The sequence below is a fragment of the Haliotis rubra genome, unplaced genomic scaffold (assembly GCF_003918875.1).
Source record: "Haliotis rubra isolate DU_JTF1 unplaced genomic scaffold, ASM391887v1 Scf3, whole genome shotgun sequence".
Taxonomy (NCBI): Eukaryota; Metazoa; Mollusca; class Gastropoda; order Lepetellida; family Haliotidae; genus Haliotis; species Haliotis rubra.
Genome location: NW_025766968.1, coordinates 4,727,259 through 4,849,154, shown reverse-complemented (window position 1 = coordinate 4,849,154; position 121,896 = coordinate 4,727,259). Strand labels below are relative to the sequence as shown.

General features: G+C 39.8%; 4 protein-coding genes and 1 long non-coding RNA gene across 6 annotated transcripts; 4 read left to right on the top strand and 1 right to left on the bottom strand.

The window, feature by feature from the left end:
- The first annotated feature begins 267 nt into the window (after positions 1 to 267).
- Positions 268 to 4,870, top strand: LOC124282439. The gene is made up of 2 exons (XR_006900155.1): positions 268 to 4,477; positions 4,599 to 4,870. It is a non-coding gene; the product is annotated as an uncharacterized LOC124282439 (long non-coding RNA).
- A 3,439-nt stretch (positions 4,871 to 8,309) lies between these two features.
- On the top strand, positions 8,310 to 65,903 carry LOC124282438 (laminin-like protein epi-1). Its single transcript, XM_046718423.1, is given in 47 exon segments — positions 8,310 to 8,934; positions 10,430 to 10,666; positions 12,877 to 12,915; positions 13,369 to 13,446; positions 18,531 to 18,723; positions 19,389 to 19,520; positions 20,048 to 20,223; positions 21,041 to 21,146; positions 22,887 to 23,039; positions 23,577 to 23,685; positions 26,574 to 26,703; positions 27,833 to 27,950; positions 28,201 to 28,340; positions 28,835 to 28,935; positions 29,726 to 29,946; positions 30,755 to 30,891; positions 31,736 to 31,951; positions 32,637 to 32,777; positions 33,505 to 33,914; positions 33,916 to 33,999; positions 34,471 to 34,573; positions 35,517 to 35,658; positions 36,441 to 36,618; positions 37,715 to 37,911; positions 38,409 to 38,549; positions 39,597 to 39,752; positions 40,698 to 40,850; positions 41,181 to 41,302; positions 41,960 to 42,100; positions 42,995 to 43,171; positions 44,859 to 44,993; positions 46,559 to 46,708; positions 48,058 to 48,238; positions 49,188 to 49,332; positions 49,909 to 50,153; positions 50,618 to 50,743; positions 51,397 to 51,570; positions 52,522 to 52,963; positions 54,178 to 54,316; positions 55,013 to 55,429; positions 57,842 to 58,002; positions 59,489 to 59,627; positions 61,835 to 61,975; positions 62,272 to 62,408; positions 63,444 to 63,623; positions 64,456 to 64,703; positions 65,815 to 65,903. Coding segments are annotated over 47 exon segments (7,959 nt in total). The 5' UTR covers positions 8,310 to 8,577; the 3' UTR covers positions 65,826 to 65,903.
- Positions 65,904 to 71,762: 5,859 nt separating this feature from the next.
- On the top strand, positions 71,763 to 76,431 carry LOC124282437. 2 transcript variants are annotated; one of them, XM_046718422.1, is made up of 4 exons: positions 71,763 to 71,985; positions 72,654 to 72,781; positions 73,737 to 73,959; positions 76,252 to 76,431. In XM_046718422.1, the coding sequence occupies exons 2-4, from the start codon at positions 72,719 to 72,721 to the stop codon at positions 76,392 to 76,394; spliced, it is 429 nt and encodes a 142-aa protein (XP_046574378.1). In that variant the 5' UTR covers positions 71,763 to 71,985; positions 72,654 to 72,718; the 3' UTR covers positions 76,395 to 76,431. The 2 variants fall into 2 exon arrangements, with proteins under 2 accessions (XP_046574378.1, XP_046574377.1); XM_046718421.1 differs by lacking the exons at positions 71,763 to 71,985; positions 72,654 to 72,781 and having other exon boundaries at positions 73,555 to 73,959.
- A 5,305-nt stretch (positions 76,432 to 81,736) lies between these two features.
- LOC124282434 lies at positions 81,737 to 85,011 on the bottom strand. The gene is made up of 2 exons (XM_046718419.1): positions 84,762 to 85,011; positions 81,737 to 83,020 (listed from the first exon to the last, which is right to left on the bottom strand). Exons 1-2 carry the CDS (start codon positions 84,935 to 84,937, stop codon positions 81,961 to 81,963), a joined length of 1,236 nt encoding a protein of 411 aa, XP_046574375.1. The 5' UTR covers positions 84,938 to 85,011; the 3' UTR covers positions 81,737 to 81,960.
- Positions 85,012 to 89,084: 4,073 nt separating this feature from the next.
- LOC124282435 (proteasome subunit alpha type-4-like) lies at positions 89,085 to 97,095 on the top strand. The gene is made up of 9 exons (XM_046718420.1): positions 89,085 to 89,177; positions 90,494 to 90,536; positions 91,345 to 91,507; positions 92,184 to 92,261; positions 93,299 to 93,387; positions 94,392 to 94,522; positions 95,052 to 95,175; positions 96,131 to 96,299; positions 96,956 to 97,095. The coding sequence occupies exons 1-8, from the start codon at positions 89,100 to 89,102 to the stop codon at positions 96,286 to 96,288; spliced, it is 864 nt and encodes a 287-aa protein (XP_046574376.1). The 5' UTR covers positions 89,085 to 89,099; the 3' UTR covers positions 96,289 to 96,299; positions 96,956 to 97,095.
- Positions 97,096 to 121,896: the final 24,801 nt, after the last annotated feature.

Genomic DNA, 121,896 nt, shown 5'->3' with positions numbered 1-121,896 from the left:
GTGTAGGATTGTATGATAATTGTATGTAATGCCAGACCAATTTTATTTCTTGTTTTACAGATTTTTGTCATCAGAAAACCTAAAGGCAGGAGGGGGAAAAATAATAAATAAAAATCACTAGTCAAAATAAATTTCGTTTTGAATACTAAAAGTATTTTATTTTTGGCAATTTATGAAGTTTATATGGGGGCAAAAAAACAATCCAAAAATTCTTCTTTTTTTTCGTAAGTTTTTGGCATTTTTGGCCAATAAAAACATGAGGATTTATTTTCTGAGCGGGTAAAATTAATTAATTATTTTCTTATTCTTGAAAACAATACGACCGGCGGATCCGTAAAACAAGAAATAAAATTGGTCTGGCCTAATAATTACTGTCAAATTTATGACTGTTTGTGTTAGGACAGGTGATCTTCAGCACAAGAGTCAGTTACTGTGTTTCATCTAGTGAAGTTGTGAAATTTAATAAGCAAATATCAACCAGGAATATACCTTTAAACTATTAAATACTTGAAAAAATAATTTTGTATTGGGTTTAAACATACCTATTCTCAGTATATGCAGGATGTCATGAACAAATTCCAAACAAATGGGGGCTGTTTATAGTTTAATGTCTTGAAACCATGACTGAAAAAAATATTCAAACAAAAATCCAAGCTTGTACGCCCCAACAAAGTAATTATTTATTAACAGTCAGATATTTTGCTGTAATTTTAGTCTCAGTGGGGGAAAGAGAGAGATCAGCTTCATTTTGAAATGTACATTTTTGAAACTTACGTTTGTAAACCAAGCAATATTTCTAAATATTCCTGAATAGTTGGCATTCAGAAAATAATGTTGGACATTTGAGAAACAAAACTGTAAAACAAGTCCCCAAATGTAAAAATAAACTATGTGTGAGGTTTGTTATATAGGCCCAGTTAGAGGTCATTATCATTGATCCCTATGTACATGCAGTAGTAAACATTGTTGATACTTGGAATATAGTATATGTGCTCAATCTCAGCCATAGATGTGCTCACGCCGATCACACAGGATTTATGCTATATCAGGCTTGCCTTTTAATGCCACAATGTTTATGTAATATTGACATTCAATCATCAAAATCAGATTCTACACTTATTTCTCGACCTTTGAAATATTGTTCAATCAAAAGAGGCATCAGTCATTCAGATTTTGAGACATGGTTGAAACTATGTTGTTTCCCAAGAACATAAACAGCTTTATTACCAAGTTCTATGACAACTCTGTAATGAATGCTTGATGACCAATACATGTAATGTTGCTGTAGTAAGGATGTGAGAAGCCCATTTCTGGTGTCCCCTGCAGGGATATTACTGGAATATTGCTAAAAGCGGCATAAAACTAAACTCACTTACTGTAGTAAGGAAAATTGTTGGGAAATTGTTTTACTTCCCAAGTGATTGATCAATGCGTTTCGTTCTCATGCAAATGCTGGCTCAATGCTGACTGTCAAGATGATTGTCAAGATGATGGTTGGAAGAGATTGTACAGTGTATCTAGTCATGTTTGAACATTAACTCGATCCAAATCCATTGTCTTTGATTCCTGGTCAATGACGATGTAATATTTTCCTGTAACCTTTGTGATGTAGAGTGTCTTGTCTTCCATTGTTATTGCCAATCATGCAGTATTCATTGATCTGAAGAGGGCGGTGGGGTAGCCTAGTGGTTAAAGCGTTCACTCGTCACGCCGAAGACCTGTGTTCGATTCCCCACATGGGCACAATGTGTGAAGTCCATTTCTGTTGTCCTCTGCCGTGATATTGCTGGAATATTGCTAAAAGCGGTGTAAAGCTAAACTCACTCACTCATTGATCTGAACTGATGTCAGCATGGCACCTCAGTCAGGTGTATCCTGAGGATGTTGCAGGTCTGAGATGATCCCCAGTACCTCAATGCTTGTCCTGAGAGCTGACTTAAACAGGAACATTTACGCTGTTTGATGGTTCTGATTGCATGGTCATCATATCGGAGATGCCAACCCTGAATCTAATGAATGTGGAGTCCTGCAGCATGGTTGGCTCCGCCATTTTGTTTCACTTTACATACAGACTATGACATGCATTCGGAAACACTTCATTGTCAATAACACGCAATATACACAATTGAGACCCAAAAGATCACATGCTAAGCTTCCGAATGCTTTTACCAGTGTCAACTCAAATAAATCACTGATGTTTTACGAAATTGTATGCTGTATCATACTATCAGAATTGTTCCACAAAAATCGGAGTTTTTCAAGACAAATCAGAGAGCGGATTTGGTATTTGAAAATCGGAGTAACTCCGCCCAAAGTAACTCCGCCGGAGTGGTTGGTAGGGGTGAAACGTTATACGTCCGGTATACCGTAATGCAATCCCAAAATTCGGTATTTTCGGTTTTCCTACCGTCATTTCTATCTAGTCATAAAATGACAGTTTTGTTCATTCAAAATAACAAAGATTAAATGGTTATTTTTTCCATGTTATTAAACAATGTAAGGCTTGGCTCTTGTTTTCAATTTTCTGCATTATGATCATATCTTATATATACCGAACTGAAACTGACCAAACCAAAGGCTTTGTACCGCAATATGTACCGTACCGTGGTAAGAGCATACCGTTTCACCCCTAGTGGTTGGCATCTCTGCTGTATCATTATGACATGGATCATTGTTGATGCTGTCTGTCACAGGTTTGCCTGGTTCAGACATGATTATTACAGGCCACCATGATATAGCTGAAATATAGCTGACAGTGGTGATACAATAACATACACTCACCCACTCCTTCAAGTGTGTGAACACTAAAGGCCTGATTGCCCGAGAGGACGAAAGGAGGAGTCTGGCTAAAGGAATAAGTTTATGTTTGTTTCCATTATGTCTAGTTTCATTGATTGTTTTGGAAATCATTGCTTTTGCTGTCGAGCTTGATAAAAGATGATCCTCCATCTACAGATCTCCATGATGCAATTTGTGATCCGTGTTCTCGGCAGAGGTTGTCCTTGCAGCAAGGTGATGGACCTGCTGAGCAGGATACACTTTGAAAAGATGGCGAGTGAATTGCTGTTTGTTAATAAACATTTGATAATAGGGCAAAGTTTCTGCTTTGAATAGTCACACATCTGAGGTGTTTGTTTTTACTTTTGTTTGTTATTTCTAAGCAATTTATATAAATGTTTGTTCTTGAATTGTGCAAATACCTCAAGAATACGTAGTGCATGCTGTATAGACACGACCTGCTTAGTGCTATTAGTATATCCCTGTGTATCAAGTCAACTATCATACACCCAAAATGAAGACATGCATTGCTTGGTCATTTTAGTCTTTTATTATAAGTTGTACTTATTAATATATATGTTTAAAAAAAGTTCTGATTCTGAATTAGCTCTTGTAAATGACACATTTACTGTTAACTACACAAATGGGTGTTGGTAGGAATGAATTTTAACTATATGATCTCTCTGGATAAAATGTCTTCTTTTTAGAAGAGTTTGTGTAGTCAGGTGTCCCCTGTTTCAAGTGTGAGATTAACAGCAACCGTTAAAGGTCAATACCAGTGTATGAAATAAGGCCAATCCAACGCCCAAGACGGTCGAGATTTCTGACGGACAGTCTAAATTTACAACTAGCCAGCCCTGATGGTCTGGTAAGATGTTTAGATGTTCCATACATCTGAGTAAATTCACCATATTTGGTCTGGTTAAATCCATTTTGGGCTGGTAACATTTTGAACTAGCCAGCCCTGATGTCTGGCTGGATTTTGGGCTTATTTCATTCACTGTCAATACACAAGGTTTTCCTAAACTTTAAAGCTGACATTTGAGGTGCACTAAAATAGTCTCTTGCAAACCTTGTCCATATTAGACAAATGTTAAGAAAATATTTTGCTGTCTACTCACTTTTTTATGTTTTTGATATACTTCCTACAGCCCTTTTTGAGGGATCTATGGATCAAGTAATGATTGTAAAATACAATTAACAGTTTATTTCTCATATAACACTCATCCGATCCTAGAAAATTGCACTTGTATTTTAACACCTTAGTGCTGTAGATTAAACTTCAGTGACCATTGTTACATAGACCCTAGTATGTTACATTGTAGGGTTTTGTGAGATACTTTTGTAAAATATTACAAATACTGTACAAATAACATTGTTCATATGACCTTATGGCATGACGTTTCCTCTGTCACGTTTATTGAAACCTTTGATTTTTGTCGTCTCACACCTCTGACACCGGCCCTGGGATGATGAAAGTTTACATGGATAATCCATCAGTGGTGGCACTAATAGCTCAAACAGTCCAATGTTTTAATCTTGTATCACCTGCATTTCAGTTCAGTTTATTTGTCCTGTATATTGCTACTTCAGATACATGAAGGCGAGCTACAGAGCATTGGCTTAATTTTTATGTTTGCATAAGGTCTGTTAAAGAACATCTCAGAACCCCATTATGGCATGACTTCAGTATTTGATGGTGTTATACTGACCGGGTAGGCGTTATACTGCCTGGACAGGCGTTATACTGACCGGGACAGGTGTTATACTGCCTGGACAGGCGTTATACAACCCGGATAGGCGTTATACTGCCTGGACAGGCGTTATACTGACCGGGTAGGCGTTATACTGCCTGGACAGGCGTTATACTGACCGGGTAGGCGTTATACTGCCTGGACAGGCGTTATACTGACCGGGTAGGCGTTATACTGCCTGGTAAAGGCACCAAGTAGTGCACATACAGCAATGTCCCATCCAGAAGCTGTTGTGGCTGGAATGGGCACTGTACATAGACTAGTTGTCATCTCATGCATGTCCTGCAAACAATGCTCTCAACACATCTGTCATTTGGAATAAACAAGTGTTTTATAGACATCCTTTACTGTGTTATTTGTTGTGCTGCAGAGATTAGAGAGTTTGGTTTAATTCCACTCTGAGCTGTTATGTCAAGGTTTGCCGTTTCATATGGGGAGAAAGGTTAATAGAGACAACCCATTGCCCTGACTGGTGTTGAAACATTAGATCCTAATCAGTCTGGAGAACATGGTGACTCACACACTTACAACTCCACCCACAAACTCATACACTGACTCACTCCAGTGACCTATGCAGCAGTCATTATTTTTGAATGAGTGAGTTTAGTTTTACACCGCACTCAGCAATATTACAGCTGTATGGCGGCGGTCTGTAAATAATCATCTCTGGACCAGACAATGCAGTGATCAACAGCATGAGCATCGATCTACGGAATTGGGATACAATGAATGTCAACCAAGTTGGCAAGCCTGACCACCCGATCCTGTTAGTTGCCTCTTACCACAAGCATGGGTTACTGAAGATAATTCGAACCTGTATCTTCACAAGTCCCATTACTCTTAAAATCAACCTGCCAACTATGGGGCGGAGCATCAAATTCTAGCTGTGAATAGGTTATGCTTGAAAGGACAAAATGTCAAGTTTTTGTCTGCACTCTGCAGTAGGTTCATGACAATCTGTTTTATATCCCTGAAGACTGAAGTGAAGTGGTTGAAATTACCAAACAGTAATAGGCACCTCCCAGATTTGACTTAAGGACAAAAGATCATATATTTGTACAAAGTGTCTTAAATACAAATTAGTTTTGGCAATGGACATAACCCATAAGGGAAAGCAACAAATCCTTGAATGAGCTGTGTCTTAGATTAAAATTCCACCACAGACAGTTGCAGGCTCGATTATTTACAGACTACCCCGATTAAGCTGGAATATTGCTGAGTGCGGCGTAAAACTACACTCCACTACTACTTTTACATTGCCGAGAATAGCTGCAAAATTGCTGATGCAGCATTCAACAATATTGATTCACTCACCTTACCTTTACATCCAATAGATTATCATTGGATAGTCGAGACTGGTTCTCACCACCACACAGCAATCATCTCAAGTTATTGATGTAATGAATGTCGGATATTAATATGAGTGGACTATTTAATAAGTGAAATATTTGAAGACAAGTCTTTATAGCCGTCACTGGCCATTTTCTTCATACGTCTAGACTTGTAATTAGTGCCGTGTGTGAAACGGAGCCATTGTCTCCGTGCAGTCATGGTGATAACCTATGGACAGGCTGAAGGAGATAATATAACGAGCTGGGTAAATAGTTTTAATGAAGTTACTATTTCGCGAATGTGAGTGAGTATGGTTTTACCATATGGTGACACCTATATCGTTAAACTATCTGGTCATTCATCCACAGATTGAAAGAACACCATGTTCCACACAAAAATCAGCATGAAATCAGCTATTTCTGACTCAAACTCACAGCCACATCAAGTGGGGCTCCTCCAAACTCTTTATCAGCTACTGGCGTCCAAGGAAGCTCCAAGAAGCCACAGAAAATTGTAACAATAAAATAGCCAGCCATGAACCGTAACCAAGGCAACCATTTGCCAAGTGTTTGGGACTCATTGTTGTTATCGTCTTCTGCTACCATCAGTACTATCTATCTGTCAAGGATCCTCGGGCTTACACTGCTCTAAGCTTAAACTGTTCCACCACCAGTGAAGATCCGAATTGGTATTCACCAACCCATGCTTGTTGTAAGAGGCGACTAATAGGATCGGGTGGTCAGGCTCGCTGACTTGGTTGACACACGTCATGGTATCCCAATGGAGTAGATTGATGCTCATGCTGCTGATCATTAGATTGTCTGGTCCAGATTTGTTTATTTACAGACCGCCACCATATAGCTGGAATATTTATGAGTGCGGCGTTAAACAACAAACCAACCAACTATAATTTGTTCTAGGTTTGTGTTATTATCCATTGTTTTCAAAAAAAATTCTTGTACATTGTTTAAAGTGAGTTGAAGGATTTAGAAGCAACTCCGAAACGTCGTGTGAACAAAATAAAAAGTTAATATCCAATACAATCTTTCACTCATGTTCGTTACTTTTAACGCCATTCAGAGAACTCGTTGTGAATTGTTTTTGATGTTTTTTAACGCCGCTCATGGATGTTCTGGTTATGTGACGGCGATCTGGAGTCTGCAGCAGACAATACAGTAATTGATAGTATGAAAATTGATCAACTCATAGCTAGGATATAATGCCACATGTCACCCAAGACAGCGCGTCTGACCACCCGATCTGGTTGTCACCCCTTGGAAAGCGTGATTTGCTGAAAATCATTCTAACACAGATCTTCTTGATCTTCACTTTTCACCCCGGGGCCCTCACCCACAAATTTGTTTCTATAGTTACTGACAAGATTCAAAACTTCCATTGGACCCGTGAAGATCCGGGTTAGAATTGGTCTTCACTAACCCATGCTTGTCTTAAGAGGTGACTAACGGGATCGGGTGTTCAGGCTCGCTGACATGGTTGACACATGTCATCGTATCCTAATCGCGTGGAACGATGCTCATTATGTTGATCATATATTCCCTGGTCCAGACTCGATTATTTACAGACCGCCGCCATATAGCTGGGATATTGAGGAGTAAGGCGTTAGACAACAAACCAACCAGCTAAAACTTCATATTTACATACCGGATGCAAAATATTTTCTTCATTGAAGGCTTCTATACTGGAAAATATTATGTTCCCTCTATTGTAATGACTGCAAAAAGAGCAACGTTTGGACAGCCACTCTTTTCTGCGTGTCTTTTGTTTTTTTTAAAAAGTATACATAGGCCGGCCTTTACCAGGGGATAATCTACAGGGATAGTCTCCCTGCATATACATATCTGCCAACTCTCACCCCGTTGGCTCGAGACTCACGCTTTAATTACTCACGTCACGCTTTCACAACAAAACTGATATATCTCACGAAAAACTGGGTTCATATTAACAATAAAATTAAGCCGCTTAAATTTACACAAACTGGGCCGGAATACTTTTCTGAGGAGGGAATTTGCAATTATACGTTGCTTCAGAGGATCGAAGCCCCCTTGAACATCTAACAATTGTAAGATTCCACCCTTGACACTGCTGGGGGCCACAACCCTTTGACACCAGCATCTCAAGCTTTTTGTCTTTCTTGGGTCTGGAAGCTCTGCATATGTTATAACAGGGAGACTATATCAGGTTGTAGATTATCCCTGGTTATAAGATAGAAGTTCTGTACCGTCCATTTGGGTGTGTCCTTACAACCGAAACGTCAAACTGAGCATGCGCACTAGTTTCGATTTCTGTGCAACACGTGTTGAACCATTGAATGTTCTTTTGTAAATGAAACATAATGGCAAACTGAATTGATCTACGGCAATACGTTCGTGACTAACAAATCTACTCAAACTGTATTGATTGATTATTACTCATATATTGCCGATATGAAGTCCGTTTGCACCAAGCGGTAAATAAACTAGACAGAACGTTTCCATGTCTTCCAGGGTAGGTGGTGCGAATTAACAGACTCGACACGTGAGACAAGAATCTCGACGTATGCAAATCGATTGAAGAAATATTTATTAACAACAGGTGTTTACAAAAATATCCATATAGGAGAAGGGAGTAGAATCTACTGAAATATTCACCGACATCCACTTAACTAGATGTCAAAACAATGACCGGAAGCGAAGTGAAGAAACGGTGTTTAGAAATGGCGACATCGCTGCTAGTTTTGGTGGTGTTCTTCACATGCATGGACATTGTGAATGGAGTACCTGTCAACGTCGCTCTCAACAGACCAATCGATGCCTTGTACACTTGTGGTCAGTTTGGACCTGAGTCTTACTATAATCATAAGGATGTTGACAAGTCCGACAGAGATCGAACGGTGAAGTCGTGCAGTAACGTCACCGTCCACCCACCGAGCGCCATGGTGGACGGGAAAATGGACACCAAGTGGCAGAGCTCTAATTTGGACTCAATCGTTTTCTCAGGGAATCTCTCACTCCCAGCATTCCCCAAGTCGACTACAGATTTAAATGGAGTCATCTATATCGACCTCAAACAGGTAAACTACTAATTGTCTTTTTTGGACATGCCAAATTGGTACAGCCTGATAAAGTATTTTGTCTTCATGACAGTTATCCAGTTAATGACACTGTTAGGTTGTCTAAAACCCCATGGCAGATTGTGTGATTTGCATTCCAAAATTAAGTTGCAGATATAACTTTATGGATAACAACTTATTGTTAATAACAACTTATTGTTAATTGAAAGAATATTATTTTGATGAAGATTCATGTACATGATCAAGATATAAGTGACAACTGTGTGGGGTATCAAACCCGGATCTTCAGCATGATGAACGAACGCTTTAACCACTAGACTACCCTGCTGCCCCACAGACATGGAGAACCCTTGAAGCCACATGCACCTGTAGTGAGTGAGTGACTGAGTTGGGTTTTACACTGTTTTAAGTAATGGTAATGTTCCAGCAATATCCCACAAGCATCTTAATTTCAGGATCTGACACAGTACTGAGAAGGAAATAGGAGAAGGAGGCGAATTGAAGAAACATGCTCCAGGGTATCCAGGGTATCACCCCTGTGATTTTGTATACAGATCTAAGAAATGGGTGTTTAACAGTAGAACAGGCTGATATAAGAATGACAGATTTGGATTCCTGTTGTCAAAACCCCAGCATTACTTTTAGGATTTTAAAATTGATTTTTACAATGGAAGACAGGGTTAGCTGATTGATTTCAGCTGCTTGTTCTTTCTTTGTTATCTTTTGGTACAGGTGCTATCTAGACTGACATACAATAGAAAGTACACAATTTGTGCTTTGACATAATTTTCCCCAAAATAATGTCAATATTTTGAAAAGTGTTTTAATTGTTTCTTGCAACATGTACTCAATGTTTGTGACTTGTATTTTACAATAAAAACTTTTCAAAATATGAATATTGATTCTGTTGAAATAATTTCAAAACACAAGGTATGTTCTTTCTTTTTTATTGATGCTCATGCTGTTGATCACTGGATTGTCTGGTCCAGACTCGATTATATACAGGATGCCACCATGTAGCTAGAATATTGCTGAGTGTGGCATTAAATAACAACAGAAAAAAACAAACAAAAGAAAACATCAGTTTAGTACATTCAAGTGCTTGAACTTGATTGATGAGAATGCTACCATGTGTACTGACATAGTGAGAACACAGGAGCTGAATAGAGAGTCTGACATCCACACCTGGAGTCTGCAGGAATGTTTACTCTCTAAAATGTCAGTGTAACTCATGGTAAAGAGCTAGATTAGATTTTGTCTTCACCAACATATGCTTCTTGTAAGAGGTGACTATTGAGATCAAGTGGTCAGAACACCGAAATTGGATGATGCATGTCATTGTATCTCCGACTGGTGCTCATGATGTCAATCACTGGATTATCTTGCCTATATACCTGGATATTGGTGAGTGGGGGATTAAACAAGAGAATATAAAATGCCACTTGAAAGTTGCGATGTTTTTACAGGAGTTTAAACTTCTAAAATCTTATTGCAGTCGTTCACAGTGCAGCTGCTGACGTTGAAGTTGGGAGATGCAAAACGGCCAAACTTCATAGCGATCCACAAGTCGGACAACCTGACGATGGGGTATGCACAGTGGGCTTACAAGGTCAACTTTGCCGAGGAGTGCCAGTCCAAGTTCAGCACCCCCCCCCCCATTGACCTCCCCAATGTCCCCGGAGCCACTGTGTGTGCCAGATACTCACAGAACCCAGCCACCACCTTTGAAATTGTAAGCTGACACTTATACATCATTTTAAAAGTCACTGTTAGTAAATAGAGAATATCACCCAAGTGTCTTCTGATATCAATTATATCAACACGAGTTGATAAAGTTACAAATATCCGAGGCTTGCTGAGGATATTTTTACTTTATCAACGAGTGTTGATATATTTGATATCAGAAGACACGAGGGTGAGATTCTATTTATCATCTAAAATCACTCTTCATTAATTTTCAATGAAAAATGTACATCTCTGAACATGGTACTGCCATTAGACTTGCAGGGCATCGATGTCATAGCATTGTGACGTCATCAAGTAAATGACGTCATAGCATTGTCAGGGCATTGTACAAAATCTACTGTCAAAACGATATCTCCTAGGAGATATCATTTGATCTCACACAAGCGATATCTCCTGTGGAACACAGTTTTGGATGATAAACTTTGTATATATAACTGTCATTACTGTTGGACACAGTTACAGTAATATGATTTCACATTGTTCTGGTTCATACATTGTATGATAAACATTCTTACTACACCTTATGCACATGAGCTTACAGCACTAATATATAAATCAGGGTTTTACACAACCTACAAATGGGAGTCATGGCAAGTCACAGTAAATGTTTTTGGGAGACATTTTAGAATTTTGGGAGTCATGAAAGTATTTTGTTAATAAAAAAATATTATTATTAAGTCCAAACAAAGTAAGTTGTGTGACAGCATACTTTGTATTATTACCTACGAGGGTGAAATATCGGGGTTCATATTTTCATAAGATGCCGTAGAGCAAAATGTCACTTTATCGTGGTGAAGTGATGTCATGATCAATGCAGTGATGTCATGTTTCTTCTGTGACGTTGCATTCTACATGCGGGCGAAGGCGGGTAGCCCGCCTATGTTTGAATTTGACGACCTCGGTAATAAACAGAATATCATATGAGTGCCCATATCATACTATGTTTACGACACTCATGCCTAAATATCGGTATATCCCTCGCTCTCGCTTGGGAAGTACCAACAGTTTGGCACTGGTGTCATAAACATAGTATGACATGGGCACTCATATAATATCCTCTATATGTTGTCCTGTTACAGATAGTCTGTTGCTGTGCATGGTCATTATATGCAGTTATCTGGATTCACAATACACATATTTGAAAAAACAGTGAGTCAGCTATGACTCATATGAAACTAATTTTAGTATTTTACAAAATTGTTCAGCCAGATACTCTTGAATTACATGTCATATAAAACTCTCCTAATACAGATTATGTACAACTTGCATCACATCTGACTATGGAAAAATACTGACTGCATCCCACCTGATTGTATTGTAAATACTGACTGCATCCTACCTGATTGTGTTGTAAAATACTGACTGCATCCCACCTGATTGTATTGTAAAATACTGACTGCATCCTACCTGATTGTATTGTAAAATACTGACTGCATCCCACCTGATTGTGTTGTAAATACTGACTGCATCCTACCTGATTGTATTGTAAAATACTGACTGCATCCCACCTGATTGTAGTGTAAATACTGACTGCATCCTGAATGATTGTATTGTAAATACTGACTGCATCCTGCCTGATTGTATTGTAAAATACTGACTGCATCCCACCTGATTATATTATAAATACTGACTGCAGCCTACCTGATTGTATTGTAAATACTGACGCCATCCTACCTGATTGTATTGTAAATACTGACTGCATCCTACCTGATTGTATTGTAAATACTGACTGCATCCCACCTGATTGTATTGTAAATACTGACTGCATCCTACCTGATTGTATTGTAAATACTGACTGCATCCTACCTGATTGTATTGTAAAATACTGACTGCATCCCACCTGATTGTATTGTAAATACTGACTGCATCCTACCTGATTGTATTGTAAAATACTGACTGCATCCTACCTGATTGTATTGTAAATACTGACTGCATCCTACCTGATTGTATTGTAAATACTGAATGCATCCTACCTGATTGTATTGTACAATACTGACTGCATCCCACCTGATTGTGTTGTAAAATACTGACTGCATACAGCCTGATTGTATTGTAAAATTATGACTGCATCCTACCTGATTGTATTTAAGATATTGACCACGATCAGTGCGACCAGATGACTTTATGATAAGACGTTATTCATAAAAGGAATACCACTGATGAAGTAGTTGAACATTTACTCACTCTTTGTTTCAGATTCAGTTTAATTTCACAGCTGTTCCCAGTGAACTCAGGGTAAGCTATGTCATGATTATCTATTTGTCATGATAGTTCTGACTGATTTTCAACATTTGTCTATTTCCTCAGTCCAAGATTTACAATTTAGAGTAAGTTATATAAGGTGCCATTTTCTTCCAAGTACACACAATGAATATATTCATGTACATCAATTCATGTGTGACAGCATGTCTTGGTATTAAATCAAATAGAGCAAGTAAATGGATCATAGATAGTCATATATATACTGAGGGAAACAAATAAGGGAACACCACTTCATGACAGTGATCCTTTGTTTTTTCTCAGATTTCCTCCAACAGCACTTTTCAAAGCTGGTGATGAAAACTGGAACATATTAAAGGAACGCTTGAATTTTCCTGTGTTCCTCTATTTGTTTTTCTCAGTATATCATTTGAAATTAAAATTTGACATTATTAATATTGACTAATGATGAACAATCCTTGTTTCCAGGAATGGACAAGAGCTCGCTACATCAGGATTGAGTTCTATGAAATGGAAATTACTCTCAGCCGAGAAGCTCATCTCTTTGTAAGTACAAAGCAGTCACTGCAGTGTTCAAGGGTGTGGATTAAGCAGGTTCTTGCTATGTTTACATTAATGACCCCATCGAAACAACGAGCAGCGACAACCATTGTCCCCCTGTCTGATGCATGGCTTGTCACAGTCTTTGCAATGCATTTTGTTTCAAGCTGGAGGTGATCATATTGATGATCAACAAACTAAATCAAATGTGTGAGTTTAGTATTACGCCACTTTTAGCAATATTCCAGCACTATCAAGGCAGGGGACAACAGAAATTGGCTGATGATCTAAAGTATTGATCTCTTTTCATTTTCAATAAATGTAATTCTGAATATAATTTTTTTTTTAAACTCTAGCTCTGTTGAGTTCATTGACGAACAACCAAACAATGTTTATGATGTGAGCATTGTGTGTTTTGGATCATCAATATGTCATTTTCAAGTGATTTACTGTTAATATATTACTGAAGTTAGGTCATAGTGAGTGTGTGAGTGGATATGGTTTTACGCTGCTTTTAGCAATATTCCAGCAATATCATGGCACCCGGGGACACCAGAAATGGGCTTCACATATTGTACCCATGTGGGGAATCGAACCTGTATCTTCGGCGTGACTAGCCTACGCTTTAACCACTGGGCTACCCCACCACCCCTGTACCTAAACATTCAGTTGCACATTTGATGTGTAAATAAGATGGAATATACACAGGTTGCTTGCTCTCTTATCATGCTGTTATTATCTAGTATATTTTGTATTTATGTACAGATGTCATGGAACATTATTCATATAAGCTTGTTTACCAATCCATAATCACTTTTTGGTGAATGAAATATGTTTCAGATATCCATGGGCCAAGTATACCGATATCATTATCAAACCTTGTCTTTTGAATATAGAATAAGGCAATATAGTGGAATGACAGATGATAAAGCATTTGATACAGATATTGTGTCTGGTTGTTATTGTTGTGTTGATGTTTATGTCTGCTTCCAACTGTTTAGTTGATGTCGCCGATGTGGATGCCATATTTAAAGCCATGAGCGAGGGAATAAAATTTTGAATGGATATGGACATCCAAGTAAAAACTTGGCATTTAGTTAAAGTTTCGAATATAGTAATGACTTTGAGATAAACCAATTTGGAATAAGTTGGGATAAGTAAATTATTGAAAAATAAAAATAAGTAAATAATAATATAAAACAATAGTAATGATATAATATAAAATAATTAAAGATAAATTTTGTAATATTAAATTATTTTTAATAATTTGGAATTAGGGAATTGTGTTGGGTCAAACATGATTATTTTTACCAGTGGTTTATATTTTAGTACTCATGTCACAGAGATACATACTGATACAAAACTATTTTCTTTAATTTCCTGTTAAGCTAAAGGGTCTACTACATACATAACAATCAGGTTGATGTTTCACCCTTAATTGTTTGGTATTGAATTGAAAGAAATCATCCATTTTTCTCACTCTTATTCCTTAAATATATTTACGGATTTATCTTAAATCTTTTCAGTGTGTTCAAGTGAATAACTATAGACGAACATAAACATGAAAACAAGTTTGGGGAAGAATTAGCCTAGCTAGGCCAGAATCTCCCCAGGGAAGGTTTGTCCTAGGCTAAAGTTTGGCCTGTTACACCAGATAGATTCTTTCAACTTTTGCATGATTGTATTACTTTGTCGTGGCCTATACCTGTTTCCATGGATAATAATAATAATAATAATGTGTCCATTTATATAGCGCCAAACTCCACACTAGGTATGCTCATAGCGCTAACAATCAAGGCACAGCACATTATTACCCCGGATAACCCAAGCTGCCTGTTAGGCGCTAGAAGGTTATAGTCATATGACTTTTTCCACCGGTACCCATTTTCCTGCTGGGTGAACAGAGGCAATTGTGAACAAACTCACTTGCCTAAGGTGAAACCACATGTATCACATGTGTTTTGTTGTGGGGCGGGACTCAAGTCCTAGAAACTCTCAGGAGTCAAGCTGACCAAACATGGTCACCCATCCAAGGACTCTCCAAGCTCGACGCTGCTTACCGGTGCGTTGTGTATGCGTTCTACATGCATAAAAATAGTCCAAGTATTCATTTCTAAATTTCACCTATGTTAACCAGTGGAAAATTAATATAACGTTGATTATCAATTACTACAAAAGCCTGTAAAGCCAGTCGATGGTAGCCATTGTGACAGGTAAAGAAAGTATTGATTGCCTCTCCAGACATGTAGTTCTGTGCTTAATACAAACAATAGATCTAACTTGGCAACAGGTGTCGGAGACTGCACAAATTAGGATCAATATGCTTCATTGTCACACTTAGTAGTTATATAGGAGGGGTATGGCCTTATAACTTGTCAGTGCAGTTTGTGTTGGCATCACATTTCATTAAAACATGACATGAAGCTATAAGCATTTTTAAAAGAGCATGTCATTGTGATTGCTTCTCTCAATCTGTGAGAACACTTGAGTCAAAACGCCAGAACTTGATATCATTTTAAGTATATTTTAAGTGTTAGTGTATGGGCTTATATTTGTAAAGCTTTAATAGATCAGACAGAGACTTTATACTGATAGATGGCCTCTGGATCAGGCTATGAATGTGTGGCTAACAATTCACATTTTTTGTCAGAAATTTTGTGCATTGTTGTTAATGAAGATATATATGATGAAATCATAATTGGTACAAATAGCTTGAGTGGTCTTTCCTGGGCCTCCTTTCACAAAGCATTAAGGTGATCGTAAGTCACTAAGTGCAATGTTAAAGAATGGGAGTTAAGGTTAACCTTAGTAAAGGTTGCTTCGTGAAAGGAGCCCCTGACCAGTATTTTTTAAACAGGCTGATATGTTAGTCGATGCTGTACTCAGAGGTACAGATAAGCTGCGTATCTACGTAAATTACGCAAATATTAATGTGAAAACTCAATTCCTATTACCGGTAAGTCTATTGCGTACAAGTACGTTTGAATTTTTGTAAATACTCAATAAATTTGATCTTACATGCATACACACAAAAATGTCAAATCTTAGCTTGTGTACCAGAGGATAAATAAAATAACTGAGGTATACTGAAAGGTTCTATTTCAGCACATGAACTTGGCAACTTGCAGTCTTTCTTATCGTTTCTCATTTTACAGATCAATATAAATAACAAATAGGTGAACCAACATTTAAATTTTGTTATATTTTTACTGTTAATGGCAAAATACCCAACTGAGTTTGAGCAAGGTGGGTACAATTTGTTTGGTTATTCAAAGGAAAATTAGGATACCCAATTGAGATGAAGACAAGGGAGTACATAACTCAATGACCCAAAAAGTTATCTGTAGTTCTGTGTACTGTAGGGTGAATACTATCTCTGTTACTAATCAACTAGGGATGAAATCTAAAAGTTATGGACGCATGGAATCTGAAAAAAAAACTGTTGGAAAGTAATTATGTCAATGTGTGAATTGTAAGTGACCATGAAGATCAATGCCGAATACTAAAATTGTACATCTAGCTCACCTGTCTAAAAGTCAAGTGAGCTTATATCTTTGCCTAATGTCCATTTCATCATGAGTGAGTTTAGTTTTATGCCTCTTTTGGCAGAATTCCAGCAATACCAGGGCGAGGGACACCAGAAATGGGCTACACACATTGTACCCACGTGGGGAATCGAACCCAGGTCTTTGGTGTGATGAGCAAATGCTTTAACCACTAGGCTACGCCACTGCTCCCTATCTCATCATGAAAATTGTGCTTGTAATGTCATTGCTTCAAAATCAATTTTTGTGATATTCTAGATTTCACCATACTGCAAGATAAGATTTCTTTTGGATATTTCCTGTGTATTGAGAGCCTTGACAAATGTGTTATGATTTGTAAAATGAAATACATTTTGACAATTATTTGACCTTTACACCAACATGCTCATAAACTTTCTCAAAATGCATTTCCCGACACTGTAAATATCATCTCCTCCAAAACCACATGAAGCTGACATTTTACTTACTTGTTCTCACCAAAAGTGACAACCCAATTTGTTCTTGTGGTTTGAATTCAATCTACCACATCAACCATATTGAAAGATCTCTGTAGGGCCGTTCTTTAGGCATTTGTTATAATGATGTGAAATTTTTGTTCCATTTTTAGCATTTTGACCGGATTTTGACAATTTCCTTTTTTCTCACAAAAGTCATATTTGGCCCTATACTTTACTTCTGTGAAATGGTCAGCTTGAGGGAGAAGATCTGTAGCATATTGGTGTCTCCTTTTGATGACATCACTTTTTGTTCAAATCATTCAGTTTCAACTCTTCAGTATTTCTGTCCAGAATATTTATTGCATCAATTGTGACAGTAAAGTTTTTTCAATGGTATGTCTTTGTTGACATTGATGCTGTTGACAATATATAATCAGGTGAGTGACAGTGTGGTGGCACTATTTTCGATTTGTTGCTCCCTGCAGTCAACATGGGGACTGTTACAAAATGGCCAGCTTTTACAGACTTGTACTTTGTGCAGGTGGACCATGAAGGGAACAGTCTTCAGGTTTTCTTGCTGTTGGATTTCATGTCAATATTTCCCCTCACTTTGCTGTGTCAGTGTTGGGTGGGATCTAGATGTTTTTGGCTATCTCTCTCCAACACCTGGATACCTGTGAAGATCTGGGTTAGAATTGGTCTTCAGCAACCATGCTTGTCGTAAGAGGCGACAAACAGGATTGGCTGGTCAAACTGCTGACTTGGTTGTCACATGTCATCGTATCCCAGTGTAGATCGATGTTCATAATGATCACCGGATTGTCTGGTCCAGATCGATTATTTACAGACTGCTGCTATACAGCTGGAATATTGCTGAGTGTAGCGTATAACATCAAACAAATAAACAAACCAAACACTTTGCTGTAACTGATCCAGATGCAATACCTGTATGTCACCAACACTTTGTCCTTTTAGACCTGTATTTGTAAGTCGATGTCTGTTTTTCCCTAACACCTTACGAGCTGTGTCAGAAAGTTGTGCCATGCTATATTTCAAGCATCAATGCCATATCAGAGCTGTATTTGTAAGTCTATGTCTATATTTTCAGCATCACTTTGCGATTTCCGAGCTGGAGGTGATGGCAGAGTGTGTGTGTAACGGCCATGCTACTGACTGTGTACTCAGTCCTCAGACCCAGATCTACGAGTGCGTGTGTGGCGGCAACACCGTAGGCCAGTTCTGTGAGCGCTGTCTCCCCTTCTACAACCAGAAAGCCTGGCAGTACGCTGTCGCCTGTGAAGGTATGCAGTCACTAATAGCCAATTACAGCAAAGCAGCCTGTACATGACCATATTTAGACAACCCAAACCAGTGGTTAATAGTACAAGCAATGATCCATGGTGTATTGATACAATTAATGTATGGATACAAACATGTTGTTTTCATATTTGCTGGTGTTATTGACTATTACATGCCTGTTGAGTGAATTCCTCAAAACACAAACCTGAAGATACATATTTATCAATGCCTCTAAAAATCCAATGTAACATATGTTATATTTGGGTTACACTTTCTTAGTAAAGAAATTCTAGTACTTTTTGAGTTGAGCCCCATCCGGGATTCGAACTCACACCCTCAGAGTCAGGCACCTAATCGCCAGCACACAAAGTCAGCCGCCTAACCCGCTCAGCTACCGCGACTTTTATATGTGCTGTTGTAAAGGGACGTCACTCTAAACAATAAAATTTGAAATCTTATGTTAGGCCCATGGGCTTAATAATGGGAAAATATCCCGTTATTAAGCCCATGGGCGTAATTATGAGTGGGCTTAAATACAGGAAATCCCTGTATACAGGAAGTCATCAAGTTTTGTCTGTACATCTGTCACAAAAGGTTAGTGGATTTATGTTTTCATCTTCAGTTTTAAGCTTGGAAGTCTGATACAGATTGAATCTCCTTGTTACAGAATGCAACTGTTTCAACCACTCCTTGGAGTGCACATACTCCAGCGAGGTGGAAGCTAAGAACCAGAGTCTGAACACCACAGGACAGAAGAACGGGGGAGGCCAGTGCATCAACTGCCAGCAAAACACAGCCGGTGGGTACAGTAGTCAGTATCTCGACTGATGGAGGTGTTGAGCATGAAAACCAGTGGTTGATAGTGTGAGCATCTCTCAAGTACTGTGAGTGTATTTGGTTTAACAGTATCACAGTTATATGGTATATGGTATATCTGCTTAATGTGGAGGAAGACACAAAGTGATGGGTCCCCCTGCGGTGATATTGATGGAATATTGCTAAAAGCGGCGTAAAATCATGCTCTCACTCACTCACTCACTCACAAAGTGATGCAGCTCTCACCTGTTACCGTGACACAATTTTTAGGGCATTATCATCGAAAGAAGGTAGTAGTCTGACTATCTTTAAGTCACAATGCCCTGGAAAGTTAGAATTACCATAGCCATAACTAAAATGATTAAAACTGCCCCAAAAATGATCATGTCAAGAGTGAGTGAGTGAGTGAGTAAGGTTTTACTCCATTAATATCATAGCAATGCATGATGGACATGCTTCTAAAATTTAGATTTTTGGATTCTCAGAATGTTTCCTTGTTCCTTCAAACAGGTGTTAACTGTGAGAGATGTATGCCCTTTTACTACCGGCCAGCGGGCAGAGCACAGACTGACCCACAAGCCTGTGTCCTGTGTGGCTGTAATCCTGCCGGCTCCACCATCAATATCTGGTCGGGACTCTCAGGGGACTGTGTCATGAATGATAATCCCCCCCTCCCGGCAAACAAGGTATGGTATAGTCTGTCTCACTGTCCCTTAACTAGATTATTTTAGCTGAAGGGGTCGTTGTCGGCATGGGTAGCACAGATGTGTACCTCCAGAAATGTACTCTAGCCAATATCAGAATACAGAAACATACCCAGGACGAGTCCATTGTGCGTTATGCCATTTTCTTGATCGGAACTGTCATAAGTCTGTATTAGATGCATTTGATTGCATTATATAAGAAATGAGCATACGAAGTAACAAATATTTCACGAAGCACAATGCCACTCGTAATAAGTTGAATGGGAACAACTACACGTGACAATGTGACTGTATACACGTGTGACATGATAACAGTATGACAATACATGTGTGTTACATGGTGCCAGTTTGACACTACTCTTCTGCATATAATGTATGACATTGTGACAATTTGACCATACACATGTTTAACACTACACCAATGTTAATGTGACTGTATACATTTGTATAAAATGGTGACAATGTGACTATACACAATTGTATAACATGGTGCTTATTTGACTAAACACATTGTGACAGTGTGAATATACACATGTATAACACTACACCAATGTTAGTGCAACACAGTGACAATGTAACTGTACATATGTATAAAGTGGTGACTATACCCAATAACGTATATTATAGTCACAGTGTGACCATTACAGCATATTCACAATGTGACTGTTATAACATGACATTGTTAGTATACAACTTTATAACATGGTGGCAATGTTAGTATACAACTTTATAACATGGTGGCAATGTGACTGAGTATGCATGTATGACATGTATATTGATGATATTCTGCTGTATACAGAACCCTGGAGACTGCTACTGCAAGGCCAATGTCCAAGGTATAAAATGTGACCAGTGTAAGCAGAACTTCTACAACCTGGACGAGGCAAACCCTGATGGTTGTACAGGTGAGACACAGGTTGAACATGTCAAGGAATCGTTTGTTTGTTGTTTAATGCTACACTCTGAAATATCCCAGCTATGTAAATAGTCTTTGATAATCAAGTCTGGACCAGACAATCAAGTGATCAACGGTATGAGCATCGATTTAAGCAAGTTGGATACAATTACATGTGTCAAACAAGTCAGTGAGCTGGAGCACCCGATCCGGTTATTTTCTTCTTACAAGTGTGAGCTGCTGAAAACCAAATCTAACCCAGATCTCCAGTCGAAGGTTTGCATCTTGGCAGCAGTGTATGGAAACAAACTTATGGGTGAGGGTGGCAGGGTAAAGAGTGAGTCACTTCGCGAAGATCGGTGTTAGAATGGTTTGGGTGGAGATCAGGTGGTCAGACGCGCTGTCTTGGTTGACATGTGACAACTGAGTAGATCAATGTGCATACTATCAATCGATGAATTGTCTGTTCCAGATGGCTATCACATAACTAGAACATACATGTGCACCGTTTAAAAACAACAAAAACAATTTCCAACAAGTTTTTTTTTCATAGGGAGTCTTAGATTCAATAAAATCCTATGTTGAATTTGGCCTTCGTGTTCATGCTCTCCTTGTAGCTTATGTTGTCATATTTACTATTGCTTGAATAAGATAGAAGTGTGGGTGAGTGAGAGATAGGTAACTTGGTGGTTCAATCTCCCAGTCCTTGGAGAATACATTGGAGAAGGAGTCCAACTCAAGCTTAGAAGGATTGGGCAAGTCTAGGTTGACACAGATGTAAACATTGCTCTTTGCACCATTCGGAGTTTTTAGTTTATATTTTGGTAGATATGTATATTTTTAATAAGATTTTAATAAGCTGACTTTATTTGTGGGACTGAATGTGGGTGTTGTGCAAGTTGAGATAGCTGGCTAAATGTAAGACTGGGTGTTGGAGTGACTGTGGTTGGTCATTTAGTGGTTGATTAGATGACTGAGAGGATGGTGACAAGGATCCAGAGGAATTGGTAGGGTGGGTAAGTTAGAGGGGACTGGCTGGAATGGTCATTGGGGGGATAGGTGAGTGAGTTAGGGGTAGCTTGTGAAGCACTGGTGGGTTGAGCTACTCAGTCAGGGGTGGCTTGTGAAGCACTGGTGGGTTGAGCTACTCAGTCAGGGGTAGCTTGTGAAGCACTGGTGGGTTGAGCTACTCAGTCAGGGGTGGCTTGGAAGTAATTTATGGGGCATGATGGTGAGTGGTGCGGAGTGAGTGAGTGAGTTAGCTGGGTAGGTTACTAAGTTTTTTTGAATGACTGAATTACTGATAGCTGAGTAAATCACAGAATGGTTTGGAGTGAATACGGGGTAGTTTGTAAAGTCACAGTGTGGTTTGGAGTGAGTTCAGAAACAAGTAATCACAGAAAACGGCAAGATGTCAGGGGCGTAGCTACCATTATAAGAAAAAGCTCGGGTTTACACATGATTCTTGCCAGAAAGGTTGAGCAAGCCCTCAATACTATCTACATGTATATATAAAGCTTTAAAACCTATCAGGCTTACACACAAAAATCAGCTTGCTACGCGCCTGGATGTGAACTGTTAGTACAGCTTAACAGTAAAACCGGAACATGTTACATATTTCAGTTGCTGAGTATCACATGTACCCTGTCTTGTACCTTGTCTTGTACCTTGTCTTGTACCCTCTCTTGTACCCTGTTTTGTACCCTGTCTTGTACCTTGTCTTGTACCCTGTCTTGTACCTTGTCTGCAGCTTGTGGATGTAACCTCAATGGTACAGTTGGAGCCAACGAGACCTGTGTGCCTGATGCTACTGGCCAGTGTACTTGTAAGCCGAACGTAGAGGGACGGAGATGTGACGTATGCAAAGATGGCTTCTATGGTCTGGCAGGCAATGATAGTAACGGTACGTTTCCACATACTCTTCTGAACATTCCTGCTTTCACATTAACGATAATGATTGGCTCACTACATGTTACAACATGACCTCACTAATTAAATGTTCCCAGGCTTATTGTTTTCAAACTGTTGAGGGAAGTAAGACTTTTTGTAAAAAATTATTGGATACTAAGTGTTTGTTTTTTCAACTGTTCCCAGGCATATTTCAATTCCAGCTGTTGACAAAGGCTGTACAAAGTGTTTGTTATATATATGAAACTTTGAGCTTATTCAGCTTTGGAAGGAACTAAAACTCTTTATTAAGTCTACAGCACATGAGGATATATGTTCTTGAATGGATGACAGAAACATATTTTGTTCTGTAACAAAACTATGAAGGCCTTGCATGCAGATTTCCAAGTGATGTTGCATATTTTAAAAGAGATTTGTTTTGTTTAGCCTTCAGAAAAAATGGAAATAAGTGATGATTCATAACTTGAATAGTATGAGAATATATACTCAATGAAGTAATGATATTAATGGGTTTGTCTTGTTTGTTGTCTAGGCTGTACCCCATGTGGGTGTGATGTTGGCGGGGCCTCCTCAACAACGTGTAACAAGGTCACTGGACAGTGCTTCTGTCGACCAAATGTCCAGGGCAGGAAGTGTGACAGGTATGTATGACTGATATCAAACACTTGGATTAGCTGATGAGGCATTGTGATGAGCAATATACATCCCCTGTCTCCAGTTGTCATGGATATTACCTCTAGGGGTGACTATTGAGGGGGAACAGCTATTGCGATAGATATCAGTGGTGGAAATCACTTTAAAATTGCTAGTGTACTCCGGTACAGTGGCACATGTAAAATCACTTGGCCTGATAATTTTTCCACTATACCGTCCGTTTTCTTGTTGATTTTTTAAATAAACAACATAATTAAAGGTCACATGCAACGTAAAACACAATTTTGCAGATTCTGATACCTTTCGGTATGGACTTACCGAAACAAATCGTCAAAAATGCAAATTCAACTTATAAAGTTGAAAAATAACGCGATGAAAAAAAACGCGCAAAATCGGAGTTCAAACGTTTCACTAATTTTCCCCCGACTTTTCTGGGGAAAACGGGTTTCAACAGCTGGGCTGCGCTCATAGCATGTGCGCAGTGAAATAGGTTCGCGCAGCTTGGAAGCGGGTTGAATACTCCGGTGAAGGCATTGGTGTGAGCTATTTTTCTAATGTTTTGTTGATATCTCACAGGCGCGAGCTTTTTATATGTTATGACAGTAAATTAACTGTTTATATAATTTCATTTGTCTATTTCACCACACGTTCTTCTTACCGAGTCACTTTCTCAGTTCGATACTTGAAAGCAATGTCATTATTTAGCGTTGACAGAATTGAGATATAGATATGTCGTTGTCACAGACAAAATTCAATGTCTTGTTTTATTGACACCTGTGTGTCTGCCTGCCTGTCTGCTAATGACAATATTCAATACACAGCTGCTATCACTGACCTGCAATTTGAACTTAACACCAATCAGGCTATACACCATAAACAAAATGCATTGATTTATGGCCCGGTTCGGCCTCTGTCACATTATGTAATTACACAGACAGGCAGGTGTGATACTTGAACACATGACATGTTATGATGTCTGTTGATTGTAAAATGTTATACACAAAAAATGAGCATGTATTTACAAAACCCAACATCTCTATATATACACACACAATGAGCCGTGACGGCATCTGCAAATGAACCAGCCGTTACACTTGAGTGCACACCCACCCGCTCTGACTGGGTTCGGTATCCCGGCTGCTTCGTTTCTTGGGAAGTAAACCGAAGTACACAATATTGCACTTTTGATTTGCGATTGTACGCTTATAATTTTGTTTATATGTTTTTTCATAACCAGCAATGTATATTATATGTCATGAATAAGTGATAATTGTGTTTTAATTATGTTTGATTTTTTGGTTGCATGTGACCTTTAACATTGGAATATCAACTGGACACTGGAACAGTGTGATATACAAATTTGCTTGCCCGACAGAAAAAAAACACTTGGCTTGGGCGTCGGGCAATGCTTTATTTCCACCCCTGGATATATTCTATTGCTACATACTACATAATCTATTGCGACCAACTATTGCAATAGTATTGCAATAGAGTCAGCTCATAATACAGGCAGGTTCTAAATAGAGTCAGCTCATCATAGAGGCAGGTTCTAAATACCTTACTATCAATAGTCACACATACTATCGTTGCATCGATAGTTTTTCATTCCTACCATCGATTAAATGCTATCGGAGGCTCAACAATTGCAATCCATTGATAGTTCGATGTAGCATACAGCCCTAGTTACTTCTTTGTCTCAAGTGTTGTTTATGGGTGAATGCTGTTCCATTCTGGAATAACGCTTTTTCCCTTACATGTTCGTAATATCAAACACTGGTTTGTCTTGTCAATCCTTCATTGTTTATGTACAGCCATGACATGGATGGGATATTACTGAAGCTTAAAACAAATTGTATTTACTCATTCTCTTGATTAGCTCTTTCTGAATAATAAATGTTGTCCTCTTGTCACTTTCAATCTGATGAGCAACTTGGCTCTGCTGTTTAGATACTGGATAGTTGAGTTTGTGTTTTCAGTGTTAAATATCATGCAAGTAACTATTATCAGTTGACTCCTGCCACTGAACTGACTCTATTTAGAACCTGCCTCTATGATGAGCTGACTCTATTTAGAACCTGCCTGCATTATGAGCAAACTCTATTTAGAACCTGCTATGAGCTGACTCTATTTAGAACCTGCCTCTATTATGAGCTGACTCTATTTAGAACCTGACTCTATTATGAGCTGACTCTATTTAGAACCTGACTCTATTATGAGCTGACTCTATTTAGAACCTGCCACTATTATGAGCTGACTCTATTTAGAAGCTGACTCTATTATGAGCTAACTCTATTTAGAACCTGCCTCTATTACGAGCTGACTTTATTTAGAACCTGCCTCTATTATGAGCTGACTCTATTTAGAACCTGACTCTATTATGAGCTGACTCTATTTAGAACCTGCCTCTATTATGAGCTGACTTTAGAACTCTGCCTCTATTTAGAACTCTATTATGAGCTGAGCTGACTCTATTTGAACTGACCCTGCCTATGTTGTGAGCTGACTCTATTTAGAACCTGCCTCTATTTATGAGCTGACTCTATTTAGAACCTGCCTCTATTATGAGCTGATTCAATTAAGAACCTGCCTCTATTATGAGCTGACTATTTAGAACCTGACTGTTTAGAACCTGCCTCTATTATGAGCTGACTCTATTTAGAACCTGCCTCTATTATGAGCTGACTCTATTTAGTACCTGCCTCTATTATGAGCTGACTCTATTTAGAACCTGCCTCTATTATGAGCTGACTCTATTTAGAACCTGCCTCTATTAAGAGCCTGTCTCTGTGACATGTAAACAATTACAGCACTGTATGTGTTATGAGCTGAGGGAAGGAAGGACCTCCACTAAACAAGCATTTTGTCCCATCCCCAGTGTTGCTCCAGGATTCTTCACCCCAGACGTTCACTTCATCCATACAGACTTCGAGGACAGCCTCGGGACTGTGACTCACAGAGACATTCCTGGATTTATGGGAAATGGATACGCAACACAGAATTTTGGGGTAGGCAAAATTACAGTGTTGTTATTGTGTTATACCTGTAACGGGGCTGAAGGTGCAGGTAACACAATGTTGTGTTGCTGCTGCTGGCGATGCAGATTGTTGTTGTGGTGCTTGATTATGATGTCTGTGGCATCCATATCTATATCCATGTCTGTATCAATGTCTGTATCCATATCTATATCGTTATATATATCCATATCTGTATCTATCTGATATGTAGTAGTGAATGGTGTAGTGATACTGTGATATTTATGACTGACTATAATCGTTTATGGTGATGATGATTGTTCGGTGGTGCTTGTTTTAAGTGATGAGTTTTATTGAGGTGATGCTAGTGTAAGGTGATGAGTTTTAATGAGGTGATAAGTTGTTTAAGGTGATTATTGTTTAACATGATGATTGTTATTGAGGTGATGAGTTTTATTGAGGTGATGCATGTGTAAAGTGATGACTGTTTTTGGTGATGGCTGTTTATTGATGACAATAATCCCTAAATGATGATTTTTAAAGGTGATGATTACAAAGCAGATGTCGGTTTAAATTAATGATTAGTGACTGTTTGAGGTGAAGATACTTTTTCAAAGTGATGAATGCTTCGGTGAAAGTGATTATTGTTTGAGATGATGCTTGTTTAAGGTAATGCCTGTCAAGATGATCCTGATGGTCACAGATAGTGATCTTGGTTTTAGTTATTGGTAGCACTTGTCCTCATGGTAAATTCTGGCATGTTACTGACAATGTGGTGTTAAGTATATTGAGTGATCTGGGATTCTTCCTTAATGTTAAAAGTCCTTGAAAACCTAAATGTTTTACTGGTTGTAAAACAATTATAAATGTTTGGCTTGATGTCCTAACAGTGTGAGTCGTTCACAATATGTTGCTGCTCCAAATATTAAATGGTTGATCAAAAATGTTGAAGAAATATTGTTATAGATTTTTAGTGAAATTCACCCTGCAGAAGATGGGTACCCAGTAGTATAAGTCATATGACTTAACCTTCTAGCGTCTCGCAGGCAGTTTGCGTTACTTAGCGTAATGTCCACCATGTTGTATGCGCTTAGAGCATGTCCGTGCGGAGTTCAGCCTCATATAAATGACCAATTATTATTATTATTATTATAAATTTCAGTCCAGTATCAAGACAAGCATAGTGTTTCCTGGGGGCACGACCTTTAGTGGGACGTGTAATATTCTAATCCGTTATTCAGCCCCTGCCAACACAACAGCCAGTATGCAAGTCTTCTCAGGTAAGTGAAAAAAAACATATGCTTGTTGCTGTAAGTTATACACACATTGCTCTATTAATGCTTATATTCAAAAGAGAAAATTCAGTCACAGTTTCAGAATCTTTGATCACATGAATTTCATGCACACATTAACATCATGATTTACGGTCAAGTTCACCATAGGAAAGTGATAATGGAGACCTGTTTTTCTCTTCCTCTGATCTTTATGTGTATGTCCATTGGTATTTTCACTTATTCTTTTATTTTTAAGATGACCCTCGGCCGATGACCATATACTTCTTGGCATGTCCTGACCGCTGGTGCTATGTGGATACCATAAACTACAGGACTCCCACTCTCCAGCCAAGTACTCAGCTGTGTACATTCATAGTCCTTGGCACATTGTACTTGGTAGGTTCAAGGGAGATTACTCTGCAATAGCAGCATGGAGATGATGTTTAGGGGAGATAATTCCCTGAAATGAAGCTAGTTGGATTGTATGTTCAGAAGGGATGACTTTGACTTCCAGATGTGACACTTTTGGGGAAGTCATAGGTATGACATTGAGGAAATTATGTTCAAGGGAGATAACTCTGACGTATTACACTGAGGAAATTACATTCAAGGGAGATAACTTAAAGGTATGACACTGAGTTAATCATGTTCAAGGGAGGTAACTCTGAGGTATGACACTGAAGAGATTATGTTTGGGGAGATGATTTGAAGACCTGTATTGAACAAAACATAACACATTCACTCACTCCCATAATAAGCTTGTCTGTACTCAAGCAGATTCTCATAAGCCTGAAAGTCCTTTAATGATATGCAGAGGCCACATCAGAGTCCTAAGAGTAACGTTAAATGCCCATGACAGCTGTGACACCTACCATGAGAATTATTTACAGGATCGACTGATGTGTGTCCCCATTGAGCTCACCAACACGGCACCACTGCTCAAGAGCCCCGACTTTGACCAAAAATGTGACGTGGTCACAAACGACATGAAGTATGTGTGTTTACTTTATCTTCGTATATTTAACATCATTTGTGTTAAAAGTGTTGCAGTGTCACAAATATGTGTGAGCATGCGTGTGTGTGTGTGAATTTGTGTTTGTGTCTGAGTCTGTGTCTGAGTGTCTGTGTAATTGTCACTCTGTGTGTGTGTCGGAAGAGTTTTTTTCTCTGGAATCCTGATAATATGTCTGGAACATATGCAAACCAAACCTTTTGCTTGTGATACACATTATTGTCAACAGTGTTATCCGATAGTAATTGTTAAGTCTTTTAGCATTCTCATTAGCAGTTGTTATCCAGCTATATTTGGCAAGTCTGTTTTGAATGTTGTTTCTGGAGTATTATCAATTCAGTATTTGTTCACTGAACATAGATTATTACTAAAAAGCATTGTCTATGTTTGGTATTCTCATAGAAAAAGGTATAGCATAGACTCCACTTACAATATGTATATTTTGAGTATAGATTTGAAACTCAAAACAATATTTCACTCTCAAATAGTTAGACATATCATGCAGGAGACCTTGGTGCAATTGTACAAAACAACCTTAGCACTAAGACTACCTTAAGTCTATGAAACGGTGTGGGAGTTGCAGTCCCCTTAGCGTTAAGATTGCTTTGTACAACGGCACCCAGATTTTACTGAGATTGAATTAAAGGCTGAATCTGCTTGAGGGAACTGATCTTAGATCTTAAAAAAACTGCAAGCAGAACTTATGTTTCATCTGACAATATATTTAACGTTTGGGACAACTGTAATATCAGTGGCCTTGCACCTACAGGAATGGAACTGCCGATGAGAGCATCTGTAAGGCTGGCTTGTTCTCAGTGATGAGCTACTACATGAACGGCCCACGAAGTTGTGACTGCAACCAACTGGGCAGGTCAGCTGCAACATGTGATCCATTTGGCGGTCAGTGCCAGTGTAAAGACGGAGTGACGGGAAGGGCGTGTGACAAGTGCCGCGCTGGCTTCTACCAACTCACTGACTCTGGCTGTTCAAGTAAGTGGAACTCACAGAGAGTGGTTTTGTTGTAAATATTTGATTTAAGAACACAAGTTGGAATATCTGGTAGCTAAACAAAGGCACTTGAAGCAGTAACACATTAGACACATTAAACCAAAGGTGTTAGAACAGGTCTCCTTTACTCTGTTGCCTGTCATCAATTTGGGTGAGTGAATGAGTGAGTTTAGTTTTACCCCACACTCAGCAATATTCCAGACTTAGGGCAGCGGCCTGTAAATAACTGAGTCTGGACTAAACGATCCAGTGATCAACAGTATGAGTATCGATTTATGCAATTGGGGTACAATGACATGTGTTAACCAAGTCAGTAAGCCTGACCACTTGATCCTCTTAGTCACCTCTTACGACAAGGTTGGGTTACTGAAGATCAACTAACTCGGATCTTCACGGGTTGTCATCAATTTGGACCCAGGTTGGAATAGCTCCCAAACACTCTGATCCCAGTCACCTAAAGTTGACCTGGGTCAGGAATGGTCCCCATCACCTTATTGCTTGTCATTAAATGTGGACCTGGGGTGCTCATTATATCCACCACTGGTTTGTTTAGCAAAGCCTGAAGATTTTACAGACCAACGTGATATAGTTGAAATATTACTTTTTAATGATAAATAAAGAGTACCTACATATATTGTCAACAATAGTGAGTGGAGATCAGTTTCAGCAATAAAATGATCACAGTATCCCCCAGTACCATGGTGTCACAGCAAGATGTTAGCATTAGGACAGTCATGACAAGAAAGTTATTTCAACTGATGTTGATGGAGTCACCTTGCTTGTTATCCAGGCTGCAACTGTGCGTCCAGCAATGCTGTGTGTGATGCGGTGACGGGTCAGTGTAACTGTCCCCCCAACACTATCGGACTGCGGTGTGACCTGTGTAACTTCAACACATGGGGCTGGGATGCAACGACTGGATGCAAGGTCAGCATCACTCTTCTACATGTCATGTTTGGACTCCTAAAATCATTAGTTATTTCTCAACAACTTCACCACTTCCTGTTGATTTATTTCATGTTCACCCACTTCCTGTCACCTTTATCACATCCACCCACTTCCTGTCACCATTTTCCATATCCGTCCACGTCCTGTCACCTTTTCTCATGTCAGGGCATTTTTTGTCAGTGTCTTGTCATTGCCTCCCACTTCCTGCCACATGGAACCACCATCCTGTCACATTTAATCACCATCCTGTCACATTCAACCACCATCCTTTTCACATCATCCTTTCAACCACCATCCTGTCACATTCAACCACCATCATGTCACTTTGCTATTACATTCACCTTTATCCTGTCTTCTCTTGTCATCCTGCTCAGATCTGCTTCACAAGTATTTAATATCAGTGTTCCTATTCAGCAAAGTCTGACAAAATTTAAGTTTGTGACTGCATATCAAGATATATATATACTGTTTGAATGATTAGAGGACTGATATTTGACCACAGAACATCTAACTAATATATGTTCAAACATGACTTCATTGTACACAAAATGAGTAGCTACTGTCATCCTTATGTTGAAATTGGGGATTTTTATGACTTGATCTTTGTCTGACAGTTCTGTACACATATAATAGCACACATATTCAGAAATTTGAAATATTTTTTATTTGAATTAGGGCATTTTCATGAGTGAGCCTTGTCTCAAACAGGTTGTTTGATTTAAATTAATTAACACCATTTTCTTGTGCGTATAGATACATGATCAAGTCAAGCTTATGATGTTGTGATGTTTTATACATCAAACACTAATGTGTATGCCAACAGGAATGTAACTGCAACAGCACTGGTTCCCTACGGACATGGTGTAACGGAACAACAGGGGTGTGTTCCTGCAAGATAGGAGTACAGGGCGTCAAGTGTGACCAGTGTGCAGACACATTCACTGGCTTCAGCACCCTTGGATGCAGTCCCTGCAACTGCGACAGCGTTGGCTCCACCTCCACTGTTTGTGAGAAAGCAACGGGTCAATGTACCTGTAAGGTATGTAGTTCTTGTAGTGGACGACAGTGCTCTGATTTCTGAACACTTTCAGTCAGTGTGAGACTAGAGGCTGGTCCAACATTCGCTGTACAGAGATGATCATGTGTCCCTGTGTCCCATAGGTGTCTTCTGCATTGGTGGTTATGGGTTTGAATCCCAGATTGTTATTATTGGTTTGTTAGCACCAAACCTGTGCCCATGGGTTCAACAAAGTATTAAATGTCTTGGGCCTGCATCTTTTCAGCCTTTCTTTTTGCAACATGCCATTATTTGGGGTTAAAGGAACAATAAATACCAACTCACTCATTCAGATGGTAGTGAGTGACAAATTTGAATAATCATTGAATACACAGTGCCTTGAATAATCAGTTCCTTTTAAAAAGTGATCAAATGCAACGTATATTATATTTGGGACTTGACACTTTCTCAGTAAAGTACAGATTCTAGTACTTCTTGGTGGTTGAGTCCCATCTGGGATTCGAACTCAGACTCTCAGAGTAAGGCACCTAATTGTCAGCACACAAAGTCAGCCATCTAACCCACTCGGCCATTGCTGCTTCCACAAAAATGGATCATCTTCACGCAAACATCTCATTATCATGGATCGTGTAGTTCCATGCTTTTTTAATATGTCCTCCAATAATGTAGGATATGACTTGATGGATTTGAATGTTTTATGCTTCAGGCCAATGCTGAGGGGTTGCTATGCAACCAGTGTAAAGCAGGATCCTTCTATCTCCATGGCAACAACACTAAAGGCTGTCTCGACTGTATATGCACAGGCATCACGTCACAGTGTTCCAGTTCCACAGGCAGACAAGAGTCGGTATGTACTGCTCCACAGTCATAGAACTGTAAATCCAGGATACTTTGATTTATAATAAGACATCCTTAAGTTTCTAAAAGTGACCATGAAGCTTGCCATACTCAGCAATGTTCCAACTATATGGTGGTGGTCTGTAAATAATCGAGTTCAGACAATCCAGTGATCAACAGCTTGAGCATCTACGCAATTATGATACGATGACATGTGTCAACCAAGTCAGCGAGCTTGACCACCCGATCCCGTTGGTCACCTCTTACGACAAGCATGGGTTACTGAAGACCAATTCTAACCCGGATCTTCACGGGTGCGGCAGCTGTATATTGTTCATAGCATTCTGGGAGCTTGTGGTTAGGTGGCAGAAGATTGACCTATTGTTGCTGAATCCATCAACACTGAAGGTTCTCTCATGCATGTTTAGGTGGAGGAATATGCAAATGCTTACTGCAACATACTGAATATGTCTGAATTTTGAATAGATGATCAGAGGTAGACATGTTACAACAATATAACTTACTCCTTTACATTGATGGTATGTTTAGCAAGAGTACTATATGCAAATTACTGTTTGAATTCATCTGGGCTTTATATGTTTATGAATACTTTATCACAAAATGATCCCGATTTTCCCAAAGCGCGCTATCGACATGTGCCTCTTTAATATATAAGTTGCCTTTGAATGTCAACATTTAATTTTGATGTGCTCAAATTACTGGATTTCTAATTTCAGAAAACTGCTACACTTGCTCAGTCATCTCAAGGACAACTGACGCCGACAGTATCAGTGGCAGATAAAGATGGTGTTGTCAACGCCTCCCAGTTGGTGACTCCTTACACAGACCCTGCCACGAGCCGTGTGTCTGTCAGGACTGTTGTAGGTCCAGCAGGCAACGTCTACTGGAAGGTTCCGGAACTCACCGGATCCCTGCTGCCTCTCTACGGAAGCACCATCAAGGCGGAGGTCAAAGTTGAGCCTGTGGTTGCAGCCGGGACGCCAGCTGCAACAAAAGCAGTTTTGATTGGACGAGACAAGAAACGGCTTGTGCATGACATTAATGCTCTTATGATGAATGTTACATCCAATATCGACATAGGCCTGACAGAGGCGGAGTGGAAGTGGGAAAATGGTTCCGACATTACACGAGGACAATTTTTTGTTGGCTCTCACAAATGTTGAAGTCATTCTCATTCCTGCTGCTTTCACAAATACAGATCATGTAACCTAGTAAGTTCTTTGATAGATGCTGTTTTCACAAATACAGATTATGTAACTTAGTAAGTTCTGTCATATATACTGCTGCTGACATGCCATGATATCAGTAGCATTATGTTAAAAGCAGTGTTAAGCCCAACACCCTAACTCATTGATTAATTGTTTGTCTCAAAGACGCAGACCCGTGTAGGTCCAGGTTAGAATTGATCTTCAGTAACCCATTCTTGTCGTATCGGGTGGTCAGGCTCACTGACTTGGTTGACACATGTCATCGTATCCCAATTGCGTAGATCGATGCTCATGCTGTTGATATGTTTTATTTTGCAAACCAAACAATATAATAACTAGAGGGTATGCTTGATATTGCTAGCTGAACATTTGTGAATAGGCCTCAACCTTTTGTCTAATGAGTAAAATCCATTATAAATACATGAGGCCTTGGTGTTATATGTGTAAGTGTAAACCATGTCTTCCCTGTTTCAGCCTGTCTCGCCTTGAGTACAGTGTGGAAGGAGTTGTGGGCCCTGTTGCCAGCAGTGTGGAGAAGTGTCAGTGTGGACCCGGCTACACGGGACTGTCATGCGAGGTTTGTAACTTGTCGTAACATGGTGGTGTATGATCATGGCAGCTAAAGTATAGACTGACTGACTGAGTTTTGGTTTTACGCCGCTTTTAGCAATATTCCAGCAATATCACGGCGGGGGACACCAGAAATGGGCTTCACACATTGTACCCATGTGGGGATTCGAACCCGGGTCTTCGGCGTGACGAGCCAATGCTTTAACCACTAGGCTACCCCATCGCCCCTGAAGTATAGAGGCCTTACTGAACAGAAAACAGAAACTTTGTTGTATGTTGGTCCAATGGATGTACTCCAACTGACTTCCAGATATAATTTATGGATAACAACTTCTTTTATTTGTGAGTGCAGCGTTTCTATACAGATATTTGTACCGTTGTCAAGAATCTGTATGGAAATGTTGCACTCTCAAATATAAGACGTTGTTATCCATAAAGTTTGTTCTAAATTGTACTTCCCAACTTCTAAAATGCCACTCAAAGTTGACTTCCAGATATCCCCATTGTGAGTGCCCCCAAGTACAACCTATAAGGCGACCCCCAATAAATGCCATCAAAATCAATGCTGTATTATACAATCCATTTATAAGTTATCTGAAATGAAATCATGTCAACAGCACAAACACAATATTTACATTTGTAATGATATGTTTGCCCTCAGGTGTTGTTCCTAGAATAATGTTTGCTTTTGTTGATCGATGACAGCTCGTAATAACTGAGTACCGGGTACCATGACCTGCCTTGAGATGTGTTTTTGCTGATGCGACTTTTTTTTTTTTCATACATTGTACTCTCAATTGAATTTTCATAAGTTGACATCAAGAACCATGCTACATAAAAGATCCTTGCAGAATAAAATCATTTTAAGTCAGTGTTAAAGTTTGGAGTTACGATAGTCATAGGAAAGTAATTTCCTTATGGAAAAGCCTGAGATAATGTTTTCCCTTCAGAGCTGTGCGCCAGGCTACAAGCGTGCCAACGTGACCGGCCATGCGTATCTGGGCGTGTGTGTGCCATGTACCTGTAACAACCACGCTTCTACCTGTGATCCCAACACCGGGGACTGTCTGAACTGTCTGCACCAGACTACAGGTATGCGTGTAACGCTAACCCTAACCCTAACCCTAACCCTAACCCTAACCCTAACCCTAACCCTAATCCTAACACCAAACCTAACCTAACCCTAACCCTAACCCTGCTAGGTATCCGGTATAATGCTCAAAAGACAACTAATTTTAGTTATAACCACAGCTCCTTATGTGCATTTTGACTAAAATATACAGCAATTGACCAAAAAAAATTCGTAATATTTGTCAGTTTGTTATAAGTGTGTGCATTCAAAACATACTTTAAGACGGATGAGTGAGTGAGTTTAGTTTTACACTGCACTCAGCAATATTGAAGCTATATGGCAGCTGTCTGTAAATAATTCAGTCTTTACCAGACAATCCAGTGATCAACAGTGTGAGCATCGATCTACGCAATTGGGATATTTTGACAACCAAGTCAGGTAGCCTGACCACCCGATCCCGTTAGTCGCCTCTTACGACAAGAATGGGTTACTGAAGATCAATTCTAATGCAGATCTTCATGGGTCTGTGGAAGGACAAAAACGCTGAAAGGATCATAGATTATTGGTCTATATCAGGGAGAGTAAATCCACAGATGATACCAGTTCTTTCTGCTTTTGTTAATGGTATTAACCTCTGGCCCTAAGGACCTCGAATCAGAAGGTCCATGTTTGAATCCCATCATATGTATCAGATAATTTATAACCATTATATTTCTATAGCCAAGGAGCACATGTTGGGCAATATCAACCTTCAGAATAAATCTTTTTGAATTTTAACTGATGATATGTTTGAATGTTTCAGGTGCAAACTGTGAGATGTGCATGCCTGGTTACTATGGTAATGCCACCGCAGGGAATCCCAACGACTGCAGCCAGTGTCCATGCTATGACCCCCGTGTTGTGAACACATCCTGCACCAATAATGGCTCCGTCATCAAGTGTTTCTGTAACCAAGAATACACAGGCGACCATTGTGATATGTCAGTACATTTTACCAGTAACTATAATTTTTATTCAAACAACACATTACTTCAGATCAGAAGTCTTATATTTTGGCTGTCAATGCACTAAAAGATTTTCAACAGAAGTCCTTTTCACTCTCAACTGTCCATAACCAGTTGAGAAACTAACAGTATCTCCCTCCTTAAACCTCTGCATGCTATTAGTATCTCAACTGGTTATGGTTAAATAGACTGGCAAGATGGTATGGCAGTAAATCCCAAAGACTTTAGAAAATGTTTTCGATTTCAGTTTTGATGGAATCATTTGTACAGATCGTAACTGTCATTCAGAATAATCATGTTCATGTGTTCAGTGTTCATGTTTTTGAGATTGCTAGGCTCAAAAACACAAATAAACTTTCATTTATATGATGTGATAATTGGCTGTGATGGTTTGGATGAAAGGTCTTTCTGGTGTGACCAATATTGGGTTGTCTTCAGATGATTGTTTAACGATAGTGAAAACTGAGATCTAAATTTTCTTGAGGTTGCTTTCTCAGGGACCCTGTCATTGGACTGAATGTTGGACTTGCAGAGCAATTCTTGGTTCCCAGTCAACTGTTGACACTCAGTGTCATGATTGCAACAGTTTGTACTCTTTGACTCAACACTTTCATGAAGTGTATCATCAGGGTGGTGGGGTAGCCTAGTGGTTAAAGCTTTCGCTTGTCACACCGAAGACCCAGTTTCGATTCCCCACACGGTAATGATATGTGAATCCCATTTCTGGTGTCCCCTGTTGTGATACTGCTGGAATATTGCTGAAAGTGGCATAAAACCATACTCACTCACTCACTCACTCACTCACTCACTCACTCACTCACTCACTCACTCACTCACTCACTCACTCACTCACTCACTCACTCACCACTCACTCAACCACTCACTCATTCACTCACGGTGATGCAGCTCTCATCTGTTACGGTGACACACTTACGAGATGAACAGTGTGCGTTTTAAAGTTTCAAGGTGTTATTATTTTATTTTTTAGTGCATTATTATTGAAAGAAGGTAGAAGTCTGACTATCTGCACTCACTCACTCACTGTATCACAATCTGATGTTGTCTGTATCAGGTGTAAACCATTCCATTATGGTGAACCATCAACCCCTGGTACAGGAAGATGCACAGCGTGTGACTGCAACAACAGAACTGACATCTGTGATCCAATCAAAGGAATCTGTCACGGCTGTGACTCGAATACAACAGGAAACAACTGTGAACTCTGCATAACTGGCTTCTACAGGAACCCGGTGACTAATGCCTGTGACGGTGAGTAGAATGTCATGTCAGCATGTTCGACACTTTCAACAGTATTTATATGGTATTGTTAACTGTTGTTTTAATGTGAGAGGAAACCTAAAGTGATGCAGATCATGAAGGTTTACAACTCCCAGTGATGCTGACAAAATATTACTACAATCACATTTAATCCTCTGGGGTTTTGCTGAACCGAGGGGAGACAACCCAGTATTCTAACACCCAGTGTTTGATGCAGGCTGTTGGGGTCAAACTCCACTTTGAGGTCCAGTGTCATCAGTCAAACTGATGCAGATCTTAAATGTTAATCAGTTATTGTGAATATCCTACAAATTGAAGCTGACAAACCTACAATACGATCAGCTCAGATCTAGGATTCAAACCCAATGTCATAGGTTTCTGCCACACCTAAGGGAAGCAACTCTGCACAGCCACTGTATGATACAAACATAACAGTAAACCGCATGATTCCTTAAAACAGTGTAGTAGTTGAATATCTGATGTTTCAGTGTGTGCCTGCAACACAACGGGATCGACTAGCTCTATCTGTGACCGGTACAATGGCAGCTGTCCATGTCACCCTGGTGTTGGGGGCAGGACCTGCGATGGATGTCTCGACAACTACTGGGGCTTCAGTACTGCTCCACCAGGTGAGGGTTGAGGTGGTTTAGACTACACTTTCTGCACCAATATATGTTTGACCAATATAATTGGTTGGTTGGTTGTTTAACACCACACTCAGCAATATTCCAGCTATATGATGGCGGTCTGTAAATAATCAAGTCTGGACCAGACAATCCAGTGATCAACATCATGAGCATGATCTACACAATTGGGATATGATGACATGTGTCAGCCAAGTCAGCGAGCCTGGCCACCCGATCCTGTTACTCACCTCTAACAACAAGCATGGGCTGCTGAAGACAAATTCTTACCCGAATCTTCGGGGGTCCAGGAATATAAAGGCTGCTGATGCCTTAAACTGGTCTCAAGATAAAATCCATGATCCTCGTCTTGTAACATGAGATCATCACTTGATATTTTCACAAAGCCATGTGAGAAGTGTTCAAGATTATTTAACAAGGATACCAAGAAATAAGGTGATAGATGAAAGAGTAAGTAAAAAATCTGAAACATCATGTTCCTCAAAATAATGAAGTTGACATCATAAATTCTTGCTTTTATGTGTATCACTTCAAAATGTCGTTCAAGGACTCTATAAAATACAACATCATGCGTAGTTTGCGGCTGTCATAACTGTTTGATCAACAGTGGTAAATGTAAAATTTCCTTGTCAAAGAACAACTAGTCTCAATTATCCACTGAAACAAAATCAGTTGAGTGCAAAAGACATAGTGATGGGAATTATATGAATGGATCATTGACACCAGCAGGTGGAACTGGATGAGGAGCACTATTGTACCTGTGTCTCAATCACATTGGTCAGTGTTATCTTTGTGATGTTGTGATACCCATGCACAAGAAGGGTAAACATGGGAACGGGAACTGTGAACAGGAGATAAAATTTACAGTTCTCAAATAAATGTCAAGATAGAAATGCATCTCTGTATTGATGCAAGTGAGAGTATGATACTTCACTTAGATTCCATGATTTATAGTTGCATAGTTCTAATATTCAGACCAGAGAAATTCTTATGTCCAGTGGACAAAATATATGAGTTTTGTTTGATCTCCAGGTTGTCAGGCTTGCGACTGTGTGGAGAAAGGAAGCGTGAACACCCAGTGTATAGACCAGGGTCTGTGTGTATGTAAATCTAATGTTCTTGCCGTCAGTCGTCGGTGTGACACATGTGTTGATGGCTACTTTGGTCTACCGGATCAGGAATGTACTGGTAAGTGTATATAAAGTTGGTTGGTTTGTTGTATAATGCTGCACTCAGCAATATTCCAGCTATATGGCGGTGATCTGTGACAGCAATCAGTGTTACAGTAATGACTGAGACAGTAATCAGTGTCACAGTGTTCAGTAAAGACTGTGACAGTAATCAGTGTTACAGACAAAGTCAGTGTTACAATGTAACTGAGACAGTAATCAGTGTTACAGTAATGACTGAGACAGTAATGACTGACAGTAATCAGTGTTACAGTGTTACAGTAAATGAGACTGTGACAGTACAGAAATGATCAGTGTTACAGTAATGACTGAGACAGTAATCAGTGTTACAGTAATGACTGAGACAGTAATCAGTGTTACAGTAATGACTGAGACAGTAATCAGTGTTACAGTAATGACTGAGACAGTAATCAGTGTTACAGTAATGACTGAGACAGTAATCAGTGTTACAGTAATGACTGAGACAGTAATCAGTGTTACAGTAATGACTGAGACAGTAATCAGTGTTACAGTAATGACTGAGACAGTAATCAGTAATCAGTGTGTAATGATGGACAGTAATGACTGAGACAGTAATCAGTGTTACAGTAATGACTGAGACAGTAATCAGTGTTACAGTAAAGACTGAGACAGTAATCAGTGTTACAGTAATGACTGAGACAGTAATCAGTGTCACAGTAATGACTGAGACAGTAATAAGTGTTACAGTAATGACTGAGACAGTAATCAGTGTTACAACAATGACTGAGACAGTAATCAGTGTCACAGTAATGACTGAGGCAGTAATCAGTGTCACAGTTATGACTGAGACAGTAATCAGTGTTACAGTAATGACTGTGACAGTAATAGTTATGTCTGTGACAGTTATCTGTGTGGGAGCAATGACTAATAGTAATCAGTATAACAATAATCTATGCAACATTTCCTACATGTTTCCTTGTAGCATGCAACTGTAATCTAACTGGGACTGAGGGTGGGAATATCGCGTTATGCAACAATGCTACTGGCCAGTGTCCATGCAAGCCAGGAGTGACCGGTCGGACATGTGACAGCTGTAAAACTCTCTTTATAGACTTCAGCGACACTGGATGCAAAGGTATTGTCATGAACGCAGGCCAGTCTATATTCAATATTGTTTCAGATTATCATGCAGATAATGCTATTCCAATAACTATCCTCTGATATCCAGGGGAATTAATTTCCATTAAATTAGTAGAATGTTGGAATATATACGAAGAACATCACTCTCTACCAGCAGTTTCTTATTTATTTCACAACAGGATGGAACCATCAGGTTTACAAGATGTCTCTATTTTTACGAGCTTAGCAGTGAAGATATTCAATGAATATGTGAATGAAATCGCATCACAAATAGAGTTTGAAAGATTGTTAGTTATTGTGTTTTGATTGTTTCTACTTTTTGCAGAGTGTGACGTGTGTTCAACTTCTTTGGGTAATGATACAAGAAAATTGGAAGAAAAATGGCAGGAAACATATACAGTTTCACAACATATTGTGGGAATACAGGCACAAGACAAAGAACTTCAGGTAGGGATAGAACAGTTGTGGAATAGGGAATAGTTGAAACCAAGTCGGGGCAGTGGGGTAGCCTTGTGGGGAAAGCATTCACTCATCTACAGGGTTATGCCAGGCCTGAGTTTGATTCCCCACAAGGGTACAATTGTGAAGCCATTTTTGGTGTCCCTTGCTGTGATACTGCCATAATATACCTCACGGAGTCCAGACCAGTATATCAACATACATCAGGCAGGATCAAAAGGGATTTTGCAGTCCACTTTTCAATTTCAGTCAATATATGGCCTTTCAGTGCCAATATGTCGACTGGTTTCAGGATTAAATTAGAAATGCCAAGGTATTCTTGTTTTCACAAAAGGCTTTTGAAAGACAACGTAACAAAACTACAGTAAACTTTGCTTATAACAAACTCAATAGGACCACAAATGTTTTTGTGTTCAAGCTATAGTTCGTTATTTGTGTTTTGACTGAAAGATAAAGCAAGTGGCCATCACCCCCAAATTCAATATATCTGTTAATTTGTTTTAAGAATGTTTGTTATCAACACAGTTTACTGTATTGATGATTTCACATCAGTTCCATTACAAAACTACAAATGGTGAATGGTTTTCAGGTTACACAATTGTTGGTGTTTCTGTTATGCTCAACAAGAAGTGGATTCTGTTACAGTCTCTTCATGCAGAGCTGGAGAAGGCCATGACTGACCTGGGTTTGACCGACACCAACAACAGTACAGTCAGTGAGATGACCGCAAACATGACTCTTCAGGAAAACAGCACCAGACGGCAGGTGGACCAGTTCAAGCAGAAGGTAGGACAGAATTAGACACGGAGCTTGAAAGATGATATAATAATGTAATATTGTAAAGTTTGAAACTTGCACATGTGCAGTTTAGTGATTACTGACGTCAATATGATATTACAAAGCTGCATTTTTCTGAATGGTCTGATGTGACGTCATTACTGGTTGATTACTTTTGCAACTATGTTAGTCATCTGTGCAGAAGATTCTTTGTGGGTCTGAAGGGTAATACATGTTGCCTTATTTTCTTTTCAAAACAACAATGCAGTGTTGGATGCAGGGAGGTTTTCCAGGGAATATTTGTTACGTATGATGATGAAATTAACCTTTACATAAGGGAGGTAACTCTCATTATTTGTTAGGTGTGGCCAAACCTTACTTATGTTGAGAGATTTAACATGTACTTCCCAACATAGTGCTTACTTTGAACACAGATATCCCAAGCACCATGTAGGCCACACTGTTAAAATTTTACCTCCTTTTCCGGGCAGTTGGGTAGCCTAGTGGTTAAAGAGTTTGTTGGTCACGCTAAAGTTCCGGGTTCGATTCCCCACATGGGTACAATATGTGAAACCCATTTCTAGTGTCCCCCACCGTGATATTGATGGATTATTACTTAAATGCGGCATAAAACCATACTCACCCACTTTAACTCCTATTCCAAACTCATAGATGCAGTGCATTGGGTAATATATTGGACAAACAGTATGACACAAAGTTGTCAGGTACAAATCTGCTGAACAAGTGTAGTAAAGACTTTATTTGAATTTTAGTGTGCTGTGTGGCCAAATTGTACATTTGTATTAAAACAAAATGATGATATATAGTTGTGAATGGAAACAGAATATTATATTGAGCCTTATATTGTTGCACATTTCCAATCTATTTTGTTGTTCTCTGTAGGTTGCCACCTTGAATACAGCTGCAGCTCTCCAGAAAAACATGTCTGTTGCTGAAGATGCAAGACTAAATGGCCTCCTTACTCAAAGCTTCAGCACCCTTGACCTTGCTCGAACCGAAACACAAAAAGGAACTGACTACGTGTACAAGTTCCAGCAGTACAACACCACAGCACAGACGGTACAGTCTTACTGCTACTCCCATTAAAGCTGTGATTGAGTAGCGCTTAGTCTCTGAATGTGTATTTTTGATAAAATCAAATAACTATTTGAATTGAGAAGGAAACGTGAGGGAGTTCGGGGATTCAGAACCAGGGGAAATAGACTTGCTTCATGTAGGGCTTCTGTATAGCGGAATGAGTTAATCAGAAGGGAAAGTAATTTGGTTCAGGACTAAAGCTGTGAAGATAATTGTTACAACAAACCTACATATCAATCCATGAATTACCTTGAATTGGGTGCCTGCAAATCTTGCTTTCTTGATTTTTACTGAATCTGAATGGACAAGGGGCACAGTTGGCGACAGAAAATGAATGAGTGAGTGAGTGATCTTGATGTCTTGTTTCAGTACCGAGGCCAGGGTATTGAATGATCGAGTGAGTGATGCGGTAGGTATATGAGAGTGATCTTGATGTCTGGTTTCAGTACCGAGGCCAGGGTATTGAATGATCGAGTGAGTGATGTGGTAGGTATATGAGAGTGATCTTGATGTCTTGTTTCAGTACCGAGGCCAGGGTATTGAATGATCGAGTGAGTGATGCGGTAGGTATATGAGAGTGATCTTGATGTCTTGGTTTCAGTACCGAGGCCAGGGTATTGAATGATCGAGTGAGTGATGTGGTAGGTATATGAGAGTGATCTTGATGTCTTGTTTCAGTACCGAGGCCAGGGTATTGAATGATCGAGTGAGTGATGCGGTAGGTATATGAGAGTGATCTTGATGTCTTGTTTTAGTACCGAGGCCAGGGTATTGAATGATCGAGTGAGTGATGTGGTAGGTATATGAGAGTGATCTTGATGTCTTGTTTCAGTACCGAGGCCAGGGTATTGAATGATCGAGTGAGTGATGTGGTAGGTATATGAGAGTGATCTTGATGTCTTGTTTCAGTACCGAGGCCAGGGTATTGAATGATCGAGTGAGTGATGTGGTAGGTATATGAGAGTGATCTTGATGTCTTGTTTCAGTACCGAGGCCAGGGTATTGAATGATAGTGAGTGATGGTAGGAGAGTGATCTTGATGTCTTGTTTTCAGTACCGAGGCCAGGGTATTGAATGATCGAGTGAGTGATGTGGTAGGTATATGAGAGTGATCTTGATGTCTTGTTTCAGTACCGAGGCCAGGGTATTGAATGATCAGTGAGTGATCACGGTAGGTATATGAGAGTGATCTTGATGTCTTGTTTCATACCGAGGCCAGGGTATTGAATGATCAGTGAGTGATGTGGTAGGCATATGAGAGTGATCTTGATGTCTTGTTTCAGTACCGAGGCCAGGGTATTGAATGATCGAGTGAGTGATGTGGTAGGTATATGAGAGTGATCTTGATGTCTTGTTTCAGTACGAGGCCAGGGTATTGAATGATCGAGTGAGTGATCACGGTAGGTATATGAGAAGTGATCTTGATGTCTTGTTTCAGTACCGAGGCCAGGGTATTGAATGATCGAGTGAGTGATGCGGTAGGTATATGAGAGTGATCTTGATGTCTTGTTTCAGTACCGAGGCCAGAGTATTGAATGATCGAGTGAGTGATGCGGTAGGTATATGAGAGTGATCTTGATGTCTTGTTTCAGTACCGAGGCCAGGGTATTGAATGATCGAGTCAGTGATGCGGTAGGTAGATGAGAGTGATCTTGATGTCTTGTTTCAGTACCGAGGCCAGGGTACAGCCGGAGGAGCTCTTGGACTCAACTTCAGTCCCCAGTTGGACAAGGCCAACACAACCTACCTGCAGATCACCAGTGACCCGAGCCTGCTGGACATGAGGACCAAGGCAGAAGCACAGGTCAGGACTCATGTCACGTGTTGCTTGACTTCTCAATTTGGTAGAAAAGGACTGAAAATTATTAAACACTCTTTTTGTGAATGACTGTGCATTACCCTATAATAATACATGTACCAGCTGGTGTCCACAAAAATCAAAGGAGTAAATGTTTAGGACAACAAATCCAGTTACCTTTGTACTTTGGAGTTAGTGAGGGATTTAGTTTTAAGTTGCTTTCAGCAATATCACAGTGGGAGACACCAGAAATGGGCTTCACACATTGTACCCATGCGGGGAATCAAACCCAGGTCTTCAGCGTGATGAATGAAGGGTTTAACCACGAGGCTACCCCACCAACCCGTTGGAGCAATGTATTAAAACCTCAAGCCTACAAAAAAGAATCACATTGTCAGATACGTGTTGCAGTTACCGATTCCACCAATTCATATTTTAAGGAATTTTACTGCTCACCTGAGCCAGATGTAGTTTAAAGGAAATGATACAATTTCTGCCACATAGGGAAGTTTGGGGCAAACATTAGTACTCCCATAAAAACCCATAAAAAAGCAACCTAACTAAGGAAACAGTACATGAATTTTATTATTTCATCCAGTTGTTTATAAAAATAAGGCAGAAGCTATTTATTTTTATTTATTATTTTGGGTTTTCACTGTTGAGGCATCCATGGGCATTATTATTGACAGATGGTTTACATGAAGGCTGATGTACATCATGACTGCACATGGTGTAGTACCTCTTTTTCTTCATGCAGAGGACATGGGGCATGATTTGGGGGGAGGTGGTTGGCAGGTGGAGATGAAATGATTTGAATAAAAACAACAAAACATTTTCCACAATCATAAGAAATGATTGTACAGTTCTCATCAACCCATTCCATATGAAAAATATCCAGCAACATCCCAAGGTGCTAAGCTGGCAGGTATTTTTTAAATTTGATATATATTTATAAAAATGGCATTCAATCCAACAAGCTGTAGAAATATAATATTCCTCTTAAAATATTCGTTTCAGATGCAATTTCTTCATATCACTGGATTGTTCTGAATTATGATATTGGCAATTTTTTGATTGATAATACAACAAAATGTGTGTACTATTTCCACTGTATTCTTCAAGAATATCACATACAGTAATATATACAACATAACACAGTGCCTAGCAAACAGAAAATACTATTACAAATGTAAATGATCATGCCTAGTGATATTGTTATGTCAGTTTCATATTTTCATTGACCAAATGTGTTATCTTCAGTTCTTACAACTCAAGAATAAAATATAGGTTTTAACTGCTCACAAAATATGGAATTGCATTAGTGGTTTAAACACTTGTGAATCAAGGTAAAGACCCAGGGCTTAGACTTTTTAGGCTCTCTTAGCGCTAAGATAGTCGTAAGTTAATGTTAATGTATGGCACTTACGTTTATCTTAGAGCTAAGAGAAATTCGAAAATCTCGGCCCAGGTTTGATTCCTCACATGGGTACAATGTGTGAAGCCCATTTCTTTTGTCCACCGAAGTGATATTGCTAAAAATGTCGTAAAACATTACTCAAGCATTGTTGTAGGCTGCTACTGTAGCTGAGCTGCTGGCTAAAGAAGGTGGTATCAGAGAGAACTACAAGACCCAGTCCACCGAGCTCACATCTAGCGATGCACAACTCAATGACCTACAGACCAAAGTGAACATGATTTCTGTACACCAGACGGAAGCTCAGGTAAAACTGACGTATCTTGTTACATTTCGCCTTGACGTCAACTTGTCAAAACATTTTCCTTCTGACATTGAAGAGGTCACTCTCTTCCCACAGAGGTTACTTGTCATATCTTCCTACAAACCTCTGTTCTAATATGGCCCTTTCATGGTCCAAGTGTTCAGGATTCGTGATTGGTTGCCATCAGATTTAGTTGTGCAATCAGCGACGTTGTTTCAAAAGTGATCATTCTCAAGGCCTCGGTAACTTCCATAAGCTTCGGGAAAACTAGACCCTCTATGCGTGATGCGCAAACATTTCTTCTAGACAGAACTCAGTCATGTAATGGCAGATCAATGGCATCTCCATCGCCTCTCGTTGACAACGAACAAGCTAGCCATTATATGACTTGTGTGTCACATCAACACAAGTCCCCGGCAGGGCAGGGATATTTGCAGCCCCATATTTGCTTACATCACTCAAGTTGGATCTAAGTCGATGTAAAATGTGTTCTGATTGGATAGAAAGAAGGGAGATAATTCGCTAGGGGCTTTTACGAGAACTGGGAAATATGGCCGTATTAGAACAGAGGTTCGTTGTAAGACATGACAAGTAACCTCTGTGGGAAGAGAATAAGAAGAGGTCTGTTGATATTCTAAGGATATTTTTAGTCTGATAATTTGTTGTCATAATCAATGAATTTTCGCACTATTAAGGGACATAACCCTGCTCAGTAAAATGCAGAATAGTGTTGAATACATACCAGTAGATAATGAAATAATATCAGACTCTACTGGCAAAGAAGCATAAGTTGGACCGGTGCAGAGAACGTGTTTACGAGAAGTAGGCGGTGCACGGCAATGAGCAAACCTATTTGGTTTGTGAAAGGTAGAGCAGATGTAGGCTAGTGCATGTGCAGTGCATGACGATGAAATTGATTCCGCGCGTAGCTGCACATGCCTTGCTCATAAGACTCTCATGTGGTCGATGTAGCACTACACTTGATCGCAGACAACCTGGGGCCCCTCCCGCCAGTGGGCGGGACTCATATATGCTAATTCAGGTCAGTGCTCAACTTATCCTTGTTTGCCAGTAAGGATATTTTTGTATGATATTAGTCAATTTGCAGGCATATTACAGGGTAACTATGTTGTAATGATAAATGAATCTTAACACAGATAAGGGACATAATACTTCTCAGTAAAATGCAAAGTTTCAGAATGTAAACAACATACCAAAAGATAATGAAATGATATCAGACATATTTCTGTATTTTGAAGCAAGGTTCCTATTTTGATATGTATGAAATACAAACTTCACTGAATTAAAGCTGGACATCCTCATTAGTCCTATTCTTTGTTTGGAAATTCTAGGCCTCCAAACAACAAGCAGAGGCCAACAATGCTGTCATTTTAGCAGCCAGGGCCGATGTGAACAACATGACAACTGAAGCTACAGCATCTCAGGCAACAGCTGCAACAGCCTTCGGTGAATGTCAGACTATCATGTCAGGCAATGCAGCCCCGTTGCTTCCAAATGTCACTCTCCCTGCAGGTATGTCATCAGAGATCTCAGTGGGAATTTCACTGAATAGTGACAAGCAGGTATGTCATCAGTAATCTCAGTGGGAATTTCACTGAATAGTGACAAGCAGGTATGTCATCAGAGATCTCAGTGGGAATTTCACGGAATAGTGACAAGCAGGTATGTCATCAGTAATCTCAGTGGGAATTTCACTGAATAGTGACAAGCAGGTATGTCATCAGAGATCTCAGTGGGAATTTCACTGAATAGTGACAAGCAGGTATGTCATCAGAGATCTCAGTGGGAATTCAGAAGGAATTTCTTCATTTAGTGCCCAGCTGGTATGTCATCAGAGATTTCAGTGGGAATTCATAGGGAATTTAAACTTGTTACCATTGTACCACTAAACATGCTAGCTTGATACTAGCCTCATGTTTATATTTTGTCACTATCACATATAATTCTCAGTCTGATGTTCTTACCTATACCTATGTTATAACTCGTTACTGTTCTGCCTGATTTAACACATGTGATCACTATCAGGTGTCTTACCTGGCATAACAAATACAATCACAGGTGATCGAAGCTGTTCTGACAAATGTAACCACTCTCCGAGTAAGGGGTCAGAGTCGGTTGGGTAGCCTAGTGGCTAAAGTATGCACCCATCATACCAAAGACCCGGGTTCGAATCCCCAAATGGGTACATTGCTTGAAGCCCATTTCTGGTGCCCCACCGTGATATTGCTGGAATAATGCTAAAAGCAGCATAAAACTAAACTCATTCACTCACTCCTAGATGCTCTGACAAATGTAATTATCGTGACTCTCTGATGGTCCTGGCTGCTCTGATGGAAGTATCTCAGTCTGCCCAGTCCTCCCCAAGAAGGGTCTGATCTGATCTCCATCTAGAATGTCCTGTGTAGTTGTTAGCTAGATCACTATCAGACCATACTAACCTCGTTTACTTATCACCTGACAGGTGTGGGCAATTGGACGACAGGCTACAGCAAGCTCCAGGAAGTACAGACAGCCATTGCAGCCAGGGTGTCCACCACGGATGCCAATGTGAGGGAATCAGAACGGAAGTCCCAGGCTCTGCACACTGATACCCAGAGGATCAACGAGTAAGACGCTTGTCTTGTCCACCCATTGTTTTGGTTGTTGCATCATAGCAGTGTAATTGACACAGCTGTCACGAACAGTATTAAATTTCCCCAAATGTCCTGAATAACTCAACAATAGGGTTAGGAAGTGAAGTAAAAAACGGCAAGAAGTAAAAATAAGGTTGTGGCGTTAAATATCTATGAAAAAAAGAAAGAGTGCAGAATGTAACTCAGATTATAAGATCAAGTGATTATTAGTAGTTATTTATGCAAATTAGGTGGAATAGCGGATCAATAATACCTCACAAGTGGAATTTAGAAAATGAACTAAGAAACCAGATTGATGAGTTTTTTTAATTATGCTTTTTACACCAAACAAATTCTGCAACAAATATCTTAACAGTTCTGTTAACAATTACGTAAAATCAAATTTGTGGCCCAGGGTTTGGATTTTGCTGACTCTAAGATTGATTTTTTATCCTTATGAAACCTTAACATAGGAATTTATTATGTCCTTACATGACCTTTTATGGTTGGTAATTAATTTATCTGAGTTCTATTTTCAACTAGTATTAATGTACATACCGTTTCCTTCAGTACATTTCAGATTGTCAAACCAAGAGGTGAAAGTGCCGTCAACGCCATCACAAACTTTGAGAAAGTGATCCTAACCCTGAACACCACCCTGACGACAGCCGCAGAGGCAAATGCGACGATCGCTCAAGCACAAGCCAACATCAACAGTGTCACCATAGCAACACTGGAGGCACAAGCTAACGCCTCAAAAGTGGAGAGTGACCAAATACTGGCCATGATCAACACCATAAACTATCAACCTGAAGGTAAGACATTTGATTCAATCACTTGGTCATTGGTGAAAATAGATATGGATCAAGATTAACTCATTTAAACTTTGTCTGCAGGAAATCAATAGCTTTAAATATGGTAATCAATTATCAAATTGTTATTTGTGCTCAATATATTCAAAAATAGTTGTTTTGGATGAAATGTGTTTTTTCACAGTCTTATGTTGCATCCAGTATGGTAGACTAACGCTTAGCTTCTGAAAACACATAATTTTGATAGAAACAAACAAGAATTGAAGGTGTGTTTTTTAAAGACAATTGAAATATTTCATGTTCATCTACTTTGTAATTTGTTAATTTCTGAAACAATATTGGTTTGAAGAAAAATCAACAATTCAGAACAATACATAAGTTATACAATACAAAGTCATCTTACTTCTATCAGTTGGAACCTTACCATTTTACTTCAAATTTATTCTCTTTTTCTTGTTCTGTTATAGTCTTGAACAGCCGTCTGCAGAATGTGAATACGAGTGTTGCGGTAGCCAGAGCCCAGTGGGTACCTATAGACGCAAGACTCACCCAGCTCCAGGTTCAGGCAGATACACTCAAGGCACGGAGTGGAGGTTTGTGGTCATCTTAAACTGGATCTGAAAGCCAGGCTTGCCTACTACGTTTTGTGAATTTGTTTTGTATTGTATTTGTTTGTTGTTTAATACCATACTGGGCAATATTCCAGTTATGTGATGGCAGTTGGAAATGTTTAAGTCTGAACCATCCTATCTATGTTCCCACCAATGGAACAAGTTCAAAATTAATGAATTATGGGTTTGAAGAAATGTTTCTTTGAAACATTTAAAACAGGAATGGTTTGGATCAATGGATCTCCAGATCATTGTGACTAACAAGGCTTGTCTCTGTTAAATTAATGTAGGTCCCATTAGAAACCTTGACTAGTGAAGATTTGAGTTAGAAATGGTCTTCAGCAGAGTAGGATGGTTGCAAGAGGTGACTAACAGGATCGGGTGGTCAGGTTTGCTGATTTGGTTGACACATATCATCATATCTCAGCTATGTAGATCGATGCTCATGCTGTTGATCACAAGATTGCCTGGTCCAAACTCGATTATCTACAGACTGCTGCCATATAGCTGAGATAGTGCTATCAATAAACAAACAAAAAAGAAAACTTACCTTGTCACAAATGCTGTTTCAATTTGAGGTCACTGATTGTGTTAATAGTTAATGGGTTTATTATTATGAATGGAATATTTTTCAGCTGAAGTTGCTCAAGCCACCAGCATTGCCACCCAGGCTCTAATGAAGACTTCTACCACAATGAGTTCACTATCAGCGGCTAACGGTACTTTAGCCAATGCAAGGACCAGTGTCAGTACAATTAAAGACCTCAATGACCGGGGCCTACTGCTCACGTCCACTGTTGCCAACAAGGGTAAGTACAACAGATAGGAAACAAATGACATGCCTGCCATGTTGACTGTAGTGTTGTGTTGTCCAGTTGACTGCAGGTTCCAATCTTGTCGTGTTGTCCAGTTGACTGTAGGTCCAGTCTTGTCGTGTTGTCCAGTTGACTGTAGGTCCAGTCTTGTCGTGTTGTCCAGTTGACTGCAGGTTCCAGTCTTGTCGTGTTGCCCTGTTGACTGTAGGTCCAGTCTTGTCATGTTGTCCAGTTGACTGTAGGTCCAGTCTTGTCGTGTTGCCCTGTTCACTGTAGGTCCAGTCTTGTCGTGTTGCCCTGTTCACTGTAGGTCCAGTCTCGTCGTGTTGTCCAGTTGACTGTAGGTCCAGTTTTGTCGTGTTGTCCAGTTGACTGCAGGTTCCAGTCTAGTCATGTTGTCCAGTTGACTGTAGGTCCAGTCTTGTCGTGTTGTCCAGTTGACTGTAGGTCCAGTATTGTCGTGTTGTCCAGTTGACTGTAGGTCCAGTCTTGTCATGTTGTCCAGTTGACTGTAGGTCCAGTCTTGTCATGTTGTCCAGTTGACTGCAGGTTCCAGTCTTGTCATGTTGTCCAGTTGACTGTAGGTTGAGTCTTGTCATGTTGTCCAGTTGACTGCAGGTTCCAGTCTTGTCATGTTGTCCAGTTGACCGTAGTTTCTCAACTTGCCATATTTGTCTAGTATACTGAAGGTTCAGAATTTGCAACCTATAGCGTTACATTAAGAATAATTTACACAAGACCATTGGGAATGAAGGTGGTGGTATAATGTGGACTATATCAGTTAAAGAATGCCTCAAATTTAAAACAAAATAAACCAAGAAATACAAACTGTTTTTTGGAAAGAGAATGATAAACTATACATCCAGACATTTTTCAAATTTAAACATGAACTGTTGACATTTAAAAGAAAGTAACTGCAAGTATTACAATGTTATTTATTTGCAGTTGGTGACATCGAAGCTCGCACAGACTCCATGACAAGGACGATGGAGGGTATAACGCAGCACCAACAAACTGTAGCGAGCAATCAAGGCAGCATCAACAACAGAATCGTCAGTATTGAAGCTAAGCTGCTCCAGGCCAAGGCATTGCTGGGAAAGTTCCGCTACCCCGTCAAGTTCAATGGGACGTCAGGTGTGTCTGTCACAAACCCATCCAAAGATGTGGCGCTGCCTTACACAGACGTGGAGTTCACTTTCCAGAAGATTGCAACTGTTAACAATGCACTGCTTTTCTTCTCGGAAAACACAGCCACGGTTGAAGCGTTCTGTGTTGAGATTGTCAATAGTAAGGTTCGCATGCAGTTCAACTATACGTCTTCAAACTCGGTCATCACTAGTCTGGCTTCTCTCTGTGATGACTGTTGGTTCAGAGTGCAAGCCTCGAGGTAAGTCTGGCCAGTAGGTTGTGTTACAGTTTGCCTGATAGAAGGAGTGAGTGAGTGGATGGGTGGTTGGATGGTTGGGTGGGTGGGTGGGTGAGTGAGTGGATGGTTGAGTGAGAGTGATTGGATGGATGAGTGAGTGGTTGAGTGAGTGAGTGAATGGATGGGTGAGTGAGTGAGATAGTGGCTGGTTGGGTTGGTGGGTGGGTAAGTGAGTTAGTGGATGGTTAGGTGAGTGGATGGGTGGGTGGGTGAGTGGCTGGATTAGAGAGTGGATGGGTGTGTGAGTGAGTGAGGTTGACACCATATTGAGGAATATTTCAAATGTTTTGGCATATCAACATGATGTTTGAGGAAAGCCCAAAGTAATGTGTGTCTTAGACAGTGATATTTAAACATAATCAGGACATATGAACACATTACCAACACATGATCATAGATTTCTAGCATGCATAAGGGGCACCCTTCCCCACGCATCAAGTTATGTCAACTTAGAGGACTGGGCTCTTGGTGTCCCCTTTTCTATTTAAAAGTCAAGGAAGCTTTCATTATGTTGTATCGTCTGTTGTCTCCATCTTAAACTTTAATGGTTTATGGAACTCCTTTGAAACCTTTGTACAGCCTGTCTCATTGAAATTAATGTATGAAACATTATATCGGATCAGCTGCAGACATTTTACTTTAATCAAACTTTTTTTTCTGATGTCTAGAAATTGACTTTGTCAGTGAATATGTCAAATTTGCAATTAAACATTACTAGAAAAGAATATTTACCTTTTCAGGTATCTATTATTGTTTCATGTATGTCGCATCGTAGTGTCAAATTGTACAATTAAAGAAAGAATCAGTCACAAATTTAATGAACACTTGAAGTCACTTCTGTTATTTCTGGGGGGGGGGGGTAGCCTAGTGGTTAATGCGTTCGCTCGTCACACGAAGACCCGGGTTCGAGTTCCCCACAAGGGCAAAATGTGTGAAGCCCATTTCTTGTGTCCCCCGCCATGATATTGCTGGAATATTGCTAAAAGCGGCGTAAAACCAAACTCACTCACTCACTCACTCTGTTATTTCTGTATGTCATGTTTGCATTGAAACTTTGGCCCTTGATTAAATGAATACAATTCTGAGTCTGGTAGGCAACGGATTAAGCCTACACACCTTTATTTCTGAATGATTTAATTTCAAAGATGTTTATATTGAGATGCGATCTGTCACAGGTTTAACACGGTGGTGTATCTGACGGTGACATTGGTGTCGACTGGCGGTTTAGCAACTGCTACTGTTTCTACATCAACTGCTGAAGCATTGACATTCAACTCACCTCTCTATTTTGGAAGCCTGCCTACTGGCACTCAGGTAGGTTCTCTTTGTTCAACTGTTGACCCATGAAGATCCAGGTTAAAATTGGTCTTCAGCAACCCATGCTTGTCGTAAGAGGCGAGTAACTAATGATGCTCATGCTGTTGATCACTGGATTGTCTGGTCCATACTCGATTATTTAATGACCGCTGCCATAAATCTGAAATACTGCTGAGTGTGGTGTTAAACAACAACCAATCATCCATTGTTCAAGCGTTTGCCTTTTTCAGGAAGTATTTTGAAGAAGTTTTTCAATTCATGTATCATGGGTGTCAATCACTGTAAGTTGTTTATAATGCAGAAAAGTCTCTTAGACAATAAATCAAATGCAATATATGTAAACAGAGTTTGAATGAAAATGATTGTTAGCTGACAAATGTCTTAAAAAGAAATTATATTGTTCCATACAAGCGTTTTGATGATGACAAGTTAATGGACTAAAGCTTAGTTTCTGAGGATATCTTGATACAAACAAAGCATATCCATTTAAATTGAAAACATCCCCACTGATCTGGGAGAATCGAACCTGAAGAAATTTAGACTTGCTTCGTTTCGGTCGTTTGCACTACCCAATGAACAGAAAGTAATATGGTTAGGTGACTGTGAGACAGACAAATGGGCTGGGAAATACGTGAAAGTTTTAGTTATGAAAACTACTAAACTGTTATCTGGCAACTTTGACAACTTTTTCAGACAAGCAAGGTGATAAACCGATCTGGGTTTGAAGGCTGTATGTATGACGTCAAATTCAACGGCGGGGATGTGGATATATGGACAGAGTCTATCAATGCAGGTAACACGCCTCAGTGCTGCCGAACACCGACCGCAACATCACCCACGCTGGCTGCAGGTGTCAGTTTTGACGGTTTCGGACAGCTTGTGCTGAACGCAGGCCTACTGAACATGACAGACGTACCTCTGACCATCACCTTGAAGTTCAGAACATACAACCCCAATGCGTACCTGTTCCTAGTTGCCAGAGATGGTGTTCCGGTCATGTTTGGTATTTACCTCAGCAATGGCTACGTTGTGTTAGAGTTTGGTACAGTTGGTGCCCCACAGAACAGGATTCAGACGTCCAACAGGTTCAACACGGGCGACTGGTTCCAGGTGAGACTTGATCAGAGTCGTTTATGTATTCCTGATATATTGTGTACATGTGTCTGTATATCAGTGGACATGTGTCTGCATAGCAGTGGACATGTGTCTGTATGCCAGTGGACATGTGTCTGTAAGCCAGTGGACATGTGTCTGTAAGCCAGTGGACATGTGTCTGTATGTCAATGGACATGTGTCTGTATGTCAATGGACATGTGTCTGTATGTCAGTGGACATGTGTCTGTATGTCAATGGACATGTGTCTGTAAGCCAGTGGACATGTGTCTGTATGTCAGTGGACATGTGTCTGTATGTCAGTGGACATGTGTCTGTATGTCAGTGGACATGTGTCTGCATGACAATTAACATGTGTCTGCATGTCAGTGGACATGTGTCTGTATGTCAGTGGACATGTGTCTGTATGTCAGTGGACATGTGTCTGCATAGCAGTGGACATGTGTCTATCTGTATGTCAATGGACATGTGTCTGTATGTCAGTGGACATGTGTCTGTATGTCAATGGACATGTGTCTGTAAGTCAGTGGACATGTGTCTGTATGTCAGTGGACATGTGTCTGTATGTCAGTGGACATGTGTCTGCATGACAATTAACATGTGTCTGCATGTCAGTGGACATGTGTCTGTATGTCAGTGGACATGTGTCTGCATAGCAGTGGACATGTGTCTATTTCAGTGGACATGTGTCTGTATGCCAGTGGACATGTGTCTGTATGTCACTCGGCATGTGTCTGTATGTCAGTGTACTTGTGTCTGTATGTCAGTGGACATGTGTCTGTATGCCAGATCATTGTACTTGTGTCTGTATGTCACTTTACATGTGTCTGTATGTCAGTGTACTTGTGTCTGTACGTCAATGTACATGTGTCTGTATGTCAGTGTACTTGTGTCTGTATGTCACTTTACATGTGTCTGTACGTCAGTGTACTTGTGTCTGTATGTCACTCGGCATGTGTCTGTAAGCCAGTGGACATGTGTCTGTATGTCAGTGTACTTGTGTCTGTATGTCACTTTACATGTGTCTGTACGTCAGTGTACTTGTGTCTGTATGTCACTCGGCATGTGTCTGTAAGCCAGTGGACATGTGTCTGTATGTCAGTGTACTTGTGTCTGTATGTCACTTTACATGTGTCTGTATGTCAGTGTACTTGTGTCTGTACGTCAATGTACATGTGTCTGTATGTCAGTGTACTTGTGTCTGTATGTCACTTTACATGTGTCTGTACGTCAGTGTACTTGTGTCTGTATGTCACTCGGCATGTGTCTGTAAGCCAGTGGACATGTGTCTGTATGTCAGTGTACTTGTGTCTGTATGTCACTTTACATGTGTCTGTACGTCAGTGTACTTGTGTCTGTATGTCACTCGGCATGTGTCTGTAAGCCAGTGGACATGTGTCTGTATGTCAGTGTACTTGTGTCTGTATGTCACTTTACATGTGTCTGTATGTCAGTGTATGTCTGTGGACATGTGTCTGTATGCCAGTGGAAGTGCCTTTTTTTCTTTGCATGTCTTGTCAAATATACATGTATATTTATCTAACCTCACACATAAATGTTGTTTTCTGATTGGCTGAGCGCTCTTCTAATATTTTCAATGTACCCCGCTTACAAGTGAGGTACATTTCAATGTACCCCGCTGGGAATGGCGAACTCATTTGGTACTTCGTGGTAGTACTTCTTTATCTCGAATAACATTGAATCACGTATGATGTACGGAAATTACCGATGTTTTGCTAATGCAAATCAATGGAAGGGAGATAACTCTAAATCTGTTTTTCATGTCATGTCGTCTGCAAAATCTAGCGATGGCTACGAAAAGATTTGCCTCGCATTCCAATGAAGAAATTTTGACAAAACATTCAAATGTAGTCCCTGTAAATACCAGGAAGGGACATTACTCCGCAGCGACTTTACTAAGACAATACCTGCGGGAAAAACAGCAAGATGCAAGATTTGAGTCGTTTGATTCACACAGGCTGGCTGAAGTGTACGATCCGACTGTTCAAACTGTTCAAAATTACCATTGAGGTGTTCGGTAAGATAAATACGTTGTTCACTGGTCCCTTGGGGCCCATGGGTTGATGTACCCTCTATGTTTGGGCTCAGGAAACATAAACAAACATCAAGGGTACATCAACCCATGTCCCCCAAGAGACCAGTGAACAACTTCCCAGATAGCATTCGGACGTTGGCCCATCTGGGTTATAATGTCTATAGGGGACACATCTGGTATTTGAAGAGAGCTGTGGTTCATGTTGTGCAGGTGGGAATATGTTCATCGTGTAGGTGCAAGTTTCCTGGAGGAGGCATTGTGGGGTGGGGTTACTTTATTCTGTATGTATGCTGAAAGTGCGTTGCTTGTGAGAAAGAAAGGAAGGTGATTGAACATACTGACTTCCCTGACAGGTTGTCGCTCAACACAACAGCCAGAACTCTCTGGAGATCTTCCAAGATGGAGGGGGTTCTATAGAAGCAGTCACCCCTGTGCCTGATAATCCTGTAGACTTGACATCCCTACGAGGGCTGGACGTCATATTGGGCTCAGAGAGGAGACCCAACTCAGTTAGGTAAGATACTATCTTTTAAGGAAAACTTTTAGGATTGCAATAGTAGTTTCTTGCTCAACATAAGCCTAACAAAGCCTAACACATCGAAAAACTAAAAGATTGTAGTGAAGCTGATGAAGGTACCTTAATAATATTGTTATTACCTGATACAGGGGCGGTGTGGTAGCCTAGTGGGTAAAGTGTTCGCTGGTGACACTGACGGTATGAGTTTCATAACCCATATGGGTACATTTGAAGAGCATTTCTGGTGACACTGACGGTCTGAGTTTCATAACCCATATGGGTACATTTGAAGAGCATTTCTGGTGTCCCCGGCCATGATATTTCTGGAGGTTTGCTAAAAGCAATAAGACTGTACTCACCCCATATTCAGTTGTCTCTTCAAGCAAGGTGTATGTTGGAAGATATCTGTATTCTTTTGTTTAATAAACTTTTTGATACTCTCTTTAGTGTAGTCAATCTTTGATGGAAAATATAACTAATATTTTTACACTTCTAGAAGTGTGATGCATCTATAGTTGATTCGTCAGTACATTTATTTGTATGGATAATAAAGGCAAGATACTGAATGTCTGACAACTTCTAATTGCATTATGATGCAAGGTTTCAGTATGGATGCTTATACCATAGACAAGCAGGAGAGTCATCCCTAAGGTCATCCCATTCTTGCCAATGTTATTCAAATTACTTCTAAATTGCCAATCAGAGAGATCATATTTGGATGTAGTTCGTTTTAGGTATAGTACAGTAGTAATGATAATGTCAATCTGTCAATCAATCTGAGGAGGTCAAGAGTGAAAACAGTATACTTGTTTATGTTCTGGAGAATGAGTGATTTAGGTTTAGTACTGCTTTGAACAATATTCCAGTTATATCATGCTGTGTCATCTTGATTTGGATGGTTAGTCGGAGTATGAGTGAGTGATTATAGTTTTATGCCGCTTTTAGCAATATTCCAGCAATATCAAGGCGGGAGTCACCAGAAATGGGCTTCACACATTGTACCCATGTGGGTAATCGAACTCATGTTTTTGGCGTGATGAGTGAACACTTTAACCACTAGGCTACCCCACCTCCCCCTTGGTTAGTCAGAAGAGATGCAGATGTTTACCACTTTGGTGAAACCAACGACTACGTACATGGTGTTGAAAAACGCTGTTCAAACAGAACATGGATGTGAACCCTTCTGGCATATCCAAGGGATGTAACTCTGCACAGTAAACTGCGGCACCTACGATATCAAGGATAGTAGTGGAGTATGGTTATAGCTTTTAGGAATGATCTGGATATCATTGAATGTTTAAAAAAACATACATGATTTGAGTCAGAGTATACTGCAAGTTCTTGAGGTATTTGTCTTCAATATTATTTACATTTTATTAAAATTCAGGTTTGTAATGGTAATTGCAAACTATCTTTAAGTCATCATTTAATCTATTTCCATGATGTGTCATCTACAGCAGTCTTAACTTTCTGTTACAATTAGTCTGGTGTCAGTCCCTACGACTTTCTCTGGCTGCATGAAGGACTTCACCCACACAAGTGGAGGTGGTGTTGTCTCACGGCTTTTCACCCAGGGAGTTGTCAGTCAGACAGGAGTCTCATCCGCTGGCTGTCCAGCAACGGTGAGAACAATGGATGGGGAATGAATAGATGTTCTTTTGGAGTGAGGGATTTATAGTTCGTACAGCTAGTAAAAATACTGGTAGTGAGTAGGGTGGTACAGTTGATCTGTAAGGATACTGGTAGTGTCTAAGGTGGTACAGTTAATGGGTGAAGCTACAGGTAGTGTGTAAGATGGTACAGTTGATGGGTGAAGCTATAGGTAGTGGTACCTGTTGATGGGTGAAGCTATAGGTAGTGGTACCTGTTGATGGGTGAAGCTATAGGTAGTGTGTAAGGTGGTACAGTTGATGAGTGAAGCTATAGGTAGTGGGTGAGGTGGTACAGTTGATGAGTAAAGCTAAAGGTGGTGGGTGAGGTGGTACAGTTGATGGGTGAAGCTATAGGTAGTGGGTGAGGTGGTACAGTTGATGGGTGAAGCTATAGGTAGTGGGTGAGGTACAGTTGATAGGTGAAGCTGTAGGTAGTGGGTGAGGTGGTACAGTTGATAGGGTGAAGGTATAGGTAGTGGGTGAGGTGGTACAGTTGATTGGTAAATCTACAGGTAGTGTCTAAGGTGGTACAGTTGATGGGTGAAGCTACATGTAGTGGGTGAGGTGGCACAGTTGATAGGTGAAGGTATAGGTAGTGGGTGAGGTGGTACAGTTGATGGGTGAAGCTACAGGTAGTGTGTGAGGTGGTATAGTTGATCGGTCAAGCTATAGGTAGTGGGTGAGGTGGTACAGTTGATCGGTCAAGCTATAGGTAGTGGGTGAGGTGGTACAGTTGATAGGTGAAGCTGTAGGTAGTGGGTGAGGTGGTACAGTTGATGGGTAAAGCTACAGGTAGTGGGTGAGGTGGTACAGTTGATGGGTAAAGCTACAGGTAGTGTGTAAGGTGGTACAGTTGATGGGTGAAGCTACAGGTAGTGGGTGAGGTGGTACAGTTGATAGGTGAAGGTATAGGTAGTGGGTGAGGTGGTACAGTTGATGGGTGAAGCTACAGGTAGTGGGTGAGGTGGTACAGTTGATCGGTCAAGCTATAGGTAGTGGGTGAGGTGGTATAGTTGATCGGTCAAGCTATAGGTAGTGGGTGAGGTGGTACAGTTGATCGGTCAAGCTATAGGTAGTGGGTGAGGTGGTACAGTTGATCGGTCAAGCTATAGGTAGTGTCTAAGGTGGTACAGTTGATAGGTGAAGCTGTAGGTAGTGGGTGAGGTGGTACAGTTGATGGGTAAAGCTACAGGTAGTGGGTGAGGTAGTACAGTTGATGGGTAAAGCTACAGGTAGTGTGTAAGGTGGTACAATTGATTGGTGAAGCTACAGGTAGTGGGTGAGGTGGTACAGTTGATAGGTGAAGCTATAGGTAGTGGGTGAGGTGGTACAGTAGATGGGTGAAGCTACAGGTAGTGGGTGAGGTGGTACAGTTGATGGGTGAAGCTACAGGTAGTGGGTGAGGTGGTACAGTTGATGGGTGAAGCTACAGGTAGTGTCTAAGGTGGTACAGTTGATGGGTGAAGCTATAGGTAGATGGTGAGGTGGTACAGTTGATTGGTGAAGCTACAGGTAGTGTCTAAGGTGGTACAGCCGATGGGCGAAGCTGTAGGTAGTGGGTGAGGTGGTACAGTTGATGGGTGAAGCTGTAGGTAGTGGGTGAGGTGGTACAGTTGATGGGTGAAGCTATAGGTAGTGGGTGAGGTGGTACAGTTGATGGGTGAAGCTACAGGTTGTGTAAGACGGTACAGTTGATAGGTGAAGCTGTAGGTAGTGGGTGAGGTGGTACAGTTGATGGGTGAAGCTACAGGTTGTGTATGACAGTACAGTTGATAGGTGAAGCTGTAGTTAGTGGGTGAGGTGGTACAGTTGATCGGTGAAGCTACAGGTAGTGTGTAAGGTGGTACAGTTGATAGGTTAAGCTATAGGTAGTGGGTGAGGTGGTACAGTTGATCGGTGAAGCTACAGGTAGTGGGTGAGGTGGTACAGTTGATGGGTGAAGCTACAGGTAGTGTGTAAGGTGGTACAGTTGATGGGTGAAGCTATAGGTAGTGGCTGAGGGGTACAGTTGATGGGTGAAGCTACAGGTAGTGGGTGAGGTGGTACAGTTGATGAGTAAAGCTACAGGTAGTGGGTGAGGTGGTACAGTTGATGGATAAGGTGATACAGTGAGTACTATCTATTGTTGTCTGCCGTTTGATGATGAGCAACTATATTGTGTATGCTTCCTTTTTCAGACAATTTCAGGCATCATGCTAACTTCAGATTCTTCCTTCCTGGAACTGGCTTTACCACAAGCTAGCATCACGCAGATACAGATGGATGTTGTAACCACCCAGTCCAGTGGCATCCTCATGTACATCAAGGACCCCACATCAGTGAGTATTGCCCTTTATATCATGGGGAATTGCCTCTATATATACTATAGACAGGTCTCATTTGGTTACAAGTCTCTTTATCATAAAGATTTTTATGTCATCTTTATTTATCATTCTCAAAACAGTTGATTTCTCATAAGAGATGGAATTGGTGTCTGATTCCATTGTCCTAAGATTTTCTATCAAGTACTGTTAGATTCAAAGTAAAATCTTTATATGTTCAGTAATATTTGGTTTTAGTTACCACTTTGTAGTGCTGATGTGATGTGTTTCTGGAAGAGCTGTTTATGTTTCAGACAACAGTACTGTACCTGACACTGTTCCATGGTCATCTGATACTGGACTACATGACCTCAAGCAGAGTCCAGCTGGCTTCAAGTGACCCATATGTCAGTGATGGACGGCTACACTCGATCACAGTCAACCTGACCAGGTATGGGGCAGACATGTTCTGTGTGCTTTCTGTTAGCAAAGTCCATGTTTGGACCGCTGTCCATGGCACCATGATCTGCTCAGTGTCGTCTGGAGATGCTACAATCATTGGTGATGGGTTGAAATCCCAGATCGATTATTGCTTTACTGCATCGATTATTGCTTGAGTGTCTGTCCAGGCAAGGTAAGGCTGGTGTTTAATCTGCTGGCTATGTTGAGTGAGTGAGTGAGGTTTTATGCTGCTTTTAGCAATAATCGAGATTGGGCTTCTCACATTGTACCCAGGCTATGTTATGCAAAGACATAAAGTGAGCTTATACCATGGCATATTCTCTGTTGTTCATCTGTCCATCCCTGTATTAGTTTTTGTCAGGGATGAATCTGACACTTCAGGATGATGTCTGGCACAATACTATAACAGTTTCTTTGGGTTGAAGGGCGGTTGGGTAGCCTAACAGTTAAAGCATTTGCTTGTCAAGCCGAAGGCCAGGGTGTGACTCCCTACATGCGCGTACAATGTTTGAAGCCAATTCCTGCTGTGATATTGCTGGAATATTGCTAAAAGTGGCATAAAACCCAACCCAACTCACTCATTCTCTCTTTGGGTCGATTGGAAAAGAGAATCTCCTCCAAATGACGTTTGATGTTAGCATGAAAATCGTGCTGAGGAATTTTCTCTTTTATCAAAAACTTTGGATAAATAAGATATTAAAAAACTAAAGTGAGATTCTATGTAATTTAAAAAATCATTCTTTGTATATTTATTGTTTGTTAACAGAATTAGCCAGTGTCTGGATTGTAAAAAGTACTCTGAAGTATAGAAATATTTGTGATGTTATTCATTTTGACATCATGGTAACCCATTTCACAATGGTCTCATCCAGGCAGTATTGCCTGAGCAAGTGAGATTATAGTGTGTTTCATAACATAATTTACTGTACAATTAACATTGAATACTGACATCTTTCCATCAAATGTCTACAGATGAACATTTTTTCCAACTGTTTGAGGCTGTATGTACTATATTTGTTTCCAGCCCGGCTATAACAATTGACAGTAAGAGATATGTTTCCGGGATGGTAGGGTCAGCGTTCAACCTGAATAGCAACACTCCAGTGTTCCTCGGGGGAACAAATGACAGCGCCACCGTCGGCTCAGCCTACCCTGTCAAGTCCTCATTTGTTGGCGGAATACGAAACTTACAGATGAACGGCAGGTAAAGAAACTTTGATGATTAGCTCACTGTGGGAATCTTGGGGAGAAGAGCAGGTCACAGCAAGTAGCACATCCTGCATATCAGGGTCGTCCACAATGAGGAGTCCTCATTTGTTGGTGGAATATGAAATTTGCAGATGAATGGCACACAGGCCCCCACTGCGGGTCAGAAAATCGATAAACTAAGCCCTGGTTTACTATCCAGCCCCCCTACTATATAACATGTAAAGGTTCATCACAGAAATATGGTGACATGATCGAAAACTGGACAATTACGCACACGTCAATGAATATATCGTATTTTAAAGGTCTCACAAGTATCAAAAGCTCTTGTCCATATCTCCGATGTGTGTAGGGGGCATATACATGAGCTTTCCGTGGGGATGCATTTGATGGTTTTTATTAAATCGCCAAAGACTGAGTTGCTGTGCCGGAATACCAGTGTATTGTAGCCATGCTCTTCAAGACATCAGCCAGTTATTAGTTTGTCTCAGAATTTTATGATTTTCTTTGAATAATGCTGATAGTATGGCATAAAACAACCATCATTCACTCCCATGAATATCTTGGTAAAACTCTTTTGTCAACTGACTTGATCTCTCTTCAATGCTGTTAGCATAATGAAGCATTACTGATGATCATTGCCTGCACAGTCTCTGAAGGATCAATGTAATATGTGCTCTACAGTCTGGTGACAGTACTCGAGCTCTCTTTTTTGTCTTAAGCTCTTTGATAAACTGTACAATACTAAATATATTAAAATAAATTTTTCAGGATAAAATATAAGGTAATTCTGTCCCAATTAATTAATAAACATTTTCTGTCTGTTTCAGCCCTGTTAATATCTATCAGACTGGTGTTGTCAAAACATGGAGAGGGGGCAACCTTGCTGGAATCCCTACACCTCCGAATGCTCCCCTCCCATTCCCTATACCACCACCCCACCCCCTACCACCCCACCCACCCCTGTCTGCGGCACCCTGGCGCCATTCACATCCAGCACTTCAGGACTGTGGTTCACTGGCAATAGCTACTGGCGCAAGACTCTTGGACCTTCAGAAAAGGCCTATTATTCGAATCCGTAAGTAGGAACTCTTATGAATATGTGTTAGAAGAGTAATATTTTTAGTGCTATGATTTTATTCTTGGTCCTGGGTTTTTAGAAATAACCTGAACAGTCATGACTTTTATGGGTTTTTTTCTAATAACTGATCAACATGAATGAAGTCAGGTTGCGTAAAATAGATGCTGTCAAACATTTCTGATCTCAAACCTACGTCCCTGTATATTCCTAATTTAGTCATCAATATACGATTGTGTCAAACCTCAGATAACTTGAAGTAATTACTTCGTTACAATGGTGTATCCAATACTGATTCCAATATACAAATTTCTTCTCTATTTTTATTTGTTTGATGCACCCTAAGCTTACCAAAAGGTCTAAAATTTATAATTAAACAGATACTTTGGGCTTTTACACTATAGGGGCGGTTGGGTAGCCTAGTGGTTAAAGCGTTCGCTCGTCATGCCAAAGGCCCGGGTTCGATTCCCCACATGGGTACAATATGTGAAGCCCATTTCTGGTGTCCCCCGCCATGATATTGCTGGAATATTGCTAAAAGCGGCGTAAAACCCAACTCACTCATTCACTTTTACACTTTATGCACATACATTACAAACAAGTGTCTTCTTTCATTTCTTAGCTCACTTAAATCTGTTTACCCATTATTCATACATTTGTATTGACATTTTTTTCCTATTAAAATTTCATTTTATTCCTGTTGGGTTTTTTAGGAGTAAAATTTTAATTTACACCAAAACTCTTTAATTCTAAAAAAAACCCAGACTTTTGGCTGAGGGAACTAAGCTTTCACGTGTATGTTTCTTCTGAGAATATAATATCTAAATCATACATAAAATCATATCATTATATCTAAGTCCTCAGTGCCAGTATTTTTATTCTTGGCATCTCTGTCTTTGTTGCCATTCTAAAACATTGACTCCACATACAGGTGAGCTACAGTACCTAATTTCAGTGTCACTAATTTTCTGATAAACAGAAGAATCCAGGAGTCAGATGGTAGAAAATATTGAACTACACAAATTATTCTTTAATTTTAATTCACTTTGAAGCACCCTAATTGTCTAAGACCACAATAAAATGGTCATGCTGTCCTTTGTTCTCCTTCCAGATTGTCCTTAACTGTGGACTTCCAGTCCTACGGGTCTAACGGGCTGTTGTTCCTGGCGTCAGACTCCGCAACCATGCCCACTCAGTGGCTGCTCGTATACATGAAAACAGGACGGATCCATCTTGATCTCAAGGGAACAAGCTTCACCTCGGCTTTAACTTCTGGGTTCACATACAATGATGGTGTTCGTTATATGGTACGTAATTTTGAATTTTGTTTCCAGTGAGCTAAAAGATGGGTAATATTTGTTTATGTGCCTATCACAATGACTATGACTTTCTGTGAATTGTTTAGATTTTGTTTAAGTTTGACTAGTTGGCTTGCTGACTAGTTGATCATGTTCCTTGTTTCTTGCACTAGTGTACATGTAAGATTGCAGTTTGTAAAATACAAAATGAAAACTTTTTTGGTTTTTATTTCACTTTTTGTTATTTATGCATGATAGAAATCTGTAAGGAAAATCTCTCAAAAGGTTTTACCTAAAAGGGGTTGAAGAAGGCCATATTCTGTAAAACATTTAAGGTCATTGTATAGCTGGAAATGTTTACATCCACATGTTGTTGGGTTTCAGGTGGATTTTCTCATATATGGAACATACGCAGTTCTCATAGAAAATAAAAGAAAAGACTTTGTCAACAACGTTGGGGGAAACACATCTGCACCTGCCATCTGGAGCAGCATCAATAACATCACTGTCGGCTGGGTGATAACACCAACCACAAGGTCATCGCTTACAATGCTGGTGAGCAGTCACAATTCCCATGTTTATACTCCTTAACAATGCTCTTAGGCAGTCACAAATCCTGGTGTAACAATTCCCATGTTTATACTCCCTCACACTGCTGGAAGGCAGTCACAATTCCCATGTTTATACTCTCTCACACTGCTGGAAGGCAATCACAATTCCCATGTTTATACTCTCTCACACTGCTGGAAGGCAGTCACAATTCCCATGTTTATACTCCCTCACACTGCTGGAAGGTCACACTGCTGGAAGGCAATCACAATTCCCATGTTTATACTCTCTCACACTGCTGGAAGGCAATCACAATTCCCATGTTTATACTCTCTCACACTGCTGGAAGGCAATCACAATTCCCATGTTTATACTCTCTCACACTGCTGGAAGGCAATCACAATTCCCATGTTTATACTCTCTCACACTGCTGGAAGGCAATCACAATTCCCATGTTTATACTCCCTCACACTGCTGGAAGGCAGTAACAATTCCCATGTTTATACTCCCTCCTAGTGCTGGTGAGCAGTCACAATTCCCATGTTTATACTCTCTCACACTGCTGGAAGGCAATCACAATTCCCATGTTTTAATATACTCCTTAACAATGCTCTTAGACAGTCACAATTCCCATGTTTATACTCCCTCACACTGCTGGAAGGCAATCACAAGTCCCATGTTTTAATATACTCCTTAACAATGCTCTTAGACAGTCACAATTCCCATGTTTATACTTGCTTACTCTCAAGCAGTGACAATTCCCATAAAGGATATAACACTCATCCTCGGTTTTCGTAGCAAATGTAAACCCTTGGAGTCTGGAAAATCCCGAGGGGTTTACATTTGCTACCAAAACCGAGGATGAGTGTTTTATCCGACTTACGAACCGTCATTAATGTAAAACACAAATATGTATTATGTTAAATTTGTGCAAATGTTTTGTGTACCTGTACTGAGAAGAACAACATTGATGGCACAGCCTGCAAATGATGGAACAGCCAGTGTCAACTGGGATGCGACTGGCAGCCAACACCTTGCCTCGCACGTGGTCTGCGCGCGCTACCTGTGTCCTGCACGTGCGCTGCCTGCAGTGCCCATCTTGTGAGGAACACATGATTCATACTGACAAACAATCTCATTCTTCACAGCGATCCTTCGTAGCCTAGTGGATAAAACCGCCAAGCTAGAGAGCGAAGGGTTGCAGGTTCGAAACCAATTATCACCACTATATATTGGAAGTTTTCAATAATGTGATATTTTACAATCAGTGATAGCAAGACAAAGTTGTATCAATCATAAATAATGGTCATTTCAAAACCTCATATCAGGTTACATAACGATCATTTCAAAACCTAGGTTATGAAATGGTCGAAATTTAAACGTGTACTTCAAAACCTAGGTTTCGAAATGATAAGTGCAATGTCACAGCAGAGGTCTACCTGAAGGAACCTACTCTACTACAGACAAACTCGGATATAGGTTTATAAACTCTCTTCCAATGCTCTTAAGAAGTCTCAAGTTCTATGTTTATACTCACTGACACTACAAATGTCTATTCCACATATAGAACATGTATACCCTATATTCCTGTACAAGGAAGGACATTGTCTGTGTGTCTCCTCTGTCTCCGCATTTACATATTTGCATGTGTTATTTCTTCAGCCCCCCGTACCTGACTTCCAGGGGGCGCCATCTATGAAACAGTTGTACATTCCAACAGAGTAGGCACCCGAACCTATAGATTCCAGTAAGTTCTATGCTCTCCAAAGACAGTAGTGGTTCATGAAATAATAATGCTGTAGTTTTTTTTCAGAAGAAAGAATAGCATTGGAAAATGTGTACCGGAGACATTAGTTTTGTTATTTGCCCCGCCATATAATGCAGGGGATGTAGTCAACGCCTCGTCCGGCCGTAATTATTTTGTTTCTGGAGCATGTCATCGGTTCCAGATACAGATTGTCAGGCAAAACAAACGGATGAAAAATACGAAGAAAAATGTTGTTTGTGGTGACATCAAAAATAAAGGTTAAAACAATCATACAGAAACTATGTGTATTATGAAGCATAAATATGTAAGCATATACATGTATGTATTATTTAAACCATCATTTTAAGAGGCATTGATTTTTTCCACTGGCAAAGAAAATAAATGGGTCGATATATGGCTATGAACGTCATATAACTTGTTTGAGTGGCATTTTAGAAGTTGGAACATACAATATTGAATAGACTTTATGGATAACAACTTCTTTGTTTCGTGAGTGCAACATTTAAATACAGATTCTTGTACCGTTGTCATTCCTGCTTGACAACGGTACAAGAATCTGTATCGAAACATCGCACTCATGAAATAAAGAACTTGTTATCCATAAAGTTTGTTCAACTTAAAACAGACCATCAATGCTAAAAAAAATTGCATGGTTTAAAAGAATATTTTTAAAAGACTCTAAATTGACTGCCATCTTTTCCTACGATGTTTCACAAAACATACAAGTTATCCTGCTGAAGGGAGAAACATTTATAAAACAAAGAGTTATAAATAAAAAGCAAACTGTTTTTGGAAAGACGCACTTTTAGCATGGAGTTTCTATACGTCATTGAAAAATAATAAAGTTGTTCAGGGCAATGATATTTTATCGCAATGTTTAAGGCACAATGAAAAATTTCTCTTGGATAAAAAAACATTTGTGTACCAACACTACGCTAAAATAGGCATAACATATGTAAATGACTTGATAGATACTGATGGAACAATCTATACATATCAGAAGTTTCATGAGCAAACTAGAAAATAAACTCTGTCAAAAAAGAAACGCAACCCCTGTCCTCAGATATGAAAAATTCGTTTGAATGAAGTTATTGCTTCCAAACTAAATTTTATTCGAATGTATTGAAATGATACACGTAATTAATGAAGATTACCATCCAAACAACTGCATTTGTACGCATAAGTGTATTTTATTGCTTATTCCGTCATAACGCATGAAATGACCCTCATGGTGACTTCGCACAAAAAAAACACATGCAAATCATGAAAATGGCAGTTAATGTAGGGGTGTATAAAAGCCCATGTGCTTCCGTATTATATTCATTCATTTGTCGCCCGAAAAGCTGTGTTAAAAATGCCACGATTGAGTGCTGCCGACCGAAATATCGCCATTGGTCGTGTTCAAGCCGGAGAAAGTTTTGGAACTGTTTGCGGCACCTAAATGTTCACAAAACAACGATATCCGACTTTGGAGCCGCTACAACAACTTCAATTTGACCAACGATGCGCCCGAGAAGTGGAAGGCCAGAATCACGACCCCCTTCAAGATCGGTACATCCGGGTCCATCACCTGCGTAATCGGCATGCCCTACCAACCGTGACTGCCACACAAATACCAGGTTTGAGGAGAGTGTCAGCTCAAGCGATTAGGAACCGTCTGAAAGAAGCGGGTTTACGTGCCTGTAGACCAGTTGTTGGACCTGTACTACGCCCCTACATCGGCGCCCGGCGACTCAGGTGGTGCAACAAGCGTAAGGATACGGACTTTACAAAACTGGAGGCGAATCTGGTTTTCTGATGAATCGCGTTTTCTTTTGCAGCGTCACGACGGAAGACAGCGTCTGTATAGGAGGCGTCATAAGCGTTTAGCGCCCATCTGCGTCCGACAGGTGGACAGATTTGGCGGAGAAAGCGTCATGGTTTGGGGAACCATCTCATACAACCAGAAATCTGACTTGGTGATCGTTCCAGGGAACCTGACAGCCCAACGTTACATCAACCACGTGTTAGAGCTTCACCTTCTCCCGATTATTGACCAACAGACACAGATTTTTCAACGGGACAAGCGCCCGGCCTCATACTACCGCGTGCAACAATGAACTTTCTGCAGAATTCCAAGCGTCAATGTCTTGCCATGACCCTCTAAATCACCAGACCTCAACCCTATTGAACACCTGTGGGATACTCTGGATCGGCGCGATACGTCAGCGTCAGCCGCCGCCACAGGCGCTGCAACAGCTTCGCCGTTGCACTGCAGGAGGAGTGGAGAGCCATTCCCGAGGAAAGAATCCGGCGTCTTATCCGTTCTTGTCCAAGGAGATGCCGTGCAGTGATTGCAGCGCGTGGTGCTCATACGAGATACTGAGACAGACGCCCCCCTGGTGACAAACTGGTGTCTGTGAGATGACTTTTGAAATGACAATTTTAAACATGCCCATCTGGGTTATTATTCTGCCAAATTTCAGACTTCTGTCTTAAATAATAAAAATGCCGTGTCATCCTAAAACTTCAGATCAAAATCTCTAAAATACAGGGGTTGCGTTTCTTTTTTGACAGAGTTTACTTAAAAACGAACTTCTTTGAATATGCAAGCCTAGTAAGAGCAGTCAAACAATGTTATTAAACATACAACATACCATTTGGAGAAAAATTTGAATTACCATTTATTCCCTATTACATACAAGACATCTTTAAAACTAAGAAAGGCCGTAGGGCATATTATGATATACTTATTCCAATTTCAGACTCTGCTATGTATAGCTATAAAAAGAAATGTGAAGATGAACTTGAAACAGATATAAGTGAAAAAGAATGGAAATCCTATCAAAAGATTATATTTCGAGCTCATACAAACTCAGATTTAAGATGGTTCCAATGTTCTTTAGTGCATAGAATCTTGTCAATAAACCTACTTTTGTTTAAGATGGGGTATGTGGCGAGTAAGTTATGCTCATTTTGTAAAAATGCACCAGAAAGTGGAATTCATCTCTTTTACGACTGTCAAAAATCTAAAAACATATGGAATCAATCTTCCAATTGAATAAGAACAAAAACAGATATCACATTGAATATCGATAAGAAAAAAAACATATTTGGATTCTCTGATAAAAGGAACGATGTCCTTAATCTCCTGATAACAGTTGTCAAATTTTGCTCTTTTTAAAATTCAAATATATACTTGTACACCAAGCTTCGATATGATCAGAAATGAAATAAGTAAAGTTCTCTTCTTGTAATTTTACCAAATTTGTTGGATTCTGGTCTGATTGTCACCAATTGTTTGATTGATACTAACGTACAACCGACCCATTTTCCTACAATATCATTTGTTATAATATGCTTGCCAAACTCTGTATACATATGCATGGTTATATTTGACTGTTATTTGATATCATGGTTTTGTACCTAAAACAAATGGTGAATAAAAACAAAAGATTAAAAGTTTGTCCAATATTAAATATGATATCTGGCTGTGGCTCTTATGATCCTCTGATGCTTTTATGGTTCCGGCTTAGTACCCATTATGAAAACAGCTCTTAAACTCCATGTCAACTTTTCAGGAAGACAAACACTGATGCTGCAATAACAGTCAACAACGTATTTGACGTCCCTCTGCAAGCTACGTATGGGGTTTCCCTGAGCGGAGTGAAGTCATACATCCAGATTGGTGAGTTAGTTGGGTACAGTGTGTCCATAATGGTAGCTGTATCCATATACATACATTTAGACAAGGGATCAAAAAAAAAATTTAAAAGTCACTTGCCACAGGGCAAGTGACTTAAAGGAAGTAACTTGTCCTGACTAATTTTCCACTTGCCCTAATTTTATGAAATAATCATGATGATGTAATTATGAAAGAATAAATCAATATGGTATTTGATGTTAGTGTTTACTGGACTATTTATTGACTGACTGAATGACTGAGTTTGGTTTTATGACGCTTTAGCAATATTCCAGCTCCATCACGGCGGGGGACACCAGAAATGGGCTTCACTCATTGTACCCATGTGGGGATTCGAACCCGGGTCTTCGGCGTGACGAGCCAACGCTTTAACCACTAGACTACCCCACCACCCCACTATTTATTGAAAAGTGATAAATAGCAAAGAAAGATAACTCTACTTTATTATCATTGCGAAATTTAATAGCTACATTTTGAGCAGATGTGAAATTAAATCCAAGTTTATTTGCAGTTTGAAACAATAAGTGGAAATTATCTAGTAGCCCACGGACAAGTTAGATACCATTACTTGATTGCCCGAAAAGAAAACTGACTTGTAACATAAGTAATGCAGAGCTATGTTTAGTGAGATATCTGATTCTACCAACCACCAGGTTCACAGACAATATCAGGACAACTGACCGTCCAGCTGACCGTCACAAACATACAGCCATCTGCCATGCTCTTCTACATCTATGGTGGCCAGAACCTTTTTGTGGCGCTAGATACCATGGAATACAGGGTAAGGATTGCAGAAACATCATGTGAGATATGGCTGAGATTAATTCTCAATGAAACTGTGGCTTCTTTAGTGTGTGACACAAATGTATGTATAAACTGGTCTGGAAATTAGTTGTTTAACTCAGAATACCCTCACTTATTATTGCACTTAGGTATACATATTATTTAATTTGGGAACAAACACAGTCCAAGAAGATGGGATGGACAGTAAATATATACAGTCCTAGGCCAAATGTTAGAAAAGTCCCTATCTTTTAGGATCTCTCCGCAGCAGTGAAAGCGTTATCCAGTAATTGGTATGACAACTCCCACCCTCTAGAGATTCTTGTCAATGTGGAACTAGACACAGAATGTATCAGGATATGCAGTATGGGTGATAAGGCCTGGTGTATCATATTACCTGATAATGATGTTATCTCTACATTTGGCCTAGGAGTATATACAAAAGAGTGTACATTGTCAGTAACTCTTGGGCCATGATATTCAGTTCCAAATAATGCTACCTGTGAAGATCCATTTTAGAATTGATCTTCAGTAACCCATGCTTGTTGTAAGAGGCAATTAACGGGCTTATAAACCCCTCCTACACACAGTAGATTGTACCCGTGAAGATCTGCGTTAGAATTGGTCTTCAGTAACCCATGCTTGTCGTAAGAGGCAACTAACAGGATTGGTTGGTCAGGCTCACTGACTTGGTTGACACATGTCATTGTATCCCATTTGTGTAGATTGATGCTCATGCTGTTGATCACTGGATTGTCTGGTCCAGACTCAATTATTTACAGACCGCCACCATATAGCTGGAATATTGCTGAGTGAAGTGTTAAACAACACAGAAACCAAATTATGCTGGGTGTGTCAGCACCAAACACAATCTTTTGCAAATGTTTGCATGGAATATGTGGATCCGCTTCAGTATCTTCCTGTGTACTGTACAGTACCTGTACCTATTTCAGATCAGAGTCACTGTGGGGTCAAATGCTGGCTCAGCCTTCACTGTGATCAGTTCTGACCTCACCAACTTCTGTGATGGTCAGCCCCACACATACCTCTTCCAACTGACCGCCTCTGGGGTGCAGATCCAGGTGGACAGTAGCCCCAACATGGTGTCCTCCTACCCAGCTGGCTTCACCATGCCAACAATAGCAAACGGAATAGCTGCAGTCGGGGGACTTCATGGTATGTGATAAACTGTCTAGTAATATTCTGTGATATCATGTCTAGTAATATTGTGTGATATAATGTCTGGTAATATTGTGATATCATGTCTAGTAATATTCTGTGATATCATGTCAAGTAATGTTGTGTGATATCATGTCAAGTAATGTTGTGTGATATCATGTCAAGTAATGTTGTGTGATATCATGTCTAGTGTGAGGTCCAAGATCCAGGTTAGAATTCATCTTCAGCAGCCCATGCTTGTCGTAAGTGGTGACTAATGGGATTTGCTGGTCAGGCTTGCTGGCTTAGTTGACAGAAGTCATTGTATCCCAGTTGCGTAGAGCGATGCTCATGCTGTTGATCACAAGATTGCCTGGTCCAGATTCGATTATTTACAGACCGCCACCATATACTGGAATATAGTAGCTGGAATATTGCTGAATGCTGCATTAAACAACAAACAAACAAAACATGTCTAGTAATACTTTGTGATACAATGTCTAGTAATACTTTGTGATACAATGTCTAGTAATAGTGTGTGGTACAATGTCTAGTAATACTTTGTGATACAATGTCTAGTAATAGTGTGTGGTACAATGTCTAGTAATAGTGTGTGATACAATGTCTAGTAATAGTGTGTGATACAATGTCTAGTAATACTTTGTGATACAATGTCTAGTAATAGTGTGTGGTACAATGTCTAGTAGTACTTTGTGATACAATGTCTAGTAATAGTGTGTGGTACAATGTCTAGTAATAGTGTGTGGTACAATGTCTAGTAAAAGTGTGTGATACAATGTCTAGTAAAAGTGTGTGTTACAATGTCTAGTAATAGTGTGTGATACAATGTCTAGTAATAGTGTGTGATACAATGTCTAGTAATAGTGTGTGATACAATGTCTAGTAATAGTGTGTGATTGTGTCAAGTCCAGTAATAACAGGAGATGTCTAAGAACTCTTATAGGAAATGATGTGTTATAATGTGTCTAGTAACAATGTGTAAGAAGGTCATTTGTAGCGCCTAATTAAATATTCATGAATAATTAGTGATGAGACATGAATTCTTTTCCAAACAGTGATTGAGAAGAAATATAAGATACATTGACAATATTTCAGTCATATGTTGGCAGTTCTCTGATAGTGTTTGATAAGACATCACAGGATAGTGTTTGATAAAACCTTTTACGTATTGTTTGGTATTCTAAGATGCTTCGGTGAAAGATCAAAGGCGCCGACAGTACTTTATCAGACGATAATGTGCACTTTTTGCATTACATCACAATGTATTGGCGTCACTGCGCCATTCTAGTCTGCTACCTCGTAATCGAACACTTTTGCATTACATCACAATGTAAGCGACATCACGATGCATGTCAGTTGTCATCGCCTCGTACAGCCTCCTACAGTAAACTACAAAGTAGCACCCTGTTTCTTGGTTTGTAGCTGCTTCACTCGGCTAACATCACTGGTGGAAACATTACGTTCGTGTTTTCCGACGGATAAAATGTCTCAGTTTGACTCACAATTTTACAGCGACATGGTAACGTTCGCAATGTTTAGATTCCCACAATGCAATCGTGAAATGTCACATGACTAGTCAGCTTTATCTGGATGTACTGATCTAAACTTACATTGGTAGTAGAAAAGCAATGTCCATATTGCCCCACATGGTTTATGTCAATCACAGATGTAATTAAAATAATTTAGAGAACATATTTAACCCCAACGTAAACCGTCATCAAACTGTATATCATTTGTTTTTCTCGTAACGTTCGTCTTAACGTAGGGGTAGAGACACGTCAATAGAACAGCGCGTCAGTTAGCCCTGTGCGAGGAATGTTAACTTAGCTCACCGACACTGCCTTAGATTTATCGTAATTATCATTCGAAAGTATTAAATTTGGCATCTTAGAAAAGAAATACAGTTCGCTCTACCACCATGGATAGTGTAATAAAGCACACTTTCGCCCTGAACTATTACAACATTAAAGCACTCGGACGCATGCGTCCTCGTGCTTTAACTATAATAGTTCAGGGCGAAAATGTGCTTTATTACACTATACATGGTGGTAGAGCGAACTGGATGTACTGATCTAAACTTACATTGGCAGTGTCCTCGTGCTTTAACTATAATAGTTCAGGGCGAAAATTTGCTTTATTACACTATACATGGTGGTAGAGCGAACTGTATTTCTTAAATATATCAAAGAATAGTGTGTTAAAACCTTGAGGAATTGTTTTTGTAAAACATGACTGAATAGTGTGTTAAAACCATTTAATATACATCGTAATGTGTTATTGCTGTTTCAGTCCAAGGACTAGCCTTCCAGACACAAGTATCACAAATCAGCATGCAAGGCTGTGTGCAGAGAGTTGTGGTCAACAGTGTCAACGTTGACCCCACACAACACTTGTCTACCAGTGCCAGCGCAGCCCTGGCGTGTAGCGTGTAACAGACTGGTCGACTTATCTAAACATACACCTACACAACCAACGTTCACCCCACACAACACCTATCTACCAGTGTCAGCACAATCCTGGCGTGTAGCGTGTAACAGACTGGTCGACTTATCTAAACATACACCTACACAACCAACGTTCACCCCACACAACACCTATCTACCAGTGTCGGCACAACCCTGGCGTGTAGCGTGTAACAGACTGGTTGACTTATCTAAACATACACCTACACAACCAACGTTCACCCCACACAACACCTGTCTACCAGTGCTGGCACAACCCTGGCGTGTAGTGTGTAACAGACTGGTCGACTTATCTAAACATACACCTACACAACCAACGTTCACCCCACACAACACCTGCCTACCAGTGCCGCACAACCCTCAACCCTGGCGTGTAGTGTGTAACAGACTGGTCGACTTACTAAACATACACCTACACAACTAACGTTCCACCCACACAACACCTGTCTACCAGTGTCGGCACAACCCTGGCGTGTAGCGTGTAACAGACTGGTCGACTTACTAAACATACACCTACACAACCAACGTTCCACCCACACAACACCTGTCTACCAGTGCTGGCACAACCCTAGTGGGTAGCGTGTAACAGACTGGCTGTTGTCAAACAATACACGAACACAACCAACATCGATCAGACACAACACCTAGCTACCAACAGCAAAGATTCTAAAATCATCACTGTCAAGAAGTCAAATACATCAGTACCCCACAATCAGCACCATCAACATCCACACCACCATCAGTTACATAAACATCAAGTCAAGCTTGACCACTATCAACTCCAAACAACGTCACTCTTCCAACAGCAACAGAGCTAAAAACAACACTGTCAACAAGTCAAACAACATCCACACCACCATCAATAACATCAAGTTGACCTTATACAATTATTGACTTCTATTCAGGTTGACCCAATGATTTATCGACCTTGGACATGTGATATTCACCGAGGTGAAGCCGATGTGAGTATCACATGACCAAGATCGATAAATCTTGGATCAACCGAACTGAAGTCAACAGTTGTTTTATGATATGACAAAAGTACTGAATACCTGTTCTTCTGTCACATAGCATACCACCGATGGTGTTGCACATGACCCAGAGGTGCAGCCATTATGATACAGATGGGACGTAACTCTAAACCAACACAGTCACAGGGACGAAGTGATGCCTATCGCTTCCTTATCTAGCGTGACACACAGAATATCCCAAATCTGTTTTTAACCACAGGAGGTTCTTGGATTGTTATATCAACCTCTCGTGACGTGGCTAGGTTGACATCGCTTAGCGTCAAAGCTGTCATGTGACCAAGTGGGCCAATCAGCAGGGCGGAAATCTACCGGTCATATAATAATGACCATTATCAACTCCAGACAAAACCTGGTTTCCAACAGCAACAGTGCTAAAAACAACACCACTAACAAACCAACCAACATCAGCAACCGTAATATCAACACCACCAGCATGAGCACCAGCACCACCAACATCAACACAGCAACCAGCACCAGCAGACCCTGTCATGTAGCAGACTGGTTTTGCCTTAACTTGATCTTGTCAAATGTTTACCCTTCACCTGTTAACATGAAGAGATGCTAGTATATCTCCCTACAGAGAACTGGAATAGTACATAAATTTATGTAACACATCACCTTTACAAAAGTGATTTTGAGAAAAATTGTAAACAGCAATCACAGACAAAAGTTTTTAATATCCAAATTTGTATCAGCTTTTTCATGTAAATATATTAAATCATGTATATCACTGCAAAATAAAGAGTTTCTTTGTGGTTAAGTTAACATGAGATCAAGCAAGGGACTCTCAGTCCAAGGGGCTCTCAGCATTGACGTCCAACACTCGATACCTGCTTTCTTGGGCTCATCCCACCTTATTTATTGTCATTTTGCATCCAGAATGTAGCCTTTTGATTCTGAGACATGACAGAAGCTGATCAATGTGTTTTAAACTACAGATATGCCCTGATCATGATTATTGATTTGCCAACATATACAGCGTAAACCCAACTCACTCACTCACTCACTTCATTTTGTTATTTAGTAATCATTACCATATTTCAGAGCAAATTTAAGTACTGTTTGAATCTTTGCTGTATTTTTTTGTGTGTGTTTTTATTCATGAATCTATTGTTTTCTTGTACATTATTTTGTAATTTCATACATTCAAGTGCTACCAAAGTATCTATATGTAAGGTGATGTAGTTGCTAGGTATGTAACAATACACTTCATTGTGATAGATATCTCAGTAAGATATTTATCAGGGATTTATCTAGGCTTCCAAACTAAGTGCCCTTGACAGATAACATGGAAAAAACAGATCATTTTGGTCCATATTGGGATTTTCTTCTTTTCTTACATACAAGCCTATTTGATGTTTTGTTCAATGCAATACTGAACATGACAGACTGTTTTGTTCATTGGTCCTTTTGCAAAATCGATAATGTAAGTTAGTACCGTAATAGCATAACATGGCAATGTGTTAGGCCAGTTTAGCATTCTTTAATAACATCAGTATCAGGGTAGGTACAGATAAAACTTTAAAGATATGTTTCATATTTGGTATTAAGGCCAGACCAGTTGTTTTCTTGTTTTACGGATCCGCCCGTTGTACTTTTTAAAGAACATGAACAAAAATAAAAGTTAATTTTCCCCACTCCAAAAATAAAATCTTAATGTTTTATTGGTCAAAAATGTAAATTTACAAGAAAAGTTTTTTTTTAGATTGTGTTTTGCCCCATATACACTTCATAAATTGCAAAAGGTAAAGTACTTTTAGTATTTATTTATTTTTATTTTGTTCCCTCCTGCCTTTAGGTTTTCTGAGTACAACAATCTGTAAAGCAAGAAATAAAACTGGTCTGGCCTTTAAATTGCAAATAAACATTTTCATCAGAGTTACTGAAAAGTAGTAAAAGTCATTCAGTATGTTAGTGTCACTTCTATTGCTTAAGACACTTGTACATACAAACAGAATGTGTACAAGTACAACTTTACGTGTCAACTCACATATGCTTGTATTGCTTTGCATTGTATCTTGTATCATGATGTACCAGTTTGTGATTAATTACACTCCATCTGGCAGTTACTTACTGGTACATTAACTGTTCTGTGTTCCTTGCTGATTGGGTAGTTTTGTGGTTAAGGTGTTTGCTTGTCATGTTGAAGACCTGGGTTTGATTCCTCATATGGTTGTAATGTGTTCTTGGTGGTGCTGTTTCCTGGTGCTGCAGATTTGCAAGGATCAGCAAACAATACATATTCTTTCAAGCACTACACAATGCTCACCCAATCACTCACCCATGCATCTGCTGAACCTCCCCTCACTCACTCCACCACACTTATAGCCCTGCACAATCACTCACCCATTCCCTCACTCACTCGCTGCTCACTCCGCCACATAGTCTGTCTCACAGTCCCTGAACCACATTATTTCCCCTACTGCCTAGCCTCCCTGCAATGCTAAAGCCCTAGAAGAAGCAAGTCTAGATTCCGTCAGGTTCTGAATCTCCCATCTCACTGGGGCTCCTTTTCAATTTAAATGGGTTTATTTGTTACTATCAAATTTATATATATATATATATTCAGAGAGTAAGCTTTAGTCTCTCCACCACACTAATATCCCTTCACAACCACTCACTCATTCCCTCACTCACTTGCTGACTCACTACGCCACTCACCCACTGAACAAGTGGGTAGCAACAAAGCTGTCTTCCAACGTTTCTGTTTCAATACATTGTTGATTTCGAACATGGCTATGGCAATATTACAAGTAACTGGCTTGTTTTACAAACACTGATGAATTCTCTACAACATCCTTGCAGAATAGGGGCGGTCAGGTAGCTCAGTGGTTAAAGCATTCGCTCGTCACACCAAAGACCCGGGTTCATTTCCCCACCTGGGTACAATGTGTGAAGCCCATTTCTGGTGTCCCCCACCGTGATATTGCTGAAATATTGCTAAAAGCGGGGTAAAACCATACTCACTCACCCACTCCTTGCGGAACCCTATACTCAATATGTGTATGATCATAACTGCCCATGTTGTGTCCTGTGGAAGCACTATGCTGACATATTACATTAACACTCTTTAAATGTTTCAAGAAACACAGACAATGCGAAAACACAGAGTATGTAAAATGTAAATCTTTTTATGGAATATGATAAGAAATGGCCTCAACAATATATATGAACATCTACAGTGAATATTTAGAAATTAATATGTGAAGACTGCTTTTCTGTAAACTAAGGATGGGAACTAGTCCTCGGTCAGTATGTTCTGAAAGATGTAGAACTGGGCAGAAATACATTTTTGCTGCTATTGACATTTTGTATTGCTGTTGAATAAATGAAATATTGTCTTTATATGTGATTGTTTCTCTTTATTCAAGTGTCCATGCTGATGAGGGCATTACATTGGTAGACTGACTTGACAAGGACTTTTGTCTGTATGGTTCACCTGACTGAATGTCAAGTCAGCTAACACAATAACCTGCTTGATGACCTGTTGAAGCATTGTATAATTATTCTCAACTTTTGGAGCAATGAGACCAAAGCAAATTCAAGTCTGTGTAAGGTATGGAAACAACAGTGATGACAGACTTTAATCTGATTTTCATCAATGTTGACATGAGGCTATTTTTAGATCTTATAGTCCAGAATATTCATGCATATTGGAAAATCCGTCTATACTAATTGGATGTTGTCCTCTTACAGGTCATGACATTCTCATTATATCAGGGTGAGCTACAGAGCCTTGGCACGTATTTGCTCTTATTACGGTACTTCTTTATAGTCACAATTCTGCAATTCCGTTGAAAACTATGAAAAGAAGAACACTCAATAGTTTGAGGGAAACAGTGTCTTAATTATTTAAATGTAGGACTGTTTTCCGTCTGATGTTAAAGTTCTGAAGGATTGACAGCAATGAGTCACTGATGCCAAGTTTTCATATTATATGCCAGTGGACCCGTGAAGGTCCGGGTTAGAATGAACCTTCAGTAACCCATGCTTGTCGTAAGGGGCAACTAACGGGATCAGGCTCGCTGGCTTGGTTGACACATGTCATCGGTTCCCATTAGCGTAGATCGATGTACATGCTGTTGATCACTGGATTGTCTGGTCCAGACTCGATAATTTGCAGACTGAAGCCATATAGCTGGAATATTGCTGAGTGCGGCGTAAAACTAAACTCACTCACTCACTATATGCCAGTGAATAAAGTAAATTCTTATCTTCACAGCTCTTCCAGTAAATCGCTTGACCTAATACTCAAAGAAACAAGATTAAACTTATTTCTATTCATCTTCAGGTTTATTCTTTCAAAAAGACAAAGTGAATGATAAAAATCTCATATGACATGCATTCTCACAATATTAGAAACTTGTACCTCCATTTTCCTTTATAGTCATGAAAATAGCAGTATATTATGGCAGGTGTATCTGTATCTAATCACCTAATGTAAACAAGTTCATCTGACTTCCATCCATGACTAGAAGTCTGTCGTGACATTTGTGATCCAAGGTTTAGAAGCTAGTAACTGTGTTTGGTGAAGATGAAGCAAGTGATAATGAATAGCTGTAGGATCTCTGCAAGGTCTGTCTGGGTGTACACCTGTTCCTGTTCCACATTGATAACACTGCATGACGGATATCAGTTGAAACAAGCCACACTAGAGGCATCGCCCCAGATTTGATCATCGCAAGATACATGGTGATCCCCCACACAGTGTCCGACCTGATACAGGACGAGTTGTTGGGGTTGCAGAACAGGTACATCAGGAGACAGAAGAAGACTGGGAACAGCATACCCACACACACAAAACTGGCCAGAAGGACCGTGTGTAGAGACTCTCTGCAAGGCTTCTCCACAGTGTCCACTTCCCTGTTTCCTCTCTTGGCCAGAATCCCAAAGATGACGTAGACAATGACGACTGTTGTCATCACTGATATCACCAGAAATGAAGGGGCAAAGAAACTGGCAAAGCAGGTGACTATCTGGAATTTCCATTTCCAGAGAATGACACAGTGCCCAGCGTCTGTAGTCTGGAGGTTGTTCATGGCGATTCCTTCAGAGTACATTGGAGTTACAAGACTTACGCCAATAACCCAAGGAAGAAGGATGAGAACTGAGGTGAGGATACCCTTCCCAGAACCATCCATCATACGGGGAGACAAGAGATAGTAGAATCGCTCGACATTAATGACGAGGACTGACAAGACGGAAATGCAGACTTGGATGTAGAATACAAGCTCATAGGTGATGCAAGCTCCTCGGGAGTTCCTCCAAGTTCCGTGGAGAAGACTGTCTGTATACAACGGACAACAGAAGAGGCCGACGATGAGTTCTGTTGCTGCTGAGTTGATGATGAGCAGGTTCTTGGGGACTGTCCTGAGATGAGAGTCCATCCCGATGGTGATGATGGTGGAGATGTTGGAGAAGCAGATCCACAGTGTCAGAAGGATGTGACCGATAGCCAGGATGATGTAGTGTTCAGGGACGGGGTATGCTGGTGACATCACAGACACAGTCAGTAGTGTGGAGTTGGACAAATCCGCTAGCGGCATAACCAGCCGGGCCGATAGTCTGAAAAACATAGATATTTCATAAAATCATGTGGGCCACTGCAATATATTAAAGTAATCAGTGAACATGCTATTGTTTGAGTAGTCTGCCACTTGATTGTCACATCCATACACTCTTATCCTTCCTTAGTACTCCACTTTCTAAATGCCTCTCAAAGATGTTACTTGACTGCCTCGTATGTCTGCAGTGTGGGTGAGTTTGTTGTTTAACGCCGCACTCAGCAATATTCCAGTTATGTGGTGGCGGTCTGTAAATAATCAAGTCTGGACCAGATAATCCAGTGATCAACAGCATGAGCATCAATCTACGCAAATGGAACCGATGACATGTGTCAGCCCAGTCAGTGAGCCTGACCCCCCGATCCCGTCAGTCGCTTCTTATGACAAGCATGGGTCGCTGAAGACGCAGTGTAAGTACACACATAATCATCTCATTCACACACGCAGGTACGTTAATTACTGGATTTCCTGCATACAGAATAGTACAAAGTCTGTTTCTATTTCAGCCAAGTTATCTTCCTCTTTATTGCTTCTGAACGAATTGGTAGCCGAAAATAATACTTGTCTTAACCCCGAAATTTCCAGGGCAGAAAAAATTATTTAACTCGTTGATTGTCATTCCAAAGTCAACCACTTCCACCTCACGCCATGTATTTCCTCGAACACACCGACATTACTGCGATAAATACGTCTTTTTGTGCCATTTCATGTTTCTATCATCTCTCTGTTTTAGAACAAATGTCCATAAACACAGTTATGAAAGCCCTGACCCGTGACTATGCATTGGAGTGATACAGAATAGAAAAGAAGTCGTTATCCGTAAAACGTGTTCTCGTACATGTTCTTATGTGTGTGGAAGGGACATCTGTTGATGAATGTCGGGGATAGGGAGATGTACCAAGGATATACTACACACACATTGTTCTCATTGTTTCGCAATGGCCTACGACATGCTTCTATTGGGTGACAGTACCATTCATGGATAGCTTATCGTCTCTTGTCGGATCTTATTTCCACGGCGAGTATACGTATGTAGCGACCAGAACTAGTGGTTGTTTGACCTTGTTAGGGTTGAGCTTTTCCTAAGATAGAAGTAATGTTACACATTCTAACCGTTCACAAACTAGAAATATTACAAATGAAATCGCACTCGTTATATACGTAAGACCATTGTAGGTTGGAGGGCACCACACACGTAATGGGTCAATAAAAGTAACAGATTTGTAATGAATATATATTTGCACAAGTTAATTAGGATATTCTAACCTGAAGACAGAACATGTGAAACGTGACAAAATATATGAGTGACGTGGACTTCAGGCCACTCTTAACAGTATTTCTGTAGAATCTCGAGAAATGAGAGCGAGATGTGATGAATAACCCAAACCACTAATGTAATTTAACTTTTAAACCCACAAACATATTCATGGATTGAGATTATATATATATATATTCATAGTATAAGCATTATGATGCACAAAACAATCAGGAAAAATCATTAAAGGGAGTTACTCCATTCTCTGTGTATTATAACCATGATTACAAACGACTGACTTTCGTGGAGCAGGAATACAAATTTAAGCATGCATTGATTTATCGACAAAGTCAATCAAACCATGGCGCGTAGGTCTTCCATACTCTACCAAATTAACAAATGTGAAAGAAACATCTATAACCTGCATGACCTAAGTATGAAGCAACTCATCTTTATAAATGTATTAACAAGTTGTGTCCCGACTTACGGTTGTGACCGTTCATCCATGGTGCTCTGGCTCCGAGTCCCTCTTGATCTGTGACGCCGAAGCCGGTCTGTCCTGTGTGTTCTATAGATAACCCGGACGACGTATGTTACAACAGCACTGGTTATGCATTGGCTAAGCCAGGTTATGCCTGATAACCTCAGCATGGGCCTCAACATTGAAAAGACTGTCTTGCACTGTGATACATGCGAGGAAAGCGTATACTATTTCTACTCTGTGCGTCGGATATTGGAAGCGAGTTGTTGTTGCATATTGCTTACTCGCCAAGAACACAGTGACCCATGATGACATTGAAACGTTTTCGCAATCTTAATGTGTTTCCGAAAGGGTTGTTGTCAAAATGGCCAAAACTGAAAAAGTCAAAAGGGTCATAGATAAAATTCAAATAAGAACATACAAACTGTGATATATTCCAAATGTTTTATTATATGTGGAATCGATTCCCATAACAGATATTTGGAATCGATTCCCATAACAGAATATTAACAGTTTCAGCAATCTACTCGGGCTCAGAGCAAACATGGCAGAGAAAGTGAAATTCCTCCCCGCTGTCGCAAAGACGGACGTATTCCTCTCTGGTCATGTTTGCGTCACAGTAGACTAACAACTAGTCTCTGAAATGAACATATTTTACTGAAAAAAGTTCATAGTAAAAAAATATAAAATATAATGAAAAAGAGCCCTGAGACTTTCTTCATTTTCAGAAGCTGAGGAAATCTAGACCTGCCACATTTTCTAGACTTGTGCGGGATTTTGGGGATATATTTGCTTCAGGGTCTATACGACAGACTAGCGTCACAGCTACGATGGGTCCATCACTGACAACGGTCACACTCAAGGGCATGTTGGTTCTTCTGTCTTGTCCCCGCCGTGATGTTGCTGGAATATTGCTAAAAGCGGCGTAAAACCAAACTCAGTCAGTCAGTCTTCTGTCTTGTCACAAGCGACCACTTTAGAGGCATGGTTACCAATTTGAATTGTGTTTGAACTGTTCGTCTTATATAGCATTCTGTCTGAACTGACAATGATACTGAGTTGTAATCATTAAATAAACAATTGTATGGTTGACTATATTCATAAAATAAACACTTAACCACTCTGAGATGTTTTAAATAAGCAACACTGAGACACTCTGAGATGTTTTAAATAAGCAATACTGAGACGCTCTGAGATGTTTTAAATAAGCAACACTGAGACACTCTGAGATGTTTTAAATAAGCAACACTGAGACACTCTGAGATGTTTTAAATAAGCAATACTGAGACACTCTGAGATGTTTTAAATAAGCAACACTGAGACTCTCTGAGATGTTTTAAATAAGCAACACTGAGACACTCTGAGATGTTTTAAATAAGCAAGACTGGGACACTCTGAGATGTTTTAAATAAGCAATACTGAGACGCTCTGAGATGTTTTAGTTTGGCCCTTTTGACTTTAAGCTATATGGCCCTTTTGACTTCCCCTTGGTCCTGTTGACTTTTTCAGTTTTGGCCCTTTTGTCCTTTGGCCCTTTTGACCTGTTGCTTTCCGAAAAAACTCCTTGTATACCAAGTTTCCTTTCGGAATTCGACACATATATAGTTTCTGTTTTACAAGAAATATACAACATTTATTAAACATCTGAGTTTTCTTTTTCTTTTTGTTATACCCATGTGCATTTGTAGGTTATCAATGTACGCTTTTTTTCACTTTTTTTTTCACTTTTTTATTTAAATGTATGTGTGTTTTCATTTTACTGGGGTTAATCTAGTATAAATGAGAGAGCTTGGTCTCTACTGATAAGAGTGAGTGAACAATATCACAGCGAAAGACACCAGAAATGGGCTTTACACATTGTGCCCATGTAGGGAATCGAACCCGGGTCTTTGGCCTGACGAGCGAAGGCTTTAACCACCAGGCTACTGCCCCTCTACTGATAGGAATGTATTAGTCTTAAAATTCATTTCCCAAAATATTGAATGCGCCAAGACGAGAAAGAACTGAAAGTACTAAACAAAGCAAGGCCAAACCAAACTCACTCACTCATTGAAAAAAAATGACCTGTATCTTAACAGTCATCGTCCTTGTTCGTCGATGATTCGTAAAACTACGTAAGTCTATGTGAAAGCAGGGAAACTATATAGCAGGGAGAGTATATAAGATTATCCCTGGTGAAAGTGACATCGCGTTGTTGAGCAGAACCCGCCGAAACGACAACAATGCATTTGAAGCGTTCTAAAATCCCTCGTATCACTGAATTTTGGTATTTGTACCCAACAGCCGGTAATGCAATATTATCAGCTATGAACTTGGAGTGAGTGAGTTTAGTTTTATGCCGTTTTAGCAATGTTTCAGCAATATCACTGCGGGATACACCAGAAATGGGTTTCACACATTGTACCCATGTGGAGAATCGAACCCGTGTCTTCGGCGTGACGAGCGCACGCTTTACTCTAGGCTACCCCACCGTCCCTATGAACTTGGAAACCGTTATGCTTGCGCTATCTGTTTCTAATAAAGCGACATGCAGCAGCAGGTCAAACTGGTAAATGTTCATATAGTCCCAAAACAGCAGAATATAAAAATAATAGGTCTGCAGTTCGATAACAAGAGAAAATTACAGTTCTCGCAGGAGCTGGTTTTGTTTTTGGTTTTTTCTTTGGTCTTTTTTGTTTGTTTGCTCTATTTGTTTGTTGTTGTTTTGTTTTGTTTTGTGGTTTTTTGTTGTGGTTTTTTGTTGTTTGTTTTTTTTTTTTGGGGAGATGGAATATGACAATACGTTTGTATAGCTACATAAAACGAAAATAATTGCATGAAAAATAAGTTGATATGATTCTTAAGAATTCACTAAAATGTAGCTGAGATGTCGTTGTATGTCAGCTTCTTCTAAGCATGAAGAATATATTGGAATTCAGTTAAGTATTCATGATCTAGGCGTTAATTAGAGCTGAATTCTTTTTCATGGGAATTGTCTGTGTGAAATGTGTGTTAAACTAACTACAGTCTCGGTGGTAGGGAGATAGGAAACCGTAGAAAAGGACTTTCCTGAGGAGAGATTAGTGCAGAAATGAGCAATGCGGGTTTTTATCAAAGTCCAAATTTGGAACAGACCATGGCTTTATGCAAATTAGTGTGCGATGATATTGTATTATAAAGGACACTTTTTAAATGTCCATTTTGAAATTAGACTTAGCTTCATAATAAACGATAGCTGACGTAAAAAATAACTTTAATACTGAAACTATTAAGGGTGTAGCTCTACCATGGAGTCTCACTATCACTATAAAACAAACAGGTAGGAGGGGTGGTGTGTGTCTCAAAAACAAAACCAGGACGGGTGTCGCAGGTCTACGGTGGTTGGGGTCGGGCTGGGGGATAGAGATATCAGCTAAGATATAAGATAATCATTTAGGCGAATTGAACTGGAGAAGTAAACAGCATGTCATAACAATTTACAAATAATATCCAGTCCTCTCGATCTTCGGGTGGTCATGCCACTTATATATTTTGAGATATTTAATACGATGGCTGATTTAAACTTTTCTATGGGAATCATACTCTATTACATATCTCAATATAAGCGTTATGAAAGAAAGACACGTAAGATGTTAATCAATAGATGAGACATATTCAACACACATGAAAAATCATAAAATATCTTTGAGATGACCCCTTGTGCATGTAGGCAGCACATGCATTTCATGCCAGGTGAGTCGACGGTGCGTCGTCATACCTGGCTGAGCAACCAAATTGCCATCTATAGTCTGATCTATTGTTTTCGGCAGCTATTTGTATTTTTTTTAAAGTTTTGCCCGATTTTACGAATAAACATGCTTTTCTGGATATCCTATTACACATCCCACTGAACGCCCGGTTAGGCCGATGTAGGTTATTTCGATATATGCTATTTGCAGTTGTGTAAATTGTAGGTATACAGAGTACTTAACAGCCTAAAAACAGTTTTGTTTTCGATTTCCGAAAGTGCTATAGTACTGTTCTTGACATCACAGTACCTAAAAACATCAATGTTTATCAGCCTTGTGCTTCTTTTCGCCGTACTATAATTAAAACACGAGTAAGAAATGAGGTTTCACTTCCGTTCTATTTTTTTCAGCTGTTCGATTGCCCCAGAGACCATATAATATATATGGTGTCTGATTTCACATGAGAAGAAAGATAAAGAATAATATTATTTTACAGGTGTGCACATTCCTATTTACAAGTTGTCTCCCTTGCTTATAGATTTTATTTTCGAATTCCTCTTCAAGATTGTATATTTCCGATTGAATACACTATTTCGAATAAAGTAGGGCTAAAATATCATTTTATCGTTTTATTTGCATGGTACCTTTGGCATTAATTGGAAATAGATATTGCAATTTTCGTATTTTCAAACAGCTCTACCTAAATTCCAAGATGGTGAGTACGGCATGAGTTGACGGAATATTGCTATCATTGTGATATTTCTACACTTCTAACGGTTTTTGAGAATTTGTGTTTGTTGTATTAGCTTGAAAGTGTTGTCATGCAGCTTGCATGAGTAGTTTACTACAATAATTACTTTAGATCAGTGCGGTTTGGGTAATGAATGTGTTATGGTTAGTGTGACAGAGCGGTTTTCGTACTTGATTCTTTATTTGCCAAACATTGACTTTGTCAGAAAGCTGTCGGTGTTCAGCCAAAGATGGCATGCAGTCCAGTAGTTCACGTTAACACAGGATAACATTATTAAGATAAGAGTTGTATCATTTTCTGGATTAGTATCTGGTAATCGTGGAAATGATGTAGCACTTTCCATCAGTGTCAATAATCATCGTGCGTGCAGAATGTAGAAATCTCATAGTAAATGATACACAGACTCGGTGTTTCATTTATGCAACAAACTGAACTGTGATGAAGTTTACATTACCCTCAACATTTGGGTATATGTGTTGAGATTTTAAGTAACAGTTATGGTTTTCCAAATGCTCACTTATTGATCATGTTGATCTTGCTTGCATCTTTAGTGTCATGTACAGTGTCATCATTAATCTACACTTGATAACATTCTAGCAATATGGCAGCAGCCTATAAACATGGCAAATCTGAAATAAACAGCCCCGTGGTCAATATTATGAGCATTGCTAAGTGCAAACGGCAGTTTAAGTTCCAAACCTGTTCACTAAACACAATGCTAAATCCATTTAGTCACCTCTCATGACATGAGTATGACCAGCATAAGTTGCTGGAAACATTTATTAACTTGGTGTCCCCAAAGGGGTCTACACCAACTTGACCAAGACAATACCCATGATACCATTTAGCATGTTTAGTGATCTAGTTGGATTTTCATCATTAGCTGTAAACTGTCTTCTGTTTAGGAATTCATGTTTTATGCATGTGTAAAAATATACCACTGTAGTGATTTCTCAGAAGAATATTCCAGAACATTTCCATGGTCAGTCTCACCTTTTCTTGTACACCATATGCCTTCATTTTCATTATTAGGTAAGATTTCCTTCCGTTCTCCCATCCCAAATGATATTTATAAATTAATACATACTAAAACTTATTAACAAAACCTAACACAACAATTACTAGAGAACTCACAAAAATAACTAAAAGCTCAAACATTAATTACAATATATAGGGTCGAAAAACATTGCGTTACTTCTGTTAATCTGCAGAAGAAAGAAGTGGGGGAATGGAAGGAACTCTTTCCCATTATTATAACTTTGAAACATTTTACTTTTCAGGCTCGACGATATGACTCAAGAACAACTATATTCTCCCCTGAAGGTAAGCACATGGAAAAGCACAGACATGCACTACTGTTAGCATTTATGAATAGCTTGATTATTTAATTTTAATTCTTTAGCTTGCATATTGTATGATCGATGGCCATCGTCAAAATCTTATGATAGTGCACATGCTTTCATAAAAGACCTATGTGTAAAAGTAAAACCCAATTATCAAAACGTTAACATTTTTTTTATAACCTTCCAGTATGTCACACCCTATTGTTTTTTAAAAGCGGCAGTGTTGGGTCATAAAGGTCAACGTTCGACAATGTAGGTCAGCTATGTATGTTTCATGTAATCCGACACCTTATAATTTATAAATCGGTTTGCTACGTTTGCTCTCTTTTTAAAAAAAATTCAACACATATCTAATTAAACGTTTAGCATCATCTGAATAAGCTTTCATGATGACAGCTAGAAGTAGTCAATGTGAATGATCCAAACGGTCTATCACTGTGCAGTGCACAGGTAACTATCATGAACTGCACGTGCATTTACCTTTATGACCCAACACTGCCGCTGTTACAGGTCATTGGCTCCCTCTCACTGCAAGCAGTCTGCGGTCTGCTGTTTATTTTGTTGACAGTTACATAGACAGATTCTTTACTACAAATGCATAAAATCGGTAATTTACAATGTGATTAGGTTGTCTGACAAAACATCCACTTGCACAGTTTGAGATTGATTGGGTCATTGGATGAGGAGATATTTACAAAAAAACGGGTCAACAAGCATTTCATGCCAAACTATAGGACCATGTATGATAAAATATTTGCATGAAGTCATATATTGGTTTACTATTTCAGGTCGCCTGTACCAGGTGGAGTATGCCATGGAGGCTATCGGGCATGCTGGCACCTGTCTCGGCATCCTGGCCAAGGATGGGGTTCTGCTTGCAGCAGAAAGAAGAAACACTAACAAACTTCTAGATGAAGCTTCCTACTCAGAGAAGATCTACAAACTACATGAGTTAGTTCATTGGGATGTTCTCCACTGATTAATAGTTATTAAAATTTGGGTCATTGTCATGCTTTGGATCATTATCATTGATTATGAATCAGACTTGCATGATTTACTTCTGTTGGAAGTCATGAAACCTGCTTTTGTGTCCTAGACCTTCATCTTAATAGCGGTAAATGAAATAATAATGGCACATGTAAAATGCTACAGGCCCACCCTCTAACATGTTGGTATGATTGGTGATATTTACTCATGGACTATCGTGGTTGCCTTCAAGTAGATGCTTTCAAGGGGCGATTTGTTTCACAGACAAGTGAAAATAAATAGTTTGTAACCATAGTAACTGTGCAGTGTTCAGTAGGGCGGACATGTTTGTTGCTTTTAAAGTATTTCTGAAGACAATTTATTCTTCATAACCTTGTCAAATATACCAGGAAGTTGTGTTGCAGCCTTTTGGCTTTGTTTTCATTCTTATATAGCCTGGTGGTCAAAGTGTTCGTCAATACCGAAGACCCTAGTTCGATTCCCCACTTGGGTACAATGTGTGAAGCCCATTTCTGGTGTCCCCTGCCATGATATTGCGGGAATATTGCTAAAAGCGGCGTAAAACCCAACTCACTCACTCACTCTTTATATGTAGTCAACCATGTTGATATCAGTTGTCATGGCATGATGTTTCTTTCAGTGACATGGCTTGTAGTGTAGCTGGAATCACTGCAGATGCAAATGTACTTACAAATGAGCTTCGAGTTATTTCTCAGAGGTAAGTTCACTCTTAAATATTTTTTAATTGTCAAAGACAAAGCTTATTAATTTATGGAAGTTCTTTAAGTTGTTAAAAGCAATTGAAATATGTTTAATTTTGCAGTTAATAATGAATGAGTAAGTTAAAATTCAGAGTCACATTGGCAGTATTTCAGCCATATCATGACTAAGTTAATAATGAGATAGCATCTTTCCTTGAGTGCGATAGCTGGTATAGTACCATAGCATCTGATATAGATGTTTTAAGGGGGAAACTGAAAATGAAATGAGTCTTACTTTGATACCATCCCTCTATGCACCTGAGAACGGACCGCCTGCGTGTTGTAGTGGTTAGAGCGTCCGCCCGGAGAGCGGAAGGTTGCGGGTTCGATCCCCGACCGCGTCATACCAAAAGACGTTAAAATATGGTACTTGTTGGTCCCTGCCTGGCGCTGGGCATTAATGGGTACAACAAGGACTGGTCGGCTCGGATTCAGTATAATGTGTCTGAGTGGGGTATTCATGCTTCACTGCGGTATGGTATCTCAGTGAGCTAGCACTATAAAACCGGACTAAGTCTGGGCTAGTGCAAGCAATATACACATACACACGCAAGTGTCGCCATATGAGCGAAATATTCTAATTTCACCTCACCTCACCTGAGAACGCCTCTATAGGTTGTGTTTGTTGAACTTTCTAATCAGACAATCGGGGTGATCATGGTCAATAGATCTGATTTGAATGACATTGGTGCATTTCATACCCTGGCCTAAAATATAGTCCAAGTTTTATGACTCTAGCAGGTTTGTGGAGTATGTTGTACAACATCTGCACCTAGTGATGAGGGGCGGTGGGGTAGCCTTGTGGTTATAGCGTTCGCTCGTCCCATCGAAGACCCTGGTTAAATTCCCACTTGGGTACAATGTGTGAAGCTCATTTCTTGTGTCCTTTGCTGTGATATTGCTGGAATATTGCTCAAGGCAGCGTAAAATTCTACCCACTCACTCCTAGTGATGATGGGACAATATTTCAGATGAGGTTTATATTTGTTTGCAGGTATATGCTCCAGTATCAAGAACCCATTCCCTGTGAACAAGTGGTCAGCACCCTGTGTGATATCAAGCAAGCTTACACACAGTTTGGAGGTGAGTCTTTGCAATGCTATTGGAAGTCACAGCTGAATCTTAAAAGATCTACCGGCTCCGTGGTGTAGTGGTTAGAGTGTCTGCCGGGAGAGTGGAAGGTTGTGGATTCGATCCCCCGGCCGCGTCATACCAAAAGACGTTAAAATATGGTACTTGTTGGTCCCTGCCTGGCGCTCTGCATTAATGGGTACAACAAGGACTAGTCGGCTTGGAGTCAGTATAATGTGTCTGAGTGGGGGTATTCATGCTTAACTGTGGCATGGTATCTCTGAGCTAGCACTATAAAACCAGCTTAAGTCTGGGCTAGTACAAGCAGCCACACATACACACGCATGCACATCGTCATATGAGCGAAATATTCTCAAGGACGAAGTTAAACCCCAACACATGCATGCACACACACACAACAAAGAAAAAAAAAAATCCCCAGATGTATATTACACTTCTTATTGACTCTATGACTGCCTCAGTGATGAACCCATAGTAAATTGGACCTCAATAATGCTTGCTTAGATAACTAGAATGGTCTTTCATCCTCAGCATACTTCCTTTAGTTATACCCTGTGAATATGTGGGTCAGAATTGGTCTTCAGCAACCCATGCTTGTTGTTAGATTCAATGGGAATGAGTGGTCAGACTGGGTTTACACATGTCATCAACAGGGTAGATCGATGTTCATGATGTTGAACACTAGATTGTCTGGTCCAGTCTCGACCAGACAGACCACTGTCATTCAGGTGGTATATTGCTGAGGTCGTCATTAAACAACAAACACATCCTTTAGTTATACCAGGATCTTCTTCCTGAGTTTGAATCCAAAGTTGGCCAGAATAATCAACCTGTTTTATCTTATAGTAGGTTAGCATGTCAGTCATGCCTCTTGCCCAACTCATGTTAGTGCTAATAAGTATTTATTATGGTATGACCTCAAAGCTACTAGATAATGTTCGTTGAGAAGGCATGTTTACCCTGGCTCAACCTCTTCCTCTCACATTGTGTTTCAGGGAAGCGTCCATTTGGTGTGTCTCTTCTGTACATGGGCTGGGACAAGCACTACGGATATCAGCTGTACCAGAGCGACCCCAGTGGCAACTATGGAGGCTGGAAGGCAACCTGTATAGGCAACAACAGTGCTGTAAGTACTTGTCAGGGCAGATGCACAGTGCTGTGAATTATTTTAAGGGCAATCTAAATAGGCAACAAGAGCAGTATAAGTACTTATCAGGGCAACCTGTGTGGCAACAACAGTGCTGTACGTAGTAACCATGTGAAAGTGTATTGGCAACAACAATGTTGTATACAGTAGAGTTGTAATTTGGAAGACAGCATATGGTTAACCTGTATGAGATGATTCAAGTGAGATATAGATGTTGAAAAAATGGGTCAAGATCACGGTTTTTGGTAGAAGAGTTTCCTGAATAAATCTCAGACACATTAATGTCTTTGTTAGTGTCTTATTTTCACTGACTGACTGAGTTTAGTTTTACGCCGCTTTTAGCAATATTCCAGCAATATCACGGCGGGGGACACCAGAAATGGGCTTAACACATTGTACCCATGTGGGGAATCGAACCCGGGTCTTCGGCGTGACGAGCCAACGCTTTAACCACTAGGCTACCCCACCGCCCCTCTTATTTTCAAATATCCCTTACATTTGTTTTTAGAACGCTGTGTCAATGTTGAAACAAGAATACAAGGATGGGGAGACAACTCTCAGTGAAGCCCTGTCTTTGGCAGTCAGAGTCCTCAGCAAGACACTGGACATGACCAAACTCACACCAGAGAAAGGTTAGCAGCAACTGACAGTTTAAAAGCGTTGAGAAATTCAAGGTTTAGGAAACATACTGTTTTCTACAGACTTGCCTGATAATGAATGCATTTCAAGAGTTCATTCTGTTCCAATAATGAAGAGTGTTTAGTTAGTCATATTACCGTCTGCTGCTGGTTCGATGACAAGAGGGATTACTAAGCATGATTTAGTCTACTGTCTTGAATTAAATAGAATTAACTTCACTCGTGATATACAGATGTGGCTCTAACTTAGTCCATCAAAGTATATGTAATCTGTCAGTTGTGTCTTAATACTCTTATTCATGGACTGTCCACAAGTTACACGCCATTCTCCATAAATATTGCAATGTTTTATTCCAATATTTTGAGAGTCCTAACTGTTTGAGATTTTGAAACATACATCCATTTCTTACCAGTAAAGCAATCATTAGTTCCAAGTTTTGTTAGTATGAGTGTCTAGTGTGCCTTTCTGTGAAAGACTCTCACTGTCTCAGAGATTTTGTCCAAACATTTTGACCAAAAGTAGTTACAGTTAGTAGTAGTGAGATGGAACAACAACACTACCTTGTTCCTGTTGATCACTTTGATTATTCATAGATACAGTTATAACACTGGTCTCAGAATCCATGACATCTACCCTCATTATGAGGTACCATCGGGATTCCTCATGTGGAATGTTACTAACAAATGACATATACAAGTATATGTCAATACAATCATCAGGTCCTTGCTAGACTCAGGTCAAATAATAACTAATTTATTAGTGATGATACTAGTGGTAGTATCATGGACATTTAGCCTGAGGGCCATCTGTATATCAGTAGCAATTTTGACAATCCCATATACCAGTACTCATACAAGTTGAAAATGTAACAGATTTGAAACTGTCTTCAATTTGTGCTTCTCTTGACATGCTTGGGTGGTGTAGGCATTTGATATTAATGTGTTGCAGTTGAGATATCCACTTTGACGCGCAAGGACAACAAGACTGTCATCAGGATTCTGCCTCATGGAGAGGTGGAGAAGTTGATCAAGACCCATGAAGAAGATGAAGCTAAACTGGAGGCTGAGAAGAAGAAGGAATCGGAGAAGAAGAAATCTGCATCATAGATAATATACCGGTGAGATACAGAGATCTTATAGAGGTCAAGTTGGTGATCATACCAAATCTGTTGGTATCTTCTGTTATCCTGCTGCAGCGTGTGAAGCTCACTCTCCATTCTTCCATGCAACCAGCACAGTCCCTCTGCCACAGGCAGCTGCCATTTGATGATTTGTCACATCTTGCTCTATCCATTCAAGATCTTATCTTTGTTGTTCATCTGGGTGAGAGAGTTTAGTTTTATGCTGCACTCAGCAATGTTCAAGCTATATGGCGATAATCTGTAAATAATCAAGTCTGGACCAGACAGTCCAGTGATCAACAGCATGAGCATCGATCTACACAATTGGGATACGATGACATGTGTCAACCAAGTCAGCGAGCCTGACCACCCGATCCTGTTGGCGACAGGGTCACTTTGATGTATAAATATGGATTGTCCTACGCTTTACTGTCACAGTTGTAGTGGCACATCCATAATTAAACACAACACTACAAAAAGCGCACTGGGAGGCTTGTATTAAGCCAGTCTATTCTGATTACAAAATATTTGCGTTTGGTCTCGTGATATGCCTGTGGCAGTGATGTTATGCTCAGAGATATCTTTGTACCCAACTGGAAGTTGAGTTTGTAATGTGTTTTGTAAGGCTAATCAAATGAAGCTTCTTGTTTCAGATCACTAGAGCTTGATGATCTTACCACCATCTTGATTGTGCAACTTCGCTACAGAGGGTCTTTGCTGCGCACTACTTGTCATTGTTTTTGTCATTGTACAAACTACATGTTATTATATACAATAAATTCATAAAGACTCAGCATATTGTTAGTTGTTGGTTGGGATGTTCTTTGGATCGCGGGGCAGTGGGGGAGCCTAATGGTTTAATTGTCCGCTTGTCACGCTGAAGACTCAAGTTCGATTCCCTACATGGGTACAATATGTGATCCCCATTTCTGGTGTCCCCGCTGTGATATTGCTGGAATATTGGTAAAAGTGGTGTAAAACCATACTCACACACTCTCTTTGGATCGCATCGTCAGGGGAAGGGATGTCTCTTTGTGGGGATTCTGTGATAGAATTACTCACCAGCAGCTTGATTAAGTGAGGCAAGTTGATACATCAGTAATCAGACTCAATGACTTGCTTGATTGCTCATCATCGTACTGTAGCAGGGTCACAAGGACGACACGTAAAGTGAATGCAGGATTGTAAGTTCGGTTTATTTCCAAGTGGATGGAGATTTTTAAAATACACGATAAACACTGAAAAATTATGGCAACAATGTAATAACAATAATATAACAATGTTCACAGAACAGACAATGTACATCTATTAATGTTAATACAGCTTGAATGCATGAGCGCCCACAATATTATCTGTGCATTAAAACACATCCTCGATAACCTCCAGGCTATACGTTATGATCACTCCACTATAGCCTGGATGCATCCACGGCTTGGCCCGATGATTTTATTACCTCCCTTTGCTGGCTTCGCATTCTCACAGTAGCCAATCAGCTAAGCCGCCGTTACATCCGAGCTTGCCAGTGTTAACAAAGATAGCAGTCGCGAAGGTTTGTTCGCAGTACCACTCAGATTATTTGGGAAATAATACAGACAAATTGACTGATCTGAAACTTTCAAAAAATATATAAAAGAACTCCTTCTACATCTTTCAAAGTACCTCTGCAACAATTGTGTTGCCAAGTTTAAACGGTTAGATAATTTAAGAAGCGAAAGTTAGTTACGATTGGTTCACTCTACTTCCCAGCGTAGACCCCTGATTGGATAAAAAGCCAGCCAAGGGAGGTCATAAAGTCATCGGGCCAAGCCGTGGATGCATCCAGGGTATAGTGGAGAGTGATCGTAACGTATATACTTGGGTGGAGCTTGACCAAGATCAGGGGTGATAACTCATGACATGACTAAAGGTCACATGCAACGCAAAACACAACTTTGCAGATTCTGATACCTTTCGGTATGGACTTACGGTAACAAATTATAAAAAATGCAAATTCAACTTATAAAGTTGAAAAATAACGTGATGAAATGACAATATGCAATACACAACTTCAATCATGGACCACATGCAATTTGAACTTAACACCTATCAGGCTATACACCATAAACAAAAGACATTTATTTATGGCTCCCGTGCACCTGAGTTCTGTCTCTGTCACATTATGTAATTACACAGACAGGCAGGTGTGATACTTGTACACATGACATGTTATTATGTTGATTGCAAAATGTTATACACAAAAAATGAGCATGTATTTACAAAATACTGTTGCAAACAAACTGTGTCCATTTTTCACCGATGACTGGATCAGACGGAAACCGGTGCAAACTCAGATTGTCAGTTTCAAGTCCTGCTTTGTACTTGGACGAACGACAGTTTCCAGCCATGCAGTAGTTCACCATCTCAGTATTTGTTGATTGGATCGAAAGCAAATGCAGAGAGTATTTACAAAACCCAACATCTCTATATACATTCTTTATGGATAACAACTTCTTATGATGCGACGTTTCGGTATGGATTCATATACCGTTGTCACTCTTGCTTGACAACGGTATATGAATCCATACTGAAACGTTGCATCATATACAATAAAAGTTGTTATCCATAAAGAATCTTACTTTCTTATTACTCACCATACTTCTAAACTGACAATCAAACAGGTCATCTCTATATACACACAATGAGCCCTCAGCATATCGACAAATGAACCAGCCAATGAAAAACTTCGTTACACTTGAGGGCTCTGACTGGGTTCGGTCTCCCAGGTGCTTCGTTTCGAGGGTAGTAAACCCAAGTACAAAATATTGCACTTTTGATTCGCGATTGTACGCTTACAAGTTTGTTTACCTGTTTTTTTCACAATCAGCAATGTATATTATATGTCATGAATAAGTGATAATTGTGTTTTAATTATGTTTGTTGTTTTGGTTGCATGTGACCTTAAAACAATGCTATAAATGATATCGGTGGTTATCGTCGCATATCAAACAATATTTACCTTAGAAGATTAACATAAAGGAACGATGATTCTTTATGTTAGAATGATAAACATGTAAACATGATATAAACAGTATAGTATGGCAATTTGATTACTTACCCTATGGCACAAGGTCCATGTACATGCGTGGCTGCCATAGCAGACAATAGAACAATGTGTTCTGGAAATAAGATAGTTTGGAAAGATATATTTTATACACTATTAAACTTAGATTGAGATACTTTGCCATTATTTGTGCAAATAAGATAATAATAATTAGACAACATTCATACTCAAGCATACACAGTGCCTCACTTTATAGTTATTTAATGTTAGTTATATTTAAAGGGCAATGTATGATACACATTAAATAGAAACTTTTGTTTACCCGTGTGCCGATTACAAACACATGCTAGCTACCCTGATGGCAGTAGTTACCCTTTTTTAATATATGTTATGTGCTTAAGATTACTTATTGAGTTATTGCTACATTAGGTATGCAAAAACATTATCTAAGATAGTTAGTTTACTAACTTGATGAGAATTTAGTTAACAGCTATGCATACATGTTCGTCTGTCACACAAGTTTTGTCAGTAGTGTCTGGTGACGATATAGCGTGTCAGGGTGCTAGGTGTTCATGGATAGAACTGAAATCAAGAAACTTGTTTAAAATACCTGAATTATTAAGTATTTCATTTCAGGCACTGTAGCGAGCTGAAACAAAGTAATGTATTAAAGTATATATTTACACTGCATATTTCTGCGCCTGTTGGATGCTCAAATAAAGATAGAGAATTAATGATTATTTACAATACTTAAAAGCTAATTAGCGCAAACTAATTATAATACTCAGACATACAAAGTATGTCCCTGCCACAGTACCGTGACGGCATTGACATTTGCTAGTAATATCAGTAATTTTTCTTTTTGGCAAGGACTCGATTATTTACAAATTATCTTCATGCTCATGGCTTTCACCAAAACAGTAAATACCCAAGACCTGCATTACTTCAGGTTTATCTGCTGCATTATGCTGACATGCCATGATGTTACTGGGGTAATGTTTATAGCAGAGTTAAGCAGTAAGTCTTTTATTTTACATGTACATTGTTTTTATTTGCTGAGGGTTTCCCATCCTTGCTTTGATCTTTGCACTTAATATACCTTACTCTTTTGGCCACTCAAGCATTTATCCTGAGGTACCAGGTAAACCTGGGCAAGAGTTATCTCCCCTTATCAAATTTAATTTGGGGATGCTGTTTTAATTGGAGATAATGTTGATACCCTCTGGTAACATATTTTTTTAATTTTTGAATGTTAATCTAGTGTGAATTTACTATATAAAAATTCATTTTATAAAAGAATCTTATTATAAAAATCTTTTTTCATTGATAAATCAATATTTTTTTTATTTCCTGTTTTTAGAAGTTAATTAATGTGTCAAATCCTACATACTGCCTTGAAAATTGATTTTCCAGCTTTATTTCATATCAATACTGAAATATCTTTATAAAAAAACACATATTGAATAATAAAAGTAAACAATTTACTTTAAAGAGAACTTTTATTGACATATTACTTTTTACAGACGGTGCCACAATGGGGCACCACTTGTCAAACAAATGCTGTGGTGACTTGCTATTTTTATTACATAATTAGATTCAGGACACATTTTCCTACAAAATGATACCAAATTTAGCCATTTCTTGACATTTTGATATTTAGTATGCAACCTCCTTATGGACCGTTCAAAATATTTGGCTAGGGGGCTACAATGTGAATTGCACCCCCAAAATTTATGTACAAAATAAGTGACCCCCCCTGCATGTCATGTACAAAATCAATGACCTCCGCCTCCCATTCACATAATTTCTAATCATAATTGCTGACCCCCCCTAGCTCCCCAGAACAAAATGGGTGACACCCACCACCCACACCCCTTAAAATCATCATCAACCCCCCTAGACATAAATTATGAACGGTCCCTTAAAACAGATATTCCAACCATTATCTTTTTGGTAGAAACAATATTTCAAAATACACAAATTCTGCTTATATGATGAAAACCATTGCCAGTAATTCAGATTGTGAAGGCTCTGAACCTAACTAAACTTTAATAGGCTGGGTTGAAGGTTCCTACGTATTTGTCTGCATAATACCTTCTGAGGTAGACACAATTCTGTCAGTGATGATGGAATGCCTGGATCCCATGTGTGGAAGATGTCATCCAGTTGCAGAAGTATTTCACCACTATCACAGCATCTGTTTTTCAGATTGACCAGTTTACCTTATGAGTCGTGAGAGTTTATCATAACAGTAAAATAATTCATGATTCAGCATATGGACTTGCTGCATTTTTAAAAAGATAGTCTGTTTTATGTTCAAAATAACTCATCAAATAAATTTATATTTACATATATGCAGTAACCTTTCACATACCACATCATGGGTTGATAAAAACTTCTAATATTATCATTTTTTTTTTTACAACACCGGATTTGAGGAGGATTTGAACACCTTTTTCAATATCACAGTTTTTGAAGATACGTGATGTTGAAGGTAGCAAGAGTTAGTTCCCTTGCACCACTAGTGTCATTCTCTGATGTTCCAAATTGCAGACGTCAAAGGTAATTTTGTAACTATGTTCTGTTTACACCATGTCTTAATTCTCAACTTTACAGTTATTAACATAGTCCATACTTTCAGAGCAATGGTTCATACTCTTTAAAGTGAAATAATTTATGTCAAATGAGACAAGCTTACTTGTATGGATTTTTTGGAAACATAATGATCCTGCTGATTATTGCAGTGCATTACTTGACACAATGGGAACCAAATGCCTCACTTGTCTGCCCTGTGTGTTTTGGGGGAAATATTTATTCATCTTTTAGAGCAGTATGATGTTATGCTACTCAACATATGCTATGCACCACATGTTTAACTGAAGGTGGCTACTTTGGTTTCATGCAAATGGTGAGTAATATAATAAGGCATTTGTGTAATTTCTTCATGAAATATATTTAGGTGTAAAATGTCCCTGATAACAATGGTGTTAAGTATTCAGTTGAACCTATGACTGAACCTTTTCATCAGGCTGAAGGTGGTACATCAACATGTCATCTAATTGTAGTAGTTTATGTGCAAGTGTCTGGAAGAACAAGTTACATTCATTATGTAATGTATAATATAAAGTTAGATAGACTTGATTATTCTGTGTGCAATAAACAAGAATATGATAAACAATAATCGAAATAAATCTATATACGTAACAGTATTTATAACAATTTATTCAATAGTTAATAATAATAATAATTTATTCATAAAGCGCCTAATGTCTATCGTAGAGATGCCCAGTGGCGCTGTGACAGTATTGGGGAAGGAAATAGTTCATATAGGTTTTACAGAAAGGCAGTGCTCAGTGAACAGATGGGTCTTTAGCAGAGATTTAAAAGTTTCTTTCGATGAAGAGTTCCACAGTTGAGAGATGGCAAAGGAAAGTTGAATATTCCGATAATTCATGCAATGTTGACTCTGCTTAAGGGTAATCAGTTTGGATGGAATGGTTGCTATCAGTACTTTAAATGACTTTAGATAAGGCAATCTGAGAATTAAGTGAAGGGATTTTCTTGATCCTTGAAATCTGCATCAAAATGGCATGTCCAGTAGTGTTTGGATGGTTACTCAAGTAACTGAGTTAGGTAAATAAAAAAAAATTCACTGCCCAGGTACCAGTTTTGTCACTTGGCTGGTCACATGCAACTGATAGTCTCATACTTTACATAAATTTACAGAACTGATAAAGTGTACAAAACTTAGTTTATATTTATTCTTCAATCATGTAACAGGTAGCTTCAACAGGTAGCTTCATAGGCAGATCCAGGAATTTTCAAAGGGGGGTTGGGGATGTTGAACCCCCTGAACCCCCTTTGGCTCCTCCAATGCAAAACATTAACTTCAATCTGGTTTTTAGTCATTTTCAAGATGGGGGGAGGGGGTTGGTTGGTTGGTTTGGGGTTGTTGCCTCCCTGAAACAAACAAACACACGCACGCATGCACGCGCGTGCGCACACACACGGATCCGCCGATGAGCCTGGGTCCAAAATGTCTACCCGTCCCAGCTGCCCCAAAACAGAAGCCAATACGGATGTCGAATCACATTTTATTGAATAGGTTTGTAATAATGTGTTATTCACCTTAAGCATTTCAATGAACTACTGGGAACAAAGTACAAAATATCAATTGTAACATTGTTTTTTTTATAATTTAAAAAAAAAAAATTTAATTTATTTTTTTATATTTTTGGTCTATGTGTGAAACAACCTGAAAGAACATAAGGAACTATATAAAATGGAATCTAATAAATATGAACATGTTTTATATACCAGGTACTCATTAAGTCTATACACCTACTTGAATGCCTCTGAACTATATCACAAGTTATATTGTTACACAATGTTAATACAATTATACAATGAGCAAAAAAGACAAAGTGTAGGTATCTTTAAGGAAATACATTATAGTGTGTACATATAGTGAATCTGGTAAGGTGTTACATACCCGGTTGGTTGTACCCAAGCTGATATAAGTTGAACAATCGTCTGAACAATCGTCTGAACAATCACAGATTGGTAAGAGTTCGCCTGTAACCCCCGCTTGACATGTTTGCATAATTTATTATGATTATTTCTAGGGGTTAGGATTTAGGATAAGGCTTTAGATTTAGCATTATGTCAGGTTTTTCTTAGGTATAGAGTTATTAAAAAAAACCGGGGGTTACGGGCGGAAATCTTTCCCACAGATCTGCATAACAAATAAGTATATATATGCAGAGAACAATATACAAGTGATGTGCAATAAAATATGGTTTAAAAGTAAAAGTATGTTAACCACACATGTTAACCACAGTATGTTAAATCAATCATAAAATCACATATAATATTATATACTGAGAGAAACAAAGGATCACAGGAAAATTCAAGCGTTCCTTTAATATTTTCCGGTTTTCATCACCAGCTTTGAATAGCGCTGTGGGAAGAAATCTGAGAATATATAAAGGATCTTTGAGTGGCATTTTTAGAAGTAGAATATGTCTTTCAGTTTGTTCAGATACAATCAAAGAAATGTGTTAAAACTCATCCTTATCAGATGAGGAATATATATTCAGGTGATATGATTTGACAAGAATGAAATTTAAGGGAGATACAGGCGGAAGTCTTTCCCGATTCCCCACATGGGTACAATGTATGAAGCTCATTTCTGGTGTGTTATATGAGTGACAGTTCATAATTTTGGTTTTTGAGAGGGGGGATACGGGCGGAACTCTTACCTAAATATATCCTTCCTTCAGAAGAACAAGACAGCATGTAAGTTTAAAATCTTTACATTGTAGTTAAGTTGTGGCTAGCTTGGCCAATCAGTGAAACAATAAAACTGACTGAGAGCTGGAGCAAGGAGAGTTGTAAGCATGCAGTGTGACAATTAGTGGAGGTTAGACTGAGAATTACAAGGCTTACTATACAGAGCTGTGGAATGAGAATGAAATAAAATATAAAACCTAACTAAGATTCTATCATTCCACCATATAAAACATACCTAAGATTCTTACAGATGTTCCTATTGCTAAATATAGTAAGCAATTAAATGGAAACAATGTCATCCACCTCACTACTCAATATAATCTTCCTAACTTTAATAAAATAACTATGTACATATATATATTTATATTTGAGTCTTCCACACTTCTATCGTAATATTATGATTTATAAAAAAATGCCTTCAACAGCTTTTATGCTTGAAAATATCTGGTCACATTCAGCATCGTTCATCATGTTCAGGGGCAGCCTAGTGGTTAAAGTATTTGCTCATCACGACGAAGACCCGGGTTCGATTCCCCACATGGGTACAATGTATGAAGCTCATTTCTGGTGACCCCTGCTGTGATATTGCTCATCGCGACAAAGACCCGGGTTCGATTCCCTGGAATATTGCTGCATATTGCTGGAATATTGCTCAAAGCGGCGTAAAACCATACTCACTCACTCACTCACTCATCATGTTAAAGAAGACAGCTATTATATGTTCATGTGTGTACTGTCTTGTCTTAAAGCAGCAATAAAAACACAAAAATGACTAGCTTAACCAGTTCCTGCTCCAAGTACAAGAACTTGAAGAAACCAACTCCAAAATGTCACCTCACAAAATATCTGTGGTCGCATTCAGTATCAGTGATCGTGAGGAAAAAGACGGCACTAAATAATGAGAAACATTGTCAGTATTAATTACTGGATGGATGTAGATTTAAAAAAAAAAAAAAAATCACATAAAAACATCCAATCACAGCTGCCACATGTTTAGTCTGCACTGAAGGCTCAAAAACTGCCTCATTGATACGACCCCTCTTTTTTCTTCTGACACCTGATTGGTCAATATCTTGAACATCGCAAAACTCTGTTAATAGAAATATGTTGCTGGTCTTGATGCTTCATGTCAAGGGTAGTTGTATGTAGTAGATGATGGAATTGGTGTTACTGGGACCCATTTGTGTGTCTTTAACGATCGGCTTTATTGGACCTTGAGTGTGTGTCTGTAGTGAAAAGTGTTATTATGTCTCAAGTTTGTGTCTGTAGTGACACATGAAGATCTGGGTGAGAATTGTTTTTCTGAAACACATGCTTGTAAGAGGCGACTAACGGGTGGTCAGGCTCCCTGACTTGGTTGACACATGTCATTGTATCCCAATTGCGTAGAAAAATGCTCATGCTGTTGATAACTGGATTGTTTACAGACAGCTGTCAAAAAGCTGGAATATTGCTGAGTGTGGCTTTAAACAACAACCAAACCAAACCTTGTGTCTGTCGTGATGTGTGTTACTGGGACTCCAGTATGTCAGGTGTTGATGGGTGTTACTGGGACTCCAGTGTGTCAGGTGTTGATGGGTGTTATCTGGGACTCCAGTGTTTCAGGTGTTGATGGGTGTCACTAGGACTCCAGTGTGTCAGGTGTTGATGGGTGTTACTGGGACTCCAGTGTGTCAGGTGTTGATGGGTGTTACTGGGACTCCAGTATGTCAGGTGTTGATGGGTGTTACTGGGACTCCAGTGTGTCAGGGTGTTGATGGGTGTTACTGGGACTCCAGTGTGTCAGGTGTTGATGGGTGTTACTGGGACTCCAGTATGTCAGGTGTTGATGGGTGTTACTGGGACTCCAGTGTGTCAGGTGTTGATGTGTGTTACTGGGACTCCAGTGTGTCAGGTGTTGATGGGTGTTACTGGGACTCCAGTGTGTCAGGTGTTGATGGGTGTTACTGGGACTCCAGTGTGTCAGGTGTTGATGGGTGTTACTGGGACTCCAGTATGTCAGGTGTTGATGGGTGTTACTGGGACTCCAGTGTGTCCAGGTGTTGATGGGTGTAACTGGGACTCCAGTGTGTCAGGTGTTGATGGGTGTAACTGGGACTCCAGTGTGTCAGGTGTTGATGGGTGTTACTGGGACTCCAGTGTGTCAGGTGTTGATGGGTGTTACTGGGACTCCAGTGTGTCAGGTGTTGATGGGTGTAACTGGGACTCCAGTGTGTCAGGTGTTGATGGGTGTTACTGGGACTCCAGTGTGTCAGGTGTTGATGGGTGTTACTGGGACTCCAGTGTGTCAGGTGTTGATGGGGTGTAACTGGGACTCCAGTGTGTCAGGTGTTGATGGGTGTAACTGGGACTCCAGTGTCAGGTGTTGATGGGTGTTACTGGGTCTCCAGTATGTCAGGTGTTGATGGGTGTTACTGGGACTCCAGTGTGTCAGGTGTTGATGGGTGTTACTGGGACTCCAGTATGTCAGGTGTTGATGGGTGTTACTGGGACTCCAGTGTGTCAGGTGTTGATGGGTGTTACTGGGACTCCAGTGTGTCAGGTGTTGATGGGTGTAACTGGGACTCCAGTGTGTCAGGTGTTGATGGGTGTTACTGGGTCTCCAGTATGTCAGGTGTTGATGGGTGTTACTGGGTCTCCAGTATGTCAGGTGTTGATGGGTGTTACTGGGACTCCAGTGTTTCAGGTGTTGATGGGTGTTACTGGGACTCCAGTGTGTCAGGTGTTGATGGGTGTTATTGGGACTCCAGTGTGTCAGGTGTTGATGGGTGTTATTGGGACTCCAGTATGTCAGGTGGTGATGGGTATAACTGGGACTCTGGTGTGTGTTAGTGCTGATAGCCATCACTGACAGAGCCAGTGTTTGTGGTATTAGGTGTGATTGGATCTTCAGTTTGTGTCAAACGCAGTTGAAATAGTACTACCATAGTAATTCTAATTGTTCCTTTTTTCAGTCTCAAATGTTTTTTCCTTTCTGAAACGGTGTAATCATATTTGTTTATGGCCCAAGCTTCAAGGAAGCATCAATTTATAGTGAAGAAAAAAAGTCTCTTATGTCAATTTTGCAGTGCCACGTTGACTAAATGAACCCAGTGCCACTGCATATATCATGTAAAAAATACACATAAATCACACAAAAACTCCTCTCCTCTTGACTCTAAAGCAACACTGGTAGGTTGTGGCATGCAAGGTACCAGGTTGCCATGAGATGGCTCGTAGAATGGAGGAAGATCAGTCAGTTCATTATAACTTTAAAAGTTTAATATTGGTGTAAGCAACTATTAGATGTGGATCAAGTACAAACAAGTAAAGAGCATTCTGTGAGTGAGAGAGTATGGTTTTATGCCCATGTTAGCAATATTCCAGCAATATCTCAATGGAGGACACCAGAAATGGTACCGATGTAGGGAATCAAACCCAGACCCTTGGTGTGATGAGGTAATGGTCTAATCATCAGACTAGCCCCCACTGTCCCAGTATTTAGTGAAATTGATGAACAGTGAAATCCTGTTAAACCACACTGAATTTCTGTCAATCCACAAAGTTTTGTTTCTGCACAGATTAAAATATTACCTGGTTAACATGAAAACGTAGCATTTGTCTCTTTAATAAAACATGGATGCTCTCAACAGAAATTGTTGTAAGGGATGTTGCTGGATTAACAAGTGTCCAGACAGACAAGGTTTTATTGAAACTCATTCATGATAGGGACCAGTGGTGGCCCAGTTGTCAAGGCGCTTCAACTGGCTGTGCTGACTTGCATCCTGTTAATAATCCTTAATCTTTTGGCTCCAATCCATGTTCTTTGGTTGGTTTGTTGTTTAAAGTCATACTCGGCAATATTCCAGCTGTATGGTGGGCCATTGGCGGCAGTCTAAAAACAATCAAATATAGACCAGCCAGTCCAGTGATCAACAGCATGAGCATTGATTTATCCAATTGGGATATGATGACATGTGTCAACCAAGTCAGCGAATCTGTCCACCCGATCCCGTTAGTTACCTCTTATGACAAGCATGGGTTACTGAAAACCAATTCTAACCCAGATCTTCATGGATTCTTTGGTAAACATCTTTGTGATCTGCCTTCAGATGATGCAGCATGACGTAATTGAAATACAGAGACTTACTCACTCATTCATGCCTACCTGCACAATAGATCACCCACCCACCCACTCACCTGCTTGCTCTGTCCTTCCCTCCCTCCCTTACCATGAAGATCTGGGTTAGAATTGATCAACCCATGTTTATCGTAAAAGGCAACTTATGGGATTGTGTATTCAGGCTTGCTGACCCCTCACCCTTACTTCACTCACTGGAGATTCTCCTGATGTTTGGTAGGGTTGGTAGACTTGCTGTGAAGATAAACCCAACTCACTCACTCACTCACTCATGACCATCAGACCACTTAATCACTCACTCACTCACGACCATCAGACCACTAACTCACTCACTCATGACCATCAGACCACTCACTCACTCACTCACTCATGACCATCAGACCACTCACTCACTCATGACCATCAGACCACTTGCTCACTCACTCACTCATGACCATCATACCACTCGCTCACTCACTCATGACCATCAGACCACTCGCTCACTCACTCATGACCATCAGACCACTCACTCACTCTCATGACCATCAGACCACTTGCTCACTCACTCACTCACTCATGACCATCATACCACTCACTCACTCATGACCATCAGACCACTCACTCATGACCACTTGCTCACTCACTCACTCATGACTATCAGACCACTCACTCACTCATGACCATCAGACCACTTGTTCACTCACTCACTCACTCATGACCATCATACCACTCACTCACTCACTCACTCGTGACCATCAGACCACTCGCTCATTCACTCATGACTATCAGACCACTCACTCACTCATGACCATCAGACCACTTGCTCACTCACTCACTCACTCATGACCATCATACCACTCACTCATGACCATCAGACCACTCACTCATGACCATCAGACCACTTGCTCACTCAATTACTCATGACCATCAGACCACTCACTCACTCATGACCATCAGACCACTCACTCATGATCATCAGACCACTCACTCGTGACCATCAGACCACTCACTCATGACCACCAGACCACTCACTCACTCACTCATGACCATCAGACCACTCACTCACTCTCATGACCATCAGACCACTTGCTCACTCACTCACTCACTCACTCATGACCATCATACCACTCACTCACTCATGACCATCAGACCACTCACTCATGACCACTTGCTCACTCACTCACTCATGACTATCAGACCACTCACTCACTCATGACCATCAGACCACTTGTACACTCACTCACTCACTCACTCACCATGACCATCATACCACTCACTCACTCACTCACTCATGACCATCAGACCACTCGCTCATTCACTCATGACCATCAGACCACTCACTCACTCATGACCATCAGACCACTTGCTCACTCACTCACTCACTCATGACCATCATACCACTCACTCACTCACTCATGACCATCAGACCACTCACTCATGACCATCAGACCACTTGCTCACTCACTCACTCATGACCATCAGACCACTCACTCACTCATGACCATCAGACCACTCACTCACGACCATCAGACCACTTACTCATGACCATCAGACCACTCACTCACTCACTCATGACCATCAGACCACTCACTCACTCTCACTCACTCACTGACCATCAGACCACTTGCTCATGATCATCACTCATGACCATCAGACCACTCACCACCTCACTCATGACCATCAGGACCACTCTGCTCACTCACTCATGACCATCAGACCACTCACTCATGACCATCAGACCACTTGCTCACTCACTCACTCACTCTGACCATCAGACCACTCACTCACTCAGACCATGACCATCAGACCACTCACTCACGACCATCACCACTCACTCATGACTCATGACCATCAGACTCACTCACTCATGACCATCAGACCACTTGCTCACTCACTCATGACCATCAGACCACTCACTCACTCACTCATGACCATCAGACCACTCACTCATGATCATCAGACCACTCACTCACGACCATCAGACCACTCACTCATGACCATCAGACCACTCGCTCACTCACTCATGACCATCAGACCACTCACTCACTCATGACCATCAGACCACTTGCTCACTCACTCACTCACTCATGACCATCATACCACTCACTCACTCACTCATGACCATCAGACCACTCACTCATGACCATCAGACCACTTGCTCACTCACTCACTCATGACCATCAGACCACTCACTCACTCATGACCATCAGACCACTCACTCACGACCATCAGACCACTCACTCACTGACTGACCATCAGACCACTCACTCACTCACTCATGACCATCAGACACTCCGCACCATCAGACCACTCCTCACTGACCATCAGACCACTCACTCATGACCATCAGACTCACTCACTCCTCCGCGACCATCAGACCACTCCTCGCTCACTCACTCATGACCATGACCCATCAGACCACTCACTCACTGACCACTCATGACCACTTGCTGCCTCGCATGACCATCAGACCACTCCACTCACTCACTCGCTGACCATCAGACCACTCACTCACCATCACTCACTCACCATCAGACTCACCTCGCTCATCATGACCATCAGACCACTCACTCACTCACTCACCTCAGACCACTTAAGCTCTCACTCACGACCATCAGACCACTCACTCATGACCATCAGACCACTTGCTCACTCTCACTTACTCATGACCATCAGACCACTCACTCACTCACTCATGACCATCAGACCACTCACTCATGATCATCAGACCACTCACTCATCAGACCACTCACTCACGACCATCAGACCACTCACTCATGACCATCAGACCACTCACTCACTCACTCATGACCATCAGACCACTCACTCTCATGACCATCAGACCACTTGCTCACTCACTCACTCACTCATGACCATCATACCACTCACTCACTCATGACCATCAGACCACTCACTCATGACCACTTGCTCACTCACTTACTCATGACTATCAGACCACTCACTCACTCATGACCATCAGACCACTTGTTCACTCACTCACTCACTCACTCACTCATGACCATCAGACCACTCACTCACTCACTCACTCATGACCATCAGACCACTCGCTCATTCACTCATGACCATCAGACCACTCACTCACTCATGACCATCAGACCACTTGCTCACTCACTCACTCACTCATGACCATCATACCACTCACTCACTCACTCATGACCATCAGACCACTCACTCATGACCATCAGACCACTCACTCACTCATGACCATCAGACCACTCACTCATGACCATCAGACCACTCACTCACGACCATCAGACCACTTACTCATGACCATCAGACCACTCACTCACTCACTCATGACCATCAGACCACTCACTCACTCACGACCATCAGACCACTCACTCATGACCATCAGACCACTCACTCACTCATGACCATCAGACCACTCACTCACTCATTCACCCACAGACTAACCAACCATTTATCCACTCCCCCATGCCAACTTCACAGACACGTACTCACAATCCTGTCCCTGAGTTTCCTAATTTGTTTTTACAGTGGTTATTTATGTGGTATACCAGGGGATCTTGATTGCTTTGACCCTTACATCAAGTACACAATCCTGCAGTTTTCTTAACACCACCCTGTGGAAAATAACTTCAGTACTCTAATGAGGACATCATCCATTGGAACGGAAGAAACAGATACTCCATTTAAGACAGAATTCTCGGTGTCATTTCCCAAGAGTAGCAAGACTTCTCCAAATTAACAGAAGCTGCTTTAATACACACATTTATATACAAAGCTGCTACTCTGGTGCCAAAGTTCCAGCTTTTATATGGACAATACACAAGATTATCAGCAAAGATATTAACGATGATGGACGACCATTCTAAACACATAAGAGGCTTCCCTTGGCACTGAATGACCTTGAGAAATAAGCAGAGGATATTTAGTAAAATGGTTTGAGCTTAATAAATACTGATGACTTGAATGTTATCTCTTCAAACATTATATCCTTTATGAATGAAGCACCAAAGATGAGCAGAATTTTAATGAAGATGAGATGTAAAGCTAAATGGCCATGTTTTTTATATTGCAGCTGAAGGGGTTATTGTTTGATGGAGGGAATTAGGTCGCTGCCAGAAAAAGTTTGTCATTGGAGGAAATAACAACTTCATCTCTGCCACTACTGTCATTATCAATAAATATCACCTGTAATTGTTGAAATATCCTGTTCTGAAATTTGCATTCTTCATAGAGATTAGACATTGGGCAATGTTATAACATTGAATATATTTTGTGAAAAGTCTGATGTCTGTAGAATGGACGCAAAAGAAAATATACTCATGGAAACAAAATAAGGGAACACATGATAGTACAAGTGTTCCTTTATTTTATTTCCGGAACTTCACCCAGAGTGCAATATATACCTTGTGAAGAAACCTGGAAAAGAATAAAGGAACACTTGTACTTTCATGTGTTCCCTTATTCGTTTCCATATTTTATGTCCCAAGAGATGCACAATGAAATTAATTGTATCAAATTCTTGACAAGAAGTATAAAGAAACTTTACACCTGTTACTCTACTGGAACACATGTTGGTTTGTTTGTTGTTTAACGCCGCACTCAGCAATATTCCAGCTATATGGCGTCTGTCTGTAACAAATCAAGTCTGGACCAGACAATCCAGTGATCAGCATCATGACATCATGAGCATCGTTATATGCAAGAACACATGTTATCTTATCCCAGTTGTTTAGATTGATGCTCATGCTGTTGATCAATGGATTGTCTGATCCAGACATGATTATTAGACACTGCCATGATATAGCTAGAATATTGTGCATGCTGAGTTACACAACAAGCAAAAATACAAAAACAACTTAACTGGACCCTCACAGGTTCTGTGAGGAAACCCCTGGGCTTTTGATGTTATAGTACCCGTGAAGACCCAGGTTAGAATATTGATCTTCAGTAACCCATGCTTGTCGTAAGAGGCAACTAACAGGATCAGGTGGTCAGGCTCGCTGACTTGGTTGACACATGTCATCGGTTCCCAATTGTGCAGATCGATGCACATGCTGTTGATCACTGGATTATCTGGTCCAGACTCGATTATTTACAGACCGCCGCCGCCATATAGCTGGAATATTGCTGAGTGCAGCGTAAAACTCAACTCACTCACTCACTCTGATATTATAGGTCAAGGCGATGTTATTCCATGGTCATATAAATAGAGATGTGATAAATTGATGACATGACACCATCCCAACATTTTTCTGACTTCGGTTCTCTGTAGAATTGACCTTTTTCACAATTTTCATCATCTTTTCTCTAAAAATGACAAGTAACATCTCCATAAACCTTCTCAATCTTTACCATTACAGATTATCTGCCCTTTGTGGATGAATGCAGTTTGTCTGTATCAGCAATATTAGTTATGTATGAACAATATAACAACTGTAATATTGATGAAAGTGCTGTATCAGCAATATTAGTGATTTATCAACAATGTAAGAGCTGTATTGTATCAGTGATACAAGTGCTATATCAACAATATGTTTGCTGTATGTAAAGTATCAGCACCAGACAGTGATATAAAAGCTGTATCGCTGCAGGAAAAATTATTGCTTAGTCACATGCCATGGAATCATTGCTGTTATTCATTGTACGATAACTGGTGATTGTTATCTCCCCTGTTAATTATTTCTCCTCCAACAGCCTCTGTATCCTCTTGGAGTGATGTGATCTTTACTTACCTTCATCCCCAACGGATGTGATCCACCAACCTGAAGAGTTTCAGTGGACAGGCTATGTACAGAGTCAGGACGTATCAAACATGAGCAGTCCTGACCTGTTTATGTCTATAATGGCTGATGTACAGGTTGGAGGATTTACTGCCTACATCAAAACTCCCTAGTAATTATATGTAGTACATTCCCAGCCAGGATGATTGCTATAAGACTGCCCTCCGAAGCTATCGTGTTGGACAATAGCGCAGGGTGAATTGCTCCCTCGCTTGTACCACAGTCCAAGATGGCCAGATTAGGACTAGACCCATCAGAAAAGGGAACATAACAGTATCTTGTTGACCAGACTCTTTGGATCTTCTGATGGCCATTTGTGGTCATTATAGGAATGCCATAAGTGGGCCTGTACACGCCCGCACAACTGTTAACTGTCTGGATTGAAACTTGATGGTTCTTGTCTCTTATGGGTCATTGTAACAGTTCTGGTTGTAACTAGGTGATTCCAGTGATGAGGTACTGGTATCTCAGGGTTGTAATTCCAAAGCATCATAGTCTCAAACACCTCTGTAAGACCCTCTTGTCATTAATATGGTTCTCTGATGAGTAGTCATCAACAGACTGTATCAATTATCCCAGACCTATTTATCTTGCTTGTGTAACCTCATTAGCAGAGAATGGTGCCTCATCACTGACCAAACAGGAAGTGAATGGTGGAATGACATGGTGCTAAATGATATTGTCAGGAAACCATGGTGGGAGAGTCCAGTAGCAGTTCAGGAGTAGGGGTGTCAGGACATTGTGGTGGTCGGATGAGTCCAACAGCAGATCCTGAAAAGGGGAGTCAGGACACCATGGTGGTTGGATGAGTTCATTTGTGGATCCTGGTTAGATTGTTGGTTGGAGGGCTGGTTGGTTTGTAGGTTGGTTGGTTGGTAGGGTGGTTTGATCAATGGATGGTTGGTTTGTTGACTAGTAGGTTGATAGGCAGGCTGGCTGGCTGGTTGGTTGGATGGTTGGTTGGCTGCTTGAATGGATGGATGGATGGTGGGTTGGTTGATTGATTGGTAGGTAGGTTGATTGGTTGATTGGTTAAGTTAAAAACATGTAACATCTTTTAACATCTTTTGGTGTTATACAGCAAGGGATTGAACCACCAAACTTAAGCCTTTCAAGCAGACACTCCATCCACTACACCACAGAGCAAAACCATATACTCCATGACACATTATTAGGTCACAGCAAACAACCATTCCTTATCTTTGGGGGCAGAAATATACAAGCATGGGAAATAATGTCCTAGTCAGCACCAGAATCCAAACTGTGTGAAAGGTCAAACAACATTGTTCTAAATATCATTGTAATGACACAAAAGTGGAATGACTTGAAACAAAAAAAAACAACATTTTTTTCCGATGATGTTGTTTAGCTATTGCTGTTAATGTTCATCGTTGATTAGATCATGATTCATCTGTCTTCCTACTACCATTGTATATTGCACATGCCATCACACTATAGCATCATTTCAATGAGAATTCTATTTCTCAAAGGACACATCTGAAGTGAAGATCAGGAACTTGAAGAAATTGGCATCGTCTTACAACATCAATTTTTTTTTTTCAGCATCGCCTACAATTTGTTGGAAATATTCAGCAATTTACAGTTGTTACGTGTTAGCAAGCAAACATTACTATTTGTGTTTTAATTTTGGAAATGTCAATCTTTACTTGTTAAATTTGTTCGTATTGGTAAATATGTACGATTTGGAGTATTTCATATTAAGGCAGAAATGACTGACATCTATATGTGTCCATCAGATCTGATGAAGACCCTGTGTGCTGTTAGAGATGACTGTCAGTCACACTGTAGCATGTCACTTGGTGACGTTTTGATGTGTTACAGCATTACATGATGTGAAGGGTTTCCATCGGAGTCAGAATTATCACTGTTATATCCTAGAAACCTGCTGAGTGTAATTGTGCCAGGAATATGCTGACTCAGCTTACAATACTGGCTCAAGCATTGTTATACCTTAATTTGAACAATCAGAGGCTTCAAGTAATAATAACGATCTTTAATTTAAACAACTGATATGATACCAACATCCTCCCCGGCAACTTATGTTCTGAAAAGTGCTTCCTTATTCATGGGCATTTTGAAATTTTGACATACAATCATAAACTGAAATTTGCTTTGACTATATCTGATCATATTTTTGTATCACGAGTGTTGTGATTACATTATAGTATGTAGTGTAGAACTAAACCCTGCAAGGCATGCTTAATTGTCTTTAGGGGTCCACATTCCATGCATCATGTTTAGTTCCAAATTCAATTTATCAGAATTAAATCCACAGGTAATCTTGCTCTTCACTGCAAATAGAATTTAATCCCCTAACTGAGCATGGGGTATGACTGACAATCCAGGCGTCATACCTATCACAGTAGGATGACACATTAGATCATATCCTCTCTGAAGGCGTTATTGTACTTATACAAAATCAGGTCCTGTCTGAGAGGTGTCGTATTAGGTGTCTACAGCGGTCAGATGGTAAGGAAGTATTTGATCACATATTTATCTAGCAACAGTTGCACTTAGCTGACTTTTGTAGTTGTACCTTTGTATGTTGCAATAGAAAGCTGTGCAAATAATATCATTCGATTTTTTCGTTTGTGGTTTTATCTGGTCCATCCCCAAACCAGAAGTATTTATAGAAAGGAGATTCCTGAACTTGTCAGGCCATATCTTCGAGGTGCAATCTTTCTAGATGGGCAGCCATCCTTGACTATCAGAGGCAATAGAAGTCATTCTAGCTCCATTTCCTATTCTCTGAACAAACATTAGTTGATGAAAATCTCTCAACAAATCCCAGTGGCTTACAGTAATAAATAGAAGCTATTTCAAGCACTTTATCAAACACAATAAACATTTCATGGAGTGATTTCTGTAGTTTATACAATCATGGGTTACAGATCAAGTTAAACTGTGTAACATGACACTGCAGCCTCACTTACTGGAAAGTCTGGCTGGACTTAGTGGTGTAGTTGATGGTGTGCTTGCCGAGTGAGTGGAAGACTGGTGGTTCAGTCCTTGGTTACCTCATGATCAAAGATGTTAAATGGGACTTTTCTTTCTTGGTATTAAGGGGATAAGACAAGGACTTGTCTGACTGGAGTCTGAGTGGGGTACGGTGTCTGAGTGGGGTATTCATGTCAGACTGAGGCATATTGTCTCAGTGGACTAAAACTATAATACTGCACTAATCTGGACTAGTAAACAACCAATCATGGACATGCATGCATGTCAGTCTAAGTGCAATAATCTTGAATGTGATTTACTCACTAGAGATTCTCCTGCTGTTTGGTGACGTTGGTGGGCTAGCTGTGAAGTGAAACCCAACTCACTCACTCACTCACTCACTCACTCGTGCTTAGTGAATGGAACAAAGAGGTTTGAATCCCAATATGTATTTCAAGATCAAGTAACTATGCAAAAAGAAAAAACCCATGAAATTAGACATTATATCAGTGAAATATTTTAACATCAGAACTTAAAAAGTACCAATTCATAGCTAAGGTTATTTTTATAATACGACCATAATTGTCACCAAACTTCCTATTTTCTGCTCCTATGATCATGACAAGGGATTTTCTGCTGTAGTTCCAGCATAAATGTCAATTTATACTCATGTTTTCAATCTCATTTGATTAAATATGAAGTATATTACACTTAAATGTTTCATGACAAAAGTAGTGCAGTGGCATATTACTATTATTAGTTTAATGTGGGCAAATACGCATTACTGTTGTTGATCTGATTGCTAAAAGCTGAAGCGATGAAAGTGGTACAGTCTGGTGCCTAGATGATTGATTAGACTTATATGCTGGTAAATTACCTTCAAGCACATCAGGAGAATCACCACAAAGAGGATTCTAATGGTAATTCCTTGATATTATCTGTTTTCTGACCACATCAGTGAATACGTATTGTGTTACGCTGCTTTAAGCAGTCTTCCAGTAATATCATGTCAGGAGACACCAGAAAGGGCTTTTGCATTGTACCCATGTAGGGAATTGAACAGGGTCTCTGGCGTGGAACGCTTTCATGATGAGGCTACCCCACTGCCCTCTGACCACATCAGATGCAAAAATTATAGCTGTGTGATTGTAAAAGAAAATATTATTGATTATTTTTGTAATGTTTATGAATTTGATTACCAGGATATAATAACTTTTATGCTGGGGCAGAGTGTTCTGATCACAGGGGGTGGCAGTGGGGTATCCTAGTGGTTAAAGCATTTGCTCATCAGCCGAAGACCTGGGTTCAATTCTCCACATGGGTACAATATATGAAGCCCATTTCTGGTGCCCCCGCCGTGATATTGCTGGAATATTGCTAAAAACAGTGTAGAACTATACTCACTCACTCATTCTGGTCAGAGGTAGACTGACATTCAGTGCCAGAAATGAAGCTTTGTTATATTTTTTTAAAATTCAGATTTATTTAAAAATATGAAAAAATATATTTATCTACAAAACAAATGTAAATGGAGGCAAGAACAATCATTAATTTATGCAACTGAGGCAATCTAGACTTGCCATATAATTCTAGACTTGAGTAGGACTCCTATTTGATTTATTCTCTGGGGTCTGGGAGTCACACTTGGACTCAGGCAGAGCTGTTTGTTATGCAGAGCTTACTGATAAAAGCATGCCTGAAGCTTGTGATAAGGGGTTGGAACTGCAGCATTGTTCTGATTGAAATTTATATTGTCAGAATCATGAATCATTGTTTCAACAAAGAGGTAAACATCTAAAAGCTGCATCACGTCATCTCACCTGACTCAGGCTAATACGCACTGATGTAACTCATACTGATCAAAGCTGCTTCGCTCCCAACTCATTTCTATATTAGCAGTTACAATATTTGAAAATTGTGGTCTTTGTAATATTCTGGCAGCATCACGGTGAGTGACACCAAAAATGGGCATCACATGTTCATAAATATGAGAACCATGAAGATCCGTGTTAGAATTGGTCTTCAGTAACCCATGCTTGTTTAAGAGGCGACTAACAGGATTGGATAGTCAGGCTTGCTGACTTGGTTGACACATGTCATTGTATCTCAATTGCCTAGATCGATGCTCATGTTGTTGCTCACCGGATTGTCTGACCCAGACTCGATTATTTATAGACCACTGCCATATAGCTGGAATATTGCTGAGTGTGGTGTTAAACAACAACCAGTCATAAGTATGAGGGGAATCAGCTCCAGGAAATCATCACCATAACCTACCTCAATACCCATGGTGAAGAAAAGCATTTACAGGATACTGGAACTACTCGCCTCCAAACTGGAAGAGTGCTTTAAATTCTATATATAGCTCAGGGATTACCCTGGTTACGACTCTAAGAGTTACGCTCAGAGTTTCCGTTTGCTCTTAGCTAAAAGTTACTCTCAGAGCCATTATAACTACACTTTTAAGTGTAACTCTTAGCTAAGAATTTTCTTGGCGACTTAGAAATTTCTGAGAATTTTTATAAATACGGCCCCTGTAGACCAACGACTATATAATGTTGACAGAAACAAATAACTCCATTTAAATTGAAAAACAGGAGAGAGTTTCAGAGCTTTACATCTACATTGAGGATACACATGCTGGGGCCATTATTAATTAATGAAAATCATTTGTACAACCATCAGATAAAGGATTGAAATTAATTACAGACATATATATTCATCTTTATGGAGTCTGCTGCTGTTTGCCACATTCTGTCCAAATCCAGCCCTCCCTATTCCAGTACAGATTATGCTACACCAAATCAGAATCAGTTGTTTAACGAGCAGTTTTTCAGCCTTCAGGGCTGACTGAATCATCTGGATGTTTAGTGAGATTCTTATTTTTTAAATTTTGCATCAATCCAGTAATTAATACTGACCATGTTTGTTTGTTCATTTTCAGTGCTTTTTTATCATGACTGATGCTGAATGTGGCCACAAATATTTTGTGCGGTGACATTTTGTGCAGAACTGGGCTTGATCTGTACTTGGAAAAGGAACTGGTTAAGCTAGTCATTTGTGTTTTTATTGTTGCTTTAAGACCAGACTGTGCTCACAAATACATAGTTGTTGAAGGTTTAGTTAATCTTTTAAAAAATATAACATTACTATAAAAGTCAGTAGTAAAATATTTTTGTAGTATTTTCTTAATCTGAACTTGAGGAAAATCTAATCTTGCTCTAACTTTGAGCTTTCACATTGTATACAGGGTTTTGTAGAAGGGAAAATAATATGGTTCAGGGACATTAGGACACACTAATACTCCAGATTTGTATCGTCCAGGTTGGAAAAATTATAAAGTTACGTTCTTGAATTGTGTCATTTTTTAAAACTGTTTTTGCATAGCATATAAATACTTTTTCTCTTTTTTAAACATCCTTTCACTCCAAGTGATGTCTTGGCAGGTGAGAGTGGGCAAGAACAGACAAAATTGATGTAACTGTAAATTTTGTGATATGAAAGATAGCACTGATTGGCTTGTTACACATTATTTGTTTTGAGGAAAATATGATGTGTAAACATGCAACTAGATTGGTCTGGTATTAGAATGGGTTCAGATCACATTCTGATTTTGAAATGTAAGGATGCATAACTACACAGTTTGTCCAACTCTCATAATGCATGTTAAGCCCATCACTCAGTCTACCTTAAAATCAACCATCCTTGAGCCAGCAAGCAAACAGCGCCACAATCAAACATCACAAGCAATCAGTCAAACACAAAAACAGCCTCACAATCACCACCTCAGCATTCAGCCAAGCAAACAGGCACTCCTTCCATTTCTAGAAACACTTGAGCTGTACGATGATTAAATTCTGTTCCTTAGCAACATAATCACTATTGCATCACTGGTGTAGTGCCATTGATAGTTATTATAATTATGACAACAAAATGGAATCCGACATCCTGTCAAATAACATGTTTCATTAAGACATGATTTAGCCATACAGACATGCCTGTTTAGAAGTTCAAAACAAATCATTTTTCACTCTCTGTTATATTTGTCTTAAGGGATTTCAACATTTCATCAAAGTGAATATTTCTTCGCTATTTTCATTGTCTTGTGAGTGGACATACAAATTGAAGAAATTATTTAAAATAAGGTTGGAATGAATGATCACATTGAGTGATTGTGACATTTTTGTTTTTTAATAGGCTCATATCAGGCATATAACATTTGATGTTAGGGAAACATTACTCAATGGGGATCGAGAATCAAAGAAATTCTTTCAATAATTTTCTTTATTGAGAGGCAGCAGGTCTTATGAACCCATCAAATGAGAAAACTGTCATCAGTCATTAAATTATAAGCACCCACACAAAAGGTAATCATTCACTCAAGGATAATGTCTGATCTCAAAGGTTATCCACTGAACAAAGGATGACCAATGC

Coding starts and splice junctions, on each gene's coding strand:
- LOC124282437 (XM_046718421.1), top strand. CDS start 73,665: ATGTTTGCATGGAATATGTGGATCCGCTTCAGTATCTTCCTGTGTACT. Junction 73,960..76,251: donor TGCAGTCGGGGGACTTCATG/GTATGTGATAAA, acceptor TTGCTGTTTCAG/TCCAAGGACTAGCCTTCCAG.
- LOC124282434 (XM_046718419.1), bottom strand. CDS start 84,937: ATGTTGAGGCCCATGCTGAGGTTATCAGGCATAACCTGGCTTAGCCAA. Junction 83,021..84,761: donor ATGGATGAACGGTCACAACC/GTAAGTCGGGAC, acceptor TATGTTTTTCAG/ACTATCGGCCCGGCTGGTTA.
- LOC124282435 (XM_046718420.1), top strand. CDS start 89,100: ATGGTACCTTTGGCATTAATTGGAAATAGATATTGCAATTTTCGTATT. Junction 94,523..95,051: donor GTATAGGCAACAACAGTGCT/GTAAGTACTTGT, acceptor ATTTGTTTTTAG/AACGCTGTGTCAATGTTGAA. Junction 95,176..96,130: donor CAAACTCACACCAGAGAAAG/GTTAGCAGCAAC, acceptor AATGTGTTGCAG/TTGAGATATCCACTTTGACG.